This window comes from Arachis hypogaea, chromosome 16 (genome assembly GCF_003086295.3).
Source record: "Arachis hypogaea cultivar Tifrunner chromosome 16, arahy.Tifrunner.gnm2.J5K5, whole genome shotgun sequence".
Lineage (NCBI taxonomy): Eukaryota > Viridiplantae > Streptophyta > Magnoliopsida > Fabales > Fabaceae > Arachis > Arachis hypogaea.
This window is the reverse complement of record NC_092051.1, coordinates 12,826,277-12,946,680: the sequence shown is the minus strand read 5'-3', so window position 1 is coordinate 12,946,680 and position 120,404 is coordinate 12,826,277. Positions and strand designations below refer to the sequence as shown.

The 120,404-nt window shown below is 32.8% G+C and overlaps 8 protein-coding genes, 1 long non-coding RNA gene and 1 other non-coding gene across 10 annotated transcripts; 8 read left to right on the top strand and 2 right to left on the bottom strand.

The window, feature by feature from the left end:
* The first annotated feature begins 13,814 nt into the window (after positions 1 to 13,814).
* LOC112757938 (vacuolar protein sorting-associated protein 51 homolog) lies at positions 13,815 to 19,432 on the top strand. Its single transcript, XM_072220361.1, has 19 exons — positions 13,815 to 14,330; positions 14,396 to 14,450; positions 14,583 to 14,690; positions 14,788 to 14,886; positions 15,058 to 15,135; positions 15,296 to 15,373; positions 15,650 to 15,754; positions 15,877 to 16,070; positions 16,327 to 16,331; positions 16,706 to 16,818; positions 16,867 to 16,933; positions 17,066 to 17,175; positions 17,285 to 17,542; positions 17,636 to 17,743; positions 18,000 to 18,071; positions 18,212 to 18,262; positions 18,343 to 18,567; positions 18,912 to 19,088; positions 19,202 to 19,432. Exons 1-19 carry the CDS (start codon positions 13,996 to 13,998, stop codon positions 19,319 to 19,321), a joined length of 2,358 nt encoding a protein of 785 aa, XP_072076462.1. The 5' UTR covers positions 13,815 to 13,995; the 3' UTR covers positions 19,322 to 19,432.
* A 724-nt stretch (positions 19,433 to 20,156) lies between these two features.
* Positions 20,157 to 20,228, top strand: TRNAH-GUG (transfer RNA histidin (anticodon GUG)). The gene has a single exon. It is a non-coding gene; the product is annotated as a tRNA-His (tRNA).
* A 142-nt stretch (positions 20,229 to 20,370) lies between these two features.
* Positions 20,371 to 25,525, top strand: LOC112757993 (DNA replication licensing factor MCM7). The gene is made up of 15 exons (XM_025806547.3): positions 20,371 to 20,503; positions 20,595 to 20,662; positions 20,789 to 20,848; positions 20,962 to 21,185; positions 21,420 to 21,597; positions 21,717 to 21,839; positions 21,948 to 22,037; positions 22,295 to 22,437; positions 22,675 to 22,852; positions 23,103 to 23,294; positions 23,547 to 23,719; positions 23,818 to 24,021; positions 24,205 to 24,370; positions 24,569 to 24,790; positions 25,045 to 25,525. The coding sequence occupies exons 1-15, from the start codon at positions 20,467 to 20,469 to the stop codon at positions 25,144 to 25,146; spliced, it is 2,160 nt and encodes a 719-aa protein (XP_025662332.1). The 5' UTR covers positions 20,371 to 20,466; the 3' UTR covers positions 25,147 to 25,525.
* A 1,182-nt stretch (positions 25,526 to 26,707) lies between these two features.
* Positions 26,708 to 40,949, bottom strand: LOC112756673 (histidine kinase CKI1-like). The gene is made up of 8 exons (XM_025805299.1): positions 40,825 to 40,949; positions 40,263 to 40,458; positions 30,692 to 30,814; positions 29,930 to 30,607; positions 29,418 to 29,766; positions 28,326 to 28,915; positions 27,024 to 28,142; positions 26,708 to 26,926 (listed from the first exon to the last, which is right to left on the bottom strand). The coding sequence occupies exons 1-8, from the start codon at positions 40,947 to 40,949 to the stop codon at positions 26,708 to 26,710; spliced, it is 3,399 nt and encodes a 1,132-aa protein (XP_025661084.1).
* An 8,376-nt stretch (positions 40,950 to 49,325) lies between these two features.
* On the top strand, positions 49,326 to 57,128 carry LOC112756471 (DNA mismatch repair protein MSH6). Its single transcript, XM_025805076.3, has 21 exons — positions 49,326 to 50,379; positions 50,727 to 50,823; positions 50,956 to 51,058; positions 51,132 to 51,185; positions 51,273 to 51,347; positions 51,492 to 51,560; positions 51,654 to 51,734; positions 51,919 to 52,113; positions 52,378 to 52,880; positions 52,983 to 53,112; positions 53,292 to 53,383; positions 53,481 to 53,659; positions 53,740 to 53,942; positions 54,032 to 54,133; positions 54,477 to 54,639; positions 55,101 to 55,390; positions 55,547 to 55,684; positions 55,874 to 55,953; positions 56,037 to 56,136; positions 56,351 to 56,480; positions 56,586 to 57,128. Exons 1-21 carry the CDS (start codon positions 49,548 to 49,550, stop codon positions 56,828 to 56,830), a joined length of 3,861 nt encoding a protein of 1,286 aa, XP_025660861.3. The 5' UTR covers positions 49,326 to 49,547; the 3' UTR covers positions 56,831 to 57,128.
* A 59-nt stretch (positions 57,129 to 57,187) lies between these two features.
* Positions 57,188 to 59,890, bottom strand: LOC112756472 (uncharacterized). The gene is made up of 6 exons (XM_025805077.3): positions 59,520 to 59,890; positions 59,318 to 59,389; positions 58,241 to 58,308; positions 58,015 to 58,132; positions 57,595 to 57,675; positions 57,188 to 57,496 (listed from the first exon to the last, which is right to left on the bottom strand). Exons 1-6 carry the CDS (start codon positions 59,655 to 59,657, stop codon positions 57,317 to 57,319), a joined length of 657 nt encoding a protein of 218 aa, XP_025660862.1. The 5' UTR covers positions 59,658 to 59,890; the 3' UTR covers positions 57,188 to 57,316.
* A 3,662-nt stretch (positions 59,891 to 63,552) lies between these two features.
* Positions 63,553 to 66,443, top strand: LOC112758031 (universal stress protein A-like protein). The gene is made up of 4 exons (XM_025806590.2): positions 63,553 to 64,380; positions 64,484 to 64,596; positions 64,679 to 64,797; positions 64,872 to 66,443. Exons 1-4 carry the CDS (start codon positions 64,206 to 64,208, stop codon positions 64,945 to 64,947), a joined length of 483 nt encoding a protein of 160 aa, XP_025662375.1. The 5' UTR covers positions 63,553 to 64,205; the 3' UTR covers positions 64,948 to 66,443.
* LOC112758032 (uncharacterized) lies at positions 65,730 to 66,155 on the top strand. Its single transcript, XM_025806591.3, has one exon. The coding sequence runs from the start codon at positions 65,730 to 65,732 to the stop codon at positions 66,153 to 66,155; it is 426 nt and encodes a 141-aa protein (XP_025662376.1).
* Positions 66,444 to 68,650: 2,207 nt separating the features above from the next.
* LOC112757973 (uncharacterized) lies at positions 68,651 to 69,458 on the top strand. The gene has a single exon (XM_025806518.3). The coding sequence runs from the start codon at positions 68,805 to 68,807 to the stop codon at positions 69,384 to 69,386; it is 582 nt and encodes a 193-aa protein (XP_025662303.1). The 5' UTR covers positions 68,651 to 68,804; the 3' UTR covers positions 69,387 to 69,458.
* A 30,000-nt stretch (positions 69,459 to 99,458) lies between these two features.
* Positions 99,459 to 101,407, top strand: LOC140179701 (uncharacterized). The gene is made up of 2 exons (XR_011873506.1): positions 99,459 to 99,801; positions 100,578 to 101,407. It is a non-coding gene; the product is annotated as an uncharacterized lncRNA (long non-coding RNA).
* Positions 101,408 to 120,404: the final 18,997 nt, after the last annotated feature.

Below are 120,404 nucleotides of genomic sequence, written 5' to 3'. Positions count from 1 at the left end.
AAGTATTCTGCTGCATAAGATTCTATATTATAATGATCTAGTGGAATGTGCTTTTGGTTTTCTTATCAAACTACGTCTATGTCTCAAGTTACTTGGTGATTTATCAAATCATTATCACCTGATCTTTGGATTTTTCTATCCCTCTTCCATACTGTCACGAAAAACACCACCTCTTAATAAAAGAAGAATATAAAATTTAGAGTTACTAAATTTCAGGATTTAAAATTTTAAACATAATTATTTAATTAATACCAAAGATTAATTAAGAGTATTATTATCTATTTAAAATAATTATTTAATTTTTCTTCTTAAATTTTATTTAAATACATCTCTTTTAATAATTTTGATTTAATTTAATCTTTTTTATTAATTACCTCTTGCTAGTAATTTTTTTAGTATTTGTTTAGGTGTGATTAAGTTAATAAAAAAATATATTTTTTAACAAAAAAAAGTTTTTTTTAATATATTTGACAAATTTTTAATAATAAAAGTAAAAATACTAGAAAAATAAAAAATATCTTTTTAAAAAAATTATAATTTATATATATTTCTAAAAAATATATTTTTATGTAATAAATAAATAATAAGTATTTTTATATTATTGTACCTAAATATAATTAATCGATAAAAATATTTTTTTATGAGATTTTCAAATATGATTTTTTTCTAAATTTTTTTAAAAAATAACTTAAAAATATATTTTTTTAAATGTTCATCAAAACAAACTCTTAGAGTGAATTTTCCTTTTAAAAAACCGAAAATTTTAATGCATCACTACAAACTCTTAGAGTGACTCAAGTTATTTCTTTGATTATTTTTTGTTAATGATATGCTGACGGAATATGCTGACTTGAACTGTCAGTGTCATATGTCAGAATATTATTCAAACATGCTTAATTGGGTGATAATGTGTTACTTAGTGACACGTGATATGTTAACATAGATAATAGTGTCACATAGTAAAATATAGTCTGTCCACAAGTTATTTTAGTATCACATATCATATCATTATTTGTCTGTCTCACTAATATGTCATCGTTAAAAATGACTTAGATTGGCTCTTTAATTTTATAAGACACCTGTAAAATTTCTACAATACCCTTATTCCTTTTTTTTTTCAAACCAAACCCTAACTCTTTTCTAACACACTCACACACGCAGCTGAGAATGAAAGAAGGCAAAAGAGAGAGGGAAAATGGAGAGGGAGAAGAAAGGAAGAAGAGGGAGGAAGGCAGACGACGCCAGTTAGGGACAGGCTGCCGTCGCTGTCGTCGTGGTGGCTGCACATGGAGGACCGTCACTGTCGCTGAGGGGAGCCTGAAGAGAGAAAAGAGAACGTGCGGCAGAAAGAGGCGTGATGAACGTCGAAAGGAGGTTCTGTCGCCGTCACTGTCGGAGCCCTAGCTGCCGGCGTTGAAGCCAGCCTCGCCGTCGTCGAACTACTGTGCCGCCAAGGAGGTCAAAGAGAAAGAGAGAGACTTCACGAAAGGGAAAGGAGAACGCGACAGAACTCGTCACCGAGAAGAGGGGTATCGGTGGTGTGCTGTTGCTGCTGCTGCCATTGCTGGGGAAGGAGGTCAGTGTCGAGCTGTGTGCCGCCGTCAGAGCCGTTCTTTGCTAGCGCCGCTGCTGGTAGTTGCCTCTACTTCCAGTTTAAGCATCCTACCAGAGCTTTTGTCACAGTCACTGTTGCAGTTTCTGGAAAAATGCTGCCGAAGTGCCTCTATTCTGGTCTAGGTCACATTTCCTTTAACTTGTCTCGTTTCTACTTTTGTTCTGCTGCTATTCCATTTATGCTATATTGTTTCCATTATGTTCTGTTTCAGCCACCATAACTGTGATGATCACAATGTTGGTGCTGCGGGATTAGTCAAAGTTGTTGCCACTGCCTAATTATGCATCGGCGTTCTTTCGATCCATTCTATTCCAACCATCCTCACCCTTTAATTTGGCATTCCGGGTTTGGTCTTTTCGATCTTTCAGGACCAATTTGTGAGTAGGCTTTACATTTATAATTTTTTGGCTCTGCACCTATAATTATTTTGATATGCGGTTCTCTAAACTTATAATTATACTTACAAAGATTATTATCAAATAATTTTAAATTAGATTGAATAATCGATTTATTAGAACTAAATATTTATCCTCGTTAAGCTAATTTTAATATGCACATGAAACTATATATTTTATGAGATTACAAGCATGTTTGATGAAGCTTTATATTATTTTAAAACATTCGATTTTACTCGAATATGTATTTTGTGAAGCATTGAAGTATTTGTTAGTACTTATTTTAAAATTATGCAATATTTGAAATGCCTTGAGATTAAGAAAGTATGATTGAAAAGGATTTGAATGAAAAAGTATTATTTTATTTGATACCTTATATGTTTGAAAGACCGAAGAATTTGTTATATTTAAAAATTATATGTTTTGAATTGGCTTGGGAGGCTCGTATTAGAAAACCGTAGTTAGCGGCGGTTATGATTTTAACCTAGATGCATCTGGCTCAGACCTCAGCTAGCAGGGGCATTGCTAGCCTAACGTGTAGGCCACACGTTGGATCTGTTATTCTGTACGGACACACTAGAGGAAATGGCTACCCATAGAGGTGGAGCCACCCAAGTGTGGACTTTTGATTTGATTTCTTTATGAGAATTCCCTTATTGATTCACTTATTCATATGAATTGTTATTTTTTTACTAAAATTATTTTTATAATAATGTTTATATGGTCTCATGTGAATTATAGATATACTGACTAGTCATTAGGTTACAAAACTCACTCCGTTTTTCTAAAAATAGTTTTCAGGAATACATATTTGATTATGATGAGAGGCTTTCTGTTCAAGAATAATGATATGCAAATGATACCTATTCTTTGTTGAGTTCTTAGGCGTCATCTGCTCCATATGTCACAGGCAGGAACCAACCATTTTTAATTATTTTAATTTTTTTTGAAAATATATAACTATTTATTTTAGAACTTGTAAAATATTTGTAACCTTCTTATTCAACTTATATTTGAGTACGTTAGGCTTGCTATGGGATTATTTTTCTAAGCGCTGGTTATGGCTCATTTTGGGCCGTGACAAAGTTGTATTAGAGCTTAAGTTTATTCTGTATAATATGGAGCAAGTATCCTATGGTAGGATCACAATTGTATAAATAGAAGCGCGCCTATTTATACAAATTGTGGCACTATCAAAGGCCTATAAGAATGTCCTCTTTGTCCTCTATGTCATTGTTGTCTTCTGATTTTTGAAATCATGCGTCCTTTGCCGCTTCTTACTACTCCTGTCCTTTTGTACTCAATCTTGACATATCCTTTGGTAGATTTTCTCGAGTGTGTTTTTGTAATGGTTTCAGCTTTGGTTCCGGTTCACGATTTCTCTCCTAGCTAGTTCTAATTTTCTCCAATTTTGTGAATGTGTGCTTTAATCTTCTTCGTCTTTGGGTTGTTCTCTATAATTCCTAATGTCAATAGTTCATGAGTTACTTAGAAGATTCGATCTATGTTTGCTATGAATTACCATCTGATTCCCTTATAGAACTGTATTTAGATTTGTGGATTGCATGGATTTGCTGAGTTTCTGATCGAAATGCTTTGTTCTGGATTCGATAAGTGATATTGGAATTTTTCCTTCTTATGTTGATAATCTTTGAAGTTATAACATAATTTTGATTTGCTCAAGAAGAAGGACTACGTGATAAAACATATGAATAGAGTGTTATTATTGTTTGATCGATTGGTGATTTTCTTTACTTATGTATAGTGAATTATTTGGGTAATCAATTAGCTTGATCGAAGGTCTTTTTTGATCTAGAAGTTTGGTTGTACTTTTCTAATTTGATGATCCGTTCTTTATTGTTGAACATAGCTTTTCTGTCACAGAACTATTTTTAGGTTGATAAGTTGAGAGAAAGATTGTGAACGCCTGCTTTTTGGTTGGTGATTATAAGATGAATTTTGTTTTTGGCTAAGATATAAAACTTGAGAATTTTTTTAACCCTTTGATTTTCTGAATAGTCTCTTGTTTTCAACCATTATTCTTATTTTTAGAGATTAGAAGATTTGTTTTCTTGGTTTGTAGTGTCTTTGTGAGATTGGGATTGTAGATCTTAAATATTGAAAAGAATTGCTGACAATTTCCAACAAAAGGGACTAGATATTTAATTTCTTAAAGGTGAATAAATTCTTTATACGAGTTTTTCTCCTTATTACATTCAACTAATTATTATAAACCATGTTTTTTTATGAACTCCTTAATAACTCTAGTTTTAAATTATTTAATTTCTCAACGAGACCTAATGTTTCATGATTTACATTTGGTTAGGTTCGTGAAATAAAATAGTGTAAGTAAAATTATGTATTAAAGTACTAATTTAATCTATACAATGGTGCTTTGAAGTAAGATTTTACTAGGATTGAAAAGATATTAGCTATCTTAATACAATAATATAGAATTTTTGTGAACTTTGTTGCTTCTAAATTAAAAGCGGAAATCAATATTAAAATAATTTAAGATTTTATTAGAATAATCATAACATAATATATAAAGACTGTTTTGGTAAATATTTCAGCAAGTTAGGATTTTTTATATTAGAAGATTGATAATTTAAAATGTTTGTGCTCTAATAACAGTTTTTATTTTTTTATTATTCATATTATTGAGTATTTTTATGTTACAATTTTTTATAGATATAATTTTTCGTTTTCTATTATGACATACTATATTATTGCTGAAATTTTTATCTCTAGCCATTAGAATAGGTTGTTGCCGATGAAATGTTATTATTGTTGTTGCTATTCAAGTCATCATTATGTGTTGATCAATATTATAGTTTGTAAATAGTAAATTCTTACATATTGACATAATTAGAATTCAATTTTCTATTCAATAGTGACTCAGTAATGTTTTGTCGGATTTTCTATTATCTTTCTCTTTTTGTCTCATTGTTATTATCATTGGTCTCTTACATAACATATTTTTTTTCAATTCAATACGCCTTGCATGATACTTTAGGTGTCTTTGATATTAAAAATCACCTTCTTATTATTTTTACATGATGACTTTGTAGGTAGTGTTTTAAATTTGATTAATTGATTTAGTTTTGTTATTAGTAGTAGTTAGTAGTGAGTAGTGGTACTGTTTTATGATTGAACTTTTGGGTTTCTTGATTTGTATGTAGCTGTTGTTTTTATGCTTGTTAGGTTCCTTCTCGGGTTGAAAATGAGTAAAAGATTTGGAAAAAAAAAAACTTTCTCATGATATTATATTTTTGAGAAAAGGACAAATAGGTCCATAACCTTTTGTTCTGCGGACATTTTTGTTCCTGACCATTGAAAAATACTTTTAAGTCCCTGACCTTCACAAAACTTGGACGGATCAGTCCCTCCGTCCAAATGCCTCCGTCAGGGACTTATCCGTCCAAATGCCTCCGTCAGGGACTCATCCGTCCAAGTTTTGTGAATGTCAGAGACTTAAAAGTATTTTTCAATGGTCAGGGATGAAAATGTCCGCGGGACAAAAGGTCACGGACCTATTTGTCCTTTTCTCTATATTTTTTAAAATAAGGCAAGGATTTAAGAGATATATTTTTTATAGTTAGATTAACAAAAAAATAAATAAATAAATAAATTATGACTATTATGATTATTATATCATGTTAATAAAAGATATTTTCTTAAAAATATAGCTTTTAAATTACTAAGGTTTCTCATGGTATTCAATTTTATTGGTGGATCTTTTTACCAAAAAAAATAAAGGAGAATACCACAAGACAATAGCATTGTGGATGTGATTAAAAATATCAGTTATGCAGCGTGAATAGAGATGCACATTAAAATGAACATGGAGATTCATGACTACGAGTTTGGCGTCCAAGTTTATTAACTTCTACATGTATTAGTCTTTGCTGCCAAGAGCATATATATATTTGGGGTGTCTTTAGTTCATAAGCTTTAAATTCAGTTAACTATTTATGAAGATGAGTTTTCTTTTTAGTGTTTCATCTTTATAAAAAATATGATCCCAATATTAATTTCATAAAATTCTTTTACTATGTGCTTGAATTATGCTGAAAGCTAAATTATGTTTTAAGATTTTAGACAAAATAAAAAGTAGAAGTTGTTATAACTAACATTAGTTTATGTTAATTGACATTACGTCAAATTTTAGTTTTATTTTCATTATCTTACATGTCCGTTATTCATAAATTAAGTTATAATTGTATGATCATATAAAAACATTTAAGTATATTTTACAATAATAATAAGATAAATTTACAGGTGAATTTTAGTTTTGAGGATAATGAGATTATTGCTTACGTTTTGTCGTTATGTTTTACATTATTTATCTATTATTTATAGTCAAAAGCTATTAAATTTTATTCTGATATACTTAATATTCAAGGTTATGGCAATAATTATTTCAAATGGTCTTTGTCAAAGAGTTCTAAATAAGAGAAAATGAGCATATTAATTTTTGTAACAAGTATTGTTTAATTTTCATAACTGTTCAATTGTCTTTTAAAAGGTGCGGTCAAATCTTCAATTTGTTGTTTTGCTTTGCTCCTCGGTTATTGTCTTTGTCTTGTTGCTTGGGGTTTTGATTTACAACTATTGTGTGTATTTTATTTACGTTGTATGTTTGTTGTTGTTCAGTTTTCTTTGCCTATAGTGTTGTTGCTTCCTATTGTTTTCTTTAACTTCGTATGTCCTAGTGTTATTATTTTGGTCTATAAATATTATAAACTTTAGGCCTTGTATGTTCTTTCTCTTCTTTGATTCTAAAAGATTGTGTCTTATTTGATTGTGTTCCTAGTCATTTTCTTAAATCTTTGTGAACATTGTCATGGACTATAGTGGCCATCTCTTGTGAATTTTGCACTTATTTGATTCAACTGGAACTTGTTTCGACCTAATACTTCATCTTTTCTTTTATTGTTTCTATCAAAGTTCTTTGATTCAGATTTCCTTGTTAGGATGTAATTGACTCTTTTTATGGCACACTTCATTATTTTTGTACATCATTGCTTAATTGTGATCCTACGCATCCTTCTGAATTCTTGCAAACCTCATTTGTGATGTTTCTCTTCTCTTCCTAAGTTTTGAATTCTTTTAAGTAAACTCATGCTTGTTTCGATGTCGTGTGGGATACCCAGATAGAGCAAGCGATACGTTAGTTCTTTAGGACACCGCTTATCGATGCTGAACTTCAAAAGTTGTAATTCAAATACTTGACATAAGACTGGTTACTACCATAGATATGTACTACAGAACCAAGATTGTATTTTGAAAAGATTGACGAACGAAGTGAAGAGTGCTATGTAAATCCGAGTTGTCAAGGGAACGAGAGTAGGGGAATGCCAATGGCATTGTTCTAAGAGGAACCTATCTTGTAACTTTTGCACCTCGTTATACTTATTTATCATGTCAGGTAGTGTGCTAAAACCAGGTAAAGTTTTGAAGATTATATCAATTTTTGAGGACGAAAATTTTTATAAGGAGGGTAGAATGTGAAATTCCTACAATACCCTTATTCCTTTTTTTTCCAAACCAAACCCTAACCCTTTTTTAACACACTCAAACACGCGGCTGAGAATGAAAGAAGGCAAAAAAGAGAGGAAAAATGGAAAGGGAGAAGAAAGGAAGAAGAAGGAGGAAGGCGGACGACGCCGGTTAGGGACAGGCTATCGTCGCTGTCGTCGTGGTGGCTGCACATGGAGGACCGTCACCATCGTTGAGGGGAGCCCGATGAGAGAGAAGAGAACGTGTGGCAGAAAGAGGCGTGATGAACGTCGGAGGGAGGTTCTGTCACCGTCACTGTCGGAGCCCTAGCCGCTAGCGTTGAAGCCAGCCTCGCCATCGTCGAACTATTGTGCCGCCAAGGAGGTCAAAGAGAAAGAGAGAGATTTCACGAAAGAGAAAGGAGAACGTGATAGAGCTCGTCACCGAGAAGAGGGTACCGTTGGTGTGCTGTTGCTGCTGCTGCCATTGCTGGAGAAGGAGGTCAGTGTCGAGCTGTGCGCCGCCGTCAGAGCCGTTCTTTGCTAACGCCGCTGCTGGTAGTTGCCTCTGCTTCCAGTTTAAGCATGCTACCAGAGCTTTTGTCACCGTCACTGTTGCGGTTTCTAGAAAAATGCCACCGAAGTGCCTCTATTCTAGTCTAGGTCACATTTCCTTAAACTTGTCTCGTTTCTACTTTTGCTCTGCTGCTATTTCATTTATGCTATATTGTTTCCGTTCTGTTCTGTTTCAGCCACCATAACTGTGAAGATCACAATGTTGGTGCTGCGGGATTAGTCAAAGTTGTTACCATTGCCTAATTATGCATATGCGTTCTTTCGATTCATTCTATTCCAACCATCCTCACCCTTTAATTTGGCATTCCGGGTTTGGTCTTTTCGGTCTTTCAAGACCAATTTGTGAGTAGGCTTTACATTTATAATTGTTTGACTTTGCATCTATAATTATTTTGATATACAGTTCTCTAAACTTATAATTCTACTTATCCTCGTTAAGCTAATTTTAATATGCACATGAAGCTATATGTTTTATGAGATTACAAGCATGTTTGATGAAGCTTTATATTATTTTAAAACATTCGATTTTACTCGAATATGTATTTTGTGAAGCATTGAAGTATTTGTTAGTAGTTATTTTAAAATTGTGCAATGTTTGAAATGCCTTAAGATTAAGAAAGTATGATTGAAAAGGATTTAAATGAAAAAGTATTATTTGATTTGATTTGATACCTTATATGTTTGAAAGACCGAAGAATTTGTTATATTCAAAAATGATATATTTTGAATTGGCTTGGGAGGCTCGTATTAGAAAACCGTAGTTAGCGACGGTTATGACGTTAACCTAGATGCATCTGGCTTAGACCTTAGCTACCAGGGGCGTTGCTAGCCTAACGTGTAGGCCATACATTGGATCTGTTATTCTGTGCGGACACACTAGAGGAAAGGGCTACCCATAGAGGTGGAGCCGCCCAAGTGTAAACTTTTGATTTGATTTTTGTATGAGAATTCCCTTATTGATTCACTTATTCATATGAATTATTATTTTTTTACTAAAATTATTTTTATAATAATGTTTATATGGTCTCATGTGAATTATAGATGCTGTATAGTCATTGGGTTACAAAACTCACTCTATTTTTCTAAAAATATTTTTCAGGAATACATATTTGATTATGAGAGCCTTTCTGTTCAAGAATAATGATATGCAAATGATACCTATTCTTTGTTGAGTTCTTAGGCGTCATCTGCTTCATATGTCACAGGCAGGATCCAACCATTTTTAATTATTTTAATTTTTTTTAAAAATATATAACTATTTATTTTAGAACTTGTAAAATATTTGTAACCTTTATTCAACTTATATTTGAGTACGTTAGGCTTGCTATGAGATTGTTTTTCTAAATGCCGATTATGGCTCATTTTAGACCGTGACAACACTTCAATTTAATTCCTGAAATTAAAGGTTATAAATTAAATTAGTCCATGAACTAACGTTTCTCTTTTTTCTTTTATAAATTCCAAAATTTTTACATTTTTAGATATATTAATTTTTTTCTATTGTTTACGTATTATTTAAAACAAAAGTTTTATAATTATTTTAAAATTTTAAATTTTGATAATGTAAATTATTTATAGAGGTAAATATCAAATTGGTACCCGAAAGATTTTGGCGCTGACGAAATAGTACCTGAATTTTGTTATTAATAAAATAGACACTGAATGATTTTAAAATTTGACAAGTGTGTCTCTGAGCTCGACGGAGCACATTCCCAATGAGAAAGATGCTTAGGTGGCCACCGAAAAATCCAAGGTAGAATTTTTAATTAATTACCCAGTCCAACCTGAAAAATCCAAAATTCTCCAACCCTAATTCCCCCTCCCTTCCCCCTTTGAACCCTAATCCCCTTTTCCTGCGCACCCTCTCACTCATGAGTTGTCCTAAATCTGAAAATCTTCCTGAACCTTAATCCAGCAAAAGATCTCCCTTCCCCACCATATTCTATCACTCTTTCAACCATGAATTGCCCCAAACAAACAAATTCATATACAGTAAAATTCAGAGAAAACAAATAAATTCATATACAATAATCAAAATAAAATAAAATAAAGCTTAATACAGATACCACCGAAACAAAAAGCAAATTTAGACAGGGCCAGACGAAGAATACCATAGATAGATGAGGCACAGCACGATGGAGCCAAGATAAAACACAGACAGAGGAGGCATGACAGCGACTGGGGGTAAGCAGCAAGCAGATACAAGCAGTAACTGACGGTGAGCAGCAAGCAGAGGGGACAGAGACGAGGCCGATGAGTGAGACAACGCAATACCGACAAAGGAGACAGACGACGCTGGCAGACGCAGAAGACTCAACGACGAGATGGCGACCGTGTGATGTTGGTGACACTGGTTTTGTAAGACTGAGAAGGTTGAGCTCCACTGCCATTTTGTGGGAGAGTGAGTTGAGAATGTGAGATAGTGCGTTGGGAAGGGGGATTAGGATTCAAAAGAACAAGAGAAGGGGATTAAGGTTTAAAAAGGGAGATTTTGGATTGAGGAGGAGGGAAGTGCATTAGGGAGAGGGAGTAGGGATGAATTAGGGTTGGAGAGGGGGGAGAGGGCATTCAAGAAGGGGAAGGAGGAGTACGTGGAAGGGGAAGTGTGTTGGAGGGGAAGGATTAGAGTTGGGGAGGGTTTATGTCATCAAAATGTAGTGGCCATGTCAACATTGTGTTTGCCAGAGATTTGCTCCGGCGAGTTTGGGGACACGCTTGTCAAATTTTAAAATTTTTTAGGGATTATTTGTCAATAACAAAAAGTCAGGTACCATTTCATCAGCGCTATAATTTTTCGAATACCAATTTAATATTTACTTCTTTTTTATAATAATTTAATATCAATAAATTTGACAATATATAATTATGTTATTTCAATAAGAGAATCGTACTATTAAGAATCATTATCATTAATTAATTAATAAAAATAACCACGTATATAAAAATTATTAAAAAATATTTATTTGAAAAATAGTTAAATAGAGAGAATAAATATATCTTTCACACGTGTTCATATACCCTTATATATCATTAGAGAATTTGAAAAAATTTTACTCTCCTCTTTTGAGAGATGCTAAAATAATATTCTTCTTCTATTATTTATAAAATTTACATTTCTTTCCCTTATAACTTTTAAAAAACGTTATCTTTAATCCATTTAAAATTTTTATGTTAACTAATGTTAACTTTATCAAATTTTTAATTTTTTTTACAAAAATACCCTTTAACAAATATTTTATTTTATTTTATCATTAATATATATAACAATTAATATATATTGATATCGAAAAATAATGTTACCAAAATTTTTTTATTTAATGTTAAAATAATATATATTGATATCAGAAAATTAATAGTAAAATATAAAATAATTATTAATAAAAATTTTGGTAAAATCACAATTTAATAATCAAAAAATTATTAAAGGGTTTCTTAGAAAAAAATTTTAATTATTAAATTTTCAAAAAGAATATTTTAATAAAAATACAATTTAATCAATAAAAAATAATTTATTAAAAGGTATTTTGATAAACAAAAAAATTAATGAAAAAAAAGTAAAATTTTTACAAAAGGGTATTTTTGTAAAAAAATAATTTATTTTTTTTGAAAAATGGATAAAGTTAACATTAGTTAACACAAAAAATTTAAAATAAATTTTAAAAAAATTTTAAAATTATAAAAGAAGAGAATATATATTTTACAAATAAAAAAATAAAAATATTATTTTAGCATCTCTGAAAGAAAAAATAATAAATTTTTCTTAAAATTTGAAAAGGATTATTGATCTCATCCAGAAAGAAAACAAATGGACATAACAAATTAAAGAAAGGTAAATTTTCATTCGCCATCACCATCATATTATCTATTTTTAAACTTAGTTTAACTTAATTATTGATTATGTATTATATTGCCCGAAGTGGTATCACTTTTTTTTTTTTTTTATTAAAGATAGGAGACTCGAACCCGCAACCTCTTAATTGAGTATGAGGAGTCTATGCCATTTGAGCTATTACTCATTGGTTATAAATTTGGAAAGATAGGAGACTCGAACCCGCAACCTCTTAATTGAGTATGGGGAGTCTATTAGGGATGTCAATGGGGCAGGGCGGGGGCGGGGGATGCCTCCCTGCTCCCCATCCCCGCCCTCAGATTTGCTCCCCATCCCCATTCCCCACGGGGCCCCATTCCCCGCGGGGACCCCATTCCCCATCTACATAATAGTTCTAACTAATTATTAATTTCTATATGAATAGAGCTGCAAGTATTAATCTTATACAAAAACTGCAAGATTTTATACAAAAAGTCTAAATGATACGATGGTGACTTCTCTCGAAATAACGCAATAGGGGGACGCAACGACGAGTCAAAGGACAAAGCAGTGGACGAGGTAAGAGACGTGGCAACAGAGAGGAGAATGGACACGACGGCAGAGTTATGAAAAAGAACGCCGCAAATAGAAATTACGACGCGGTAAGGGTGATGGCACGGTGAGGTGTGACGTTTCGGTGAGAAGGGTGACGAGGGGGTGGCTGCAGAGAGGTTAGATGGAGTATGGACAGCCTTAGGGATCTCTGAATTGAAGAAGGGTTATGCAAATAAAGATTAGGAGTTTTGGGTTTCTATATATGTGTGTGTGAGAAATGACTAAAAAACATATATGAGAAATAAACTATTAAGGATAATCTAAGGAATTCATAAATTTCGGGGAATAGCGGGGACGGGGCGGGGATCCCCGCTCGGGTCCCCGCGCCTGCTTCGGGGGAATTTCGTCCCCCATCACCATCCCCGCGGGGAAAATTCCCCACAATCGGATCCCCATTCGGGGCAGTCCCCGCAGGGATCCCGCGTCTCGGGGAATTTTGCCATCCCTAGAGTCTATGCCATTTGAGCTATCACTCATTGACGAAGTGGTATCACTTTGACAATGACTATTCAATATTTTTATATCTAAGCAACAATAAAAATTATTTAGTTTGACAGCAAAACAGAATAATAGTTATACAGAGAGAATAATTTTTTAATATTTTTAAATATATAAGTTATGTTATTATTATTTTTATAAAATAATTTGTTATATCATATGTTTTTTAAAATAGTATTTTATTATGTTATTATGAGAATGTTATTTAAATTATGTGAAAAAAATAAATGAAAAATTAGTAGATTTAAAAAAAAAAAATTGGTCTAGGAATTATTTTGATGTACAACTTTTAATTTTAGAGACTAAATTAAATCATTTAGTAAAACTCACCGACTACATTAAATCGCTTAACAAAATTCAATTATTAAATCAAGTCACTTGTAATAATGAGAATTAGTAATATAAACAAATCATGTTTTGACACGTGGATAATTATGTTTTGTGACGTGACACTGTCGTTTACGTCGACATGCCACATGTCACATCATCACTCTATTACATATTTAGACGTATAGATCAACATGTCACATCAACATATTCTATGTTAATAAAAAAATAGTCAAAGAACTAACTCAAATAACTGGTATAAGATTAAATTGAGTAAACTTAAATTTTAATGGCATATTATCTCATATTTTAATACAACAAATTGAGTATTGTCTTATATTAACTTAAATCATTGGTATCAGGAATAAATTGAATATTATCTCGTATTTTAATGAAACAAACCAAACATATTATGTGATATACTTAATTTGATTTATACATGTTTTGCATTGATAAGTAACTGTAACCAAACGCAACTATCTAGACTCTAGAGTATGATGGATTATATTGTGATGTACACTGAGAAACCAGGAAAATAGCATCAGCAATCACTGATAAGCTGAAAAAAAGAGCTCAACTCCGACTCTGGAAACACATACACAAGCCTCCAAATCTCTATATGATTCCCTGATCGGAGCAAGAGAGAAAGTTAAATTAAGAATGATGGGGAGCGATGGCGACGGTGATGCACCATTATTGGACGACAAAGCAAAGCGAATGAGGGATCTGCTATCCAGTTTTTACGCTCCAAACCCCTCAATGTTGTCTCATTCCCCCACCGCCTCCTCCAAGCATTCAACACCCGACGATATCAACTCCTCCTCCTTCGATCCCAACCATTACATGAACATTCTCGTCAATAACTCCAACTTGGAAGGCCTTCTCAAGCGCCACGTTGATATGGCCGCTGAGATCAAGAATCTCGACACCGACTTGCAGATGCTTGTTTACGAGAATTACAACAAGTTCATCAGTGCCACTGATACTATCAAGAGGTATATTAATATCATTCATCTTATATGATCCTGTAGTGTTTTATATGCATGCTTTGTTTGAGCAGGATGAAAAGTAATATTTTGGGGATGGAGGGAAATATGGAGTACCTTCTTGAAAAAGTAAGTCTAGCATTAAATTAATAATTATTGATCATTAGCAAAAACAAAAAGAAGAATATATAGGAGGCTTGAGAGTTTATTAGCAATTAATTAATCACGTCTTTCTTTCTTTTTTCCCTAAAAAAAATCCAGATCATGTCTGTACAGTCCAGGAGTGACAGTGTTAACACTTCTTTATTTGAGAAGAGGGAGCACATTGAGAAATTGCATCGCACTTGTAATCTTCTTCGAAAAGTTCAGGTATTAAATAATGTTCATCAAGTTTATATATATTATTCTAAGCATTATGATTTTGTCTCTCATGTAACTTATACTTTTCACTGATATGGAAGAGTAGTTCATATATGATCTACCTGATAGACTTGGCAAGTGCATCAAATCAGAAGCCTATGCGGATGCTGTCAGATTCTACACTGGTGCAATGCCAATTTTTAAGGTTGGATATGTAGGAATAGTTGTTATTATTAACTAATTCAATTTATTATTTGTCTAATTTTCACATTTTACGCATACAAATAGTTTCATAATGCAAACCATCTAGGCCTTATATGGCATATCTTTCTAAGTTTAGTTTTAGTTTATTTATTTATTTTACCTTCTTTATCAGGCATATGGAGACTCTTCATTCCATGATTGTAAGCGAGCATCCGATGAAGCAATAGCTATCATAGTTAAAAACTTGCAGGTATAGTTCTTTGGCATTCATGATATGAGGGCTATGTTAGATATATGCTAAGCACGAAAATTTTCATTCAATTCTTTGATAATATGTTGAATAAAAAGCTAATGTTCAATTTGTCATTGAGAAGCCTGTCATCTTAATCAACATTCTCTTCTCCAACCAGGAAAAGCTGTTTTCAGATTCTGAACCTATACAAGTGAGAGCTGAGGCTGCATTGCTGCTTAAGCAGTTGGATTTTCCGGTTTGTATTAATTCCCCTCCCTCCCCCCTCCCCCCCCCCCCCCCCCCCTCTCTCACATTGACATGCTATCCTAATTATTGCATCATGATGGAGCTTTATCAACTGCTGAATATTTTTCTTCTAGATGTTTACTATATGTCTATAAACTATCTTCTTCTTGATGTAAACCCAATTCCAACCCCCATCCCCACCCTTTAGATGAATATCATCATATTATCATATTTGGTGTTTTTAATTAAAAAAATACCATGGTGTTCTACTTTTGTCTTTTGGTAGGTGGACAATTTGAAGACAAAGCTGTTAGAGAGGTTGGAACATTCCCTTAGAGACATTCAACTGAAACCTGAAGAGATAAAGAATGCTTCACCCTCTGCACGTGAGGTAGTACTGTCAAAATATTATTTTGTTTACTTTCAGTTTCATATATATGATATATCTTATTTGGTAGTTACGATTAGGTGATTGATCACTTGATCATGTTTTCTTGCTATTTCTTAACAAAGGTAGCTATTCTCGAATTTGTGGAGGCTATTCGTGCATTTCGAGTAATTTTCCCAGATTCAGAAACTCAATTAGTTAAAATTGCTAAAGGCTTGATTACCAGGTCTGCTGCAGCCAGAAGTTTTCTTAATTTCTGTGCTCGAAATTTTCATTTTTTATTTAATACAAACCACTTTATTTGTTTTCTAGGGACTTTGTAATTACCGAGGAGTATGTAACGACTAGAATTTGTGCGGCAGATCTACTAGGTGTTCTTCGTAAGTATATGACTCTGCTGTCCTTTTGAGAGATTAACATGATTTCTAGATCCAGGTGACCCTTATAGAAACTTTCTGATCATACCTTGATATGTGAATCATTATCTTTTGACACCTATATCTTGGATGTGATGTGATATGATATTGATTATTGAGTAAATTTTTATATGAACAAGTATGAAATTTCTTTTCTAGTTTAAGTTCTTCCCTTAACTGAAAGGTTTTGAATACATGGTGTGTAATAAATGTTGACCATATTCCTATACTTTCTTTTAAATGTTTATCATCAAAACTTAATCAGTATAAGGATATGGTAATAATATTTTCTTTTCATAACTGTATTGATCTATTTGGTTTTATGATGTCTTTTGGGAAGCATTTTATTGCAATGCACTACATGTATGAGCATATAGGAGTGAGGAGCTCGCCAGAATCTCCATTTGATGCAATTTATTATGCTTCAAAAGATGTGCAATATCAACTTAGTTAAAAGTAGTGTAGTTCTATGATATCATGGTTTTAAATTGCTATTAACCACTGATACAATATGCTGTTACACTTCACCTGGCCACAGGAGTTATTTGGAATGAATCACTCCTGATGGACGAGGTCTTGCAGGATTCAGCTCTATCTAATCATTTTCTTGAGGTCATCCATCAAACTTCTTCACAATTCAATCTCATGGAAGCTCATTTTTAAAATGGATTTTCATCAACTGGTCCTACATATTTCCAGGGTGCTAAGGTTGCTGTCAAGCTATATGTGGAAAGTGCATTTTCTCAACTTTTGCTAGATATCTCAGGTTAATGCAGAAAATGTCTGTTTTTAGTTTCAGCTCAAAGTATCCTGCCAATTAGATATGTTTGAGCTAGTTACGAAATTTGTAATTGCAAAATTGTTGTATGATTATGTTGACATAGCTTCCACTTCTTAGATTGCCTCTTAAAAATTTTGAAACGAGATGAAACAGAAGAGTACTCCCTGGAAACTGCTCTAGATGCTAGCACAAAACTTGCTCTCCAAGGAGGCAGGAACCTCTTGCTGGTAAACACATTTACATACCTAACCTTTTAGATGTAAGATCAGTTGCATGTACATGAACAGAATTTCCCGATGTGATTTCATTTATCTCTCCAATTATTGTTCATTTCAGGATGTTTGCAAGATTCTAGATGATGACTCAGGGATTATAGATAAACTAAGAGAGCCAATAATTGATTGGGTACAAGAAGGGTTACAAGATTTTTTCAGGCAACTTGAGGATCAGTTCCAATCGTTTTCAGGGAAGAATAATTCTTCAGCTACACAAATTCATGGGCTGACAGAGGCAGCTGCTTTTGCTGGCCTTGTCCTAGTGCTGGCTCAATTGTCTGCTTTCATTGAACAAACTGCCATCCCTAAGATCAACGAGGTAAAGATCCACTCAACAAACTTGCATTGGTTCCATAAAATTTATTCCTTTTTGTATCATGATGGGATGCCTTCATTTCTTCCAAATGGTCAGGAATTAGCAGTTTCTTTTTCTGCTGGTCCATATGAATATGGACCGGCCTTTGTTCCGGGAGAGATCTCTCGAAAATTTAGATCAGCTGGTGACAAGTTCCTACAGCAGGTATGCTTTCAAGCCTATCTAGCTATCTATCATCTGTTAGTGTTTGTAGTCCAGTTCTACTTTAATACTTAATAACATGGCTGTGTCAACATTGTGCCACTTTTTGGTTAGTAGAACAGTGTGGTTTTTTCTTTTCTTTTTATAGAAATATTTATTCCCTATTTTCCCTGTTGTGACTTTATTTCTTTAACAATGTTTTCTTGTATAAAAAAATAGTTCACAATTAAGCAGTGTTTACATATTTGATTCTTTTCAGTACATAAATATTCGAACTCAACGAATATCACTACTCCAGAAGAAGAGATTTGCCACACCTAAATGGGTTAAGGTCAGCAATGCTATGTCTATTTTGTTAGTGTTTAAGAGGTTCACCACACGTAATATCACTTCTAGGTTCTACATACACAAAGCTCATATTGAAAGGGCTTGATTATAATTATATGAAATCATTTTTTTTGCTTTGAGCAGCATAAGGAGCCAAGAGAAGTTCATATGTTTGTTGATCTATTTCTACAAGAGGTTGGTTATCTATATTGTATATTCATTAATTGAAGCATTATAGAGTAAGATTCTTATTCCACTTGTATATGATGTTCCAGCTCAAGGTCATAGTCAATGAAGTGAAGCAGGTTTTGCCTCAAGATATGCGAAAGCATCGTAGAAGTAACGCAAGCAGTGCTTCATCGAAAAGCAATTCCTTCCGAGAGGAGAAATTATTGCACCGCTCAAATACTCAAAGGGCGAGGAGCCAGCTTCTGGAAACACATTTAGCCAAACTGTTTAAGCAAAAAGTTGAAATTTTCACAAAAGTAGAACACACCCAGGTATTGATATATCATATTAGTGGTGCACAATTTGAATAAGGTTTAATTACTTTGTCAGTCCTTATATTTTTTCTGAATTTTCAATTAGGTCTCTATACCATATCAGATTTTATAACTAAGTCCCTAGCGTGACAAAAACATTGAAACTAATGGAATATTCTGTTAATTCCGACGCACGGTAGAGACTTAATTACAAAATCTGATATAGTATACGAACTCAATAAAAAAAAATATAGGAACCTAATTGAAAATTCAGTAAAACTATAGAGACTGACAGAATAATTAAACTTTTGAATAATTGATTGCAAACATTGTTCATTATCCTTTGTTTATATAAACTGCAGGAATCAGTTGTAATGACCATAGTTAAATTATCCCTTAAAAGTTTACAAGAATTTGTAAGGCTTCAGACTTTTAACCGGAGTGGATTTCAGCAAATTCAATTGGATATGCAGTTCTTAAGGACTCCTTTAAGGGAAATAGTTGAAGATGAAGCTGCAATGGATTTCTTGCTTGATGAGGTTGGAAAAGTAGTTTACATTTAGTTATAACATTCTCATGCAGTGTTATATGCTCATGAAAATAACAGGTTTAAAATATTTTTTTTTTTTTCTTTCTGTGGGGGTTGACACAGGTGATTGTTGCTGCTACAGAGAGGTGCCTTGATCCAATTCCATTGGAGCCCCCCATTCTGGACAAACTAATTCAAGCAAAGCTGGCAAAATCTTTGGAGGAGAACACATCCTCTTCATAAAACTTTATACATTCTGTTCTTAGGGGGATATTTTTTTGTTATTCATTGTCCAAATTATAAGTAGGATTAAAGAGAAGGATGCATTTTCCAAAATAAATTCTCACTTTATTATTAAGGCTGCATTCGTTGCATTATCTGAAATGCCGTAAACATTACCTATTATTAATTCGGAATTATTTACATATATCAGCAATCTTTGGTACATTATTGTATGATGATATTAGGTTTTATAAACTATATAATAGAAAATTACATGTATAACACACAATTAGTTGTATAATTTTACATCAAAAAGAAGAAAAGATAACAAAATTTAAAAACCGTTGAAAATTTAAATAGTTCATCTAAATGACAACAGAATAAAACAAAAACTTTCCTTCTCTCGAGAACAGTTTCTTCAATGTGCATTGTCAAATATTGATATTCTTATAAAAGGTTATACACATTTAAGTAATTTTATTATTTTGTTAAATATTGAAAATGGATTGGAATTGGATTTTTATAATTAAAAAGAAATTTTATGAGAGATAATGAGATTTAAATTTATAAAAATACGATTTGTATATCAAAATCAGTCATTAAAATCAATCACCAATATTTTTGTGTATAAATACATATATGATTTAATTTATTTTTAATGTGTATTTATATTTTAATATATATTTTATACTGGCGGCTGACTTTAGTGTACATGTTAAATTTATAATAACGTTGTGTATAACTGTATATTACCAAAAACTTTCAATGGTAGATATTAAAATAAAGTGTCATTTATGTATATATAGAACAAACTAATAATATTGATTTTATCTATAGAGAAGCAACAACGTGTTCAGTGGCTGTAGTTTAGTGGTAAGAATTCTACGTTGTGGCCGTGGAGACCTGGGCTCGAATCCCAGCAGCCACACAATTTTTGTGCTTTTTGATTTCTTATCTGATATTCGTTAGGGTGTACCGTGTACCCGACCACACCTTATCTCCATACCCTTACCAAGGGGGGTCGTTCCCGCCAAAACCTCCCTCGTTCTTTTATAGTTTGGCGCCCAAATTCCATTTCATTCCCACTCTACCCTCTCTCACTCTTCTACCCACTTCTCTCTCGCACGCGCACTCTCTCTCCGTCGCCGTCTCCTCCGAAGTGCAAGATGAACACCACGGTCCTCGATTTCGACTCAGACAAACGTAAACCCCCCTCTCTCTCTCTCTCTCTCATATGTTGTTTCTCTTTTGTCATTTCGTTAACACCATTTCCTTCTTTTTATTTTACCGGCAGTTTTGGCCAGTGACTTTCTCAAGAACTTCGCTGACATCAATGGCGAATCAAAATACATGAACATCCTTGTAAGTTCTCCAGCTTCGTTTTTGCCTCTTATTTCTTTCCTCCTAACTTATCCAACTTCAAAGAATACTAACCCTAGTTCGCTTCGTTTTATTTATTTGTTTGTTTGTTCGTCTTTTTGGTTTCAGCAAGATGTAGCAAACCACAAAACTCGTGCTGTCCAGATCGATCTCGACGATTTAATTAATGTAAATATGTTACTTCATTTTCCCTTTACTTCTAGCTTTTTTGCTTCTTGTTGATCTGATATTCTGTCTATTTATGCGTGCCTGTTTACCTGTTGATTTCTGGGGGTTTTCAGTACAAGGATTTAGACGAGGAATTTTTGAGGCGTGTAACCGAGAATACTAGGAGGTACATTGGGATTTTTTCGGATGCCATTGATGAGATCATGCCGGAACCTACTGAGGCCTTCATAGATGATGACCATGACATATTGATGACACAGAGATCAGACGAAGTTGCAGACGGTGAAGATGGTTCAGACCCACAGCAGAGGATGCCTCCTGAAATCAAGCGCTACTAGTGAGTATCGCTTCTCCTCTTCCCCTTTAAATATCTATTGGCTTCGTGCACTATGAATGCTGCAATTTAGCTTGTCATTGCAATTTCCTGTGTTTTGGTTGTAGCAAAAAATTCGATAGTCATTAGTGTTATTTTTGTAAGTGGCAAAAAAAATGACTAGATTTTGCAAATTATGCCTGCCCTGACTTATATGTGACACTGCATATAGTTATCTTATTTTTGTGGGCATTGCAGTGAAGTTTATATTAAAGCATCTTCAAAGGGACGACCATATACAATTAGGGAGGTGAAGGCTTCATATATTGGTCAGATTGTAAGAATATCTGGTATAGTGACACGCTGCTCAGATGTTAAACCTTTAATGAAGGTTGCTGTATACACATGTGAAGATTGTGGTTTTGAAATTTACCAGGTAATTTGGGAAATCGCTGCACCAACTGCTCTATTCCCAATTTTTTTTTCTCATTATGTTTTTATTTGCTAGAATCTACTAAATCTTGACATGGTTTTTTCCTTCCCCTCCACAAACAGGAAGTAACAGCTCGAGTCTTCATGCCTTTGTTTGAGTGTCCATCCACTCGCTGTAAAATAAATAACAATAAGGGGAACCTTATCCTTCAGCTGAGAGCTTCAAAGTTTTTAAAATTTCAAGAGGTCTGTACTCTATTCTGTCTCAGTCATCAAAATGTGCGGACTTCTTATTTTTCTGTACAATTACTTGTTTACTTTAACTAAGTAACTGGAGATATGGTTCAACTGCAGGCAAAAATTCAAGAATTAGCTGAACATGTTCCAAAGGGCCATATTCCACGAACAATGACTGTTCATTTCAGGGGAGAGCTCACAAGAAAGGTGTTATTTTCTACCTGTTGACATTAAACTAACAGTCAGAACATGGTTTTATTTATCAAGCATGTGATAGTTGTGTTAACTTCATAGTTGGACTTCCTTTACTGTTTATATTTCCTTAAAAGCTCATGAATAAAATCTTTGCTGAAAATAGATGGGCATACTGAGAATTATTGATAAATGATTTCAGCTATGGAAGCTTAGCTGGCTAGTTATCTGATTCTGTTTTTAACCCTTTCCTGCTTCTTGTACGTTGTCAGGTGGCTCCTGGCGATGTGGTTGAATTATCTGGGATTTTTCTTCCTATACCTTACACTGGTTTCAGAGCAATGCGTGCTGGTCTGGTTGCTGACACTTACTTAGAGGCGATGTCTGTAACTCATTTCAAGAAAAAATATGAGGAGTGAGTTGCCTTTTTTTTAATCTTAACTGATAATGGCCGGCACTTTTTTTAATCCCACTTCCAATAAATTAGTTTCTGTCAGGTCTGCCAAAAAAATACATTTTTTAATAATATATGTTTATTTTTTATAAATAACCAGCTTTGATTGGGCTTTTTATGACTTGTACAAAATGAAATCCTTGTTAATTTGAGTAGTTGGGGAAACAGCAGCTGCCTAATCAATTTATTCTTTCACAGATATGAACTTAGAGGAGACGAGGAGGAGCAGATTGCACGTTTAGCAGAAGATGGCGACATCTACAATAAATTAGCAAGATCATTGGCTCCTGAAATTTTTGGACATGAAGATATTAAAAAAGCACTGCTTCTTCTTCTTGTTGGTGCTCCCCATCGGAAGCTGAAAGATGGAATGAAGGTAACTATGTAAACATTGAACCAAATATGTTAAGTGGGGTATTTTTCTTTGCTGGATATTCATGTTGAGTTGGTAGGGAATAGAAATTATGTTTTCATATGACACTTACCAATTTCTAACTTGTAAATACGACTAAGTTTGTATGATTTTGGTTGTACATTTTGGTTTTGTTTATTTTGTATTCTGTTTAGTTTATAGTTCCTATGGTATGTTATTTACCTACTACTTATCAGTCTTCATTTAATTGCAGATTAGAGGAGATTTACACATATGTTTGATGGGTGATCCTGGTGTTGCCAAGAGTCAGCTCCTTAAGCATATAATCAATGTAGCTCCAAGGGGGGTGTACACCACTGGAAGAGGTAGTAGTGGAGTTGGTCTAACTGCTGCTGTTCAGAGAGATCCAGTGACAAATGAGATGGTTCTTGAAGGTGGAGCATTGGTAATGCCAGCTTCCATTTTGTAGTGATACAATTTCTTTTTATATTCCCTATTGTGATTATGTTGCACTTAAGTTAGCAAAAAATGTGGTAAAACAGTTAAACACAAGCAATGCTGTTAGTGCCTGCAAAATTAAAATGGTGAATGATTGTTTTCTCTAAATTATTTCCATAGTTCCTATATCAATACATCAATGTCCTCTGAACTGTATGTATCCAGCTGTTAATGTATGATGGAATATTCTGGATTTCAGGTGCTAGCAGATATGGGCATATGTGCCATTGATGAGTTTGACAAGATGGATGAATCAGATCGAACAGCTATACATGAAGTCATGGAACAGCAGACTGTTAGCATTGCCAAAGCTGGGATCACTACTTCACTGAATGCAAGGACTGCTGTGCTTGCTGCAGCTAATCCCGCCTGGTATTGTTATTTCTTTTCAACTAGGTGGTGACAGGTTCTTATTGATGGTCATGCATGTGGTTCCCAAAATCTAATTTTATCTACACTTTATTGTGAAGGGGAAGATATGATCTACGAAGAACTCCAGCTGAAAATATTAATCTTCCCCCTGCCCTCCTATCAAGATTTGATTTGCTGTGGTTAATCCTTGATCGAGCTGATATGGATAGTGATCTTGAAATGGCTAGGCATGTTGTCTATGTCCACCAAAATAAAGAGTCCCCTGCACTAGGATTTACTCCTCTTGATCCCTCTGTTCTTCGGTAATTACAGAAGGATTACTAACTGCTCTGATTTTTATTTATTCGTTTTTGTCATATTGCAGTTTATTGCATATATGATGTCCATTTGATTGCATGATTCTTTGACATCTCTCAGTTTCAAGTATGCTCTTCTTGCTTGTAAAAGAAAATTATTACAAAGTAAATTGCTTGGCATTTTTCCAGTGCCTATATATCTGCTGCAAGAAGATCATCTCCCAGTGTCCCAAGAGATCTGGAAGAGTATATTGCAAGTGCATACTCCAGCATTCGACAAGAAGAAGCCAAGTCTAGTACTCCCCATTCATACACAACTGTCAGAACATTGCTCAGTATTCTCCGTGTATCAGCTGTAAGTCCTTTTTTCTTTTAATTGTTGATTCTGCTTGATAATTTAAGTTTCTTTACATGTTGAATAAAAATTAAGTTCAGATGAGGTAAAGGAGATCAATAACTAAGCATTTGGGATATATATATATATATATATATATATATTTGGATGGATTAGTGGTCTGTGTGTATGCTTAGATTGTCTCCAATTTCTTGACAGGCGCTTGCAAGACTCCGTTTCTCTGAAACTGTTGCTCAGAGTGACGTGGACGAGGCACTGAGGTTAATGCAGATGTCAAAATTCTCTTTGTACTCCGATGAACGTCAAAGATCTGGTCTGGATGCCATATCAGATATTTATTCCATTCTGCGTGATGAAGCTGCAAGGAGTGGCAAAACGGATGTCAGCTATGGTGATGCACTGAATTGGATATCTAGAAAGGTCAGTTCATAGTTCATACTACCCTATTTGGGCTATAAGTTTGACTGCTAACACGTGAGGTTGAAAACTAAAAGGACCCTAAAAATAATAACAAAAAGAATCTTACTTTATTGAATAAAGGGCCGTACACTACAAAAGCATTGACGTTATGAGGAGTGTAGGCAATCTTCAATATGAAGCCTATGGGTTTGTTTTAAAGATCATGTTCTAATCTTGTAAAGCCTGACTGCATTACTTTTTTGGCTTTGGAACAGGGGTACAGCGAAGCTCAATTGAAAGAGTGTTTAGAGGAGTACGCAGCGCTAAATGTATGGCAGATAAGTCCCTCGTTTGATATCAAGTTTATTGATGCTTGATGAGGCAATCTGGTTTCAAGAAGCTAATATTAGAGTACTGGGCGCACTATTGGGAATCATGTTCGGTATTCTATATCTTTTACTCGTAGTTTGATTTTTGCCAACCCGTTGTAAGTTCCTTTTATTACGGAGAGTTGTTATTTTATTTTGGTTTAATTTATTCATCCCGTTTCTAAAACTTTTATGCTACAGCTAAGTTAGGGCTAGTGCAAATTAGAAGCACATTAGTTGCTTGTTCATTGTAAAATCTATTAAGGTGACAAACTATTTGACGCGGATTATGTTGATACTTTGTAACAGACGAAGGCAGGAATTGGGGAAAGAAAAACTATGTAGTAGGTTTCACAAGGTTTAAATTAATAATTTGAGTTAGCTATCTTATGGAGACGAGATATTTGACTATATTTGGGATTAACAAGTAATCTAAAAGTATTCTTTAAAGACATACAAAATGAAAAGTAATAAAAAAAATTATACACTCCTTGTCCCGAAACCTCTGCGAAGGGTTTGGAATGCAGAATTCCAAGGCTTGGCTGTGCACCATTGTAGTTGCAATCTCTACATTATCAGGAACAAATTTGTCTTCGAAGGTGATAGAATGCACCCAATTTGTGTCACCAACCAAATTGGAATCAGGAGCGACGAACTTTTGAACACTCCCCTACTGCGTCTAGTCCGTGCTATGCTGCTCATCCGTTGTACACCACCACCTCAGAATTGTCAATTTGTCAAATAGAATGTTGATGGTTCTTTCACAGCTAGCTTGGGCAGCGTTGCTTGTGGTTGACTCATCCTTGATAATTTGGTAGTTCATGCATACCTTTGGGGAATTCTTTGTGGTCTTCAGCTGTGGCAAATGATCATGGGAATGTGATTGTAGAATCTGACTCAACTACAGTAATTTACTTCATCAAGGATGGCCGTCTCCCTCGTCATCCTTGCGCTTCTTTGGTGGAAGATATAAAGAATCAGGCCGTAGCAAAAGATTTAAAGAGAAGAATAGAGGACCCGGAAAATAACGATAAAGAAAAGAAAGAATAATATAGTGTAAATGAGCTTATTGTCATGATATCTTAATTCTTAACAAGATAACAATCGATAAAGAAAAGAAAGAATAATATAGTGTAAATGAGCTTATTGTCATGATATCTTAATTCTTAACAAGATAACAATCGACGGAGGAAGTATGTGTTTGAAAAGCTAGAACATTTTATAAAGGAGTTGTGCAAATTTTACATAACAAAATATGGAGAAAGAATCCAAGTTTCAGTGTTGACTATTGAAAAAGAAACTATGATAAATCCACAACCTTAGTCTCTTCTGTTCCATTAGGTTTCAGCCTTTCAGTGTCAAAAACAATTGTTTATTAAGGCCTTCCTAGTTTGACCTAAAAAATAAAATAAAATAAGGGCTTCTTGTATATCTCTGCTACTTCAGTGAAGTTTGAGCTTCTACAAATAACATATGCACTTCAACAAGGTTAGCTAGTAAATCCTACCTAAAAAATATATTATATACCCCAAAATATATACCTACGAAACTACCAAGAAATACATAAATTTCACTCTCTAATGGCAACTCTATCGTGTACTTTTGTGATGGCTTCAAGCAAACCCTTTTTGTCAATGGGTTTGACTAAGTGATGGTCCATTCCAGCTTCTAATGGGTTTGTCTCTTCCTGAGTATTAGCAGTTAATGCAAATATAGGAATGTGAATGTTATACTCCTTCTCTATCTCTCTTATTAGCCTTGTTGCCTCGTATCCATTCATCACTGGCATCTGTTAAATCACAAAGAATAACACTAATCAGCTTCATTGTACCCATATGATATCTAGTAATACAATAGAAAACTTGGCAGTGACTATAATTAATTACCTGGCAGTCCATAAAGATGTAATCATATGGAAGATTTGGAAAATCTCTAGCTAGACCCTCTTTAACTAGCTCCACAGCTTGTTCACCATTCTCACATTTCTCAACAGAAGCACCAAGCTGTTCCAAAGAAGCAGAAGCTATCTTGCGGATCGTGTTATCGTCTTCAACCACCATAATTCTCTTACCACTCAAGGGCTTGTCACTGCTTCTTGGAACTTCACACTCTTTTGTTCCTCCTTGATCATGAGATTGATCTCCAATGGATTGTTGTGGTTCCTTCCCACTCCTTGACCTTGAAGTGCCGCACTTTTCTAGTTCAGCTCTTTGAATTGTACTTGAGGAAGCTAGTATTGACCCACTTCCTCTCATTGATCCATCACCATACTCTGGAAGAAGACTTAAAACTTGGAACAAAGAGGTACCATGTAATGGTTTATGAAGAACAATGTCATTGGGGTCATAATCATCCTCATTTAGGCTATTGAAATCAAGATTAGGAGAAATTGGATTCTCTAACCAAACAACTCTACAAGAAATACAAATGCCTCTCTTGAATTCAGATACCACCCTGCATAGTTCTTGAAATGGTCCTGCTTTTGCATCAATCACAATCAGGACGAATCCTTGGGTAGATTCGATTTCATCCATGGATGCACTCAAAGGGGCATTAGTAGAACCATGTGTTGCAGAACTAGAACTAGAACCTGAACTTAAGCTATTCAGACCCTTCTTTTTTATCTTATTGAGGGTATGAGACAGATTAGTCCACTGCTTAACAACCTTAACTTTGATCCCTTTTCTCTCTATGAACCTTTGTGTTGCTCTTCGGCGCTCTTCTCCTTGAATCAAGAGAACAACTCGAGATCCCTCGTGCCAAGAAGTGCTAGGGCCGCAGATAGGTATCTTGGGACTCAAGGAACACATGCTTGAACCAGAACTAGTAGCATGAATGGTTGACCTGTGTGATTGAGTTCTGTCAACTGGTTTAGATTCACTTTCTCTTGTGATATCATCTGTTCTTTTCTCACATACAGTGAGGTGCACATTGAACCTGAAACATGTTCCTTTTCCACCATTATCCTTCTCCACAATTCTAATATCTCCATGCATCAATCGAACCTAGATAGGGAGAAAAAAAAATCATGTTAGTTATTTCCTTATTAAGAGCTATTCCCTCCCTCCAAGAATAACTGTCTAATACTCAAATTGACAAAATTGTTACATAAAAAAATCAATGTACCTAAACATAATTTATATCAAAATACGTGTGTGACTATAGAAAGGTGCAAAATGGTTACATACCAAAGATCTCACACTGCCAAGTCCCAAACCAGTTCCACCATGGTCAATAGCAGTTTCTTTGACTTGGACATAATTCTCAAACACAGACTCATGCTTGTCTTTGGGAATTCCTTTGCCAGTATCTTCAACTTCAAATATGAAATCCATGGTATTACTAGGATCTGGTTGGGTTGAATTAGAAGCTTCTATGTCATCATCATTCCGTCGTTCATTATTTTTTCTTTTGATGAATAAGCATGACCAAGGTCTATTTTGGTTAGTAACCCTCATCATTGACATTGAGTTTTGCAATACAGGTTTCTGTGCCCTTACCCTAACTGCTATGTGTCCTTCATCAGTGAATTTAACAGCATTGTCTAATAAGTTGCATAAGACTCTCTTGAGTTTAACTCTGTCACCTTTTGTGTGTGAATATCTGTGAACTGAGTCATTGAAGGGTTCCAATACAATATCTACTCCTTTCTTCATAGCCACGTTATGGTAAGAATCAACTACCTCCTCTAAGAATTGGAACACATCAAATTCTTCTTCCTCAAGTTGCATTTCCCCTGCTTCAATCTTGCTTGCATCCAATATGGAATTCAGCATTCCTATTCATTGTATTTCAATGAAAATTAATTTCACAGTGCCATGAGAAGTAAATAAAACCGAATGTTAATCAAGTTAATATACCATTACACATGGATGATAAATATGTCTTTGTGAAACTGTTATATCTACATATAAAATATAGATGCTACTCTAAGAAACAAGAAATAATTTCATCAGATTTTATTAGTATATATTTTATAAAATATGAGTAATATAGATTTGCAAGGTCAAAAAGTTTAGGAAGTGATTTTAATATTGAAATGAGTTGCATCTTCCATGAGCAAAATCTTTTTATAGATGAACCTTTTTGGATTTATCTTATTATTAATGCAAATGACAGCAAACACAGTAACACAGAGGAATGTTAACAGTATTGATTGTTATATAATTTACTTTAATATATTATATGCAGGTGTCTTGTTGACTCTTGTAAGATGAAAAATAAAATAAATCAAGTACTTGCAATAAGGGTAATTAAGAGAAATAATTAAGCAATGTTACCTAGTAAATCCTTGGTACAAGAGTCCATTTGTTTGAGATTGGAGTTTAGTTCTGATGAAGAAGGGACAAGTTGTGAAGATGACAACTCTATCAAACCAGTCAGGGTTGCGAGGGAAGCACGAACATCATGGCATGCTGTCGCAAAAGCAATGCTCTTATTCTTACTCTTTCTCTCAGCTTCCTCCGTTGCTTCTTTTTGCTTCTTTACTGCCTTTTTCATAATTACAATGCTAATTGTGCCAATTAAGGACATAATCACCATGGCACTCAGTACCATCAACCCATATCTCTTAAATTCCTTTATGAAATTGATCATTGCTCCATTTTTTGGCACTCCCACAACATACACCTGAACACATTATATGTAAATAATCAACCAAGAAACTAAAGAATATAGAAAACTTGTGCTCCGATAAACATGTTCAAAGATAATCAATAAAAGAATATAATTGTTTTTTGTGTTTGTTATATTATATAAAAGATGATCAATAAAAAAGATTAAGAAGTTGTACCAATTTAATCCCCATTATCTGAATTGAGGAGCAGTGCATTAAATACTCAACGCCCTGAATCTTCAAAGTAGAAGCAACAACTTCACCATCATTTTTGCATGTAACTGAACCCTGATAATAACTAGTGTGATTATTCACATATTGAAACGAAACCGTGTTGTTCTTAGCAACAACCATATGAGTATTCTTGATCCCTTCTTGAAGCACTTGTCCATCTTTTGTAGCTAGATACAACATGGCACCTTGTTGGTGATGACTGATAACACTAGAGAAAAAACCAGTTATTTTTGTTGCTTGAACTCCAAGAGAGATCACTGAACCTGTTTTTGTGATTCTTGATGAACTAATGAACAAGAATTCTTGATCATTGCTAAACTTTTTTCCCAATGTGACAAATCCATCATTCGAACCATTTAGTGCTTTCCCAACCCAAGTTGTATTAACATAGGAATCAAATATTGTTGCATTCCCATATAATTTTCCATTGTCAGGATTCACCGGCTGAACATAATAATGCTTAGAAATAATGGAAGAAGATGTTGAACGATTTGAGTATATTGCGAGAGGTTGACCATGATCACCATTGTAGAATGAAAAAAAGTAACCTTCCATTCCTATGTATGAGATTTCGGCTAATTGAGGAACTGTCTCAAATGATTCAAATAATAATGGAGCAACCTACACCAGAAAATAAATAAAACAAACAAGGTTAGATTAAAATGCTGAAACAATAATATTTGTACTGATTAACATTAAATTAACCTTGGTTTTAATGTCAGAAAATGAGATGTTGGTAGCATGGAGAGCTGAATTTATAAATCTTGCTAAATTCTTGGAGGAATAATTCATGGGTTGTATGAGTGTTGTCAATGCCTCAATTTCTGACTGGAATTGAAAGAGAACTTTATGTGAATTTAAATTCACATGATACTCCAAGCGTGTAAACAATACATATGAACATAGTATCAATGACACAAGTAGAATAAAGTATGTCTGTCACAAAAAAAAAAACATATATAAGTATATTATCTTAAAAAAAAAAACTAAGCAATAACAAGCTTTATCATTTTGTTTTGTTTAGTAAAAAATATCAATTGAATGGTAAATAATTAACAAAAAATTATTAAGTGGTAGTAAAATACCAGTATGAGAAAAAATGAACAAGACGGCTTCATTGGTCATGTAATGAGGAACAATGTGTATCTTTGTTCTGTGAATTACAAACTTCATCAACTCACTCACGTGTATATATATATAAATATAAATAATTATAATGTAGGATAGATTTTTTCTGAAAGTTTTCCTACAAAAATATAGGAGAAGATCTTTTTTATTTTGTTTCTTTATTTGATATGATATGATTGATTGATTGATTTTAGAAAATATTTTATGTGTGGACCAGATCTTGTGACAATTAACTAACTGAAATAATTGATTTTATATTCTAATAGTATAATCTAAGTTGTTAAGTTCTTAAACAATACTCATATCACCTAAAATAAATTAATAAGGTAGTTGGATAAGTTAAGTTCAACTTAATTCAAACGATACATACAAATGAAACAACGGCTATAGAGATGAAATTCTATAACATAGTATAAGGTCCTCAATTAGATTAAAAATTAAATATCAAACTTAAGATATATATTAATGTGCTCCGCAAAAAAATAAGAAGTGCATCGGTTTTTTTTATATTCTACATTTTAAATTTGAGTCATTGATATAAAATATAATAAATTAATAATTAAATTTTATTTAATTAACGAGAAGTGCAACGCATATTATTTAGTAAAAAGTATTTAAACTTTAAAGATAAGCCGAAAAAAAAAAAACAAAAAACAAAATTCACAACAAAAAATCTACCACAAAATGCTTAACATATAAAACTAATAAAATTATATAAGAGAGTAAGTAATATATATATATAGAAAATATAAAAGAGAGATAGAAGATAGTTTCCAAAACTTACTATTGAAATATGAGTAAATGTCTTTTTCGGTTCTTAACCATTTGTTCGATGGACTTTTCACTCTCTAAAAAATTTAAACATTCAAATCGGTCCCTATCTACTTTGGTATATGTCCCAAATAGAAGATAGTCCCTGGTTAGGGACCGGAAAGGGCATTTACTCAAAGTAGATAGGAACTGGAACGTACATATATCAAAGTAAATAGAGACCAATTTGTGTGTTTAAATTTCTTAGAAAGTGGGAAGTCCATCGAGCAAATGGTTATGGATCAAAAAGGACATTTACTCTTAAAATATTGATTATAATTTTTTTTTATTAACATGTTTTCCTTGTTTACGCGATTGGATAAAATAAGGAATAAAGATATAAATGAGAGAGTTGGAGTAGCACCCATTGTGGAAAAGATGGTTGAATCGCGTCTCAGGTGGTTTGGACATGTGAGAAGAAGACCGATAGAACATCCAGTCACGAGGGTGGATGAGATGGAAGATGGACAAAGAGCGAAAGGCAAAGGAAGACCTAAGAAGACCATCCATGAGTTGGTCAAACGAGATCTACATGTAAACGGTCTCTCTGTAGACATGATACATGACAAAGCACAATGGCATCGTTTGATTCATGTAGCCGACCCCACTTAATGGGACAAGGCTTTGTTGTTGTTGTTGACATGTTTTCCTTGTTATTAAGCTATTCACCTTTCAGTTTCTCAATTATTTTATGCTCATGAGTGAGCAGGGACGGATCCAAAAATGATATTATGGAGGGCCAATAACACATATAATATTAAAAATTATGTAAAAAAATTATATAATATAAGATGTATTATAAAAATATACGGATAGAGAATATATTTTAAAGTAAAAAAAGTATGTGTATACTTTTACTAACGAAGTGATCGATTCTTCGTATCATAAAATTTACCGATAATAGAATTTGTGTCAAAATTTTTAGCAATTTTTTTTCAATATAATTAAAAGACAATTAGCAAGAAATTCATCTTTTATTTTGTTTCTAAGTTATTTTTCACAATATTCATAGTCTCTTAATTATAGCAATTGAAACAGAGAGAATTAATACCAAACGAATAAAAAAAACAGCCACAAGAAGAAAAAGAATTCACTTTATGAGATTTAAAATTTTTTATTTAATTAAAAAATATTAGTAATAATATCTTTTTCAGATTTTTTTAATATTGTTACTTATGTTTTAAATATTAAAAATTATTAATATTTAAATTAGACTGAACTTTTATTTATATTAGACTAAATACTAAATATTTTAAAAAAAAAATAAATTATACATAATAACTTATTACTATTAAAAAAAGTTGAGGGGCCGAGACCGCCACTCGCCCCCTTATATCCCTCCCTGTGAGTGAGGTTCAAAACTTCAAATCCAATGAAGGAATGCTTCCTCTGATCTCTGCAAAAAGGAGTTTTTTTTTTCCTTCAATATGTTTTGTCTTCTTTTACAACTGTTTAGAATTTAAGTAGAAGCTTATATCACATGCAGCTTCATTACTCAAGATTGTTCAACATTAATATTTAAGCCATTGGTATTAACCTTTCTTGTTTTTTTTTCCCCTCTAAAACCATCATTGTGTTTTAGCTTTTAATTAACATCTTAGATTCAGACAAAAACTTGATAATTAGGAAGAATATGATATTTTCCCAATTTATAGCTTTTAAGATATGATTTTTATTTTTACATAAAAATATTTCTACTATTGGATTGGAATAAATTGTTATATTATTAATTAAAATATTTAATTTTTGACAAAATAGCTTTTAAAAAAACTAATATTTTGATTCTTTAATTTAATAATGATCTCAATTTGACAAAATAAAGTAATAAACTAAATATAGGAAGAAATATTCAAAAATTTTTACAAGCCTATTAAAAAAATTAGATCTTTTTATCTTTTAAATATGATGATTTTAATTTTTAAGTGAATCTTTTATGACAATTTTTTTTAGTGAAGGGTAAAAGATAACAATTAAAAAAAAAAACTAACAACAAAATCTTATGTAATTAAGTGGAGTCAATTACATAAATCAAATGATGCTATTAAATTTTATCATAAATCATGTCTAGAGACTACAATGAAAAAGAACAATAAATAAAAAAATAAAAAAAATATACAAATAAAACTTTTCCTCCAAATTAATTTTTTTAATACTAAAACGTTTTTCTTTTTACTGGAAATAATGAACAAACAAAAGAAAGAAACAAAGAAACGCCCACTTAAGAAAAGCTGATCAAATCAAAATGCATAACTCTTCCAAAAGTGTCCCAAGGGTATAGCTACTCGAAATACTAAAATTAAAGGGGCATACGGCCCGGCTTCCCCCAAAACCCAGCCCGACCTAGAACGTCTTAGAAACTAATTTGGTGTAATTTTATTAGGTTTAGGATCAGATAAAGTTTTTAAAAATAGACCCGATTATTATTTCAGGTCAAGTCTGAGTCAAGACAATTCCGACTTCATTTGATCCATATGCGCTCTAAGGGAACTAAAAAATGTATATATGTTTTAAATTAATTTTAGTATTATGTTATATTAATTATAAGCTTATTGTTTTATTTTTAATCACACTTGTTGAATTAGAAAATAGATCAAAAAAACATCAAATTAGAATTTATGAACAAATTCAAGTTCAAATATAGATATCAACTTTTCGATAACAAGTTTCTTCTTTATAAATAAGTGCATCATAAATAAATTTTTTTATAAATAAATTTCTTTATAAATTATTGTTAAAGTTTTAAAGTTCGATTTTTATCCGGTTTGGACTCGATATAGTTGTGGCCCGAAAATATTTAGGTTTTATCGGGTTTAAGGCCGGGTTAAAGTCTAAAAAATAGACCCAGTGTATATTTTGTGTCGAATATAGATCAAGATAAACCTAATTTCATCCGATTCATGAATACCCCTAACTAAAACGATTGTTTGTTCTAATAGATTGATAAAATTAAATATTTCTATAACTTTTTTTTGAGATTATTTAGAGCATGTATATGACAATTAAGGGATTAGTTTAAGTTGTACATGCAGTTTTTTCACTTATGAGAAAATTATATATTTATCAAAAATTAAATTTTTTTAGAGGCAAAAATAACAATTTATTATATTAAATTGATATTATTAAATATTTATATAACTTTTTTAAAATGAGATTAATTTAGAGCATGTGTTAGTTATACATGCATGTTTTCTCTTATACAAAGTTTCATGTTAGAATATTGTGAATGTTAAAAAAAAATTGCTGAAATGACAAATATATATATATATATATATATATATATATATATATATATAGTTATTAAAAGGAGATAAACTTTTTTTTTTATTTTTTTTTCTAGAGTAGAACTCGCCTGAATTTTAAGTAGGGAGAATTCTAAGGAAGAGGATGGCAATTTTTCGAATCTTCGTTCCAAGAATTGATGGTAGCCTACGGCCTACCTACAAGAAATTATGAGAAATATAAGGATTAGAGTTTGATAATATATTCTGAATGTGTATTTATAGTGCTCGAGTGAATGAAAGATCTTAATAAAATTTGAATGAAATCTCTCTGGATTTATTACTAATCTAATTGTGATATGTATCAGATATTACTTCTTATGAACCACCATTTAAAAAACACGATTCTTGGGCTAGTAATAGTCCTAGGCTAAGTTGAGGAATTAGGCCATAACACTTTTATTAGGAGTTAATATTTAATTTGATTCTTGAAATTTAAGATTGGATTTAATTAATTCTTAAAATTTTAATTGATTTAATTTAGTCCCTAATTTAAGTTAGTTTTTAAGTTAATTTCTGTAAATGACATGTTGACACATTAACTTGTTAAGATTTTGACTTTTTATTTATGTTTTATGTGACTAAGATCTATTAGACTTTCTAAAAGTTTGATTGGCTCTAAAACATTTTTGTGAAGATGATAATAACAAGTTCAATTTAAAAATTTTGTAACTTTGTGAGCAACAATCAAGGTTTTGAAACTCTAATAAATCTTGATCATATAGAATTTGGGTAAGAAATCCAAATCACAACAAGTTAATGTACTAAATCAACACGTCGTTAACGAGGATTAGCTCAAAGTTTAATGTAAGTTATGATTATAAATTTTCAAGTCTAATTTGAGTCCATTGAAATTTTAAGGGTCAAATTAAATCCAATTTCAAATTTCAAAGGTCAAATTAAGTATTAACTCCTTCTTTTGTTTCAGTTAAATTGTTAGAAAAAAAATTGTTAGAAAAAGAGTTTTTTAAGGAAAAGTATTAGTGTATTTGGCAAAATTTTGATAATAAAAGTAAGAGCATTAAATCAACTTGAATTGGTCGAATGGTCAGCTCATTCGTCCATAGTTGTCAAAACTAAACCGGTCAAGTTACTGGTTTACTGGTTTATTGGTTCAATGATGAGTTACTGGTTCAACCGGTAAAACCGCTCTTACGTAAAGAAAAAATATAAAATAGTCAAAAACTTAAAATTAAAATTTGAAATACATATTTTTACTAACATTTTAAGAACAGTTAAGTCAAATTCTATAAATAACTAATACAAAGATAGACATATAATTTGTTCATACTACTATATAGTATCTTAATTAGACACAATAAGAATAACAATCTATGAATTATATCCAAAGAATAATTTCAAGGTATAAATATTTTTATATAATTTTTTTTAGAATAAGTAATTTTTATTTTATTTTTTTATTCATTATCATTTTCTTATTTTAAAATTAATTAATTTGTACTTCAATTAAAAAATGAGTTATATATATATATATATATTTTGAAAAGCATTCAAAATGCTAAACAATTAGGTTAGTTCAGTGGTTGTCAACTTGGTCTTCTTTTCAAAAGAGTCAAGTTCTACTCCCACTCCTTGCAATACATTTTTTCTAATTTCACAACCCGCATGACCATTGACTGCGTTGTTGATCGGTTCTGGTCCGTGTCGGCTTTGACCGGTTCATTTTTTTAAGCGGTCAGTATACTAAATCGGATCGGTATAAGGTTCGGTTCACCGGTTTTTCAGTTGAACTGGCCGGTTCGGTCCGATTTTTACAACTATGCACTCGTCTATTTAAGCAAAAGCTAAGGGTTTGAATTTCACTTTGTACAGCAACCCATTAGCTAGGACACCCTTAATCCAAGATTAAAAAAAAAAAAGAAAAAACATATTTTTAAAATTTTTTTACTTAAAAAATATTTTAAACATAAAGAAACTGCAGCAGACAGTTTCTGAAGGAGCATAAACATGTATAAACCGTTGGAGGGTGTTATACGAAAATGGAGGCTTATGAAATTTCTGGGAGGGAGCTGTAGATTATACATGGCTAAACTCTCTATATACAGCAGTGGAGGGCAAATGTGAAGTAGTTGAGTGCCATTCTTCACAAGAGGGTGAGGAGAGTTTTCTATTTTTATGGCAGTTAAATATTTAACTTAATCATAAATAAGTTCCGAATTAAAGAATTAACATATTTTATTTTGTCAAATATTACATTTTCTTATATCTTAATATTTTCTTATATCTTAATATATATATTAAGATATAAGAAAATGTAATATTTGACAAAATAAAATATGTTAATTCTTTAATTCGGAACTTATTTATGATTAAGTTAAATATTTAACTGTTGTAAAAATAGAAAACTCTCCTCACCCTTTATTGCGAAGAATGACACTCAATTACTTCACATTGGCCTTCCCTACTGTATATAAGAGTTTAGTTATGTATAATCCGTGACTTCCTCCCACATATTTCATAAACCTCTATTTTCGCATAAACCACTATACCGCAATTTATACATGTTGAAGGTTGTGGTAGGCTTAGAAAAGGGGGGTTGAATCTATGCCTTTCTTTTAAGTTACTGAACTGACCATTTAAAAATAGTGTTTGAATTTTGATTCTGTTTGAACTCAACAGTAGAAATTTATGAGACAATTTATTTTTATCTCATGAATATCAAAAAACAGAACAGTGCAGAGAAAGGAATAGCTAACACCAGCATGTATCCTGGTTCGGTTGCCTTGTGCTATGCAACCTACATCCAGTCTCCTCCACAACAATGGAGGAATTTTCACTATAGTTAACAGTATTACATACACCAATTCCACAGGATTGACACAATCTTTTCACACTCAAGTTCTAACCTAACTTGACATTGGCTATGCTAATACCTAACTATTCACTCTTAGTGCTAACCCAACTAAGAAAGGGATACCTTACAGGTACAAGATACAAGTCATGAACATACCTAAAGAAATCTGAAAATAACTCTAGGCTTTTCTCTCAAGTGTATCACTCAGCCTTTTTCCACTCATGGCTTTTTCTTTATCTCTCTTATTATGCCTTTTCACTCAAGAAATTACAGAAAGATAAACATTGAAAAGTACATTACAATCAGTAAAACATGAAGGAGATTAACTTCATCAACAGCCTCTTTGCTATGTGAAAAACCAGATTAGCAAGCCTCTGATTCAGTTCTTCATACTGGCGGAATGCACCTTTGACTAGGAAACACTGTCCAGTTAGATGAACTTCTTCAAAGACCTTTTCTCATAACATACACCTCAAGAACACTGGTTTTCTCTCCTTGACTTCTGAATGAGCAGCAAGCCTCTTTTATCTCCTTGCATATTGCTGGGTTCACCTTCCTAGGTCAACATCTTGAGCCTTGAGCTTCACCAACCCAGCCGTTCACCTTTTTCCCAGTAATCTTCAAAATAGAAACTTTGCTTCTGACTTCTCTATCCTAACCGAAATCCATAAAGCAGCAACCACAAGAGTCTTCCAATGGTCAACTTAATCTGAACCCTTGAAAACCAACTTGGTCCCCAAGACATGTTTGAGACTGTGGATTTACCGCAGAGAAGAACAGAAATCCTCTTTTCCATATAGCTCAAAACGGAGTGACAGAGAGTTGAAGATGAAGAGAAGAAAGTGTGTTGCATGTAAGAGGAAATGGGTTACCTTTAACCTAAGCTTGATATGGTTTGAATTTTGCTGATTAGACTTCTGCGTTTCAAGCTTGGACTTTCTCTTTCTTGCTTTTTTGATGATCACCTTAGGGAAGAAGCTTTCTCTTTCTCTTTCTTACTTTTCTGAGTTTTGTGATTTGACTAAGATAGAGGAGAGAATAACATTGCTTTGGTAGTGAGACCAAATTGGAGGGATTTGAAATTGAGTTGGGTTTGGATCGGATATCCATTAAGCAACCCATTTGGCCCATCTGACTTCTTTTTTTGCTTTTTCTTGGGCTTCTATTTTTGCTTTCATCCCACCATCCGTGCTATTTGCTTTTCATTCCATTTGGGCTATAAAGTTGAATTTTGGCCTGCAACAATAAATAATTAGTAATATGCATTTATAATTAATCAACACAAATTATTTATTTTGCCCAAAAATAATGTTTGTCATCACTAATTGATTTAGTTAATTAACTCAACAATCTCCCCCTTGATGACAAACATAATCAAATAATAACCAAAAGGAATTGAATTTTAGTAAAGTTAGAAAACTTCCCTTTGATTGAAGTTACTTGATTTTGTGTTGCTCCCCCTTTCTTTTTCAAGAGTAGCTCCCCCTGGATTTATGCTTTCCTCTTTGTTCCTGTTTTACATTGTACTTAAAGAGAGCACAATAAAAAGCTACACACATTTATCTTGTCTAAGGGATATCAAACAAACAACACAACATAATCATCCCAACATCAAGCTAATACCAGCAACAAAAAATTCAACATGTGAAAACAAGTTTTAATGCAGTAATCAGACAAAAAATCCCAAAAGAATAATAGTAGCAAATGGAATAATAGTAGCTGTAGCAATGCCAATAAAAATTCAATAAAAATTCATAGGACAATTTCACCATTCCCTATTCTCCTATTGATATCCCTATTATCCTATTGCTATTACTCCCCCTTTTGTCATCAAGGGCGGATAATAAGTAAGATCAACAAAAACAACTTCGTGAATCCTGCAGGAAAGAGTTAGAGCACAGTTCAAAGTACTAACTAAACTATCAAAAAGTGCAGTAGTATTTAGAGTTATTACAATCATCCAAGATAAAAAAACAGTTCAACAGTAGCAAAAGAAACAGAGTTCATGAGACAAAAAGAGAGCAGCAGCAGTTTTCATGAGACAAATCTAGGCGTCAGAACCATTCCCCTCCGAATCAGCTTCCTCTTCAACATCAGTGGCAGGGTCTTCATCCTTTTGAAGGTTATCAATGAAAGTCATAAACACAGCCACTCTATCCCTTGATTTCCTTAGGAAATTCTCATGCTTGCTAGCTAGCTTCCTTTGTTCCTTGCTCATGGCAATTATATGATTTGATTGGGAGACAAACTCCTGAACAACATCCTTGACCACATTCAGCAGAGCGGATTTCTTCCCTGTAGAGATGGAAGTACCGTCGGTGGAAGGAGTAGGAGATTCCTCAGGGACAAAGTCATCATCTTCATCATCTAAGACTACCCTTTCAGATCTAGTGGGTCCTTTTTGCTGTTTCACTGCACCACCCCCTTTTAGATAGGAATGTCTATTTTGATAAACCTCATTGGTCAAGTCAACACCAAAATACTCAAAAATGCAAGTTAGAAACATGCCATAAAGAAGTGCTTTATCTTTTTCACTCCTAACAAAGTTAAACATGTATCTAACCATCAAATATGCAGATGAAATTTCAGTTCTGGTGAGAAGGGCATATAAAACAAGAGTATCAGTATAGGAAACCCTTTGATATGAACCACTTTGAGGAAGAATAATGTGGTTGACCATTCGGTGCAACTGAGCACGCTCATATCCCAGGGCTTTGTGAGTGGGTGTGATGCCATCAATTAAGGAAACATGTTCACAGATGTGAGCCAATGCATCATTGTAGAAAATACCAACACCATCATCCTACTTAACTGAAGTGTAAGCACAAGGCCCAACATCAGTATACTTCAATGCATCACTGATAGTTTCATTGTTTAACACTATGTCTCGGCCCTTTACATATGAGTGAGCAGTGCCTTCATGATATGTCATGTTGGCATAAAATTCTTTGACCAATAAGGGATAAATAGGCTTTTTGATGTCAAAATGGTGATTCCAGTCCAAAAAAAATCAAGTTATCCACAAACGGAAAACCTTTTCTTTTTAAAGATGGCAAATCAGCTAGAAAAGATGGACACAGGGTATGTACTGAATAACCCCTTCATAAAAATCACTGTTCATGGTAGATTTGAATCTATAGGGGTTATAGTTAGAATGAGAGGTCAAAAAATGAGTTTTGTGATAAAAAAGGCCAATGTCTGGTTCTTTAACTGATTTAAGAGGAACTCGAGCTTTACCTCATTGAGAGCACATAGGAACCGACCTGGATTTAGGTTGAGTTGGCTCGGGAACTGGTTCCTCAGCCGCCGGACGTTTGCCTTTGGAAGAGCTTGATTTTGAAGAATCAGGTTTTGAGGAGCCTGGTTTGGAAGGCGTCGCCTTTGGTGGTGGCGTCGGCTTGGCAGAGGCAGGGAATCTTGGTGTGGTTTTGGTCCGCGCCATGGGAGCAGTTCTTGGAGGGGAGGTAGGAGGAGAAGGAGAGGGTGTGAAGGTTTGGTCTTGGGAGCGAGTTGATGGTTTGGTGGAACGCTTGAAGATTTTCTCACGATGAGGCCTTTTAGCCAGGGTTTTCGTCCTCATTTGGTAAGTTTTAGGCTTTTGAGGGAAGAGAAATAGTAAAGTGAGTGGGAAGAAACCGAAGGGTTTGAGGAGAAGTTATGGAGGGAAGAGATGGAGTGTTGGTAACCGTACCCAAAAGAAAATTTCTCAAACCATGCAACTGCATCACCACTGATTTGACTTGAAAAGACATGACCTCATAAAAGAAAGATTTTATTTGATTTTAAAATAAAACAGAAAATTAATTTTAAACTTTGAAAACTTAAAAAATAAAATCAAACTGAAACCCTTTTTGGACTAGAAGACATTAAATGAAATCCCTTTCAAAAAAATTACACACACAAGCAAAAAAAAAATATCAACCAAACAAAAAATGTAATATTCATATTTGGGCCCAGAGATGGTTGGATTTAAGGAAACACATTGGACCACTCTAGATCTGACTTTTTTAGGTTGGCCCAGATTAACTTTCACTTGAAACAAGCTCAGAACACGCTGATTAAGGGGAACGTTCTTCTTCTGCCCAGAATTGTCTCATACCTGTTTATGAGACAAAATGCTCCAGCAGAAACATCAGCAAATATTAAACAAATAATCATAACTCAAAATTCCTAAACTAGTCCTAAGCATGTATAATCTGTCCTCAGCAAGTGGTTTTGTGAAAATATCTGCTAATTGCTCCTCAGATTTAACAAATTGAATGCTAATATCCCCCTTTTAGATATGTTCTCTTATTGAGTGAAAATTCACTTCAATATGTTTAGTCCTAGAGTGCAAAACTGGATTTTTAGAAATATTAATGGCACTCATATTATCACACATCAAGAGAATATTTTCAGCATTTAATTTGTAATCGGCAAGCTGTGTTTTTAACCATAAAAGCTGACAACAACAAGAAGAAACAGATATATACTCAGCCTCTGCAGTGGATAAGGCCACTGTTGGTTGCTTCTTACTTGACCAAACATTTAATGACTTTCCAAGGAAGCAACATAGGCCTGAAGTGCTCCTTCTATCAACTCTATCACCGGCAAAATCTGCATCACAATAACCAATGCAGAAAGATGTGACTCTTTTGGTTTGGATTAGAACTTAGAACACAATCCAATACTTTGTACAATATCGGGTCTAGAGGAAGTTAAGTACATAAGAGAACTAATCATTCCTCTATACCTAGTCTCATCAACATCTTTCTCAGTTTCTCCCTTATCTAATTTTGAATTAGGATGCATGGGAGTTCCCATGGGTTTGGCATTTTTCATACTAAATTTCTTAACTAATTCCTTGGCATACTTCTCTTGATGAATGAAAATACCATTTTCAGTTTGTTTAATTTGCAGCCCAAGGAAAAAATTAAGTTCACCCATCATACTCATGTCAAATTCACTTGTCACGAGTTTTCCAAATTCAGAACAAAGGGATTCATTGGCTGATCCAAAAATAATGTCATCAATATATATTTGGACTAAAATAAAAGAATCATTAGAATTCTTGATAAATAGAGTTGTGTCAGTGGTGCCTCTTTGAAAACCATTTTTCAAAAGAAAAGAGCTAAATCTCTCAAACCAAACTCTAGGAGCTTGTCTTAAACCATAGAGAGCTTTAGATAATTTGAAAACATGATTAGAATGCTCTTTATTTTCAAAATCAGGAGGCTACTCCACATACAGTTCTCTATCTATCACACCATTCAAAAATGCACATTTCACATCCATTTGATATAATTTAAAACCACAAAATGCAACACAAGCTAAGAGAAGTCTTATGGCTTCCATTCGGGTAACAAGGGCAAATGATTCATCAAAGTATATTCCTTCTTCTTGGTCATATCCTTGTGCCACCAGCCTTGCCTTGTTTCTTGCAATGCTACCATCTTCTCCTAACTTGTTCCGAAATATCCACTTGGTGCCGGTCACTTTCTTTCCACTTGGCCTAGGAACTAAAGTCCACACTTGGTTCTTCTCAAACTCTTGGAGCTCATCTTCCATTGCCTTTACCCAAGAAGGGTCACCAAGGGCTTCCTTGATGTTTTAAGGCTCCATTTGAGAGAGAAGGGCAATGTTTGTTCCTTCACTTGCCTTTCTTGTGGAAGATCGAGTTCTAACCCCATGAGAGACGTCCCCAATAACAAATTCCTCAGGATAATTCTTCAAAAATCTCCATTCACGAGGTCTGGTGGACTTGGAGGCAGATTCAGTCACCAAGGGATTCTGGGTGTTGCTGTTTCCAGGATCTCCTTCAGATTCATGAGACATAATGGAATTGTCTCTCGAATTTTCAGCAGTTGCAGTTTCTGGTTCAGCTTGACCAGAATTTTCTTTTTCATGATTTTGAGCAGTTTCATCTTCCTTTTGAGCTTGATTTCCTGCATCACAATCTTCCAAAATACTTTGCACCAAGTTAGTATCACAAAATGTAACATGTATGGACTCTTCAATAATCCTAGTATCTTGATGATAAACCCTATATGCTTTACTAGTTGTGGAATATCCTACAAACAAACACTTATACGCCTTTGGATCAAATTTACCCAAATTATTCTTGTTATTTAAAACAAAGCATTTGCATCCAAAGATGTGCATGTAGTATAAGTTTGGTGGGTAACCTTTCCAAAGTTCATAAGGGGTTTTCTTCAAAAATTTCTTTATGATTGTTCTATTTAAAATGTGGTAAGCCGTGTTAACCGCTTCAGCCCAAAAAATTTTTGGAACATTACTCTCACAAAGCATAGCTCTTGTCATCTCTTGTATGCTTCTATTTCTTCTTTCCACAACACCATTTTGTTGTGGTGTTCTTGGACAAGAGAAGTTGTGAGATATTCCAAATTCCTCACAAAAGGATTCAAATAAGTTGTTTTCAAATTCAGTTCCATGATCACTTCTTATAGGAGAAATCTTTAAATCCTTTTCATTTTGAATTTTCTTGCAAAAAGGTTCAAAGGCCGAAAAGGCTTCATTTTTGTGTGCAAGAAATAAAACCCAACCAAACCTAGTATAGTCATCCACAATCACTAAACCATAATGTTTACCACCTAGGCTTTGAGTTCTTGTTGGACCAAATAAATCAATGTGTAGCAACTCAAGTGGTCTTTTAGTAGAGATGTCTTCCTTTGGTTTAAAAGAACTTTTTGTTTGTTTTCCCATTTGGCAAGCATCACAAGTGATGTCTTTGTCAAATTTTATCAAAGGAAGGCCTCTTACTAATTCTTTCTTTACAAGTTTGTTTATTTGAACCATACTTGCATGGGCCAATCTCTTGTGCCATAACCACTTTTCAGATTCTTTAGACTGAAGACAAGCTACATTTTGATCCTTTAGTTCATTAAGAGTAAGTCCATACATATTATTAAAATGCTTGACAACAAACATCACTTCATTTGTCTTTTCATTAATAACACAACATTCAAGTCTTTTGAAAGTCACTAAATATCCTAAATCACACAGCTGACTTATACTAAAAAGATTGTGCTTCAAACCACATGCCAAAAGTACATCATCAATGAAAGTAGATTGTTCATTACCTACTTTTCCAACAGCAATAATTTTACCTTTACCATCATCTCCAAAGGTCACAAAACCTCCATCATACTTATTTAGTTTGATGAAGTAAGTTGACCTTCCAGTCATGTGCCTTGAACATCCACTATCCATGTACCACATGTCCTTTTTGTTCTTGGATGCTAGGCAAATCTGCATGAAGAGTTTCAAGTAGCCTTAGGTATCCAAATTAATTTGGATCCTTTGAAGTTAATCCATCTTGGTTGCCCAAGTGCATTGAAATCACAAACAACATTGTAAATTTTGTTTCCCACAACTCTCTTTTCAATGAAACATTGTGCATATGATGACCAAATTTCTTACAATTTACACAATGATTTTCTGATGTGTATCGCTGAAATTGAGGTGAGTTGCTTTGCTGGAAATGATTAAAAGTTTGAAATTTTCTGGTTTTTGGAAGAGGTGCATTTCTTTTGACAAATTGATTTTTATTAAAATTGTTCCTCTTAACTAAAACATTTTCACCATAATTTTTTTTGAACTTTTGGACTTTTCGAATATGAGATTTTGTTGTAAAATGGTGGTTTCTTGAAAGCAACCTCATTTTTCGAAATGTACCCCAAACCTGGCCTATTTGAACCAGGTTCGGTTCTTGGTGAAGGTTCAGTTTCACTTGTGTATACTTCATCAAGTTTTTCTTCAAAAGTTGGAACATATCCAATACCAGATTTGATTGGTGTGGATTTAATATTTGATGAAGAAGCCACAAATTTTATAGAGGAATCATTAAAAACTGCATCTTCCTTGGCTATGTAACCTAAACCAGATTTTTCAAATAATGGTCTTTGACTTGCAAGTAATTTGTCCAAGTTACTAGAACTTTAAGCAAATTTTGCTAAGTCACCATTCAACCTTTTAATCATATCATTTAATCTTTCATTTTCAGCAATTAACTCATGAGAAGGATCCACAATGTGTTTTCCTTTTAATTTTTCAAGTTCAGATTTTAGAAATCTGTTTTCTTCAATGATGTCCAAAGCATATTCAGTTTTCTTCACCTTTTCTTTTAAAAAATCATTTTCAGCTCTTAACACATCTCTTTCAGATCTGCATTCATTGTACTTGTCAAGCAGTTTTGAGGTGTTTAAAGTGAGATCATCAATAATAGCATGTAAATCATCAATGGTCAAATCATAATAATTTACCTCATCAAGATTGTTGTTTCCAGCCATGAAGCAGTCTTTATCTCCACCTTTAGATTCTTCTTCTTCATTTGAGTCATTCTCAAGATCTTCCCAAGCTGCCATGAGCACTCTCTTCCTTTTCTTCTTTCCTTTGTCCTCCTTTTTGAGCTTTGGACAGTTTAGCTTGAAATGTCCAGCCTCCTTGCAATGATGGCACGTCACCTTGCTCAAGTCGATCTTGTGCTCCTTTGAGCTTGAACCCTTGTATTTGCCCTTGTTCTTCATCGTCCTTCTAAATCTCCTAGCAAAAAACAAAAGCTCATCATTTGAAATACCATTACTAGACTCACTCTCTTTTGGTTCTATTTGTGACTTGAGGGCTATTTCCTTTTTCTTTGAGTCTGTGTTTGTGTGTGTGGTTTCATAGGCAAGAAATTTTCCTCTCAGCTCATCATAGGTTATGGGACTTAGGTTGTTGCTCTCGGTTAGGACAGTGGCAGTGGTTTACCATTATTTTATAAGGCTTCTAAGGAGTTTTCTCACCAAGGTTTGTTCTGCATAGTTTGTACCCATAGCATCAAGGTTGTTGATTATGATTTAGAATCTCTCAAACGCTTCATCAATGCTTTCTCCATCCTTCATGTTAAACATCTCGTACTCTTTTCGCAGCATATCAATCCTCGTTTCTTTGACTTGTTTAGTGCCTTCGTGTGTAACCTGGAGTTTTTCCCAGATTTCTTTGGCTGTCTTGCATCTAGACACCTTCCGGTACTCTTCAAAGCTGATAGCATAGTGAAGAAGGTTGATTGCTTTAGCATTCAGCTCCATCTTCTTCTTATCGTCTTCATTCCATTCAGCTTCTTCTTTTGGAGTCACCACTCCATCAGCACTTGTTTTTATTGGGATCTTGGGACCACTCACAATAATCTTTCATATGTTGTAGTCAATGGATTGGATGAAGATCCTTATCCTTTCTTTCTAGTAGGCATAGTTTTTTCCGTTGAAGAAAGGTGGCCGGTTGTTTGATTGGCCTTCAGTGAGGGTGTAAGCAACTATGGTTGTGCCCAAGTTGTTCACCATTGGATCTTTGCTCCAAGCGGTTAAGCTTGATTCTTGAGACCTTAGCTCCTGATACCAATTGAAGGTTGTGGTAGGCTTAGAGAATTGGGGTTAAATCTATGCCTTTCTTTTAAGTTACTGAACTGACCCTTTAAAGTTTAAACACAATGTTTGAATTCTGATTCTGTTTGAACTCAGCGGCAAAAATTTATGAGACAATTTATTTTTGTCTCATGAATATCAGAAAATAGAACAGTGCAGAGAAGGAAATAGCTAACACCAGCATATATCCTGGTTCGGTTGCCTTGTACTATGCAACTTACGTCCAGTCTCCTCTACAACAATGGAGGAATTTCCACTATAGTTAACAGTATTACATACACCAATTCCACATGATTGACACAATCCTTTCACACTCAAGTTCTAACCTAACTTGACATTGGCTATGCTAATACCTAACCATTCACTCTTAGTGCTAACCCAACTAAGAAAGGGATACCTTACAGGTACAAGATACAAGTCATGAACATACCTAAAGAAATCTGAAAATAACTCTAGGCTTTTCTCTCAAGTGTATCACTCAGCCTTTTTTCACTCATGACTTTTTTTTATCTCTCTTATTATGCCTTTTCACTCAAAAAATTACAGAAAGATAAACATTGAAAAGTACATTACAATCAGTAAAACATGAAGGAGATTAACTTCATCAACAGCCTCTTTGCTATGTGAAAAACCAGATTAGCAAGCCTTTGATTCAGTTCTTCATACTGGCGGAATGCATCTTTGACTAGGAAACACTGTCCAGTTAGATAAACTTCTTCAAAAACCTTTTCTCAGAACATACACCTCAAGAACACTGGTTTTCTCTCCTTGACTTCTGAATGAGTAGCAAGCCTCTTTTATCTCCTTGCATGTTGCTGGGTTCACCTTCCTAGGTCAACATCTTGAGCCTTGAGCTTCACCAACCCAGCCGTTCACCTTTTTTCCAGTAATCTTCAAAATAAAAACTTTGCTTCTGACTTCTCTATCCTGACCGAAAGCCATAAAGCAACAACCACAAGAGTCTTCCAATGGTCAACTTAATCTGAACCCTTGAAAACCAACTTGGTCCCCAAGGCATGTTTGAGACCGTTGATTTACCGCAGAGAAGAACAGAAATTCTCTTTTCCATATAGCTCAAAACGGAGTGACAGAGAGTTGAAGATGAAGAGAAGAAAGTGTGTTGCATGTAAGAGGAAATGGGTTACCTTTAATCTAAGCTTGATATGGTTTGAATTTTGCTGATTAGACTTCTGTGTTTCAAGTTTGGACTTTCTCTTTCTTGCTTCTTTGATGATCACCTTAGTGAGGAAGCTTTCTCTTTCTCTTTCTTACTTTTCTGAGGTTTGTGATTTGACTAAGACAGAAGAGAGAAGAACGTTACTTTGGTAGTGAGACCAAATTGGAAGGATTTGAAATTGAGTTGGGTTTGGATCGGATATCCATTAAGCAACCCGTTTGGCCTATCTGACTTCTTCCTTTGCTTTTCCTTGGGCTTCTGTTTTTGCTTTCAGCCCACCATCCGTGCTATTTGTTTTTCATTCCATTTGGGCTATAAAATTGAATTTTGGCCTGCAACAATAAATAATTAGTAATATGCATTTATAATTAATCAACAAAAATTATTATTTTGCCCAAAAATAATATTTGTCATCACTAATTGATTTAGTTAATTTCTTAACTTAACACATGTTTATTCTCTTTCAAAAACCGCTATAGAGGATAGCGGTTTCTAGTCAATCAGCTTATCTTCTTAATCTGCGTTAGGTTGTCGCGATTTTTTTTTGTGTTTTGTAGATTAGGACACTCTGTAGCGATTTACATAAAATTATAAAAAAGTTTATTCGTGTAATAAATTATAAAAAATTGTAATTGAGTAATTTTGGTTATATTTTAATTTATTTAAGTAATTTGTCCAAAAGTTATTGTTATTTTTTTCATAATTTTGGTAAGAAATTAAGAATCCGGTTAAAAAGTGAAGGGGAAGTGTAACAAAGCGGAGAGAATTCCCGCCAGAACGGAGAACCATTTCCCGCCACCTCTTGTAATTATTAATTGGTTATCGCCACTAATCTCCCAAGCTTCTGAATACGCATGCTTCATACTTGATAGTTGATACTACATTACTTTGTCATTTTCTGTGTTTGTTCAACAACACCACTCTCTCACACACACATACACTGATCGCTAAGATGCGTCGCAACACCAACGGTCGATCGCCGCTGGTGAATCAACAGCGCCAAATCACTGCTTTCTTCTCCAAATCCACTTCTTCTTCTCCTTCTCCTTCTCCAATTCTCTCCGATTCCAAATCCATCAACAACGATAAAACCTCTAAGTTAAACCCTAACCCTAAACTTACCTCTGCGAGCCCTACCCCTCCCACGCCTTCCCCTTCTAATCCCAAACCCATTCTTCTCGTCGGAGCTTCTTCTCCTCTATACTCCGATGACGTCATTGGAAAAAGGATCAAGGTTTATTGGCCTCTTGATAAAGCATGGTACGAAGGTACGGTCAAATCGTTCGATAATGCCACTTCTAAGCATTTAGTGTTATACGACGATGACGAAGAGGAATCGCTCGACCTTTCCAAGGAGAAGTTCGAATGGGTTCAGGATTCTTCATCGTCTGTCAAGAAGCTTAAACGGTTGCGTCGCAGCTGCGACATCCCTGTTGTTAGGAAGATGGTGATTGACGACGATGAGAGTGATGGAAGTCCCAAAAGTGTTGATGATGGTAATTGTGGCAGTGATGATTCGGATGAAGATTGGGGGAAGAATGCGGTGGATGAAGGCGCTGAGGTGGAAGATGACGTGGAGCTAGACAACGAGGAAGATGACTATGAAGATGGTGCTGCAGAGAGGTCTAAAAGAAAGTCAAGTGCGAAGGTGGAGCCCAAGAAACGGAAAATGAGTGGAGCAGAGAAACCGGAGCCTGCAAAAAAGAGCAAGAACGCCGGGGAAGCTGGTGGTGTTAAGGGAGCTTTCAAGTTCTCAGTATTGGAGCCTACAAGTACTCCGGATAGTGAGTGATTATTTCTGGGTTTTATTTATTACTAATCTATGTACTTTGAGACCCAGTTTGCAGTTATGTGACTAATGCAGCTCCTTATTGAATGATTTTTTATTGTTTTTATTTTAAGTTGGGGTGGGGTTGTGGCCGTTAAATCTGGTAATTTTCAAATTTGGAAGTAAATTGCTTGTGGTTGTCCTTCAAATAAGGAAGATTAACGGTCAAATGCAACCTGTTAGGTAATTTTCCCCTTTCAGTGGCATCAGCTTTGAGAGGCTGCTTCTTGTATTGTCACTGGGTAACTGAACTGCCAAGTTCAATATATTTTGTAATTTATAATTTGGGTCATGTCTTTGCAGCTAAAAAGATATCTAACGGCGTTGACAATGTGGCAAATGATGATGCCTCTGAAAGATTTGCGACAAGGGATGCTCAGAAATTTCGCTTTCTCAGAGAGTGAGTGTTGAATGTTGTCATTTACTCTTTCTGTGCAACTGGTTCTAATCAGAATTGTTATTACTATGTTTTTTGGTATCTTAATTTGTATATTTATTTTAAAGATTTATGATAAATATGGTCTTCTTACAGAGACCGCAGGGATGCTAAACGAAGGCGTCCTACTGATGAAAATTATGATCCAAGAACTCTCTATTTGCCTCCTGATTTCTTAAGGAGTTTGTCAGATGGCCAGGTAATTACTGCTAAAGTCTTATGGTGAATTCTCAAGGGTGAATGTTATTTATGTGGTCATTTAATGAATGCAGAAACAATGGTGGGAGTTCAAGTCAAAGCATATGGACAAAGTTTTATTTTTCAAGGTTTGAGTTGGTTAAGTTTTGTTGATGCTGTTGACTCATCCCTACAACCAAATGAATTTCAGTTTCCATATTTTTTTGCTGGTACAGATGGGTAAATTTTATGAACTTTTTGAGATGGATGCACATGTAGGAGTGAAAGAGCTTGACTTGCAGTATATGAAGGTAAGTATAAATGTTCCAGAGTTGTAGACCTACTTCAGAATCTCAAATTTTTTATACTGAATCATGCAGATTAATCTCTGGTCAATACTACATTTATACTCCCTCTCTCATGTTGATTTACATCATTACATGTGCTATTTTCAGGGGGAACAACCTCATTGTGGTTTTCCGGAGAGGAATTTCTCAATGAATGTGGAGAAACTTGCTAGGAAGGTTAGCCTCATAAATTACCCTTTTTTTTTTTTGCATTGCTACTTTTTTAATGTCTGCTGTTTAAGAACTTACTGAATTGTTTTGGTGGAGCAGGGTTACCGAGTTCTTGTTATAGAGCAGACTGAAACACCTGTACAGTTAGAGCTTCGTCGCAAGAATGGCTCAAAAGATAAGGTCTGATTATATCACAATAACTAGAAAAATAATTCTTTCTTATCCAGTAATGCACGCTTCATGTACTTTCAAATAGTGTTTTATATTTTACTTCTCTTTTTCCTCACATTTGATTCCATTTGATAGTACCTTATTGTTGATAGAAGAACAATATTTCTCTAAGTTAGATATCTATTTCTTCTAGGTTGTGAGACGGGAAATATGTGCAGTGGTTACAAAAGGCACACTAACTGATGGGGAGTTGCTGTCAGCAAACCCAGAAGCTGCGTATTTGATGGCACTGACAGAGCAACATGAAAACAACGCAAATGAGGTTTCAGAGCGCATTTATGGAGTTTGTATAGTCGATGTTGCCACAAGCAGAATCATTCTTGGACAGGTGCGACTCTACAATTTTGAGTCTCTGGAAAAATCCACATGCATTGACTTGGTCAAAATCTTACATGAATTCTGCTAATGTCGTAATTTGGTTAAGCACCCAATCCTTTTACCTCTATTGGGAATAAAGACAAATGGAGGCAGATAGGGCTTAAGATCTTTTTTGGGGGTGGAGATTTTTATTTCAAGGATGCATTTTTACTTTATGTTTGTTAATTATGTTTGCTCAGAATCTCAATAATGGGTTTGCTTCTCTGCACCACAGTTTAAGGATGACTTGGAATGTAGTGCTTTATGCTGCATCTTGTCTGAGATTAGGCCAGTTGAAATTGTGAAACCTGCTGAAGTGCTCAGTGCTGAAACAGAGAAAGTACTGCTGAAGCATACTAGAAATCCTCTAGTGAATGAATTAGTTCCTAATGTGGAGTTTTGGGATGCTGAAAAAACCGTGGATCAATTGAAGAGAATTTACAGGCACACTGATGAAGTTAGTCTAGAAGATAATGAGCTAGGTTGCTTGCCAGATGTTTTGCTGGAGCTGGTGAAAACTGTCAATGACAATAATAGTGCACTTTCAGCTCTTGGGGGTGCTCTATATTATCTGAAACAGGCTTTCTTAGATGAGGCATTGCTTAGATTTGCACACTTTGAATTACTTCCATGTTCTGGCTTCGGTGATCTTGCCTCAAAACCATACATGGTTCTTGACGCAGCAGCCTTGGAGAATCTTGAAATCTTTGAGAATAGCAGAAATGGAGATTCTTCAGGGTATGCTTATCATTGTCACATTCAATATCGTTACTCCTTTATTTTAATACAATGGGAATATTTTATGTTTATATTTTAACTGAAATGATGATAATCTTACAGCACTCTGTATTCCCAATTAAACCATTGTGTTACCGCATTTGGAAAGAGACTACTAAGGGCATGGCTTGCAAGACCATTATGTCATATAGAGTTAATTAAGGATCGCCAGGAAGCCATTGCTGGTTTAAAGGTGGGTTTTCTTGGCCATCCTTGTTACTTCTGGTTTTTATGATCCTTCATGATTTTATGCTAGTGGAGCTTAATATTATGCCATTTAGATGTTAAGATTGATTTGATCATAATCAACAGATTCAGAATCAATACATATTAGTAAATAATAGTTTCTTTGATATATGATTTGCTTTTTAGGGAGTTAATTTACCTTATGCACTAGAATTTCGAAAAGCTTTGTCAAGGCTACCTGACATGGAGCGATTGCTGGCCCGCATCTTCTCCACTAGGTAAAAGATATCTATGCAACTGTGTGATATTTAATTAGTTATACATGCCTCACTGATCATATTCGTAAGTACTCACTTTTCTTTTTCATGAATGTAGTGAAGCTAATGGAAGGAATGCTAATAAAGTGGTTCTGTATGAGGATGCAGCAAAGAAACAACTACAAGAGTTTATTTCTGCTCTTCGTGGTTGTGAACTAATGTTGCAAGCATGCTCTTCTCTTGGCGTTATTCTGAATGATGTCAAATCTAGACTACTCCATCATCTGTTAACACCTGGTATGGTTATCTCAATGAAATATGCTATAACATTACTCTGGGCTACTGTTTGAGGTACTGTAGTATGTTGTCAACTGTAGGAAAAGAACTTCCTGATGTCTGCTTGGCTCTGAACCATTTCAAGGATGCCTTTGATTGGGTGGAAGCCAATAACTCAGGCCGTGTAATACCTCATGAAGGAGTTGACCCTGAGTATGACTCAGCCTGTAAGGCAGTTAAAGAAATTGAGTCCAGTTTATCAAAACATCTTATTGAACAAAGGAAATTGCTTGGAGACACATCTGTAAGACCAAGACCTCAGATGGAAACAATGAGTTTAGTCCTTTTATTGTGCATAAAATCAACATTTGAATGCTCCTATTTGTGTTACAGATCACTTATGTCACTGTTGGAAAGGACACATACCTTTTAGAAGTCCCAGAAAATTTGCGTGGGAAAGTTCCTCGGGACTATGAGCTGCGTTCATCTAAAAAAGTAAGGTCAATGTTTTGACAATTTAATGCGAACAAAACTGGAAACTGTTTAGTACTATCTGTTTGATTCTCATGTCTATGAATATAACAGTCTGCGGTATTAATTTGTTGGATTCTAGTTCTAAGTATCCTTGCCTTAGTTTAGCCCATTTATTATGCTGGTGGGTCTTGGTATTTTATATCAGTTAACAGAAGTGAATTATTAGAAGTCCTACATTACTTAGGGATATGGTAAGATAGCTTTTATTATTGCTCGACAATATTCACCCTTTGCTTCTGGGTTGAAATATGTCCTTCTAACATGAATTAATCATTCTTTTGATTTCTTCATTTGGTCCATGCAGGGCTTCTTTAGGTACTGGACTCCTGCTATTAAAAAGTTCCTGGGAGAACTCTCCCAAGCTGAATCTGAAAAGGAGTCCTTATTGAAAAGTACATTGCAGAGATTAATTGGACGCTTTTGTGAAAATCATACTAAGTGGAGGCAATTGGTGTCTACTACAGCTGGTACTTATTGCTCTTCTGAACCCAATTAATAGCACTCCTGCTTAAGCCTCATTAGTGACAAGGTTGTCATTTTATTGTATTACGACCAGAAATATGAATTGAAACTGTAAAATTAGTATTTTTAAAATAATGACTTTCCTATTGCCCATGGAGGGGGAATGTACAAACATTAACGTGGTACCATTTGATCAATACAAGATTACAACAAGATTAAATGAAAATGTGAAAGATGCATGTCTCATACATGTTCGGCTGTCAAATTTTGTATTGTTCCTATTGTTTGCTCACTATATTTCTTCTGCTGAAATGATTCTCTTTGTTTTAGCCTTTCTTATCTTGATTCAATACACTCCTTTTCTTTAGGATATTTTTTCCAAGATAAATTTTCCATGCATTTAAATAGAAAATCAAAAGCATTTCGTTGTTTATGGCTTAAACTGGATGCCATCAACATATTGCAGAGTTGGATGTTTTGATCAGTTTAGCTATTGCTCGTGATTACTATGAAGGGCCAACATGCAGACCAAGTTTTTTAGGCATGCTATCTACCAAAGACAGTCCTTACCTCTCTGCTAAAAGTTTGGGACACCCAGTCCTTAGGAGTGATTCCTTAGGAAAGGGGGCCTTTGTACCCAATGACATATCAATTGGTGGTCAACACGATGCCAACTTTATTCTTCTAACTGGTCCTAACATGGGTGGAAAGTCAACTCTCCTTCGCCAAGTTTGCTTGGCAGTGGTTTTGGCCCAGGTGAAGCTTTTTCAGTCATGTTGCTTCCTTTGATCTCTTCTTTATATATATATATTGGGAGGGAGAAGTGTTGGAGTTTTTTTTTTTGGAAACTGCTGAGGTGCAAAAGAGTGTGGCAGAGCATTTGATAATTTAATAACATGTTTTCTTCTGCAGGTAGGGGCTGATGTCCCAGCAGAGAGTTTTGATTTGTCACCTGTGGACCGTATCTTTGTTCGCATGGGTGCCAAAGATAATATCATGGCTGGCCAGAGTACATTTTTAACTGAGCTTTCAGAAACTGCAACAATGCTGGTGAGACCCCTCTGGCATCAACTTTAATAACGTGAAATAAGGGTTAAGTAGGCACGATAATAAGACAGACTTGGGACAAGCTTTATGAACCCTTTTATTTGGCTTGTTACATATTTTAGATCTATTAAGTATATGAATTTAATCTGATTAAAGTATTCATACTCTAAATGTGTTTGATGATGAATACAGTCTTCAGCCACTCGTAATTCATTGGTGGCTCTTGATGAGCTTGGGCGTGGGACCTCAACTTCTGATGGGCAAGCCATTGCGTAAGTCTTTTGTGGGACTGGAATACTTCTATCCCCTATGATGTCTTTATTAATATTTGATATTTGATTTCTTACCTATGCAGGGAATCTGTTCTAGAACATTTTGTGCGGAAGGTTCAGTGTCGTGGATTGTTTTCTACACATTATCATCGATTAGCTATCGATTATTACAAAGATCCCAAGGTATTCCATGTGTGTTTCATACATAATAATTAAACCCATCCTCCTATGTTCAAAGAGATATTTGAGCTCATTTGTGTTGGTTTATGTGTATCCATGGGTTCACAAGTAGCCTTATGCTATTGAAGTCTTACATTATTATTTATATGTTATGGAATTTCCAGTTTTCTATTTTGTTTAGTAGTTCTTAGTTTGTCTTTCATATATTGTTGTAAAGGTCTCCCTCTGCCATATGGCATGCCAAGTTGGTAGTGGAACAATTGGCGTGGATGAAGTCACCTTTCTTTATAGGCTGACCCCTGGTGCATGTCCCAAGAGTTATGGTGTTAATGTTGCACGGTTGGCAGGTATTATTCTTTTCCACTTTGAAAATTGTCTGCGATTTCTTTTTAATGTGTTAAATAGTTCTTAGCCAGTTCTTGTTATAACAAAGTACATTAAATTTGTTGCAGGGCTTCCAACTTCCGTGCTTCAGAAGGCTGCTGCTAAGTCTAAAGAATTTGAGGCCTCTTATGGTAAATCTAGAAATGCGTCTCTTGAAACAAACTCTCCAAATCAGGAATGGGTTGATGAGATGATAGTTGTAATGAAAATGTTGAACAAGGCTGCTGCAAATTTGAGTTATCAGGAAGGTGGTTGTGACAGCTCCCTCCATGAACTTAAGAGTAGAGCAAGAGAACTTATGCAGCGATGTTAATTGCTGTAGAGAATCTAGATATATTTGCCATGATTCATTTTTTTGAAAAACAAGGTTTTGGTGGCCAGATTCTGTAGTAATCAATCCAGATGGGATAAGGGCCATCTTGCTTTTCATGTTGGTTGTCCAACATACCACTTTTGTTGATGGCGTGCTTGTAAATAGTTGTAGCGATAGTGATTGGTTACAACTAACAAATTGAAGCCTGACCCGTTGTACATGTTTAGGAGTTCTCCTAATAGACTTGTTTTTAAAGTTAATACAACAGGCGAATTCGGTTGGGCTTTTTCTTCCCCCCTATTCGGTATTGTTAGGTCGGTGGGTGATACAAACTACAAGGTATGAATGCTGCATGCGTAAATGGGAACTTCGTTTCAATTCGAATTGCTTTTTCTATGAACTTATGTTCAATGTTTCAACCAAAAAATAAAAAAATTGACGAGAAGCATCTTCATAATGCTCCTGATTAATATACATAAATAATGTTTATATACTTGTTGCATATGCATCAAGTCGTCTTGACTCGCTTTCGTCAGTTGTATCAGACAATGATATTGCATATTCATAATCCCCGTAGTGTCGCTGAACACTGTTGTGAATGGCTCCGATCGTTCTAATAATTATGTACATAGGTAAAATTATTCCGCTAGCCTTTAGTATAATAACCTACATCAAAGACAAGTTCCATTCAGTTGAAATTTCCATAGCCAAACGCATAAATATCATATATGAGGAATACTGGGTATCAAATATGATGGACTTACTGTTACAAGTGTAAATGGATAATCCTCCGTTCCACTTGAAAGCACTGCGAATATATGTCTTACAAGCAACACAAATGTAAACTGCAAAGATAAGTCCAGAGAGTTATTACATGAAGATACTTTAAATTAAACAAACTCAAGGAAATGGCCTAGAGGGTCCACAAATCCTATGTCTTGAAGTGAAAATGTGAACATAAACTATTATTATTCAAGCCTTTCTAAATAGAACCGGCTAATCTAGTTGGCAATATTGAAAGAATCAATGTGAGTCATTGACTCGTTAAATTTTCCAAATCCAGCCAAACTGATTAATTGATTTTGTTGTATTATCAAAGTACAACCTAAGGCACCTACGAAGCTGCTGCAAGAAATAAAGATTCGAATTTATTAACGCCGCCAAGAAAACACGTAAATGCTTACAGCTAATGCAATTGTTCGACAGCAAGACGCGCTTCTTTGAGTTGCAGCATTGCATTCTGGCTGCTCTTCCACTTCATCCATTATCTCTATTCTTCCGTTTGATTCTTCTTCCTCCATCCTTAACACAAATACAACACATTCTCCAAATTTAATATCCAAACACATCTTAATTTAGTCCTAATATAAGTTCGCATTAATAGTTGGATATATACATGTTATAGAATACCTAGTGGACATTGCTTCATCATTTATGTGAGACTTCTTAGGATGTGCTGTATATCCAGGTTGATATTGCTGCAAAGAAAAAAAACAAAACAAAATGAACTCGATCACAATTAACAAACCTGAAATACATTCATCTCTTGTAACAAAATATTAAATTGGGTGGCGACACGTCGCCACGTCGGTGAGAACAAAAATATTATATTATATCAAAATTCAAAACCGTCCCATAGAGGCCCTATTATTTTACTAGAATAGTTTCAAAATGGAAATTAATATTAAACCGAACAAGAGCCAAAGTATGTGATCCTATTCCCCAACAACAAATAAACATTCCTACATTAACTAAATATAATACTAATACGGTGGGACTTCTAATAAATAATAATAGTTAAGAAGGAAAGCTATATACATTGAGCTTACATATAACTATATAAGCCAAACAGCTAAATACAAAAGGAATGCACCTCAATCCAAATAAATAATGGGAAAGGGAAATAATAATAATAATAATAATAATAAAAATAATAATAATAATAAAAGCAAGTTAATATCATTTTGTTGCTATAGCCATTACGTCAAAACCGGATAGAGATTAGAGAAGCTCACCCTTTTTTTCTCGATACCGACAAACAAATATAAATAAATAAATAGTAACACACGACAAATATTTTAAATAGCATCAGTATTCAGTAAAGTTAATTTTCATTGTAATAATAATAATAATGAATAAAATAGTAACACGGTGGTAAGTGGTAACTTTAAACTTTCTCTTCTCTTTTGATATTGTTAGAAAAGTATGAAAGGAACAAGATATTAGTTTCGCTCTTAACTTAATAAATAAGTAAATTAATTAATATCAACAAATGCATAACTTAAAACTCTCTCTTTCTTTCTCCCCTTTTTCTTTATTGAAGAAAAGAAAATGAATATTCCAAAAAATTAATTAGCGTCAGGAAAGTAAATTCTGACTGTAACTTTTTAAAAACGATATGAAAACAACGCTATCACCAATAATTAAAAAATAAAAAAATAAAGAAGAAGAAGAAGAAGAAGAAGAATGATCGAGGTTGGTTCATACCTGAAGACATAATTCACATATCGTATTTCCTTTCTCGTTGCACCATCTCTGTATGCAATCTCTATGAGCAAACTGAATAGTAAAGGAAAAAAAAACAGAGTCGTTGATCATACTTGAGAAGAAAAAGAAGAATAATATTGTAGATAAATAAATAATCGATTGAGAAGAACAAAAGCTGAAGAAAATTTTGATGTGTTTGTACCTTAACAGTTCCAGAACAAGCACATGGTGCTTCCAAGGTTGTTGAGCTCTCAAACTCTTCTTCGTGACATATTCTACAGTGAGGAACAACCGCAGATATTAATTTCGAGTCGTTGATTATGATCACAACCTCTTCCATCTTTCTTGCTTCCTATGATCTCTGTTTCTTTCAAGTTTGTTTTCGAATTCTTTCTGATACTCTGTTTTTGGGTTCCCCTGTTTTCTCTCTTTCTCGAATCTCAACTTTGTTTATAAATACAGGGCAAAACTTTGGAGTTACCAAAATGCCCTTGCAAGTTCTTAAGGAAAAAGGGGGAAATTATTAAGATAGAAATATTATTAATGTGACTGAATTTCTGATACCATAATTATGAAGGGTCGCTTTTACCCTTTGCAGGGTCAGATTAGTAAGTAGATTATTATTACTATTTTAACTTCCTTAGCTTTCAGGCTTGTGAGGTTCAAATATTGTTAATTTTGAAATAATGGTTGAGTAATAATATGAACTTTATAAAAATTGAATTATTGTTTGGATATAGCAAAATATAAAAAAATATTTATATATTAAAATTAATTATTAAAGTTAATCATTATATATATATGTATAATATTTAAAAATCATATAAAATTATAACATATTTTTTTGGATTTTTAATATATTTATTTTTTATTATTTAATTAATATATTTTATATTTTAAGTTAATAATTAATTTTAGTAGTTAGTATTAATATATTCTATTATAATTAATTAAAATAGTAGTACAAAGTATTTATATCTCGATAGGGAGTCGTAGTGTTCATTTATTTGGTCAAATATGTTGACAAAGACATTCGCGGTGTTCAATATTTTCCTTAAATTATTCAGTCAAGTTATAAGAGATATTATATTTTTCTTAAAATATTAAAAATTTATCATTTGAAGATAACCATCCCCTTTATCCTCCGTAACAGTATGAGGATATTTTCCTTTATATGTTGCTCGAAATCGATTTAGAAGGTGATTATTATTGTTATTATTATTATTATTATTATTATTATTACAAGAGGATAGTCTTTTGTTCCTTTTTCTTCATCTTCTGTTGAGATTTTCAAAAAAAGAGGTGATATTTATATTAAAAATGATTATTAAATTAATATATATTAAAAAAAATACACAATATATATTATATATAAATATACGATGGTTGTTTTAGTAGTTAATTTTTAATATATGTATAATAATTTTTTTAAAAAAATTATATTCTTTTTTGGTTTTTAATTAAAATTATTTACCATATATGTCATCCACCCCAACATTTCAAAATTATGTTTTCATTTATCGGTGATCTTTTCAACTTTCCCCTTTTTTGATCAAATTTTCTTCCGTTGACAATTAAACATCTCGAAGGTTGGCGACATTGCTTAATCAGGAATTCAATTTTTTCTTGTCTCTAAATAGATAACCAGATTAAGCTACTGTCCGAAGCAAAACCTACATATTATTCATGAATTCACAAAATCTATTAGAGAGATTAGTGCGTTAGTTTAAAAAGTTAGATTTTAATTACTTGTTATACACAACTGATCTATTAGCTAGTTAATGCTAATTAACTTACAAATTAATTAAAAATGTTAAAATTGAGAAAAAATACGTATAAAACTTTTAAAAATAAATGATATTTCTTATTAAAATACTTTATTTATAACATTCTTAATTAATATTCCTAGCACACTTACTAGTAAGATTTAAAAAATAAAAATAAAAAAATAAAACAGAAAACAAAATGGTATGATCCTGTGCACCTTTACTTGTATTCATTTATTATAGTGAAGAAGGGGGGGCACAATTGCAAATTATTGCAACTATGAAAGAAAGATAGGTACCTTATTTTTCCTGTGCTCCTCCGCTTACAGTTCCAACACTGCACTTTCCTCAGTTTTAAATCTGGGGCCTACGATCCTTCTTCGCCAACGGTAAGTAACAAACGTTCATAGCAAACTGAAATTTGAATTGATGGGCCCCATTCTATTTATTTAATTATTATTTTCTTTTTCTAAAATTAGAATAATAGAGTTAGATTAATCCAAAACGCGCTCACCCAAATGCATCATTAGCCACATTCGGTGACTCTCCTTTCCACGCCAACCTCCTTTTCGCCTTTTTAAAATCCTTCAATTCCTAACTTATTTCATGATTGATCCATAAACGAAATAACACACAAGTTAAACATATTCTTCAATAATTCAATTCTTATAGTTACATGTTTGACAAATACTATGTACATATAAATATTATTGCGTATTGTGCAATTAGTATCTTTAATTGTGTCCTGCGATTAGAAAATAAAGCTATGATATTTATTGCATTTCATACTGTATGGGAGGAAGCTGACACACGTTACTTAATGCTTAGGTCTTAGTGCTTATCCTTTCTAGTTTTTTCGTTCTTATCGCCTCCTTTCAAATTGTTCTGGATTTATCCAACAATTATTTGCAATCCTTGTCATTTAGAACATTCACTAATCACAAATTCACAAAATCGCAGCACACAAATTCATAGGGGGATTAAAGTTTTCTGGTGACATTTTTTATGGGCAAGTGGTCGGTACAATATTGGATTATGTAGGGACAAGAGCCTTACGTTCAGAAAAGTGGACCCCACCCACTCATCTTGTTAATGTTCTTAGCTAAGTACCCAAAGCCGCGTAAGAAAAAATAATATTATTAATAAAATAAACTGAATCTAATTATTATTTATTTGTGTAGCTATAGTAATTTATAAACATTGTAATTTATAGGGGTTGGAGCCATTTGGTGGTGGTGGTTTGGTAACCAAGTTAGTTCCGTTAATGCATGTTGTCGTTGTTGAGTTGTGTTTAAGCTAAGTCTTTAATTAAAGTGAATAAAGGAGGGAAGGATGCAATAAATCAACCTAAAATTTGGAAATTTCTATCATTTGTTTGATTAGGAATGTGAGCTAGAAAGGTATCGTTATAGTTGTGAACGTTGATGTCTTAGCTTGAAAGTACATAATTTGCATGGATAAAAATCATATAAGATTGAGGGTCATGTATGAATAAAAAAAAAACAAGGGAAAAGAATAATAAATTATGATGATGATAATATGTTTTTATTCCCAAAGGGGAAAAAGGATGGGCCAGTATCATAGTTAGGTAGGGTTATTTCTATCTGGGCCTTTGTTGGGTTTGATCACTTCAAAAGTTAGAGGCACCTAAACATGGGCTTAGGTCTCATTAAGTTTAATTTTTAGACCTCTATTAAGCTTACCACCAATTGATGAGTTATGACCCAAGAAAAATAATGTAGCTCTATACAATGAAGATGTCGTTGACTATGAAGAAAAGAACAATGAAAATGTCTGTCCAGTTGATAAAGAATGTCTTGAGAAGAAAAGGAAAGCACATAGGGCATATGCATAGCTGATAGCTCTTCCAAGAGGAGATTGAAGAGTCACAAGTCACACAGTTCCCATATAATCTCCCAGGTTGCTTGGATTAAGTGGTAGTTACAATTTCACCCATCAACCGTAAGAGATGAGGGCAATAATGTGATATTTACACTACACACAATTCTTTATGTGCTAAATTGGCTCAATTATATATGTTCACAAAATTATTCTTTTTATTATGTCAAAGAACTAGTTACGTGTTTTAAATATTAACGGATCTCTAATCTCTTCAATAGATTTCACACAAACGAACAATTCGCAAGTATATATAAGGGCTTGACACGTAATATTCGAAATTGTGGAGAAAACGCAACATGTACACATGCAGTTAGCTAGTTTGTCTGATTGAGATACTTCAAATTATGCAATCTACTTTACAAAGTAAGAAATTAACCTGAGTGAAATAACTATTATAATTATAATTATAATAAAATAACGATGATATTATTGTGTCCCTACCTAAAGATCAAGTAGATATGTGTCATTCTATACATTAGTTTTCTGTCTGCTTTTTCATGATCCCTTAAGCTACGTTATTGTGGGAGGTAGTTTATGCCTTGGAGTTTCGATTCTAACCACTCATTCAATGGATTATGGATATGAAATAGACAGCCACATCCAATTCAATTGCCTGAGATGTAAACAGCACACACTGGACATTGACATTTAGCTTAATCATAGTAAACTCCACTCTACTTTTTTGTATCGAATTTCCCACTAAATTAAAATACTTAATTTTCTAAACTTTAATTTGTTTGGTTCTTCTTCAATCCTAATCCTAGTATAATAAAAACATATATAGGGCTTTCCCTCACTTGGATTCTGAACATGACACGGTTGTTTCCTTGTTGATCTTTTGTGCAACATAACAAAATTATAACTTGGCGTAGCATCGTTAGATATTTGGTTTCGCAAGCCAAAGACCAAGTCAATATGTTATTAAACTCATACTTAGAGATATTTTAAAATATATTTATATATTTTAATCACAAATGTAAGTAGTAACCAAAAGTCTAGAATTACATTCTAAGTTCCACTTTTTTCAAGAAGCTAATTAGTCCATGCGATGTTGATTGACAACTGACATAGTATTAATTTCTAACTACTACGAAGAAATTAAATCCAGAAATAACACAAGGTTCTAGGTTCTATATATACATAATCCAATCCCATTTGGTTCAGCATTATCCACATTCTAAGGCCAAAACAAACACTGGTAGTGAAGAGTGAATAGAGGAATGGAAATGGAGAAAAGAGAGAGGAAGATTATGGTGGCTGTCGATGAGAGCCAAGAGAGTATGTATGCGCTGTCATGGTGTCTAAGCAACCTTGTTTCTGACAACGTCGACAACGTTAAACTTGTCCTCCTCTATGTCAAGCCACCCCCTTCCGTTTACCCCTTAGATGCTGCAGGTTTTTCTTAATTAATTAGTTTCTTCCCACTTTAGTTTTTTAGTTAGAATTAAATAAATAATTACTATAAATTTGGAAAATCTCGCTGACTTTTTTTTAACAGGGTACATATTTTCAAGTGATGTTGTTTCAACTATGGAAAAGTACGGAAAGGATTTGGCTAACTCGGTAATGGAAAGAGCTGGGGATATTTGCAGAAAATTGAACACTACGAATGTATGTAGGCCTTCTTGCATGTACCCTTTTGTTTTGTATTTTTGTTCTTGAACTTTATAACAATGATGGGTTTGGTATGCAGATGAGTATGGAGAGAGTAATTGGTAGTGGAGATGCCAAGAATGTGATATGCAGTGCTGTGAAGAAACTTGAGGCTGATACCTTGGTCATGGGAACCCATAGTTATGGATTCTTTAAGAGGTATAATTTGGATATATAAAAGATGTGATTATGATTATGATTTATGAATAAGAGTATTGGTAAACTTGTTGCAGGGCACTCCTTGGAAGCGTTAGTGATCATTGTGCTAAGCATGCCAAGTGTCCTGTTGTAATCGTCAAGCATCCTTGATTCTCATATTTGGAAGCAGGTTACAGGGCATACCTACAACTACAACTATCTAGCATCAAGAAGAATGGATTTTTTTGTGTATATGTACATATATCTAAAGCATAGGCTGATGATACTTATGCTTAATTTCATGTTAAGAAATACTAGTTCTTATTGATACGTATTATTCCAAGTTGCTTTAACGGACAGTTTAGAAAATTTGGTGTTTACATCCACAACCACAAGCTAGAAAGTCCAATAGATATAGTAAAAAAATCAGAGGGTAATTAAGGTAACAAAATCTGAAGCGCAGTGAATATGTGGAATCAAAATTGAAATGAAAGCTTTGGATGACCGGATTGCGTGTTTTGTGGTAGTGACAGTTGGGTATATGTTGGGAATTGGAATCCATCAATCAATCACTCAAAACTCAAAAGTAGGAAAGATACCATGCACTCACCTCTCAGCTGCACCATTTCTTGAGTATTTAAAGCAACCAATTTGTGATATGATTGGCCCATAAACTAAACTAAATCCGTTGCATAAAGGTTAGTAGTGCAAGTTATAAATTAAATAAAGGAGAATAATACAAGAATAAAGTGTGCGCGTTTTTTGCACTAATTCAAAAGTTGTCCTCACTCCACGTCATTCCAAAATCAAGTGGTTAATGGCCATGCTTTGACCCAACCCACACACTCTTCTTACACTCATATAACACCCTCATCAACTTGTAACTAACTCCTGTTCCCTATCAACACCTATATATACCATTAGGTTTAATTAATAATCAAAATCATATAAACATGGGGAATTGTTATTGTACCTCTAGTAACACGACGGCCATGGTGGTGGACACAAGCGGGAATGTTCACCGGATCAAGCTGCCACTCAACTCCGGGGAGCTTATGATCGAGCAAATCGGCCACGTCATCACTCCCGCAGACGTACTCCAAAGAACGCGACGGATCTCGCCCTTGGGGGCCGACGAGGAGCTCCTACCGGGAAAGCTTTACCTGCTGGTTCCGGCGAGTAGGGTGCACTCAAAGGCTTCGCCATCGGAGATCGCCAAAACTCATATCAAGAACCACAAGAGTCTCAAGATGGCAACGGAACACGGACAAGACAAAATTACCCCTGTGGGTGTGGGGTTAGGGTACCAAGGGAAAAGAAGATGGAATCCTGTTCTGGACCCTATTCTGGAATCTTCTAGAGAATCTAACTACCCTTAAGCAGTAAAATATGGATTATGGAGTACACTTTCTCTTATTTATTTGATGGAGTAGTACGTATTTGTTAGACTCACTCCTCATTTACCCATTCATCCTCTTGTCACTTCTAGAATCAACTCAATTATACATTTTCTTTTCGGAATATACCCTTAAACATTATGTAATCATTCATTGACACAGATCAAAGCTACAGATGCTAGTCAAAAACAAAAGCATCTAGAATGGCAACTACTTCCCTCAAATTTAAGAATAATACAAAATACATTACTCAGATAATTCTTTTCAGAATTATAACGTGCAAACTCTATCACTACGTGAATCACTTGTTCCTATTTTCAATCTATTTCTGCATTTAGAGGAGACACTAAGACTGAGACATAAATTGAAAGATATAAAAATTAAGAGACAAAGACCGAAATAAATTTATTGTACGAGGAGTGTTAGGAAGCCAATACTTTTGTTAAATTTTGGCCAGCACTTAATCATCAAAAAGAAATTGAATGATTCTACACCATTAGATGCAATTTCATACCATTAAAAACATTATTGATGGCTAATTGATAGCTAAAAACCACAAAATCTACTGCCCTAGACTTTCTCATATTGTATTATGTTTAGTGGAAAGTATGTAGAATTGAATTGAGATAAATACAGAAAATAAATTAAACAAAATGATTTAATTACCCTTTTTCTCTTTCCCATTTTTCTCCTCAAATTTCTTCTTCCATCACAAAACAATCAGAGCGTGGGATTAGCAAGGCATTGAACAAATTCCAACTCAAGCAAAAGTCGTTACTGTCATCATCTAGATCTTTGTATATCTTCTTTGGTCTGAGTAAAAGGCAACGACCATTAGCCATTACATATAACTAATATTCAATTTTAACACTTTCAATTTGTGAATCATAATTTTGAACTCAATTTTATACAACGAGCAAAACAATAAACAGCAAAACCAAGCTCAGTTTTAGAATAGTTTTGACAATAATCATAAAAAAAAAAATTCAAAAACACTAACTACGAGAAATTTCACATTCGTTCTTACAGAAATCAAGCAATTGAAAATTTCTAAAACAAAAACAATTATCGATGAAAATTAGAAAAAAAAAAATTAAAAAACGTACATCAAGAATGAACGCTACAAACCAATGGTTAAATTAATTATATATTAAAATATAAAATATATGTCAACTTAAAAATATGTGAATAATAAATATATTTATATATAAATATATAATAATTATTTTTTTTTGGTATACTAATAATTAATTTTTAATATGCTAATAATATTTTTTATTTACAGATCAAAAGATAGTAGTGGGGCCGAACACTATTTTATTCCCCAACAGCCCAAAATGTTGCTAAAACCGTGAGAAAATCTCTCTGATAAAGTCGGAAAAAAAATCTCAGATATAGGGTTCTTTCTTATTTTCTCCCACTTCAGTTGGACTTCTATCAGTTCCAACAAAAAAAATGTAGGGAAAGAAAGAGAAGGGGGGCCCAAAAGCAGAAGAAAATGTAATACATTTCATATTGCTGTGGTGTATGACCGTCATTTGCATTTTGCAATGGTTGCTATCATTCTTCTTAAGTTGCAAATTTTATTTTCCACCATTGATATACATCCTGCTAATATGCCACACATTAAAGTTAGGTTTGCAAACCTAACAAGTAGATTTAATACACCATCTTTGACCCTCCATCCTTTCTCAACACTCTCTATTTTGTCTAAAGGGCACTTGACAATAATTTTTAACAATATTTCTGTTCCTATTTTTAAAATGAAGTATTATTCCATTCTAAGGGTTTTAAATATTGCTTTGATTTTAATTAGAGTGTATATTTAATGAATCTAAATTCTTGCATTATGCGTACAGATTCCTTATACAAAGTTGTCAACTTAATTAAATCTTGATCTGCGACAAACTAATTTTACTTAAACTAATCCTTTATATTTAAATATCATTATATTACACTTGAAAACAATATTCTACTGAGCAGAACTCTAAATGTACTTTTAGTATCAACAATAAATACAGACAAATTAAAAAATTATTATTATATTGAAATAAATGGAATAGCTCAAAATATAGTGCATCACACACCACCAATAATAATATAATAAAATTAGTTAACTTAGTTGTAGTTGAACGGTTCCTTTTCCCCTTAAATTCATCTCCTGTTAGGTAATTGGAGAGATTAAGAACACACAAATGGGCCACCATCACCACCTCATCCTATATACATCAACTCACAATCTCTAAATAAAAAAATTATCAAAATCATTATTCTTCAAACAAAAAAAAAAGATTTAATAAATAAATATGGGGAACAGCCCAATTTTCAAGTCAAAAATGGTGAATAAGTAATTATGTACTTGTAACTCCCCTTAGAAAGCCAACGACCCAAACAAAGAAAATGAAACTACCAATTCCACCATTTAATATCCGTCACAAGATGGAGCCGTTTAACCAACACCATCAGTATATCTACATCTAGTTACGTACATAACTAAATTCACATTCTAACTCACTTTAAATTAAAACTATAGTCTTCTCATTTCTCATTTCTCATTCTATTTCTATTCCTAGTAGCTATTATCTCATCTCACTTCCCATAATAATAATAATAATAATAATAATAATAACAATGGGAAACCATGTCTCATTTGGCGCCTCACATGTAAGGGGCAAAATTGTGTTCTGCGATGGATCCGTTCAAGAATTCGACGAGCCGTTAACGGCGGCGGAGCTCATGTTAGAGCATCCGCAACAGGTGGTGGTGGAGATGGACTCCGCCATGAAGGAGAGAAGGCCAACTCCATTGCCTGCTGACAAGAAGTTAGAGATGAGAAAAATGTACGTGATGCTTCCGGTGAAGCGAGGGAAGGCGGTGGGACTGAGCGGCGAAGAGTGCCGCCGCATTGTGATGATGGTTAATTATTCTGCCACACTTCATTGCAAGTACAACGATCTTGCGGTGTGTTCTCCAAGGCTTCTTCCTTGGATCGCAAGGCTTTGGCGGAACAATGAAATGTTGCAGAGAAAGGAGGAAAACATGGCGGGGAATAATATTGAGCAACTAGTGCCGGAAATCATTGAAGACAGGCCGGAATATTATCTGAGTAGGCAAATGTCCGGGAAAGGATGGAAGCCTAGCTTGGACACCATTAAGGAGAAGAACAAGATTAACACAAAACTCTCTCGTTGGTTCTTCATCAAAAGTTTTTAATTTAAGTGAAAACTCTCGTGTATTTATCGTTGATTGAAATTTAAAATTAAAAACGGCTTAATATATTTGACTAAATTATTATCTAACTATTTTTAATTATTAATTCTATACGAGAACAAGTATACAGTGAGTAATCGCCTTTAAGTTGTTTGTTTAAATTTCATGTTAACATGCCTAAAACTGCATAATGAAACAAGAATATAGCAAAATCGATTTATCTTTTCCTCTTTTTATGTTATTGTATGTCGTTCAATTAAGCCAAACCAAGAGATTGGGAAAATTATAGCATTGCCCCCTTTTTTTTCTTATTATTTGTGAGATGAGAGCCTTTTATGTTTTTGGTTGTAAATTACACAAGAATAAAGCATGCATATAGGGGGAAAAAGCATAATTCAGAAAGACGTGAAATGCTTACATAAAGTTGACCACAAAATACTTTTCAGTCGTGATAACAAGTTTCGTTCAGAGAAGGTTTTTATATGTTTTTTATTAAAAAATTCAATTGATAATAATTTATTTTAGGATATATATTATTAGTTAAACTCTTCCTTTTAAAATTCTCATAAATCATTATTTAGATAAAATTTTATTTCTTACAAATAAAACTGGAAGCGAGTGAAATCTCAAATTCGATTAGTTATAAGCTCAATAAATTGACTTAATAAAATTGCGAGCCAAATACTACCAGAAACACGGTAGTTTATCATGAGAAAATGCTCACGAACAAGAAGTAGTGGCAAATATCTAGTTGTAACCTCTTGCAATATTTTGTCTGTGGTTAAATTGTGCGATTTTCACGTTTTTATTTGTCTGTGGTCAATTTGAACTGACTCTCTCAATTGTCACAGACCCAATACTCATCGTGGCGAAATTAAACGATGTCTACTTTTAAATTACGCGCTTCTAGTGTTTCCTTTCATCTCTTTCAAAAATTTTATATGCAATTTCTACTTTTTCCAAATTTAAACCTTAATAATAAGTTTCAATTTTTAAGGGTGCAGACTTATCTAGTTTGTCGATGGTTTTTTTTCTCTCCTTCTCAGCCATTTTCAATTGATAAGATATGCATTAGTTGGAATAATATAAAAAGAGTACATACTTCTAACTTTAATTAATTAAGAATGAATGTTAAAAGTATAAAAATCATGATAAAAAAAATATATTTTTTGTCCCCAATTCACAATATGTATTAATTTTTCCAAATTTTATTTTTCTATTTTTTTATATTTTTTATTAATTTAATAAAAAAATTCGACATAAATTAACATAGGTTTATTTTTGAAATAGTTACAAAATTTTAATATTTTTTCTGGCAATCTTTTTTTTATTTTTTAAAATGCGAGTCAAAATTCATAATCCTAATATGTAACGTCTTTGAAATATGATATATAATTATAATTTTATATTTTTTTTATAGTTAACTATTAATTTAAATTAAAAATCTCAATTATTTTACTGAAATAAATTAAAATGAAAGTTTACAGTAACACAAGTAAAATTTTGGGCGAAAAAAAAAATAACTTTGACTTAGCACCAAAGTAAAGTCCACTCACTAAAAAATCGGAAGAACTCTTTCACAGATTTAAACTATTGTTCAGGTTTCTCCGTATCCTTAGTAAATTCAGCATTGAGTAATCAAAGATGCATTAGTTGAAATAGTATAAAAAGAGTACATACTTATTACTTTAATTAATTGAGAATGAATGTTAAAAGTATATATAAAATTTATGATAAAAAAGAGTATATTTTTTTTTGTCTCTAATTCACAATATGCATTAGTTTTCCTAATTTTTTTATTTTTTATTATCTTTTTATTAATTTAGTAAAAAAAATATCCAACATAAATTAACGTAGGTTTATTTTTGAAACAGTAATTAGTATGCACCGTCTTTAAAATATGGTATATATTATAATTCTATATTTTTTTTCGTTATAGTTAACTATTAATTTAAATTAAAAATCTCAATTACTGACTGAAATAAATTTAAATGAACTTTTACAATAATACAAGTAAAATTTTGGGCGAAAAACTTAAAAGTAATTTTCACTTAACACCAAAGTAAAGCCCACTCACTGAAAAATCGGAAGAACTCCCTCACAGGTCTATTGTTCAGTTTTTCTGTATCCTTAGTCAGCATTGAGTCGCCAAAGAAGGGTCCCAAAATAGTGGAAATCAAGATTTTACAGGCAATCTTAATCCTAAATCACAAAGAAGATTGGAAGGAATCCTAAGCAGCCCATTTTTATGTCTATTTAATATTCTCTCTTTGCTGGATCTTTACTCTTTTTTCTTTTAATTTAAAAGACTATTTTTTTTTTTTTACCATTTACTAACTCTTCCCCAATATTCCTATGCAGGAACTAGATCTGCGTGTATCAATGTTGCAATTTTGGCTCTTGTCGATGCTGAGATCTCCATTCCAGTTTGTATTTTCTTTTAAACTGTTAAACTTTTGATTTAACTTTGTGGCTTTGTAATTATTGAAACTTGTATGAATATGGATAAATTTGAACTAGGTAGAAGGCAATGCTGGATAAATTTGAATAAAGTTGCACTTCTTCATGTTAATTCTTTTTTGGCATCATTTTATTTTTTATATTTCTTTTTTGGCATCATTTTGTTCTTCATGGCCTATTAATTTCTTAGCTTGATTCCTAATCTCTATCTTTCTTAGCAAATTTTATTGGAGCACACAAAACAACTGAAGTATCGACAGGATGTAGGCTGAAGTTACATTTCATGTGGGTTGTATGTGTAACAAGAAATGTAGAGATTAATAAATTCATTTTGTCTTGGTACTTTTAGGCTTTCAGTTTTTTGTATCATTTTAGCAAAGTCTGATATTTATTTTGTAACAGTTATATTTGAATATTTTTTTTAACATTAAACCCATGTAATCTAGGATATTTGCTTTTCAATACTAAGTATTAATTAATTTCATATTTTTATACTATGGATAATATGTATAGGAATGTTATTATTATTTTTTTTAATCATATCTGATAAAATTTTATATTAAGGAGCATTTTTATTATGATATTTTTTTTAATTTAACTTTTATTGTTAGCCACGGAAAAAAAGTGTGGCAAAAAAGTCCAGCCTGGCCAATTTTGCCACGGATAAAGTGTGGTAGAAACAATTATTTCGTTATGCATCTTTTCATTTTGCCATAGAAAAGAGCGTGTCTAAACGTACTAAGGTTGCGGCTAACAAAATGTCTCCACGGGTGTTAAGACTGTGGCTAATGGAGTAAAAAACATGGCTAATTAAAAACGCATCGCCCTCTTTAACCACAGATGTTCATTTGTTGCTAAAGCATAATTGCCACAGTTTTTTTAGAGTTTAGCCACAGATTTTTCCGTGGCTAAATCCCTTATTTTTGGTAGTGAAATAACAAACTTGAGTTGGTTGAGTGGTCAACTCACTTGTCCGCTTAAGTAAGTATTGGGGTTCGAATCTCGCTTTGTGTATGCAGTAATTAATTGGTCACCAACAAACCCTTAAATGGAGTTCATATCCACGACAAATTAATCTTTGACCTGTCGAATTAGAAAATACGTGAAAAACCAAAAAAGAAAAAAATCCTAGCCAAATTAAATAAACTGAACCATTGATCCTAGGCTTGTTTGGGTTTGGATAGAGTAGATCAACGGTAAACCGTTGTCAAAGTTAGTGAGTCTATTTTATACCTACCTTCTATAGTATATAGGCTCATGAAGCACAACCTCTACTGAAAATTGTTGAGTAGGAATACGCACCTATTTAGTGTTTTTTTTTTTTTCCTTTTTTGTGGTATGGGACTGGCTGGTGGGGTTTATTTTGGAGACGAGCTACATGTTTTTGTATTTTTGGTTGCTACTAATTAGTTAATTAAACCCAAACAGAGTGGGCCGTATGAGCTATGCTAAAAAAATCTAAAAAAACAATCCATTATGAGTTTCACGACCGTAAAGAAAAAAAAAACTCCTGACAAGAAAATAGACAATGAACAGGCCTAATCTAGTGGCAACTAAGTATGTCTTGCTAGCAAATATATCGGATTCGAATCCTAGTTATAACGTGGCTGAGGCATATGATGTAGTGACAAAATTATTTGCTTCAAACTAAAGTCACACAGATTCGAATTCTAGCAATGGTGATTAAGTTAGTGACCAAAAAAATATTTTTCTTTACTTGCTGAAGAAACAAGAAGAAATAAGCTGCTAAACACGTGACTGGAAGCAGAAACTGTTGACTGTGACCCATAAAGGAAAATTAATCAGGTAAGTATAATTTTTGGACATCTTTATTTTAGGCCCAGTAATATTTTTTGTAGTTGGGCTTTTTTGCCACATAAATAGATTTGGATAGATAAAAATGAGTTAGTCAAGAATAGCTTAGACACCATTTATTAATTTAGGATCTCTCTTTGTTGATGACCAAAATAAAGTGTCTGCACTCCATAAAACTATAATGTTCTAACCCTTCTCTCTCTGAGTTTAAGCTTCGTTTAATAATAATAATAATAATAATAATAATAATAATAATAATAATAATAATAAGGAGGAGAGTGTGTGTGGTGGGGGGTTGTATCTGGGAACAAGGAGGGGATCAATTTGGAAGAGATGGCTAAGGTTTTTATATGGACATAATCTCTTTCTGAAGATAGCATGATTATGATGATTGAAAATTAGGGAGACTCCTCACCACTACGTGTAACTTTTTTGGAAAAAGCTAGATCTTCTTTGGCTGAACCATATTTTTATGGCAAGGTATAATGTTACTAAGGATAATATGCTAACGAATATGTTTTGGGCTGACAGTGGCAGTAGGGTTGATTACCAATACTTTGAAAACGTTCTTGCTTTTGATTTGATCTACAAAAAAGAAATAAATATCAGAAACCGTTGGTGATATTTTCTGGTTCGAATAATCATACGCAGACGACAATATTTGGGTTTGGATTGCTGTTAGATGAAAGCATTGGTGTTAGACGACAATATTTGGTGGGAAGTGTCATAGTAATGGTGATTTACACAATGATTAATGTGATTATTAATTAATTCGATTTTTTTGTTGTTGTAGAGATAATTTTTGGTTAAGTAGAATTGGCTGATTTTTTTTGCTGTGACTTCAAATTTTGTGAAACTTATCGTGATAATAAATTTTAGTTAGAAAACAACAACAATAGCCCATCTAAAATATGAACAACAACACCAATAACAATAATAAGAATAAAATCAAAATGGGTTGGTTTAGTGGTTAGTTCACTAGTTGCCTAAGTAAGTATCGAGATTTCGAATCCCGCTTTATACATGCAGCAGCGCATTGGCCAACAACAAACCCTTAGATGAAGTTTAATACCGTAGCGGATTAGTCATTGACTTATTGGGTTGGGGATACTGTGAGAAATAAAAAATAAAATAATAATAATATCAAATTTAATTTTTTTTATAGTTCTTATTTTCAAATAATTTAATTTATACTAAATTTTATGTCAATTTTCAATTAATATTCACGAATTTTAAATTTATAAACTAATTTTTTTGAGAAAAAAACAAATACACATCATCTTAAGTCTTAAATCTATATTAATATATTTTATATATTCATTTTGTCTTACAATATGAATTTTTGTTACTTGTTTTTGTCTCGTATATCTGTGGTACTCCAAAGTATAACACGACAACATAAAATGAAAGTATGTAAATACAAAAAAATAGATATTTTTGTTATTTTGTATTTTCTAAATGGCAATAAAATAAAAACCAACAAATCAAGAATAAAATGATTAACAAAATAAAAAAACACGAATAAAAAATATTTAACCACATTATTAAATATTAAAGAAAAAAATAGAATTGTGAAATGAAACTAACCAATTTATTTACTATAAAACTAAAATAAATTAATTTTTATTTGTAAAAAAAAAATTCAAAATTCCAAAAATGAACAATTTTTATTTTTATTAGATAATCTATTTAATAATATAAACTAATCAAATGTACAATAACTAATATTTTTTTTCTACCTTCCGCAACAAAAAAACAATTCCGATTCATACTAGGTCTAATGAATAAAAATTAAAAATCAAATACCCATAACACAATAAAATAACAAAATAGCTCACACTATAACATAACAAAAAATGTTACTAAGCAATAAAAAAGTCCAAAAATATAATCATAATCATTAACACAAAATTATACTTACTTGATTTAATTTTCGTTTTTCCTCATGCGTCATAGTCTGCAGCCTTTGATTTCAGTCAGGACGTGTCGTCCTTGCCTCCTCGAGAAACAAGATAACACATGTTCAGCAGTTTGCTTATCCACGTCTCTTCAGAAGCTAAAGAAAAATATATCCTTCATCACAGTAGTATTGGCCAACATATGAAACTTATAAAGGGACGACTGGACGAGTGTGTGTTAGTAATTTAGGATATAACTTGACGAAAAAAAAAAAAAGACAACCAATCAAAAGAAGAAAAAAAAGGTTTGATTAAATAAATCTAATCTCAATACTAAAAATATTTATGTAATTTTTAGAACCTCAAACACCCCCCTCCCCCTCCCCCCCAAAGTCCATCGTTTTAGTCCAGTTTGTTTTTATTAAAGTCTTTCTAAAGGCATGTATTAAAGTTACTCATCCAAGTACAAAATTACAAATATAGTAAAACACAAATTAATTTTAATTTTTCAATATAAAATTTTAATTATAAAACTCTTATTAATATTGCGAGATGCATGGATATTGCTTCTTTAGTTTGCAACAAAAAAATTGAGACTATGTATGTGGAGGAGTGCCTAAATATATGACGGTTATGAGTTATGAGCGAGGAAGATAGCTTGTGAATGGCGCGTGGCAAGCAACTTATTAACATACAGTTGTAAGCGTTTGCATTAAATCCATGGATCCTTCTATACAAACACCATATATATACCAATATACCAATTTCAAATTTGCACAAACATTCTTACATGGAAGACATCATAACAGTCCTCGAATGGAAATGCACGCCACTACTGATGTATGATGTGCTTGAGTATACACCAACAACAAGGATGGCCCCGAATAAAGTACAATAATGTTTCACATTTCAATTATAATTAATTTTTGCATAGGTTTGTATATAGTTATACAATGAAATTCTTGACAAGTTCTAAATGGTTGGTTCATTACATATTTGGTGTCACTACATGTTTAGACTTTAGAAAACCATACGACCGAGAAAATTAGGCAATGAAAGTGCACCTGTATATTAGTAGTCTATCTATTGTTTAGCCATCGTCAAGATTTGAACCCGATACAACATATTTAACCACTCATCCAAAACTTTGGTTGCAGTAAACTGGAGTCATTCTTTAATAATGATAGTTCAGTAAACTAGTAGTCAACTGCTATTTTTATTAAAAAAATAAATATTAACAAATTTATTTCTAAATAAATGAAACTAATGTTTAAATATTATAATTTTCTCACATAAAAAATATTTGTCGTAAGTAAAAAATTAATTTTATCATTTGTGAATAGATTGGTTATTATACTTCACTTCTTAAAGTGCATAAAATGCTCCATCAATTTTGAAATTAGACAAGGTGATTATTAAGTAATCTTCTAGGAAGACTCTGACTTCGTATTATATGCAAAGTATTTAATCTCTGCATTTGTATTTCTTTTCTGATAAACAAGCTGAAATTCCACAAAACCGAACCAAAAAAAACAAAAAACAAAAACAGAGCGTGGCCTAAAAACGCCCATACACTCAAATAAGGATGAGTACGATCCAAGTTAATTAATCACTTGAATTTATTTTGCACACTAATCTTAAAGTGGGGTTCTGCCAAGATTTCACACTTTATCTGATGTAAGGTTGTCTTTGGTATTAATTAACTAAGTCTCTCAAAACAAAACAAAAAAATGTAAAAACTAAAAACACTAACATAAGAACAACACCCAGAAAACATGAACTATACCTTTGTGATTTTATCCTTGTGTTTATTGTTTGTAGTTCTTTTTAATGGTTTACAGAAGACGAGATAAATTTTATAACCAATAATAAGTAATAAATGTTATCTCTTTTCTTCATGCGTAATATATGAATATATTATAATAAATAAGGATTTTTGCAATAGTCGAAAAAGATAAAAAACTGTTTCTAAATCTTTAGGCAACAGTTTTTTATCTGTGGTATATGCGGCCGTTGCCAATGTTTATAGGCAACGGTTTTTTATCCAAGACAATGACAAAAAATCGTTGCCATAGTTAATGGCATAGATAACGGTTTTAACGACCATTTTTAAAGAACGGTTTAAAATCGTTACTAGATAGCCAACAGTTTAGAACTGTTCTCTTCCATGATGTAACGGTTTAAAACCATAACTGGATAGGCAACAGTTTTAAATTGTTGTAGTTTTGTTATTAACAAATAGGGGTGTTCAAAATTTAAACCGATCCAAATTAAACCGCCCATCCAATCCAATCCAAATCGAAAACCAATTAAAACCGCACTAATTCGGATTTGATTGGATTCTATTTTTTACAAACCGTTGGATCGGATCGGATTTCGGATCTACTTTTCATAACCGATCCAATCCAATCCGAACCGCACAATGTACTATAATATTATTATTTTATTATTATATTTACAATTATACTTATAACATGTTCAATTTATTATACATTTTTATATTACTCAGTATTATTATTATTTAATAAATATTTTATGTTCAAAATGTTATTTATTTATTTATTTTAACTAACTTATAATTTTATTTCTATTGTTATGTTATCGTTGGCTTTTAAAAATATTGTTGAGACTTGTTATATTATTGTTGATTATTTAAAATTTGATGTTAAGACTTGTTATATGTATTTAATTTTTTTAATTTACAAAACCGCAAATCCAATCCAATCTAAACCGCTTGAAATTGGATCGGATCGGATCGGATTTTTTTTTAAGTCATCCAATCCAAACCGCACCGCAAGCAAAATTAGTGTTCGGATCGGATGAGTTTTTGACTCAAAACCGATCCAAACCGCACGCAAACACCCCTATTAACAAAGACAATGGTTTAAAAGCATCGCCTTCGGTGTTGTTTTTTTGCAACGATTTTAATACCATTGCCATTTTGTAGCTGCCTTTGCCAACAATTTTAACACCATTACTTTTTGTAACTTTTTGACAACGATTTTTTGTAATTATATAATTCTTTATTTACAATAGTTTTCTCATGTTGCATTGAAATTAGTTCCAACTATTTTTTTTTAATTTAGTGTCAATAAATAACCTTAACTATTTGAATCAAATTACTAAAGAAAATTAATCGAACATTTACCATCAAATTTGATTTGTAAAGTATTATGTAAGATCCACAATCACATTATATCATCATTGCAAAATACTATAATACTAGTCTAAGTCATAACTACTTCTAATTATATCATCATCATTTTTCAAAATACCATAATACTAGCCTAAGTCATAATAACCTCGAACTATATCATCTAATTTTGCAAAAAATATAATAACAAAAGAATGTTGAAATAGCTAAGTAGCAAGTAGGTTTATCATCATCATGTCCACTGTAAGGCCCACATCGGTTGGGGAGGGGAACGAAGCATGCCTTATAAGGGTGTGGATACCTCTCCCTAGCATGACGCGTTTTGATGAGTGAGTGTGGGGGGCTTCGGCTATCATCCCTATCATCAAAGGCAAAACCGTGAGGCCTTGTGTGCCAAAGCGGACAATATCATGCTAACGGGTGGTCTGGGCTGTTACAGATGGTATCGGAGCCAGAACCCGGATCGATGTGCCAATGAGGGCGCTGGACTTCCTTGGGGGGGGGGGTGGATTGTAAGGCCCACATCGGTTGGGGAGGGCAACGAAGCATGCCTTATAAGGGTGTGGATACTTCTCCCTAGCATGACGCGTTTTGACGAGTGAGTGTGGGGGGCTTCGGCTATCATTCCTATCGTCAAAGGCAAAACCGTGAGGCCTTGTGTGCCAAAGCAGACAATATCGTGCTAGCGGGTGGTCTGGGTTGTTACATCCACAAGTTCATGACTTTTACTCTCTAACATTTGCTCTTCAAAATTTGTGACCTAATTAAGTTCGTTTTCCCCTTCAACATGGATGGTTTTCCTGTAAACAAAACAAAAAAATAGCAAAAGTAAGAAGTAGGAAGTAATCCAGCATACTGCATCAGATTAAGCGTTAAACATAAAGCATCAAAATGGAAATCTTGAAATAAAGAAATTCATTCATATCAAGTTATCAACAAAAGGCTTGACATAAAGTGATTCATACTTAAAGTGAGCCTTCTTGTTCATTTTTTTTTCTTCATCAACTTTTTTGGTCTAGGAACACATACATATAGGATGATCGAAGTCAAGTTACCTTTAAAGTGGGTGATGGGGAGTTTAAAGATGAATGAAGCAAGGGTAGATTCCTCTGCATCTATGCATGTTACTTATCCAACAAGAAAATTTGACCTATATCTACCAGCTCTCCCTGCAATAATATGCATTCAAAAACTCCAGAATAAAATAAGATTCAAATATCCAAGTCTCCAAATTTGAATAGAATATAAAAATATAATTTGATTAATTTCTAATAACATAACATAAAGTACAATTCTTTACTTTATTTTTTTTTCTTTTTTTCAAAATCGTGTCTATCTACTTAGTTGAATCTTGTGTTACTTGTAATCTGTTTTATTTCAGATACAGTCAGGTCCCGAAATTCAAAACCATCAAACTTCTTCAAGGTTGAAAATATGATCCTAGATATGTTTAAATTAAGACCTATTCCGATGGGATCACTGGCCACTAGAACATCAAACTCGCTTGTTAAATCATTGAACATGCTTGCCTGAAGTCCTAATTAAAATTTCAACTCAGAAAATTCTTAAGGGTTGACATCCAAATACAATCCATTATAAATAACATTGGAGCACAACTGATTTTGGCTAGCATGATATTTATTGTCAATTATTGACACACGTGAAGTTTTCCAAACAAGGAAACAAATAGCATAAATTTTTGTATGGAAAGAGTAAAACTTGAAATTCAAATATCAGATTTCCATGAAACAAGTGAAAGTCAACAAGAGAATTAAAACTTAGGTAAGAGTCTACACCTGCCTTGTTCGAGTTGCTGGTGGCAACGAACCATATACTACTGAACAAAGATGCTTTCCTTGATTCTCAATTTTCTTCTGAACAATATGAATGCCAACTTTTACTAGTTAGTCCATTGTGTATATAAGACAAGCGAATGAAATATGTAAGTAAATTCACAAAAAAAAATTATGATATAAAAATTGTAAGATCTCACCTTTAATTTGTAAATGTCTCAACGTGAAAAGGTTACAATGCAATCACCATTTCTTATATTAGAATAGGATCCAAGAGGGACCTTCAACGACACTAAGGGTGATAACCTCTCATAATAGTGAACCTGCAGCACACATGAAGGAGAAAATTCTATCAATCAATAATTACCAAAATGGAAAAACCATAGGAATGAAAATAGCAATAACTATAATCAGTCTACTGGCTTGGCTCTCATTGCTTACTGCCACCACCACTAATATAAAAGAAGAAAAGGAAATGATTGCTTGTTTGGTCTAGGCGATGTTTTTCTGATACCTCAACATCATCACCAGTAACTTTCAATATCTCTTGATTCAAGGTTCTGAAAACCGAACTGGTCATCGAATCGCTCTAGCTATTGGTTCATTGATTTATTGGTTTAATCGGTTCAATCGTAGTCCAACCAGAATAACCATTTTATAATAAAATAACAAATAAAATATAAATAGACATACTAAAACATAATTATAGTCTAATATAAACTTTAAAATATCATCCAAATTAAATATACTACATCAACCACAATATTATAATATCATCCAAATACAAATTCAAGAGTCAAATAACAATAACAAAATAAAAAATATTTTAGGTATTATAATAAAAACAATAAATGAATGCTGATATATTTCTTTACAGTTGACAATCTAGAGTCGAGGATAAAAAAACATTCATTCAAGATTAGATAAAAATGCTTATGAACATCATTAGAAAGTTACTTCTTTGTAATTCTCCACCTATCGATTATTATATATTGATGGTTATCAGTGGCTAAGAGAAGGGGGTTGAATCTTAGCTTCCTTTTCTTGTGAATATTACTTTTTGTATTTTCAAAAAAATTTAGGAGATATTTTTGCTTTTGTCTCGTGATGAGTTGAGAGACACTTTATTTTTGTCTCCTGGGTAATAGAACCAGAAGTGAAGTAGTGAAGAAGAAGTGACACACAGATGTATCCTAGTTCAGCTACCTAGTGCAATGTAGCCTACATCCAGTCTCCATCACAATTATGATGGGTTTTTACTAACTTTTCCAACACATTACATACACCAATGTTTCCTTAGGATTTATCCAATCCTATCTAGGACAAATCCAGATTCTAACCCAATCTAAATTTGACTAGACCTCAATCTAGCTTTCAACAGCAAAGTGCTAACCCAACTTGCAAGCAAATTCTCACAGGATCATGACTCAAAATAGAAAGATGTACAAAAAAAATCTGAAATATCTTATGGCTTTTTCTTCAAGTTTAACTCACTGCCTTTTACCTCTTATTGGTTTTTTCTTACAAATCTCACCATGTTTGCCTTTTTCAATGAGACTCAGACAGATTAAACTGAGAAAAGAAATATTAAATGAATAACATGAAGGAGAAGAACTCAACAAGCTTAGAAAGCTAGGAGAACCAAACTCTGTGCTTTGTTCTTACTCTCTTACCTTCAACCCTTGGCCATTCACCCTTATTATAGAAGAGTGAACTTCCAAGGTTGAAGCTAGTTCAAGGTTCATAATGTCTTCTTCACCTTCATAGAGCTTGCAGCAGCATCGTCAGTGAGGAGAGAGAAATCCGAATCTGTTGTATGCAACTTGCCCATTCTCTCTCATCCTTTTTCTTCAAGCTTCTTCAATCTTGTCCGTAGAGCTTTGCTTTGACTCCAAGTTTTATTTTTGAGCATTGATAAGCTTCTGGCCATAGTTGACTTCGTTTTCTTCATTGATTCTTGTTCTGTTCTTAGTGCTTGGCTGATTTCTCCTTGGTTCCTTGGTGAAGCACGAAAGGAGAAAGAAACTTTTTGATGTGTTCTGACTGAGGAGTGACTAGCTTCTTGGTTGTAGCCCTTTCTTCTTGCTTGGATTTGGAAACACACCTTTTGTCCTTCAACCTACCATATCTTCTGCACTTTTCTTTTCTTTCTTTCTTCCTTGTTGAGTGACGTGACCGAAATGAAAAGAGAGAGGAGAGAGATGAGAGGACTTTTGGCTTTCGGTGGAAGCTAAGTAGGATTAAAGTGATTTAAACTTGGGATTCATGTATGGGAGTAGGTAACCATATGAGGCTTGAAGAATTTTGGACTCATTTCCTTATTTTCTCATATTTGGTTCATAAACTTGTGATAGGGCTTGGCTTTAGTTCTGATGGACCACAATGTATGGGCTTGATTATTTTCCTACACACAAGCACAACATAATCATATAAACAATTAATAATTCTCTAATAATATTTGTTCATCATTTTAATCAAATATTAGTTTTCCAAACTCAACATATATAGACACATTCAGTTAGCACAACATAGAACAGGTACCACTGAATTACAATTAAGACTAATGTTAGTAGACACAATTGTGCTTTCGCGACTAGGATGATTCATTTGTTCCCTGGTTATCTATGCTTCATGAAGAAGATCAAACACTTCAACGGTTGACACCATTGTGCTTCCATCAAAGCCACCAAGTGCATGCCTACAAAGTGAATGGATAAGTTCATAATAGTGCAAAATTAGTCACATAGGTTGTTACTGGGAAAGAAACTAGTGCAAGTTTTAATCTAGGAATTAAGAAATGCATAACTGGCAAAATTCACATGTTGAATTAACTAAACAATCTAAGCACAATTAAGCTCAAAGCATAGTTTTAATTGACTTAATTGAACACAAAAAACCACAATAGTTCACAGCAAAGCACAAAAAAACACACCACAACAGCGAAGAAGACAACAACCACCTAACAATCTCAAAAATCACAATAACAATTTTACAAATTAGCAAAAATACAGCCCAACAATCTCAAAGACAAACAATAGGTACACAACAATATAATAGCAAATCCAACCAACAATCTCAATCTCAAAAATCACAACTACAACAATTTAGATAATTAGCAAATTAACAATTTAGCAAAAACATAGCAACTCAATAATCTCAAGAACAACAATAGGTACACAACAACAAAAATTTATTGAATTTAGCAAATAAGCAAGAACAAGACCTAAATAGAAAATTCAACAACCCAATAAAAAACAAGAACAATCCCAATCTCAATCCAGCAAATTCAAACACAGCAACCCAACAATTTAGCAAAATAACAACGTAACAAGATCAATAACAGAAAATTATAGTAAAAAAATAATAAACACAACAGAACAACGCGGTGGAAAGAGGTGGACACAGCAAAACTAGATTAGAGTTCAGTTCATAGTTCACAGAAAAATAAAAAATCACAATTCACAGTTCACAGAACTTTACAGTAATGAAAAATTATTCAATACATTTTAAAAAATTTCCTAGAAGCTAAATTCCTTGAACAGAGCACTCAAGAGGGAGACACTAAGACAATGAGCACCTTCAAACGGGCTTTGAACGGGACAGTGGCTGCAGTGGAATAGAGCTAGCACCGACGGGACTGTGGCTGCGCGACGGAAGCTTCCACGTTCACACGGTGGTTGTGCGATGTAGGGGAAGGAAGGTTGCGATGGAAGGGAAGTGAGGGAGAAGGCGGTGGCTGGACGGATGTGAGGGAGGACCTGAAGCTCGATGAGAGGAGCTCTGGACCGAGTGTGAGAGAGGCACAGAGCGCGTTCATTTTAAATTTTAATTTTAGGTTTTTGATTATTTTATATTTTTTTATTTATATGAGATCAATTTTTATCGGTTCAACTAATGACTTATTGGTTGAACTAATGAATCAATGAACTAATAGTCTGACTAATTCGACCACCAAGTCGGTTTTGACAAGTATGCTAAATATAAATATTTTTTGGTGACTTGCTAAATATAAATATAATTTGACCATATAATTTATAACATTTAATTATATTTATAAAATTTGATTAAAAATATAAATTTATTAGTATAAATTTACTACCGTGTAATAAACAAATTAAATTATTACGAGATCTAAAAATAATAATTAATAATAATAAATTATAATTACACTTTTGATTATTTCGATATTTAAGTTATTTTATTTTGGATGAAAAATTAAATGAGTAAAAGTCAGCATATTAATTACCTCATTCCAATGACTTAATTAATTATAGATAGATAAATTATTTATAGTTTCGCTACACATTAAATTCATTCACACAACATGTACGTGAAATTACGTCATTTTTATCCGTGTTTCTTCTTCGTATTTTTTTGTACACCTCATTTTCTTTCTTTTATTGGTGTTGTTGTTGCTGCGTTTTATTTTTATTTTTTTTCTCCTCATCTTGCTCATCTGATATTATCTTTTTTGTTTATTTTTTCTTCTGTTTTTTATTTTATTTCTCTTAAAAGAGTAAAACAAAAAGAATTATGAGAAATAAAATAAAAAAATGAAGATGAAAAAGGAAAAAAAGTAACAGAAGATGTGAGAGAGGAAAAGGAAAAGTTTTGAATTATACAAAATTTATCAGAACAAAAAAACCAAAATTTCTTAATAATTTCTAAGCTTTGACTCCGAAATTTTGCTAGAAACACAATATTGCTGTTGAAGTTCAATTTTTCGTTACGTTATAGCAACAAAATAAAACCGTTCTCTTTGACTATTTTAAAGAATGGTTTTATAACTATTCTATCATTTTTTATTAAAAAATAATTTTCTAATATTGTTTAAATAATTTAACAAATATTATTTATAGAAAAATAAATTTAAAACAAATATTAGTTTTTGTTTCATTCAATTATCGCTCTAAAATTTAACATATAATTTTTTTTACACTTAAAGAAAAACCCGTATAAATAATCAAAGCCCTAACGCAGACTTCCCACTCGTTCCTTTTCTCTCCCTCTAGCGAGCCCTAACCCGCCACCATAACCCACCATTCATCATCTTACGTTAGCCATCATCCCAGAACTTCACGCAGCCTTCACCATACCATCAAGCCCCAACCCACCGTCGAAGGAAGCAGTTCGTGGTGCGCCATCACTGCATCTCTGACTCTCTCCTTGTCGCGCATACGTGGGACGTCTCTGCATCTCTCATCGCCGCGTACGTGGGTCGTGTCTGGCTCTCTCCTTGCCGCGTACGTTGGTCGTCTCTGCCTCTCTCATCGCCGCATATGTGGGTTGTCTCTATCTTTCTCCTCTTCTCGGTGTGTGTGGTCGTTGTTGGTTCTCTCCTCTCCATGGCTGCTTCTCCGCTCTTCACAGTGTGTGGTCTACCCCTGTCATCGTTGCTGCTTTTGAATCGCACCCTGTCTCACGATCCTCTACCTCCTCAGCTCGTTGTGGCTCAACTTCTGTTTAGGTAACTCAAGTCTCTTTTTATTAATAACTAACCTTGTAATTCTCTGGATCTGGAATAAATGTCCCAGTCCTAACTTTATGTCTTGGATGCTCACCAAAACCAAATGGAACACTATCATAATTGGGCCCAGAATTTTGCATCATAGGAAGGAAGGGATGTTTCTGACTAATGTCACCAGAAGAAGGTAGCATCATATTTGGAACAATACTAGTACAAGTAAGAGGAGGAGATTTTTCCAATAATAATTGTGACTGAAGTGGTGGTATTATAGGTGAACTAGAACAAGAAAATGGACCCTGCAATTTTCCATCTAAACATAGTCTTGCATTCTGCATGTTTTTCCAATGGATTGCAAAATCACATTCCAAAATATCAACTAATAATGTAGTTTCCATGTTCATAGCCACAGGGAATGAAAATGGTGTCACATTATTATTATTACCATTAATTGGACCAAGTAATGTGATTTTAATTGATTTGGATTCTGTTTTTATTTTAATATTGATTTGGTATAATGCAGTTCTATTCTGATCACTGGTTCTCTGGAAATATATTTTGTGAACAAAAAAATTTTTCTGCTTTATGATATCTAAAAATTAACAACAAAAAATCTTTTATTTGCATGGAATAGTTCCAATCAAAATAGAATTAATATTTTTCTATTATAAATCAATGACCAACACAGAGAAGTGACCAGAACAGAAAATATATTTCCAGAGAACCAGTGACCAAAATAGAGCAACATTATACCAAATCAATATTAAGGTCAAAACAAAATCCAAATCAATTAAAATCACATTACTTGGTCCAATTAATAATAATAATAATAATAATAATAATAATAATAATGTGACACCATTTTCGTTCCTGTGGCTATGAACATGGAAACTACATTATTAGTTGATATTTTAAAAGGTGATTTTGCAATCCATTGGAAAAACATGCAGAATGCAAGATTATGTTTAGAAGGAAAATTGCAAGGTCCATTTTCTTGTTCTAGTCCACCTATAATACCACCACTTCAGTCACAATTATTACTGGGAAAATCTCCTCCTCTTACTTGTACTAGGATTGTTTCAAATATGATGCAACCTTCTTTTGGTGACATTAGTCAGAATCATCCCTTCCTTCTTATGATGCAAAATTCTGGACCCAATTATGATAGTGTTCCATTTGGTTTTGGTGAGCATCCAAGATATAAAGTTGGGTCTGGGACATTTATTCCAGATCCAAAGAGTTACAAGGTTAGTTATTATTAAGAAGAGACTTGAGTTACCTAAACAGAAGTTGAGCCACACACTACTACATACTTGACTTTTACTAATATTTAAAAAATGTTACCAAATCATATTAAAATGTTACTTATGTATGTTAGTAACATTTTATCAAATGTTAAATATACCCTATGTAAAGAATTTTACTTACATTTTTCTAAATATTTAACAATATTTAATAAAAATGTTACAATAGATCTTCTATAGTAATATTATGAAAAATGTTACAATAGACCTTTTTTGGTAACACTTAGAAAAATGTTACCATAGATATTTTTTGTAACACTTAAAAAATGTTATAATAGATATTTTATGTAACACTTAGAAAAATGTTACCATATATATTTTTTGTAACACATAGAAAAATATTACCATAGATATTTTTTTGTAACACTTAAAAAATATTACAAAAGATCTTTAGTAACATCTTTTTAGTTATATTATACTATTTTTTATTTTATATTATAAACAATATAAATATTCTAAAATTAATTACTACAATATAAAATATTTCATTAAATTCACAAATTCACAAAATGAAATTTTTATAACCTCTTTCATTAATCAATAATCATTGTACTAGTTTGCTTCGTGATGCAAATAAAACGAAAAAAAAAATATTTATAGAAATTAAACTCTATGAATATTTCATCATATATAAAAAAAGAAAAGTGATACACAGTACATAAAACATAAATAATTGGCAATCTGAAGCACCAACTCAGTCTCCCCAGCTTCCTGCAGCACGTAGAGAGCTCCAAAAACCTACAAAAAATCCATCACTACCTTCTTATGCAATTGAACATATTAAGCCAAAAACAACATGGGATCACCTATACATACGCTCCACTTGTCAAACACATGTACGGTGATAAGGGGAAAATTTTTGACATAAAACATACAAAATTTTATGCATTCCTTCCATATACATAGAACCATATTCCAATACTCCATCCATTTGACAACATCTATTCTTTCAATCTTTATGCATGTCAATAAAAACTTGTTTTGACAATATTAATAACAAAAGATAACTTGATTCTATCCCAAAAACAACAATCCTGAATTGAAATTATAACCTCTTTTATATTCTCTATTTACACTCCATTAACAAGCACAATTAAAGTAAGAATGAAAACCATGAGTCTTTGCCGCTGGTATACTAACCCGATTGGAGGAACTATAACTACTTCTCTCAATACAGTTTTATATACATCCAAGGGCTCGAACTGAAGACAAAGGGGATAAAGATGAGCTTACCTACCACTTGAAAATCACTAATGTACTATGCAGCAAAAATTAAACTATTTTCCACTAGCTGAAGATGATCTCTAATGTTCTACTCTAGGGAATAAGAACTACTTGAACAGTTTAAAAATCAAAATTGTTGGGATAATACTTGCACAATAGCATCCTCAACCTAAAGTAAGCAATCAAAATGAGAAAGGAAAAATGATTTGATAGGTTATGCATGACAACCATTGATTGGGAATTCAAAGCAGCAAATACAATGCCTTAGCTTCTAAACTATTTATGCTGGCAATAATGGGGGGGGGGGAGAAAGCATATGTATAGTGCAGAATTTAAAGTCCACAAAAATCGGCAAGTACACCGGGTCGTACCAGGTAATACCTCAGGTGAGTGAGGGTCGATCCCATGAGAATTGATGGACTAAGCAACAATAATTAAGCGATTTACTTAGTTAGAAAAGCATAAAAGAGTGGTTTTGTGGTTTTAATTGCATTAAACAGTAAATTCAGAGAATTAAAAGCAAACAGTAAATTGATGTGAAGAATGTATGAGAAAATAGTTAAGGTTTCGGAGTTATTTATCTTTCGGATTAACTTCTCTTACCAACTATTTTAATCATGCAAGATTCAATTCATGGCAAACTATATGTGACTAAACCCTAATTTCTTAGTAATTTAGTCTCCTCTAACCTAGTTAACTGTCAATTCCTTGGTCACTTAAGTTCAATTAGAGGGTTAAGTTCAATTCTAGTTTATGTACCACAAAAACACTAATTATCCAAATATAAGAGGATTATATATCATGTATCCCATTAAGTCCAGATAATTAGTGATTTAGGAAAAATTATTTTTCAAGTTGTTGTTCAAGTAAATTACTTTTCCAAGGTTCACAAGAACTCATATAGAATAAGGGTTATTCTTCCGATCTACCCAAATTCGTAAGATGAAGAACGAAAACAAATTCTTGAAATTGAAATCAATACATGAATTAAAATAGAAGAGTAATAGTATTAATCCATAGAATAAATAGAACTCCTAACCTTACAGTGGAGGTTTAGTTGCTCATGACTCAGACAGAAAACTAGGATTCTAAAAAAACTGTAAACTGTCGAATGAGGTGCATAAGAGAGAAGAGCCCGAAAGGCTAAATCTTTTCCCTTTTATATCTAATCCTAATTAATGTAAAATATATTTTCTAAAACTAAATAATATATTTTTCTCTTGTACAATAAAATAAAGTTTAATCAAAATAACTAAAAAATCTCGTGATGGCTCGTTAGTAAGAAAAGGGACCACTTCTTTTCCTGAGGCTGGTGGCAAACTTGGACAGGGCCAAGTTTAGCACCACTCCACCCGCGTGTGTTTCTTGATTTTTCTTCATCTTGGAAGATCCCAAGTTTGGCGCCACCAAGGCAGGAATTCTCGAAGAAAAGCATGGATTATTATATATTGTTAAAAAGCTATGAAAGTTAGCTTTGCAACTCCACAGAAACCGTGTCAATTAAACCTTTGTAGCTCAAGTTATTCCTGTTGGAGTGCAAGGAGGTCAGGGTTGATAATATCATCCACTTTCTTCCTTTTCTCTGTCAAATCCGTCCGAATGCTACCTGAAATAAACCAAATTGCACACGACTTAAAGTAGCATCCATAATGGCTTAAAAATACTTAAATAATGATTAAACTTAACAATTTTGAGTGCAAATTCACTAGGAAAAGATAGAAAAGATGCTCACGCATCACAACACCAAACTTAAACTGTTGCTTGTCCTCAAGCAACTAAAACGATATAGGACCAAGAAGAGAAAATGTCTGAGATTTGAGTTTTCATTTAAGCTCAGGTTTAGTTATTGAATAGGACTTATGACACTCTAATTTTGCATAGGTTCGACATTTCACTATCCTTTGAAGCTCAGAAATATTAGTATCCTTCAGAACTAGAACTTGGATGATATTATAGATTCTCTTCTTTAAGCTCTAATTGATTCTTGAACACAGCTTTTCCTTTCTTTAGTGCTTCGCGCCTTGAGCTCAGCCGTGACTCTAAGTGTTTTGTTTTCAATCTTAACTTGAAACATGAACACCATAAGCACTTAACTGGGGAATTATTTGAGTTCTAATTTTTTTTTCTGTTTCTCCCAGACAGTGGTGTTCAGAACATTAGGCATACTCTGTAACAGCAATGGGTCACGGCTTTAAGTGCTCAGTCTCAAGGGTTGCTTGACACTTTCACACCACAAGCATAAGGTTAGGAAAAACTACTCTTTTGAGCTTTAGATAAGTTTTTGACCCTCCTAACCATTGATGCTCAAAGCCATGGACCTTTTTCTTTTGATTTTTTTTTCTTTTTGCTATTTGTTTTACTTCAAGAATCAATCTTTTTCTTATTTCAGAGAATCTATAATACTTCTCTAGGTTTCTTTTCCTCAAGAACCAATATTCTCAACTCCAATGTCAAATATGCACAGTTAATTCATACATTCAGAAACAGAGATAGTGCCACCACATCAAAGTAACTAGAACAACTCAATATATATATATATATATATATATATATATATATATATATATATATATATATATATATATATATATATATATATATATATATATATATATAACTCAACTCATGCATTTTACTACTTCTTTTCTTTTGAATTTCTTTTCAGGCTTAGTGAGCAACACATGAGACATCTTTATACTTTTTTTTTTGTTTTTTTCAAGCTAAAACAAACAACAAAATTAAAAATAACAGAATTAAACTAGAACATAGGATTTAAAATTACTAAAGATCATGCAGACACTCAAACAAAACAGCATAAAACAGGAATATAATATAATAAGAACAAAAGGAAATAGGAAGTGAAAAAGGGACTGAACCACCTCTGTTATCACGGTGGCCATCTCATTCCTCAGGCTTTACTCCTCCGTGAAGATGGTTCACCTCCCTTTTGTGCCATTGATGATAAGATAAACAAAGAGCGCACTCTACAACACCAAATTTAAAAGTTTACTTGTCCCCAAGCAAAGAAAAACTAAAAATGGGGAGGGATATAAAAAAATTGCACGGATGAGTAAAAACAAAAATTATTGCAAAAGAAGGAAAACAATGATAAAAGGACAAGAGAAGTTAAAATTATTTTTTTTTAGAATTTTTTTGGATTTTTTTTGTTTTTTGTTTTTTTTTTAAGAGAGAGTGGCGTCAAAATCCAGGGGGGCCAAGTTTGGCGCCACCCTGGAGTGAAAATTGGCCTTGTTTTATTATTGGTGGCGCCAAACTTCCAGAAATCCAAGTTTGGCGCCACCCCCTTCCACAATTTCTTCACAAGTTACGTCGACTATGGCACCAAACTTGGAAATCCAAAGTTTGGTGCCACCCCTCCAGGGTGATTCCATCAATTTACACGCATTATGTGGTGCCAAACATGGACTAGCCAAGTTTGGTGCCACCCTGGCCATATCTCACTCCTCCAGGGTGTTCGAAATTCCTTCTGATTACTCCTGTTCCTATTTTTAACATTTTGCATGACCAAAACACATGTAAAACAAAGGAGAACTACAGAATTATCATTAAGAGATAAATATAAATAAATAAAATAAAATAAATAAAATGAGCTTGAAATTAAAGGATACTATAGTTGGGTTGCCTCCCAACAAGCGCTTCTTTACCGTCATTAGCTTGACGGTTAGTTCTGCTAAGGTGGAGGTTGAACATAGTGTTTCAACTCCTTCATGAATTTAACATAGAGAGGCTGATGAGCGGATAATTTATACGCTTTTTGACATTGTTTTTAGTATGTTTTTAGTAGGATCTAGTTACTTTTAGGGATGTTTTCATTAGTTTTTATGTTAAATTCACATTTCTGGACTTTACTATGAGATTGTGTGTTTTTCTGTGATTTCAGGTATTTTCTGACTGAAATTGAGGGACTTGAGCAGAAATCAGATTCAGAGGTTGAAATGGCGCGCTTCCAATTGCGTTGGAAAGTAGACTTCCAGGGCTTTCCAGCAATATATAATAGTCCATACTTTGGCCAAGAATAGACGACGTAAACTGGCGTTCAACGCCAGTTTTCTGCCCAAATCTGGCGTCCAGCGCCAGAAAAGGAGCCAAAACCAGAGTTGAACGCCCAAACTGGCACAAAAGCTGGCGTTCAACTCCAAGAAGGACCTCTACACGTGCAACACTCAAGCCCAGCCCAAGCATACACCAAGTGGGCCCCGGAAGTGGATTTATGCATCAATTACTTACTCATGTAAACCCTAGTAGCTAGTTTATTATAAATAGGACATTTTACTAGTCTTTTTGACAATCTTTGGTCTCAGTTTTAATCCATTGTTCATATTAGGAGACTATTGATCACGTTTTAGGGGGCTGGCCATCTCGGCCATGCCTGGACCTTCACTTATGTATTTTTAATGGTAGAGTTTCTACACTCCATAGATTAAGGTGTGGAGCTCTGCTGTTCCTCAAAGATTAATGCAAAGTACTACTGTTTTCTATTCAATTCATCTTATTTCGCTTCTAAGATATTCATTCGCACCCAAGAACGTGATGAAGGTGATGATTATGTGTGACGCTCATCACCATTCTCCCCTATGAACACGTACCTGACAAACACTTCCGTTCTACATGAAATAAGCTAGAATGAATATCTCTTAGATCTCTTAATCAGAATCTTCGTGGTGTAAGCTAGAATGATGGCGGCATTCAAGAGAATCCGGAAAGTCTAAACCTTGTCTGTGGTATTCCGAGTAGGATTCAATGATTGAATGACTGTGACGAGCTTCAAACTCGCGAGTGCTGGGCGTTAGTGACAGACGCAAAAGGAGGGTGAATCCTATTCCAACATGATCGAGAACCGACAGATGATTAGCCGTGCTATGATAGAGCATGTGAGCATATTTTTCACTGAGAGGAGGGGATGTAGCCACTGACAACGGTGATGCCCTTGCATAAAGCCAGCCATGGAAAGGAGTAAGAATGATTGGATGAAGATAGCAGGAAAGCAGAGGTTCAGAGGAACGAAAGCATCTCCATTTGCTTATCTGAAATTCTCACCAATGAATTACATAAGTATTTCTATCCCTATTTTATTAATTAATTTCGAAAACACCATTATCAATTTATATCTGCCTAACTGAGATTTGCAAGGTGACCATAGCTTGCTTCATACCAACAATCTCCGTGGGATTCGACCCTTACTCACGTAAGGTATTACTTGGACGACCCAGTGCACTTGCTGGTCAGTTACACGGAGTTGTGAACCGTGGTCTTGGCATCATGTTTTTGGCGCCATTACCAAAGAAAGAAAGAGCGATGAATTTTACATACTTAAAGTGTAATCACGATTCCGCGTACCAGAGGCTTTGCTCCAAAACTTCAGCAAAAGGAATATTAATTTGTAACTTTTTGAAAATTTCCAAGAACTTTAAAAACTGCTTGTCCTTGGTCTCCTTTTGAAGTCTCTGAGGATATGGCATCTTAGACTTGTACTCAGGAGCCTTAGGTAATGTTGGATGTGTGTCAAGAGTGACTGGAAAATGATTGTCTACATGCCTAGCTGGGACGTATTCAATCTCCCTCTTTTTCTCCTCCTTAATGGATGATGTATTCGCAACACCAAACTTAGGTTTGATGTCAGGAGAAATTTTGTTGATAGTCACCAAAGGAGGCTTGAGCTGTAAACCTCGTTGTGCATTATTAGGAGGTTTTTGAAGGGTTGGAACAATAAGCTCAGTTTGCATGCACTTTTCCTCTTCACCTGATGAATGCATATTTTTAAAGACATGAAAGACCAGTTGCTCATCATGCACTCTAAGTACTAATTCACCCACTTCTATATCAATTAGAGCTCTCCCAGTGACTAGGAATGGTCTTCCTAGGATTATGGAGGCATTTTCATCGTCTCTCATGTCAAGAATCACAAAATCTGATGGGAGAAACAACTTACCCACCTTGGCCAAAGATGTGATTTCCTTATCAATTCCATCCTTAGAGTCTTTGGCATTTTTAAGTGCAACCTGTATCCAACAACAGATGGTACATGCTACTATTTGGTTATACATACTTCTTTTATGATACACGCATATACACTTCAAGTTATTCCCACATTACCTCTCTTTGGCGCAATGCTGCTTCCTTTCTGCAATGTCATAATGCAGTTGTGTCATATATACTATTAAACCTCAATCATATACCAAGAAAGAAATAAAGAAAGTACCCATTTCTCAAGCTTTCTAACTCTGGCCTCTACTTCCTTGCATCTCTCTTTCTCAACTCTGAGCTGTGTGTATCAGTTTCAACCAAGGTTGGTACTATCAGCATCAAAAAGGAGAAATAGATAATATTAAAATACCTTATCAAGTATGCTTTTATTCTCTTCCTGGAGCATATCAACTTGCAGACAGAGAAGAAACCTCAATTTGAAACATACAAATCCTCTTTTATGGGAAATTCATACCAAAGATGTGGTACAAGAAGCAACTAACCTCATCAAGAAGTGCAAAAGCATCACGATTGCTTCCTGAATCTTTTAGTTGAACAAGGCCAGAATCAAACGGAAACCTGTAATTATTCCACTAAACTGAGTTACATGATAATGCAGATAGAGGAACTCAAAATTGCTATTGCAGTTTTCATATTAAAATATCCAAATCCAACAAAGGAAGCATTCGCATCTTATCAGAACTAGACATAAACAATTTGTAATGCAAAGGAATGAGCCAGAGTGAGCGTGAGAGTGGTAGTTAGTTAAATTTATCTTTTATCCTTTGGGTGGTATTCATAGTTGTCAGAACCGAACCGGTGATCGAACCGGTCAAGTTACTGGGTTACTGGGTCATTGGTTCAACCGGTGGGTCACTGGTTGAATCGGTTAACCCGGTCCTATGTAAATAAAAAATAAAAATAGTCAAAAATTTAAAATTAAAATTTAAAATACATATTTTTACTAGCATTTTAAGAATATCTAGCTATTCTAAAATAATATGAAACAGGAATAATAAGTATTTTGTTAATTTTACTCTATCATAAATATTTTATTTTGTTTTTATATTAAAATAATAATTATTTTTAAAATTTAATAATTTATTAATTAATTTATATCTATTATACTATTATATACTACAAGTATTTATTAAAAAATAATATTAATAGATATTATATAATTATGAAAAGAAAAAATAAGTAAATTTATAGTTATTGTTAAATAAAAATATAATTAATTTAAAAATAAGTGAGTTTATAATTAAAATTAAAATAAATTAAATAGAAGTAAATTATTTGATAAAAGATATCTATATATAATATAATTTGTAAATATATTAACTAGAATTGTGACAACCTGGTGGTTGTGACTTACTCCTTTTACATTGAGGACAGGGGTTCGAAACCCACCCTACCGAATTTGAAAAATTTTAATATCCAACGGTTTGGTCGGACCGATTTTATCGAGTTTGACCGGTTTTTATCAGTTCACTCTGGGTTTGACCGGTTCGTACTGGTTCTCTACCTTGTTCAGTTCAATTAGCAGACCGGACCGGCTTAGGATCAGGTTCACCGATTTTTGGTCGAACTGGCCGGTCCGGTCCGATTTTTACAACACTGGTGGTATTTCCTCCACATACTCACAGGTTCAAAAAAAAATTAAAGAAGTTACTAGGCAAGGTGACAACAAAAATATCAGATCCTTCAGCATTGGCTATCACATCAGTGCACAACTAATTGTTAAGGGTTTTCTTACTAACTCCAGAATATCAAGAGGTACAGTAGCAGATAATTAGCAATTAGAGTAATAGGAGGTGAGAGGTAGAAGATAGGATAGAGAAAGGTTGAGGTATCAAGGTGATACTCTCAAGAAAATATTATTTAGAAAAGAAGGAAGAAGAATGAGTAATGAAAGAAGATTCACTTGGCATTCGAGAGGCCAAACTCTCCACTAAATAGTCACTCCACTTATTCCCTTGCTTAAAAGCTTTTCAGCTTTCTTATTTATAATATCCATATCCTAACTACTTCCCTAAACATGTGGAATAACAATAATTTGAAATTTCAATCAGTTACGTATTTTTTCTCCTTCTATAAGTAAATTTAAAAGGAGTTAAATTCCAGAATATCAGCTTTAGAATGAAGATGAGACTTAATATGGTAGTCAACAATAAACATGCATATAGTTGAAGTCTTCTTAGATGTATGAAGAATGCAACATCATCACTATTTTTTTATTGATACCTACCAATGGAGAATCGGAAATCAAATCAACGCTAGTCAAGAGTGAAGATGTTGGTAAATAGTAAATTAGTAACTCGTGGTGAGGATAATAGTAATTGTGAGGAGAACATGAGTTATAATGTCTCTGTATATAAGTCTAGTTCTATAGCTTCAATGAATTTAGAGGTTATTATGTGCTTCACAGCAAATTTAAGTCATAGAAGAATTGAGACTCACATAGTCACATTTACTAGAGGCTCAAATTCAGGCTTCTGCAATTAAAGTATAAAGATGAAACCTGGAAAATAAAGTGAAATAAACATTAAGTTACAACAATGAGCAACTTAGTAGAAATAGGGATACTATCGGTTTATCATAATGTCTACATAAAGTAGAATATAAGTAATTCGTTCATTTGTCCAATTTGGTCCAATAGTTGAGAAATCCTCTGCAATGAAATTACAAGTTAGCTAAGTTTACAAACAGAAACAAAACATGCATGACAATATCATGTCACAATAGTCATAACATATCACATCATATCCAAGTCTTGCTTCTCTCATTCTAGTTGCTAACTACTAACACTTTGCTTCTCTCTGTTCTAGATCTTAACATTAGGACTTCAATCGATTCATGGCCATCAAATCTTAACAAATATATACAAAATACTTAAAAATATTGTAGAGAATAATAATGAAGCAGTGAAAATTAGAGAAGAAAGAATACGAAAGGAGGTTCTTCTTCTCCTCCATTAGACTCACCTCAAAACAGAGAACTATAAATCCAACCCTAGAATTTGTTGAAACGAGAGAGAGATTCAAGGAACGGAGGAGCATGATCGAGAGCGCCAGTGAGATTGAGAGTGAGAGTGCAAAGGAGAACAAGATTTGGAGTGAGATTGAGAGCGCTAGTAGGTTCCCCAATCCTGCAGTGAAAATTAGAGAAGAAATAACACGAAAGGAGGTTCTTCTTCTCCTCCATTAGACTCACCTTAAAACAGAGAATAACAAATCCAACCCTAGAATTTGTTGAAACGAGAGAGAGATTCAAGGAGCGGAGAAGCACGATCGAGAGCGCCAGTGAGATTGAAAGAGAGAGAGTGCGAAGGAGAATGGAATTTGGAGTGAGATTGAGAGCGCTAGCAGGTTCTCCGATCTTTCTTCCTTCCCAACCATTAGGTTAGGTCTCCGATTTTTATTTCAAGTGTGTTGTAGGAATAGGTAACATTTTTGAAGTTTTTTAAAAAATTATATATTTTTACTAACATTTCATTATAAATCTTACTTTATATATAATTTTATAATAATCACTAACACTTTAACAAATATTAAGCAATAAATGTTACCAAATGTTCAAAATGTAGTAGTGACAACGAGCTGAGGAGATAGAGGATCGCGAGACAAGGCGCGATTCAGAAGCAGCAACGATGACAGGGGCAGACCACGCACTACGAGGAGCGGAGGAGCAGCGACGGCCAGGAGAGAACCAACAACGATGACGCACGCCGAGAAAAGGAGAGAGGCAGAGACGACCCACATACACGGCGAGGAGAGAGGTAGACATGACCCATGTACATGGCGAGGAGAGACGCAGAGATGACCCACGTATGCGCGGCGAAGAGAGAGTCAGAGACGCAGTGACGACGCACCACGAACTGCTTCCTTCGACGGTGGGTTGGGGCTCGATGGTACGGTGAAGGTTGCGTGAAGTTCTAGGATGATGGCTAATGTAAGATGATGAATGGTGGGTTATGGTGGTGGGTTAGGGCTTGCTAGAGGGAGGAAAAAAGAACGAGCAGGAAGTCTGTGGTAGGGCTCTGATTATTTTTTTGGATTTTTCTTTAGGTGTAAAAAAAATATTATATGTTAAATTTTAGAGCGAAAATTGAATGAAACAAAAACTAATATTTGTTTTAAATTTATTTTTTCTATAAATAATATTTGTTAAATTATTTAAACAATATTAAAAATTATTTTTTAATAAAAAAATTGATGTAATGATTATAAAACCATTCTTTAAAATGGTCAAAGAGAACGGTTTTATTTTGTTGCTATAACGTAACGAAAAATTGAACTTTAACAGCAACATTGTAAAAACCGTTCTCTAAGACCATCTAATATAAGACCTCGGATTTTTGAAAATTAAATAATTAACTATTTATGAATAAATATATTATATTGAGACGTAGTTTTTTAAAAAAATTATTTTTAACAAAAAATAATTAAATAAAATTTTATAATTATCAAAGTTTAATTTAATTATTATTTATTCTATTAAATTTGAATTATTTATAAAAAAATAATTTGATAAAACAAGAATTAAGTTTATTTTTATTGTTATTATTATTATTATTATTACTATTATTATTATCATTGTTATAATTATTATTATTACTATCATTATTATTATTAATAATATTAAACTATTATTATTATTATTATTATTATTATTATTATTATTATTATTATTATTATTATTATTATTAATAATAAAATTTAAGAAAAAAAAAAGAAAAGAGAGAAATTTGGCCGAAGCCTTTAAGGGAGTAAAGAAAGAAAATTTGAAACATGGCTCATATGCCTTATACATATATATATATATAATCATATTTTTTTAACTTGGATTCATTTACTTGGCCAAAGCCATTAAGGCAAAAGAAAAGAAAGAATTGGCAACGTGGCTTGCAATGCTTATATACATATATATTATCATGACACATAATCTTATTCATTAATCATCATCATGCCTTTCATTATATTCAATATCATCACCGAAATCAAAACTGGGAAAGGGAATGAAGTGAGAGACCGAGTGTTCTTGAAGGAGAGCCGTGACACTTCTTTGGATTTTGGCTTCGATTTTTTTTAGATCCGTAACTTTGATAAAAAATCTAATCCGATAAAAGTGTTTGTATCCTCTTCCTCTACATGTTGGCGTCACTTTTGATCGGCAGAAGTTGACAGTGACGTAGTTTTCTTACCCTTGAGTTTAGTCAATTGGAGTTCTCGGAGGCACAGATAATTTCTGACGTTTTCTTCTTCAGCAACTCGGTCAGAAAGTTTTTCTGGAGCTTTCGTTGATTCTGATTTCGTACAAAGGTAAGAGATTTCGTGTTGAAATTAACTGTTTTAATTTATGAATGCCATGAAAGTCTAGTGGATATTTACAAATAATTTATGATTATTTGAAATCACTGAATGATAATTTTGAATTGCATTTATGACTGAATGTGATGAAATGTATTTGATTTCTTGATTATTGAGTTGGAAAGTCGATTTAATTTGTTGGTATTAAACTGAGATTTGAAAATGATTTCTGATTTTGGAAATATTTGAAAAGAGGTTGAGAATGGTTTGGTTGGAACCCGAAAAGGGTGGTGAAATCCAATTTTAAAGGGAGATGCTGTCCAATTTTTGTAAAAATATACAAAAAGTGATTTCATTTTTAAAATCTGATTTATAAGCTTATTTTAAAACATTATTGATTTGATTTATTAAAAATTATTAGTTTGACTCAATAACATAAGATTTGAAAGGTCTGAATTTTATTAAAATAGAAAGTGTCTTAGCTTCAAAGAAAACGTTTTAATTACTAAAAACTATTTGATTTCGATTTATTACAAAAAGTTTTATTTTTAGCTTGATTTATTAAGAAAGTATAAGGTTTTACAATTCAGTTTTTTTTAGAATAGATTTTGTTTCAAGTTATTATTTGAGTTTGGTTTGTTAAGAGAAAGAAGGAAAGAGGAAAGAGAACACGACACGTGTGATTATGAAATGAATAAAAGGTCACGAGAGGGTGACGGAAAGTAACTAGCTAGGGTGCCAATGTGAGATCGTTAAGCCGTGGGCTTTATGTGTGAATGATTGTGCAGGGATGCCCGTGTGTATGGAATGGCTTCCAGGAGAAAGTGGCACATGCTTCAACTGGAGAATCAGCGCCTGCAAGTACTTGCAGAAGTCATATTCGGCATACTTCAGCTGGAGAATTAGCGCCTACAAGAAGTAGAAACTTGCAGAGGTTATGTCGCTGGAATGTCTTATCTGACTTGCGAGTCGGATTGCGTCGGGTGCGGGTCAAAATCGACAAATGAGCTCATTACCTACGATAGGGCTAGACATGCATCATCATTGTTTGCACATTTGCATTTGATTGTGTTTGCTTATTTTGTCTCTCTGTGATTGTGCTGTTTGTCTTATTGCTATTTGTTTGTGTGTTGATCTGTTTTCTGTGCTGTTAGTTTGTGTATTGAGGTGATTGAGAACTGAGGTTCTGATTGAGATTTGTCTTAAGTTCAAAAATCTAAAGAAGGTAATTAATTATATAAAGTAATAGTAAAAAGTATTTTCAAAAGGTTTGATAAAAATATAGTTTTATTGAGTAAAGTTAATTATTTGCAATCTATTTCATTACTCTTTCGACATTCCCATTCCCTACTGAGAATGTGTGGTTTGTTCTCACCCCAAAATCTTCCACCCTTTCAGTGACACATGTTCGAAGATTCAGTTTGAAGTTGCGGGCGAATATTAGCCATATTTGAGTTGAATTTATGTGTTGAGTTGCTTTCATAGAATTCTCTCACCCTTGTTATTTAAGATTTTATTTTATATAGAGGGATAGGAGTTGTAACTGAGTTTTATTTGAATTATGTTGTATGATATTTATTATTATTAATAACTATGTGATTAGTATTGCTTGAGGATCTTTGATATATGATTTTAATTAATAAAAGCAAACTTTTCAGGTATTTTCTTAAAAATTGAAACGCAATATCGAATTAAAGGCTTAATATTAAATAGTAAACGAGGAAAGTAGATTAGTAATACCTTATCTTTAGTACGATCATGACGTGCTAAAAGTTAGAGTGTTACATCTAATATATCGGTTTTAAAGTGTTACAATATTGGCAATGGTTTTTATGTGTATCCTTTGTACAAATATTTAAACAACAATAAAAAACCGTTGCCTAAACAAATCATTGTACAGTTATAAAATCGTTCCTTAAAATAGACAAAGAGAATGGTTTTATTTTATTGTTATAATGTAGTGAAAAATTAAACTCCAATAATAATATTTTAAAAAATCATTATCTAAAACTAAAAAAATGATTTTAAAATGTTATAAATTTTGGTGTTACTTGAATCCCATATTTATAGTAATATTACCATTAAAAAATATTAGTATATAATATTAGAAAAATTTTAAATATTTCTATAATATTAATATTTTAATAATTTAATTATATATAAAAAATATATATAATATATATTAATTAAAATCAATAGTTATACCAGAACGGTTGAAAATTTTCTAATAATATTATCAAATGTTAGATAAAGGGCATGTAATTTGCACTAGTTCTATATGAAATTGATATGAATGATTACGATGAAAAAGGAATCAACAAGTGGCGGAAGAAAGCAGACAAAACTTCTGAACGAAATTATGGGTGCACTCCCAAGTATATTTAATTTTTTATTAAAAAAAATTAAACAACTTAAATATTGAAATAAAAATATTATAGATTTCGCCTAATGTATTTGTCAGAAAAAATGACCACATACACACAAGTGCGTACAAGCTTTCGGAAAATTTATTCTACTCCTTATTTATATTAAGATTACTTCTAGAAAAAAATATAGATTTTTTTATAAGATTACTCGAATTTTCTTATAAGACTCTTCTATCTTTTGGTCTTGTCCGAAAACAATGCGTACGGACTACTCAAATACTGCAACTCCAATTACCCAAATGCAATACAAGCATCTAATAAATACTTAAATAGTACATAAGAAAATCAAACTCAATTTACCATCTTAACTTTTGATGCGCTTTCAAATAGGGAATACAGAAAAAAATAATTTATTAATGCCTATCTGAAAAAGATTTCCAGATTTTAAAGACATACAAGTTATCATAAAAAAAAAAAGCAAACTTTTGAAATGTATAATGTAATTAATATACGTTTTTTTTTAGCAAAATATTTAACTAAATCCAATCAAATTGTTATAACCGTTTTTCATATCACGCGTTTTTTTTTTTTTTTTCTCCTTCTACTTCGTGTTCTTTTTTTTTTCTGCATTGTTCTTTCTCTCTCAACTATGTTGCTACATCTTCTCCTCCTTCTTTTCCTCTTTTTTCCTCATCTTTCTTTTTCGTAATAGTCTTCCTCACCACCACACCAAAACTTCCATCGCTTTCTTCTCTTCCTCCTCCTCCTCTTCTTATTTGAATTTTTTCGATCTCCTCATTCTTTTTCCTCGGCTCCTCCTACATCATGATTATCTTCATCATCGTTATCGTTATGGTCATTAACGTCTTCTTATTCTTATATGTATAACAGTTCAAATCCAAAATGTTCCTTAATGATGACGACACACAAACAAACTTAGTTCAAAATAAGTTTAGACCAAAAGTGCACCGAAATTAAATCCAGAATACACTAAAATTGAATCCAAAATACACCAAAATTAAATCCAAAATTTACCGAAATTACTTAATGATGACGACACACAAACAAACTCAATTCAAAACAACCACAATTTACTTAATGATAACTCAAAACTCCTCGTTCTCTGTCTCCTTCTTCATTATCATCGTCATCTTTTTTTGTTCATCTTCTCCTTCTTATTTTACCTTCTCATGATTCTTCTTATTTTACTCTTTTAATAAGAATAAAAACAAAAAAAAATCAAAAGAAGAAGAAAAAAAAATACATAATACTACAAAATTAGTAGGAAGAGGAAGAATCTACATTTATTCAATTAAATAAGATTACAATATAATATTACAATATAATACATACATGTTCATTAAAGTATAATATGAGAAGCAATGCTCCTAAAAGAATAAATAAGAGCAATAAAAAACAAAAATAAGTAAGAAAGAAGAATAAAAAGAAAAAAATACAGCATTAAAAGAAGATATTTTTGTATTTCTAGCAAAATTTCGGAGTCAAAACTTAGAAATTTACATGTTATTATTAAAAAATTTCGATATTTTTCGTTCTGATAAACTCTGTATAACTCAAAACTCTTCCTCTTCCTCCTCCACATCTTCTGCTGCTTTTATTTTCATCTTTTTTTATTTTATTTCTCATAATTCTTCTTATTTTACTCTCTTAAGAGAAATAAAAAAAATTAAACAAAAAAGACAATATCAAATGAGGAAGATGGGAGAAAAAAAATAAAACACAACAACAGCACCAATAAAAAAATGAGGTGTACAAACTCTACAAGAGACACGCCGAATAGCGACAGGTTTGTTATGGATTTGCGGCGGTTTAAAACTGCCGTGAAACGAAATTCCAGCGGTTCTACAAGCGTTGCCTATTAAGGGGTGGAGATTTGATTTTGCGGCGGTCTTGAGAAACCGTTGGTACAAAAACAACAAATCAGATATTCAATTTTGCGGCGGTTGCAGAACCGCCGCTATTTTGCTTAATGGATTAAAAAAATCTACAACAGTTTTGAAACCGCCACAAATTTATGTGAGTCTTTTTAAAAAAATGCGACGGTTTTGAACCGCCGCAATTTCATACATGAGCTTTTAAAAAAAACAACCGCATTTATAAACTCATACCAAAGTAGTAGTTCAAATGGAAAGAAGCACCAAATCATTCAACCCCTTTATAGTAGTTATAATAAATAACTCAACACTTTATATTTACCACAAAACCGCCTCTAATATAAAGGACCAGTGAAAAACACCGTTGAAAAAAAAACTTTTCTAGTGTAATCCTTTCTCAGGGTAATACTGCTCAATCTTAGAAAAAAAATATAATATATAAATCAAATTAAAACTTAACTGCACTACTTACAAATAAACATGGTTCAATTGATCAAAAAGTACAAAAAATTTACTTGATATATAAATGACCAATCAGATCATGGGTCATGACTCATCTCTTCACATAATTTATGGAACCACCGCCAAACCTGAAAAGAAATAAAAAATAACTTGTGGAACGAATAAGTGAAACAAGGAACTCCTAAAAACACAAAAGGATGAATATAAAATATATGGAAATAAAATTGAATCTAACCACGCAAGTACACCAACTTTGTGAGCAGTAACTACGTAATTAAATCTAACCAAACAAGTACACTAACTTAGTGAGGATTTTTCTAAATGAAAAAATGAAAGAAAATTGAAAGACAATTCTTACCTATCTCCATGCTTTTTTGTTGGGCTAATTCAATTAACTCTTCAACTTTTCTTGATCTAGTGAGCAGCTTATCTCAAGGTTTTGGAATCCTCTATACAAACCTTAAGCCTCTGGATACAAGATTGGTCCTAAATATGACACGCAAGAATACCATAAACATTAATTAAGATATAGTACAATATAAAATATTATGTCCCTTACAAACAAACAGTTCAAAAAATGGTATAAGAACAAGTTAAGCATATATGTATAAATTTCAACTATCACTTTATAAATATACAATTAGACAGACATGTAAGTCTGTGTTGGCCAAGATAGACAGATATATATAGCATATGGATTATAATTATCATGTAATGGTGGTAACCTTTTGATAAACTTTACCACATAGTGATTTGCTTTGATAACAATAAATGAGGATAGTTTGCCTAAAATGGTTTGGGCATTTTGACCCACTAACACATTATTGACAAGAAGAATGCTTATGAAAATTAAAACTAAAAAATCATGAATCAAAGTTAAGAATAATTATGCTAAAGTAAAGATGATACTCCAAAAATTGTCCACCATACTTGGATCCGATCCACTTCAGATATTGTATGCATGCACTGGTATCACAACTTTAATTTTTCAAATTATTGGCTAGAAATTGTCCTAATTGGTTTTCAATTGTTTAAAAATTAAAACGGACTAAATCACATTTAAACCATTCAAAACATTTAAAGCTTCTTGAGATAAAAATGTACTGTTTATTCATAATATAAACAATATTATATCGTCCCAGTATTTCACCATTGCTCATAAGGCTTTGGGGGGAAAAGTCCTTAGAAGAATGCTTGCAGAAGATTTTTATCAAATAAGAGTGAATGCTTTAGTAAATGAAGCTTGCAAAGAGGGTAGTGTAGTACTCTAAACATTGATGCACTCACTTGCCATATATGTATTGGGCCAAGAAAACCTATGTATTCCTCTTGAACTTTAATGAACATTTACTTCAGCCAAATGAGCAAATCAGCACTTCCACTCTATTTTTTCTTCTGCAACTTGAGGTCCAACAGGCTGAAACCCCAGTTTGAGACCTGTAGAGCAGCTTCCTTTGCATTTCCTTGCCTAATTGATTCTTCCACATCCTTTTGCCAGAATTCCTCATAGATTGGATCTTCCATCAATGCTTTATCCTGCAAGGAACCTTTCGTGAGGGGATATGCTTAATCCAAGTTACTGGAATGCAAGTGAAAGACAAACATAACATGGACATCACATGAAAGTGTAGATCTTTTGATATTGATACTAAACACATTTGTGTTGACCACAAGACAAAAATGGATGAGCAAAGCTTTTCTTACCCTCTTTCCCAGAGACAATGACAGCCACTTAGTAATCTCACCATGCTTTCCTGACAACAAGCTTCGCTGATAGAAGAAAGCGAGAAACCTAGGACACCTCTGAACTAAAAAATACATGAATTTTCTTTTTCTTGTCCATTTGTCCCAGGCTCTTCGTCTCTCTTCCCTTGAACCCCATGACACAATGAGACCTTTAACTAATTAACATTAGTATTTAGTTTATGTTCAAAATTACCACTAAATGCATAATTCATCATGGGGAGACTATGGCCCTTACAAGCACTTGCCAATGTTAGGACACCAACAACATCAACACCAATAGATTCTGTTTTGTTAGCCTCAAACCACTTCAAATTAAATTCACTAGTAAAATCATCAACATTAAAAATATGAGTAGGCTTAATAGTCACAATATCAACCAAGATTCATGACCTATCCTCTAAGCTCCCCTTTCCAAACTCAAAAGGTATCACTTGATTCTGACAAATAAAAATATTTCTAAAAATTATTCTCACATTGTAATTTACAAATTGATTTAGATATTGAATTGAATATGCTAAAAAGATTTTCTATTGAGCTTTCTCTTCTTCTTCGATAAAGCAAAACAATCAATTTAATTAGTAGAAAAACCTAAGAATAAAATCAGAACCAGGATTTAGAATGCACAAAAAATTAGAAAAAAAAAACTATAAAGAGTAAACTAGAAGTAAAGGTGCAAAGCAGAAGGAAGGAGGCACGAGCAGCGAGCAGATCTGGGACAGAAGATCCCTTTTGCTATGGGTGAGGGGCACTTATCCTCTTGTAAAAACGTGAAAATCTAGCAGAAAAAAGAAGATAAATAAATGACAATCCAAATAAAGAAATAAAGGAAGAAGGAGAAGAACCCACAACGGGTGTGGTGGAGGTGACGGTGACAGGATGCTCGTGTCGCTACCGCAGATTCGAACCGCGCACAACACTACGTGGATGAGATAGCTAGTAGATCTGGCAGAACAGAGGAGGAAGCAGAAGAAGCAGAAGAGCTAGCACAACGTAGAAATTTTGGAGAGGTGCAGAGATGATGATGGAAGTTGGAGAGAAGAGAACTGTGTTGTAACTAGTGAATGAGAAGAAAATCAGAATGAGAATTGAGATAGAGATCTGAGAAAGAGGGGTATCTAATTGAACCCTGAAAAGAAAGCAAATAGCAGTTTCTCTCAAATCTGCCATGAAAATGGCCGCTAAACTGCAGTTAGTGGCTGTTTTTAAAACCGACTCTAATAAAGCGCTACTATCTGCCGTGTGTCTTGTAGTGAAAAAATATATAAAAAAAAAAAAAAGAACACGAATAAAAACAACGTAATTTCATGCGCATATTATGAAAATAAATTTTATTGAGATTGAACCAATTCAATTGCCCTTGATTGTAAAAAAAAAAAATTGAATGCGTAGCGAAACTGTAAATAATTTATCTATCTATAATTAATTAAGAGGTAATTAATAATATGCTGACCTTTACTCATTTAATTTTTCATCCAAAATAGAACCGCTTAAATATAGAAATAATCAAAAGTGTAATTACAATTTACTATTATCAATTATTATTTTTAGGTCTCGTGATAATTTCATTTGTTTATTACACGGTAGTAAATTTATCTCTAATAAGTTTACATTTTTTAGAATCAAATTTTATAGACAATATAATTAAATGTTATAAGTTATATGGTCAAATTATATTTATATTTAGCATAGTTGTTAAAACTAAGTTGGTTGTTGAATTAGTGAGACTACTAGTTTATTAATCCATTAATTCAACCAATAAATAAATCATTAGTTGAATTGATAGAAACTAGTTTCATGTAAATAAAAAATATAAAACAATTAAAAACTTAAAATTAAAATTTAAAATACATATATTCAGTAATATTTTAAAAATAATCAAGTTTTAACAAATTAAAATCAACAAATTATAATCCGATTATTATTAAATAAGTATATAAAATTTTAGTATTTTTTTATAATAAAAAATTTTTAATTTTATTTTTATATTTATTATATTGTTATATATTATATGTATTTATTGAAAAATAATATTAATAAATATCTAAAAAATAATTATATTATAATTAATAAAAATATTTAATTTTTTATTTATACATGTTTAATAATATTTATATTAATAATTATGAATAATAAAAAATATAATTAATTTAAATATAAGTGAGTATAAAATTAAAATAATATCTAAAAAAATTATTTTGTAATTTTACTATATAATTAATAATTAACATATAAAATAACTAGGAATAACTAATTTAGTGGCAAGGGGAGCATGCAATAATAAAAAGGACTCGTGTTCATATCACATCTTCATTAATTTTTGAATTTTATTTCGAACGGTTTGGTTGAATCGGTTTTTTATCAGTTTTGACCGACTTTGACCAGTTCTTATTATTAAACGGTCTTAAATTGGACCGGACCAATTGGAAGTCCCGTTCACTAATTTTTTGGTCGAATTAGTTCGGTCCAGTTCAATTTTTACAACTATAATATTTAAGATATATTTATCTTGTGTTCTAAGGGCACGTGTTAAGTTTATAAGTTAAGAAAGTTTTCATTAAAAATATAAAAAATTTAAATTTTTAATGCATTTGTTTTGCATTCATTAAATAAAAATATTTAAAATTTTTTATTAATATTAAATTTATCATGTGTCAGGACACATGTTAGATAAACCTTTTTTATTTATACTTATAATTAAAATATATATAAACAAAAATAAAAAATACAAAGGTGGCTAACGACAAAAGCGGCACTTAGCGGCGGTTCCTAGAGCCGTTTAGCGGCGGTTTTGAACCGCCGCAAAATATTTTGCGGCGGTTTAATGAAACGCCGGAAGATGGGGCGCGGCTAAACAGATAGCGGTGGTTTCATTCAACCGCTAGAATAACCGCCGCTAAAGCCGCTAAATAGCAAATAAACGAAAATAGCAAATAGCAAATAAAAGAAGAGCCCTAACCTGAAATTGGAAGAAGGAAAAGCTTTAACAATGTCATGTTACCACCAAGCCAAATGACTCTTCGATGTATATAGCGCTAATAATGATATATATCATATGAACACATTTAATTGCCACACAATTTTTTGTTGTATACTTTATATCTGATCATAGTTATTATAGGCACCTTATATATTGGGTAAAATGCACAATTAAATCAAATGGAAGACCAAATTACACAATTCTACCAAATTGAAAAACATTACCAGGATCTCCCAAAAGCATATTCTTATGTAATTCAAATAAGTCTCATTCGAATTAGACAAACGAACACTAATTTAAATTAGTCCTATTCGAAGTAGTAGTAATGCTTGTAATTCGAATTTGTCCAATTTGAATTATGCTTGCATGTAGTCTTAGGGTAGTTCGAATCAGGGTGATTCAAATTATGCACGCTAGGACGTCCCTAGTAATTCGAATGGGTCTACTTCGAATGAAATTTGGACCATAGTAGATCGTATTAATTTACATCTATTTATATATGACCCAAGCATATACAAAGAGTACAATAAAGAGTACATTTAATAATATTTATAATGCATTCAATCATAAATAAAAAAATAATAATTATAAATAATTTTTTTATAAATTATTAAAAATCAAATATTTTCTAAAAATATTTATTAAGATTTAGAATTTAGTCTTTAATATTTAAAATTAGTGAAATATTTACCAAAAATATTATATTTTGTTAGTCAGTTAGCATTATTGAATCTATTAACCGCGATAATATACAAATGATTGACTGGTTTTCATATAAAAATATTTTTATTCTATTTAGTATTTAATTTTGATAAAATATTAATTAATTTTGAATTTAGTTATTATGAATTCTTATATCTAAGAATACAAGTTAAGATTGTTATTAAAAAAATTTTTTATTTTTTATTTTAATAAATGCTCAACCAATCATTAAAAAAATTTAAAATTTAAAATTATAATTTTGTAAAATTATAAAGTTTTGAATTTTTAATGACTTGTAGAAAATATTTTTAATTATTAATTTTTTGCCAGGTCAATACGATGTTGGAGAGAAATTTTGATTTTTTTATTATAAGAGTTACGTTGATTCCCTTAATTTAATGATTTGGGTCGCAGGTTTACATGTTTATCTACTCTTAGAGTTTTCTGATTTATGTTTAGTAAGGCAAAACTTCAAAGAGGAGTAACTTTGATATATGCTCGTTACAACTTTATTTTAACTTTATAAAATCAGCCTATGACTATATTTTCTTATTTTACATTTATGTTTGAATGCAAATTTAAATGACAATAAAGTAAATGAGGAAATCTTATTGGTAAATTTGTTCACATGAGTTAACATATATAGCTTATTTAATTTGTAAAATTTTTTACGTAAAACGGATCTAAAAAAAGTGTTACGAAATTAAGTAACAATGATTAAACCATATTTAGGCTAAAATAGTAGTCTTAAATAAACTAGATTATATCCAGATGGTTGTTATTAAAGGAAACCAATGAAATATGTCGCTATACGCATTTTGCGGCGGTTGGAGTAAAAACCGCCGCAAAATGTAACATGATGAATCACTCGACGTTACAGATAGCGGCGGTTTGCTGAAAAACCGCCGCTAAATACAATCCTGATTGAAGTATCATCGCTAACCGCCGCGATATGCGCCGCAATATGTCATTTGGCGGCGGTTCAAAAAAACCGCCGCTAAATACAATCCTGATTGCAGCCTCGTCTCTAACCGCCGCGATATGCGCCGCAATATGTCATTTGACGGCGGTTTTATAAAATCGCCGCAAAATTTCTGCCACTATCTACCGAATTTGTTATAGTTAACTATTTGTATTTTGAAAAATTTGATTATTGTGTTGTGAAATGGTTTGATTGTTTTATTATAAAATATTTTATTTTTTTATAGTTAAGTTATTATGTTAAAAAATATACGTAAAATATATATAAATAATTAAATATAAAAATATACATAGATTGATTTATTATATATGTAGAGCATTTTTTTTATTACGTGTATATATAGATTACCCGCAACACCATCTTAACATTAATTGCTTAAGTATTTCTAGCTAAGTACATTAAGGCATTTACTTATCAAACTTCTAGGACATACATGACATTATTACATACCAATAATTAAAATAACATTTTTGCACATTGCATGGATTATTACACCAATCCTAAAAGACGATAAAAATCACTTTTTAATTTGTATATAATTCTAGGGTTTGTGATTTTTAGAAGAGTAATATAATATTGTTATGTATTAAAATATGGGGATCAGAATTTGTTATTGACGTATTGTATTTTTAAAAAATAAAAAATAATTTGTCTCAGCAAACTGTACTTCTAAAATATTAAAAAAAAATTCGCTGAGCATCCGCAAATTATCTTTTTAAAAATTTAAATTAAATTTATAATTTACCGCCGAAGACGAGTTTTTTTACATCTCATTTTTTAAATGAATATTAGAGTACCATTAAAATTTATCGTTTTTAGTTATCAATTAATCATCAATATTTAAAAGTATGTGATAAAGATATTGTTGGATTACTAAACTAAATAAATTGAGTTGATGGTTAAGTGATGACAAAAAATAATAAATTATAATAACTTCCTAACATTTCTCTTTTTAAAAATCACCAACAATTTTCAAATTTTGGAAATTTCACCTCCCAATAAATTTATATGAAAATTTTTTTACGATAAAAATATGTTGAGGTCCAGATTTCATAGAAGAAAACAAATATGAATTATTATAAAAAATTTTGTTATATTACTTTTGACTATAAAACAATTTATAAAAAATATAAAATTATCTTTATTGAATTATGTTAGTATAATATCATCACAACTATGATGATTATTTTTACATTGTTAAATATTATGAAATTTATTTTGAGAGATTATAATGGTCTTTTTTTTATTAAATTATTAATTAATCTTAGGATTAACCACCAAAAACGCTCCCGAATTATTCAAATGCTAACAAAAATACACCCGAATTTTACTATCAACAAAAATGTCTTCAAATAATTTAAAAACACAACAACAATACCCAACAGTAAATATATATTTTCAAAAAATACCTTAGAAATTGAATTTTGATGCAATTTTTTGCAAGCATGATTATAAAAACAATATATTATTATACATAAAAATTGATAATTTTTTGTTAAGTATATAATTTTTTATAATTATTTTTTTAACAACCAATAATACTTTTAAAAAATTACAAAATAATATATACTTAACAAAAAATCACCAAATTTTAAGAATAATAATATCTCATTTTTTTAATTATGCTTGCAAAAAATTGTATCAAAATTCAATTTCTAATGTATATTTTGAGAAATATATATTTAATGTTAGTTTTTTTGCAAGATTATCTAACATTAAATATGTATTTTTCAAAAAATATATTAGAGATTGAATTTTGATACAATTTTTTGCAAGCATGATTAAGAAAATGAGATATTAGTATCCTTAAAATTTGGTAATTTTTTGTTGTGTATATATTTTTTGTAATTTTTTTGTTAACAACTAATAATACATTTAAAAAATCACAAAAAAATATATCCTCAGAAAAATATTATCAAATTTTAAGAATAATAATATCTCATTTTTTTAATTATTCTTGTAAAAAATCACATCAAAATTCAATCTCTAAGGCATTTTTTGAAAATATATATTTACTGTTGGATATTGTTGTTATGTTTTTAAATTATTTAAAGGTATTTTTGTCAATAGTAAAATTCGGATGCATTTCTGTCAGCGTTTGAATAATTCGGGAGCATTTTTGGTGGTTAACCCTTAATCTTATGTGTTATTTATTCTAAAGTATATAATAATATTGATTGAAAATAATTTATGTACATGACAAGAATTATTATTAGACATTATAATTGCTAATAACTATTTACACAAAAATTATTAATTACTATCCATTGACAACTTTTATTACAATTATTCAAATAACACATATCTCCGGACAGTTATATGGAAATTGTTATCTATATAAAATGAAAACAATGAATACATAATTAATCTTTTCATGTCATGTATGGGCATGTATGTTTACAAGATTTTCATAAATGTAGTTAAAAGGCCATGATTTAGTTCCAATAAGTAGGAGGCTATAGGAACATCTCTGAGGTTGAACTTGTACTTTTATAAAGAATCTTGCTAGGTAATCAATTTAATATCTGCTCACTACCAGCCAATTTAAATGGATTCCATAACAAAAAAATTCAATTTAAAAAAAAAAACACTCAAACACTCATTTCCAATTACCTTAACCTAACCTTTCAAGAAATTTCAAAAAATCACCATAGAACCCTTCTTGTTCCTCTCGCACTTGCTGGTCTTACTGCATCGCCGTCATCCACTGGTGAAGTCACCGACGACATGGAATGGTCACCAGTACCGACGCTTCCACTGCCATAGCTACCATTCGCAAGCTCTATTCTGATCAACGTCGTTGTTGCCGCTCCGAGCGACTTCCGCGTCCTCGTCAACGTTGCGCCGAGGAGTCCATCATTCCACCCAGTTCTAGGCGTCGCCTTGGCCGATGCATCCACACACGTTCTGGGTGGCGTCCCTGTCCCAAGTCGTTGCCGACTTTCATCCTTGCCGAGCTGTTCGTCGTTGCACTGCCACCCTCCCAACATGAGTCCTGTATCCATGTTTTTTTTCACGGGTCACCTTCTCTGTTAGACCACACTACAAGAAAAATATTCATTCAGGTACACTTGAAAAGTGTAGCCAAAAATTAAAAAAATGATGCCTTAGGCAAAGGCTACGCTTTTTAGGCTTCGGAGACGCTTTTGTGGGGATGCCTATACTAGTGTTGCCTATTCCCAAAGGCTACGCTTTTCTGTATCAAATGCTATGCTTTTGGCTTTTGAGAATAGGGTGCGTTTTTTAAGTAATGTTGTTCAAGACCAAAGGCTACGCTTTTCAGCTTCCATGCTTACCAGAATAGGCTACACTTATCCTTGCTACTGCATCACCTTTAAAGCGTAGCCACATTGTATATCATAGCTACTCTATATAAGTGTAGCCTTAGGTCCCTCATTGTTATATATATATATATATAATATTCTAATAATTTTTTGTACAACATAATATTTAGTAATATGATTACATATATAATTTTGTATTTTTAATTAAATAAGTTAAATATTATAAAATAAAAATAAATACATAATAATACTAAATAATTTCTTTAAATAATAAAAAAGATCTTTTAACAAAATATATTTATAATAAACCAAAAATATTAAGATGATCATAATTTTGAATATCCATACATCTTACACTAAATTAAACAAACTCATGAAAATATACTTAAGACCACTTAGAGTTTACTACTAATAAACTACAAAAATTAAAATATATCCTATATAAGTATCTTCTAATAAAAGTCATTAATCAACCATACATCTTTTAATTTTCAACACTACTCGATCTTTGCCAACAAACCATCATAATAAACATCTTAATCTTCACTAACATCCCCAAAATTATCCTGCATAATTATATAGAAAAATAAGTACAAAAAAATTAAATTAGGAAAGTGAATGAGACATTGCTCCATTAAGTAGTAAGCAACAAGATTATGTAAAGTAGTCAAACTACAAGAATTAAACTTGATTTTCTGGAACTTACTTGTACATAGTTACTTTGAACAACTGCTCCCAGATTTCACCACTAAGATCATTTGAATCGAACATGCTGCCAAACAGAAGTTTGAACAACCAGTCAGCTAATAAAATAACAATATATACTTAGCAGTAACCTCAAAATTGTATAAAGAATTATTTCACATACACATTGATCAAGCTTGGGAGATTGCCAAGTGACTCTGGTATAGTGCCATTGAGATTGTTTTTACTTAGTGTCCTGGTTTTCGGGCAGGAATAAAATGATTAAGCAGCGCACAGTAATATGCTAAGACTCGTTATATCTATGTAAAGTAAAACCTAGTAATTAGAGATTGTCATACAAGAATTGGAGCTTATTTAGATTGCCAAGGGAAGATGGTATTTGGCCAGTTAATCTATTATTTTCCAAATCCAACCTGCCCAATGCAAGTTTGTCAGATTTCCTAATTCTTTTAGTATATTTTCTGTGATGGCATTCCCTTGCAAAGAACTGCATGATAAAGCATATACGCATCAATGATTACACTAAAAAAATCCAGCTTGACTAACAAACCACTTTTAATGCTAATATATAATTTTTTTTGTGGACAGTGAAAGTAATAGCCACAGCTACCTTGGCAGCATTTTGATTCAGGACAAGAGCTATTGAAATAGCTCCTCCTCCTCCATTTACAGCACCTTCATCTGAACAATGAGCAATTGATAGAGGAAAGACAATTGAGATTAGAAAATTTTGTAGGCAATACTTCTTAGTATTTTGTTTCCTTTTAATCAACTAAATAGTGCTAATAAGGGAAAAATTGCTAACATTTCCTATCATTTTATATTAACTTTGCCTAGATATTAAAGTAGTTTTCTATGCAGAAACATTAGACTTGCTTATTGGTCTTTGTATAATTAATGAGTTGTACAGTAACTTCAGTTTAGTTGTCAATCGCTTGTCTAATTTTTTTTCACAGTTGCTGAATCGGTTTCAAGTCTTTAAAGAAATCTGAATGACCAAGGAGAATCCAAGTTAAAGAAAAATTTGACATAGATAATTTCCAGTTAAATCAACCTCTCGAATGAAATTCTATAATATTCTAAGATAAAATGCAGAGTTTTGTCGATGTGTGGAATATATATGAGGTGTGAACCAACAAAGTGTCAATATAATCAGAAAAGGAAGTTCACCTGTGTTTCCATTTCTTTTGTTATTGAACATAGATCAAATTTGATATCTGTCTTTTGCATGTACAAAGCAAATGCTTGCAAGTTATGGATATCTGTCATTATGATATCCTGAACTCCAGGATATTGAACCTATTATATACAAAAGAAATCAGAATCGAAAAGTTAACTCCCTCTCAATTACAAACACAACATTTTGCAATCTTGATGTTAATATTCTCATCCCAACTATAAGCAGCGTATTGTAACACTGTCATACCAGAATTATTTACCAATTCAAGATAATTTTTCGAAATCAATTCCATTTAATACTCCATAAAACCAGTAGATGCAAGGAATATAGGATAACTTGATGTGACATTTGTACCTCAGAAGATGAAGAATCGAAGATCTAACCTCCTTCATCAGTATCTAGAGATGCCAGATTACCTTCTTTATTCAGAACAGGTAAACCATGTCCTATTATACAATAAAGGGGTCAACTTATGATAAGAACAAATAACAAAAGTTCTTTTAATTTTTGGACAGAAATTACAATAAATTGAAATAGCAAAAAATTGTTGTAACGCATAAGAACATCAGTAGAAATGGAAATTAAGAAGAGAAGAAAAAAAATGAATGAAAAATCAAAGAAAAAAATTAATCAAGAAAAAAATTATGACCTGCTGATCTCTGTTGGGATGCAAAAGATGCCTAATGAACTGAGCCAGCAACTAAAGATAAGAATAAACCTGAATTTCCTGGCATGCTTCCTTGTGCACTTGAAACTGGATTTGGTCCCTCCATACATGACAAATCTTCTCGATCGTCCTATTTTTCAGAGCATCTCACTTCTTATTTAATTTACAATTTCCATCATCACTTGAGTGAGGTGACATAATCATCTAATCATTTTAGTTTCTATATAGTAAGAGAAGAACTATTCAATGGTTTTTTCTATACAGAAGCAACCTTGATTCATAGAATTATTCGTGACAGAAATATATTAAGGAATCTCGATCTTCTTGTCTTACTAGAGGCAATTAAGGAAGCAATAAAAAATCATAACCAATTAGTTTCATGTGATGGCAGTGACTGGATTTCAGTTTTCTATGATCCAAAAAAATATGGTTTAGAACTACAAGCGACCTCTACTCAATTTAGATTTCAGTAAACAATAACCGAATCACTTGAACTAAACCAAACTTCAGATTTCACTGATAACAGGCAATTAGTGTACCAAACCCCCATATTAAAAATCCTAAAATCGGAACCCTAAACCTCTCAAATTTCAGAACCAAATGAAAATCAATACATACCTTCTTGACGATGGTGAGCGCAGAGAGGACGATGCTGAACGCAGAGACGATGATGCTAAGCGTGCGGCGACGGTCGGCAAAGAAATGACAAAGGTGAAAGGCAACGGTGAGCGCAGAGACGACGAGGTTGAGCGGCAACAGTGAGCGCAGATACGACGACGGTGACCGCGATGGTGAGCGCAGAGACTACGAAGGTGCGGCGACAATGAGTACAATGGTAGGTGAACGCAGGTGAAGCGGATGAGGACCGGTGGTAGCGACGAGTGGTGGCGAAGGGGAAGTAGTGAGTGGTGAGTGGGGAAGAGGAGCGATGGTGAGTGGAGAAGGACGAAGGTGAGTGGCGAAGTGGTGAGGGGGGAAACCTTTCTTCGAACGGGTGAGTGGCGCGGGCTATGTGATTTGGTGAAAAGAAAACAAAATTTTCACCAAGTGTCGTATGTGTATTTGGCGTTCTTGCAATAGGAAACGCTGCGTACCCAAAACTTAACAATTAGACTACTCTTGAAAAGCGTTTTCTTTGGTGAAAAAAGTGTACCTATAGATATTAAGAAAAGGCTTCGCTTTATAAGCGATCTTTATAATATCTAAGGAGACACTTTTCAAGTAATGCCACAACTATGTTTCCTATTCTCCTATAAAATGGTAACACAGAAAAAAGCGTAGCCTACTTCAAATGTAGCTTAAAAAAAGTGTGGCTGAATGGGTGTTTTCCTTGTAGTGCCACCTGACGCCACCTCCCCCGTGCTCACCTGCTTGGCCTCCACGCACGCTGGGCTGAACTTCTAATGGAGGTGTCTTTTTTATGGTTGTGTCTAATGGAAGTGTCTTTGTGAATGTGTCTCCTGGATGTGTCTTCTAGTGGAAGTGTCTTTGATCAGTCTGTGCGGCTGCATGGTAACGGCAGTGAATTGTGAATCGCGAGGAGAGGAGGGCTGCGACGGTAGTGGTAAATCACGACGAGACCGGCAATGCGGTGGTGGCAGGGCTACAAATCACGACGAGGAGAGCGTTGTGGTGGTCGGCGGCGCTGTGAATCATGATGAGAATGGCTCTGCAATGGTGGACGGCACTACGGTAAAGAAGAGGGTCTCTATGTGTTGTTGGGGGTGGTTTATGTGGGAGAGAAGGGGGATGTTTTTATATTTTTTTATTTGGTTTACTTAATTAATTTTTAAATTTAAATTTAAAAAATTTAAAATTAATTATTATTGTAAAAAATTGACAGATAAATTCTTGGTATCCAATACCTTTTCATTTATAAATAAACTTGGCTTTATCTATTTTAATTAGAGCAGTTCAATTACCGATTCGATTTTTAAAATTTTAGATTTTTTTTTAATTCGTCATCAACCAAAGTTGATATTAATTAGATATACCCTGTTCCATTTCGACTTTTTTTAGAATAGCTTAGCTTATCAAGTCAATATATTAACAAAAAAGAAAAAGATCATAAAGACAAAAAAAAAAGTTTCAACAATGTGTTAATTAATGCCTGTCTATCTTGTAGAATTATAAAGCAATGCTTTTTCCTTTATTTCTTTGGATAATGTCATTACATTAAGTTTCACCGTCCAACATAGCAATGCTAAGCTAGCTAGCTCTAAGTTCATCCTGCGTATCCCCTTAATTAATCTTAACTAGTTACCCTCGCTTCCAAGTGAAGCTAGCTACTTTCAAGTGTCAACCAACAACAACTACATACTGCGGATATGGGACAACATCGGTGCCATATCATCTTTATCTCTACTTATTCGCGCTTATGTAAAATAGGTATCTTAAATATGCTGTTAGATGTAGCCGGATTTGTTGACCTCCTTACGTAGTTGCAAGTTTATTTGAGGTTGTCTGTTGATGATATTCTTGATGGAAATGCCAAATGAAAATATGAATTGTGCATAAGCTACTTTAAGAATTTTTCTGCAAGTATAATACCCACACTTAATTGGTTCTAAGATTATTCACTCATATAAATGATGCTATTATATTTTTCATATTTTAAATTCACTAACACTCATAATAATAAGGAGAGAATTTTTGAAACAAACACTAAATATTTTGATTTATGGAGAGATGGATAACAACATATACATATGAAGCCTTTATATTGGCAAATCTTCATAATAAAATAATAATTCTTATAACAACTAAGCACTAGTTGTAATAATTCAAGAAACATGTAGAAACTTTGACTAGTCAATTCCTTATTCAATTTTGCTTCAAATTCTTAATCATTAATCTTGAAGCTTCCAATTCATAATTCTTCGTTCTTCTAATATGGAGATGATGAGTGCAACTTGTATTCAATTCCAATTCAATTTGATTTGAACTTCTTCAATGTTCTAGTATGTTGTAGTTGTACTACTTTCTTAAATATTCTTGATTTAATTTTCTAACATTGCCTCCCTTAAATCAAGCTTGTAGAATTTATCATTCCAAACTTCTTCTTCAACTTGTAAAATGACTCTGTCTTCAACGGTTTGGTAAAGATAACTGCAACTTGGTCTTCAGTGGGACAGTACTCAATAAAAACTTCTTTTTCATTCACCAACTCTCTAATTTTGTGAAATCGAATATCAATATGCTTCGATCTTCCATGGAATACTGGATTTTTGCAAAGTGCAATAGCTAATTTGTTATCACAAAATATTGTTGTTGGAGTATTTTGTTTCTCGTTCAATTTCTCAATAATTCTTATTAGCCAAACTGCTTGCGTTGCACAATTTGCTGCTGCTATATATTCTGCTTCTGCTGTAGAAAGTGCTACTACTAGTTGATTCTTTGATGATCATGAAATTGCACCAGAACCAAGATAAAATACAAATTGTGAAGTACTTTTTCTTGTTTCTATATCTCCAGCCCAATCACTGTCAGTGTAATAGACAAGATTCACTTCATTAGTATTTTCATAATAAATATCATCATTTAAAGTACCTTTGATATATTGAAGAATCCTTTTTGCCGCTTGTAAATGGTTGGTACAAGGTTCCTCCATAAATCTGCTAAGCGAACCAATTCCAAACACAATATCTGG

Bases quoted from the DNA above. Each gene is read 5' to 3' on its own strand.
- LOC112757938 (XM_072220361.1), top strand. From the start codon at position 13,996: ATGATGGGGAGCGATGGCGACGGTGATGCACCATTATTGGACGACAAA. The intron at 17,543-17,635 runs GTAAAGATCCAC...CCAAATGGTCAG, and splicing joins CCATCCCTAAGATCAACGAG to GAATTAGCAGTTTCTTTTTC. The intron at 19,089-19,201 runs GTTGGAAAAGTA...GGGTTGACACAG, and splicing joins TGGATTTCTTGCTTGATGAG to GTGATTGTTGCTGCTACAGA.
- LOC112757993 (XM_025806547.3), top strand. From the start codon at position 20,467: ATGAACACCACGGTCCTCGATTTCGACTCAGACAAAC. The intron at 20,849-20,961 runs GTAAATATGTTA...GGGGGTTTTCAG, and splicing joins ATCTCGACGATTTAATTAAT to TACAAGGATTTAGACGAGGA. The intron at 24,022-24,204 runs GTAATTACAGAA...GCATTTTTCCAG, and splicing joins CTTGATCCCTCTGTTCTTCG to TGCCTATATATCTGCTGCAA.
- LOC112756673 (XM_025805299.1), bottom strand. From the start codon at position 40,949: ATGACATATCATGAAGGCACTGCTCACTCATATGTAAAGGGCCGAGAC. The intron at 40,459-40,824 runs GTAGGATGATGG...TTATCAAAATAG, and splicing joins TGTGCTTACACTTCAGTTAA to ACATTCCTATCTAAAAGGGG. The intron at 30,815-40,262 runs GTCTCCCAATCA...TTTCAATTCCAG, and splicing joins AGGATGTTGTTCAGGAGTTT to TCAGAAATTGAGGCATTGAC.
- LOC112756471 (XM_025805076.3), top strand. From the start codon at position 49,548: ATGCGTCGCAACACCAACGGTCGATCGCCGCTGGTGAATCAACAGCGC. The intron at 51,186-51,272 runs GTTTGAGTTGGT...TTGCTGGTACAG, and splicing joins ACAAAGTTTTATTTTTCAAG to ATGGGTAAATTTTATGAACT. The intron at 55,391-55,546 runs GTGAAGCTTTTT...TTTCTTCTGCAG, and splicing joins TGGCAGTGGTTTTGGCCCAG to GTAGGGGCTGATGTCCCAGC.
- LOC112756472 (XM_025805077.3), bottom strand. From the start codon at position 59,657: ATGGAAGAGGTTGTGATCATAATCAACGACTCGAAATTAATATCTGCG. The intron at 57,676-58,014 runs GTAAGCATTTAC...TTATCTTTGCAG, and splicing joins GTCGAACAATTGCATTAGCT to TTTACATTTGTGTTGCTTGT. The intron at 57,497-57,594 runs GTAAGTCCATCA...TCTTTGATGTAG, and splicing joins ATCCATTTACACTTGTAACA to GTTATTATACTAAAGGCTAG.
- LOC112758031 (XM_025806590.2), top strand. From the start codon at position 64,206: ATGGAAATGGAGAAAAGAGAGAGGAAGATTATGGTGGCTGTCGATGAG. The intron at 64,597-64,678 runs GTATGTAGGCCT...TTTGGTATGCAG, and splicing joins GAAAATTGAACACTACGAAT to ATGAGTATGGAGAGAGTAAT. The intron at 64,798-64,871 runs GTATAATTTGGA...AACTTGTTGCAG, and splicing joins AGTTATGGATTCTTTAAGAG to GGCACTCCTTGGAAGCGTTA.
- LOC112758032 (XM_025806591.3), top strand. From the start codon at position 65,730: ATGGGGAATTGTTATTGTACCTCTAGTAACACGACGGCCATGGTGGTG.
- LOC112757973 (XM_025806518.3), top strand. From the start codon at position 68,805: ATGGGAAACCATGTCTCATTTGGCGCCTCACATGTAAGGGGCAAAATT.